The 126,267-nt window shown below is 39.7% G+C and overlaps 6 protein-coding genes and 1 long non-coding RNA gene across 9 annotated transcripts; all 7 read right to left on the bottom strand.

Annotated features, from left to right (window-relative positions):
- Positions 1–8,974: 8,974 nt before the first annotated feature.
- Positions 8,975–23,036, bottom strand: mapk12a (mitogen-activated protein kinase 12a). The gene is made up of 12 exons (XM_012860300.3): positions 22,705–23,036; positions 21,836–21,965; positions 19,199–19,257; positions 18,964–19,075; positions 18,855–18,884; positions 18,696–18,743; positions 16,590–16,704; positions 16,005–16,076; positions 15,831–15,910; positions 12,958–13,036; positions 12,693–12,866; positions 8,975–12,545 (listed from the first exon to the last, which is right to left on the bottom strand). Exons 1-12 carry the CDS (start codon positions 22,821–22,823, stop codon positions 12,478–12,480), a joined length of 1,086 nt encoding a protein of 361 aa, XP_012715754.1. The 5' UTR covers positions 22,824–23,036; the 3' UTR covers positions 8,975–12,477.
- Positions 23,037–24,748: 1,712 nt separating this feature from the next.
- Positions 24,749–34,094, bottom strand: selenoo1 (selenoprotein O1). Its single transcript, XM_012860291.3, has 9 exons — positions 33,407–34,094; positions 31,696–31,899; positions 31,425–31,602; positions 30,180–30,310; positions 28,664–28,941; positions 28,391–28,559; positions 26,283–26,468; positions 25,900–26,056; positions 24,749–25,794 (listed from the first exon to the last, which is right to left on the bottom strand). The coding sequence occupies exons 1-9, from the start codon at positions 33,958–33,960 to the stop codon at positions 25,570–25,572; spliced, it is 2,082 nt and encodes a 693-aa protein (XP_012715745.3). The 5' UTR covers positions 33,961–34,094; the 3' UTR covers positions 24,749–25,569.
- An 859-nt stretch (positions 34,095–34,953) lies between these two features.
- Positions 34,954–46,470, bottom strand: trabd (TraB domain containing). Its single transcript, XM_036151971.1, has 10 exons — positions 46,345–46,470; positions 45,810–45,902; positions 45,530–45,596; positions 42,281–42,447; positions 41,969–42,109; positions 39,972–40,082; positions 39,609–39,748; positions 38,998–39,170; positions 37,032–37,128; positions 34,954–36,942 (listed from the first exon to the last, which is right to left on the bottom strand). Exons 2-10 carry the CDS (start codon positions 45,885–45,887, stop codon positions 36,771–36,773), a joined length of 1,146 nt encoding a protein of 381 aa, XP_036007864.1. The 5' UTR covers positions 45,888–45,902; positions 46,345–46,470; the 3' UTR covers positions 34,954–36,770.
- Positions 46,471–47,846: 1,376 nt separating this feature from the next.
- Positions 47,847–57,827, bottom strand: panx2 (pannexin 2). Of its 2 annotated transcripts, none has more exons than XM_012860278.3 (6): positions 57,170–57,827; positions 53,771–54,457; positions 49,926–51,040; positions 49,565–49,700; positions 48,915–49,100; positions 47,847–48,816 (listed from the first exon to the last, which is right to left on the bottom strand). In XM_012860278.3, exons 2-6 carry the CDS (start codon positions 53,997–53,999, stop codon positions 48,503–48,505), a joined length of 1,980 nt encoding a protein of 659 aa, XP_012715732.2. In that variant the 5' UTR covers positions 54,000–54,457; positions 57,170–57,827; the 3' UTR covers positions 47,847–48,502. The 2 variants fall into 2 exon arrangements, with proteins under 2 accessions (XP_012715732.2, XP_036007859.1); XM_036151966.1 differs by lacking the exon at positions 57,170–57,827 and adding an exon at positions 56,742–57,096.
- A 1,481-nt stretch (positions 57,828–59,308) lies between these two features.
- LOC118567263 lies at positions 59,309–70,972 on the bottom strand. The gene is made up of 3 exons (XR_004933555.1): positions 70,959–70,972; positions 70,562–70,564; positions 59,309–60,590 (listed from the first exon to the last, which is right to left on the bottom strand). It is a non-coding gene; the product is annotated as an uncharacterized LOC118567263 (long non-coding RNA).
- mlc1 (modulator of VRAC current 1) lies at positions 60,980–70,514 on the bottom strand. Of its 2 annotated transcripts, none has more exons than XM_012860263.3 (12): positions 70,382–70,514; positions 67,882–68,157; positions 66,072–66,161; positions 65,882–65,935; positions 65,364–65,465; positions 65,143–65,244; positions 64,977–65,042; positions 64,774–64,890; positions 64,616–64,672; positions 62,772–62,894; positions 62,424–62,585; positions 60,980–62,187 (listed from the first exon to the last, which is right to left on the bottom strand). In XM_012860263.3, exons 2-12 carry the CDS (start codon positions 68,131–68,133, stop codon positions 62,107–62,109), a joined length of 1,206 nt encoding a protein of 401 aa, XP_012715717.2. In that variant the 5' UTR covers positions 68,134–68,157; positions 70,382–70,514; the 3' UTR covers positions 60,980–62,106. The 2 variants fall into 2 exon arrangements, with proteins under 2 accessions (XP_012715717.2, XP_012715724.2); XM_012860270.3 differs by having other exon boundaries at positions 60,980–62,184.
- A 3,904-nt stretch (positions 70,973–74,876) lies between the features above and the next one.
- On the bottom strand, positions 74,877–111,639 carry LOC105924410 (ankyrin repeat and BTB/POZ domain-containing protein BTBD11-B). Its single transcript, XM_036151945.1, has 15 exons — positions 111,552–111,639; positions 100,490–100,694; positions 91,123–91,275; positions 90,719–90,884; positions 90,005–90,094; positions 82,162–82,255; positions 81,801–81,936; positions 80,259–80,479; positions 79,985–80,163; positions 78,698–78,803; positions 78,411–78,513; positions 78,150–78,231; positions 77,524–77,592; positions 77,253–77,366; positions 74,877–77,116 (listed from the first exon to the last, which is right to left on the bottom strand). Exons 2-15 carry the CDS (start codon positions 100,672–100,674, stop codon positions 76,907–76,909), a joined length of 1,908 nt encoding a protein of 635 aa, XP_036007838.1. The 5' UTR covers positions 100,675–100,694; positions 111,552–111,639; the 3' UTR covers positions 74,877–76,906.
- Positions 111,640–126,267: the final 14,628 nt, after the last annotated feature.

Here is a 126,267-nt window from a genome sequence, read left to right as displayed (position 1 = left end):
GCTGCTCATCCATAGACCTTTTTTGTTGCAGAAAATCATCCAGAGATTGCTGTGATATTATTACACGCTGTGAAACATTTGTAATTACCCTTCATTATAACCATAATCAGGGATCCATGAACTGAAGAAGTGTTTTTGATCAGATTGTGCTCGTGGTTGGGGCCCAATGTGCTAAAAGTAATTTAGGGGGCCCACCCATTGCATTTGTTTAACGAAAGCATGCTCCAAACAAGCCTTGGTAACACTAAGTGATGTATAAAAAAATATTTACGCGTTAAATTTCTGTGAATTCGCTGAAAGTCTTTTACATGTTCTAAAAAGAAAGCGAAGTCTGACTTTAACGGTGGTTGACGGTTAGTTTGTTATTAGCAGACACAGGCTGGCTGAGAGAAGGCATGGACATAAACCAAGGCAGGTATTTTTAAGTTGAAATAATTATGCTTGACTATTTTAACTGCATATATGTTCTGCTTTTTTATTACATGAGAATTAAGATCTAATCTAACTCTGCTTCATATTGAAGTTGGAAAAACTGTGGGATTAAATGCTCCTTAATGATGGTGACTGCATATAGCAACCCAAGCTGTTTGTCTTCCAATCACCGTAGCAACATGTTGACAAAATGACGATGTATGTGTGAAAGGTTGACATACATGAGGTCAGAACTGTGGAAATAATTTTTTTTCTGGAGTTAAAACAAATGTTTTTTTTCATCTGTGAGGCTGCCATATTGGATTTTAAGGTCGGGCTGGTGAGAGAATTCAACTTTCCAGAATAATGACTGTATAAAATCAATTTTGTGGTAAAATACCTCAATTAAATGTTATATTATTGTAGTGGTGTGTCCTGGTGTCCATTAAAAATGTAAATAAGAAAGTTACCAGTTTTGACTATTTCAGAAGTCAATTTTAGTAAAACAAAATGTGGGTTCATTCATCCATTCATTGTATTTAACAGAAATAAATATTTTAGTTGTAGAGAGCATGACAGATCCGTTGAGTTTAATATTGTATTTTTAATAATACATTTTATATTCTCAAAGGTGTTACATGTTGTGGAACAGAATCACAACTGTTTCAGAAGGATCGAGGACCTCTTCAGCAGAAGAAAGACCTCCCCAAACATGATACACAACACACATGTCAACGCATCGCAGATGCATTTAGAGTTGTCCCTGGAGAACAACTGCAATCTTTGGTATGCACTCTTTACATTGCTTATCCCACAGGAGTCTTCCAACAACTGTTGGACAACTAATGAAAAGCCTGATGTAAACTAAACTGCCCACAGATAGGCTCTCGCTTGTGGACTTTAGGATCCCATACACTCCTTAGCTTCATCTCTTCTTCCTTTCCTTCCATCCACCACTTTGCTGGCCTGTCCTTCCTCTCTGTTCTCCCATGCTCTTCTTGTAATTCCCCCTCCCTCTTTTTTCCGCTTCTAAAACCCTCAATATTTATTTTGTTCTATTGTCCGCTAACAGCTAAGTATCTGCTCAGGATCCAGTGACTTTGAGTGCTCCGTTGAGTGCGAAGAGATTGCCTCACTTCCTCGTGAGCCTGTGAAACGTTCATATTTATTTTTCCTCCGTGGGTCCCGTTATCGCCTTGAGAGAGTGAAAAACACGTGCGCGTTCTGTGTACATGTTACAAAGATCAGGGCTGCGGTAGTCCTGAGGCTCAAGCACGTGTAACGACAGAAGAGGGCTGGAGGGGAGATGATTTTTGTAATATGCTTTGTTTTTTACTTTTTTTGGAATGATTTTTGTAGTTGGGTAAAAACATTGCTAGAAAACCATTCATCTTCTTTATTATGCTTGACCTCGACACAGCCACAGAAATGCACAAGAAAACGCAGCAAAATAAGAAAGCGATGAAAAAAAAAAACATTAGCCTATGCCAAGCTTAAATGAAAATCCTGTCCTCTCTTTCAAACATGGGGTGCAAGCAACAGTAGCTGGTTTGTCATGAAATAACCAGCAAAATACAGCACAGGTAAGAAGTGTAAATACACAAAAATATTCTATAAATTTTAGTCCTTTTAAGATGTATTTGAATCGTTAAACAACATATCACTGCAACACATTTAAAGCACTTGACGTTGCTTCATAAGCTGAATCTATTGAGAATTTTCTCCAATTCTCACAGTTTATACAGCCATATTCAATAAATTAGAATATCATCAAAAAGTCAGTTTGTTTCAGTACCCTAAATACCTAAGGTAAACAGGTTTAAATTGATTTCAATTACTCCCAAACTAATGTTTTTAAAGTCCTTATTTCTGTCAAAAACTATATTGATTTGCTCGGATATAATGAAAACACAACATTTAAGATTAGAATATTACATCAAACCAATTAGAAAAATAAATGTTTAATACATAAATGTAGGCTTAATGAAAAGTATGCTTTATACTTGCTTAATGGTTGTTATTTTCAAAAAGTACTTTTAATCTAATTATAGGCTTAGGCTGCTGGAGGACATCAAGACCTACAGTATTTCTCTCACTCTGCTGAGTTCTCCTACTGTTCTCCAGTTTAGCATTATTTCGTGTTATTTCAGCGTTTAACTTGTGTTATCTGTTTTATTTTTCCTCTTCATAGTTGGTATGTCTGGTTTGGTGTTCTGTTTAGCTGTAACACCATCCTGGGGGCAGCTCATCTGCCATTACTCTTCCTATTCCTCACAGTAAAAAAAAATCTTGGATAAATGCGTGCTTCTGCGACCTTGACTGCAAGCTGAATTCTCCTGATATTTTTGCATTCACAAACACACAAGAATCTATCTTGTACTGCTCCCACTTCAACCATTTGATGCCTGCTGCTTACATTTTATTTAATACCGTGATTTGCTAAAGCCAACCTTTGGTAGGCGGGGACTAGGTGTTGCTTCACCCAATCAGCTCGGCGAGTTCTGCTGAACGTCCCACCATTCCTCAAACGGATTTGACAGAAGCAGTCACATTATCAATCGGATGGCCGTTCACACCGAGTCCGGTTCTGTTGGAGGTTTTTCTTAAAGGGGAGTTTTCCTCTCCACCATCGCTTCATGCATGCTCAGTATGTAGGATTGCTGCGCAGCCAACGACAATGCAGATGACTCTCCATCGTGACTACAGGTTTCTTTCAGGAGGACTGAATGCTGGTTGTCAAGACTCGATCCAATTTCCTGGGTTTCCTTAGATACAAAACATTTTGACAAATCTGTCTGGATGATTTGATTGAGTTTGACTTTGTAAATTGCCTTGAGATGACAAGTGTTTTGAATTGGCTCTACATTCATAAAGTTTTATTTAATTTAATTAATGTGACAAATGAGCCTCATTGAAACACATAGTCAAATTTATTGAAAATGACCGTACAGGTGAAATATATACATACAATTGGATGACAGTCTCTTAGTTAGCTACAGAGAAACAACTATCTTTTTGTAAACCATGACCAAGACTGGCATAACTCTGGATCGGGTTAAGCCTGTTGCAGAAACCCAGTGTCTGCCTGATTTGTTGGAACACCCAGTTTTAATAAAAGGTTTACAGTCTGATCACAACTGTCACGATCAGAGGTAAGAATATTGATTGAAATAGTTGGGAACAACCCAAGTAGCAGGCTTAAGCCTGTCCTAAACTAGAAACTACTGGAACAACGGTGTCACAGAGTCCACAGAGAAGCCAGTTTAGATCAGCATGGGCTGAAAGACTGCTGACCATAAAGAAACTTCTGCTCCAAAAAGGAAACTCAAGGTTCGAGTGGCAATTACAGGAGTCAGTGTAAGGTTTTCAACCCTCCAGACACAATAATCAGCTGTCAAGCATAGTGGTGGCAGCATCATGGTGAGCAGCTGTGTTGCTGCCAGAGGTGCTGATAATGCAGACATTGTCATAAATAGGCTTCTTCAGCTTCACCTCAAATGAATAGCTTGGCAGTTGAGACTTGGACTTGATTGGGTCTTCCAAAAGAACAACATTTACTAGTTGTATAATTATTCCGTCTTGAAATACTAAAAGGTCAAATGGATCATTCAAACCCCCTAAATGAATTTTGATATCCATGCCAATGGACATCAGATCGGCGCTGTAGAACCACACTGCCATCTAGAACAAACAGAAAAACATTCACAAAAGAGATCATCTTGTACATCTATACTCTTTGTCAACTCGCATACAAGAGCTTAGACAAAGATATAGTAATGGACAGCAAGCTGACATGTTTTTACTTTGCCTCCAGGCAAAATTTCAGTCAGTTTATCTCTGCTGAGTCCTTGAATCAGTATATTTTATCTCCGGCAAGGACGTGGCAGACCAAATTATCTGGGACATAAAACCCTCTCGCTCCTGACATTCCGTTCTGATTCATTTCAATACAACCCGATGCTCTCTGATCAGGATAACGAGAGAGCCAACAGGTTCAAGTGTATCTATCACCTCTTCAGCTATCAACATTTCTGTCTTTGTAGAGGAAAATAACATTTCCAAGCACATACCCCCCCCCCCCCCTCCCGTGTTATATTCATCGTGTTCAATTTGTCATGCAGAGGAATGAAAATTGACTGTGAGCAGGCATCCAAGATTCCAAGAAAAGACTACGAGGATCCAATCACCATAGTGAGACTCGCAGAGATTTGCCTCCCCCAGACACATAGAATAAACACAGTTATAACTGACATTCCAGTCCAAGAAAGGAGAGTGACCCAGGTCAGATCACTGTTTGAACATTGCTGCCATTCCTCATAGGCTCCCTCTGCAGTCAGTGTCAGCGTTTGCATGCCTATAGTGTGGATTCTGCCCTGTCAGGTGCTGGCTTGTGTGTTCACATGTCGGTACTAGTGGATAAATTTCACATTTTGCCCTTCTTCCAACAACAGACGTGAAGGGATTACGTTGAGGTTTAATGGGATGGACCAAAAATAAAACAGAGCGTATTTATAATGTTCAAGAAATGTACGAGTATTGTGCAAAGATTTCTACAAATACTAATCTAAAAAGCGTGCTGTGCATTCGTATTCAGGTATGATGAGTCAATACTTTGCAGAATCACCTTCCTCTGCATCCACCACTGCCAGTTTTTTTTATTCTCTACCAGCTCTTTGCTGTCTTCATGAGACTGGGAGTTCTGCCCATGCGTTTTCTTTTAAATAGCTCCTGCTCGGTCAGATTGTAAGAGGAACATCTGTGAATAGCAACTTCAAAGTCTTGTCACATAATTCTCAATTGGATTTAGGCTCGGACTTTGATTTGGCCGTTCTCACCTGAAAATACCCTTCCTTTGTGTCTCTGGCTGTATTTTTTGGTTTGCTGCCCTCCTGAATCAGAATCAAAATCAGAAATACTTTAATAATCCCAGAGGAAAATTACTGGAAGGTGAACCTACACTGATGTCTCAAATCTTTTAAATCTTGATCAGCTTATCCTTTATTTAGCTTGATCTATCTTTCCATTAACTTTGACCAGCTGGAAAAGCATCATCCTGGTGCTGCCCACCACCATGTCTTACTGTTGTTGATGATGTGTTTGGGGTGTTGGGCATCTAAGACATGGCATTTTGGATGAACACCCACAAAATGTTTATATGAGGTTTCATCTGACAAGACAAAGGTCTTCTACAGATTTACCGTGATCTCTACATGACCTGTGGCTCACTAAAAAAATTGACTTTGTATGGCTTTCTTTTAACAATGGCTTTCTTCTCGCCAGCTTATCTGATTGATGCTTTCCTTGCTCAATCTATCAGTTAAGATAGACAGCCATGTCCAGCTAGGTTTGCACTAGTGCCGTATGTAATGATTCCTGTCTGATCCTGAATGAAGAGCTCTTGTTTTGCAGTCCCATGACGTCACTCCCTGCTCCCTGTGCTGCACCTGCTATCAAGGTCTGAGTGGTTACTCCTGCAGCGGCTCCAGTTACTGGGAGTTGCTGCACCTGGGAGGAACACTTTATATTCCTGGCTCTCCCAGTGTGTAAGTGCCAGATTCTTGAAAGCTATCGTGTGAGTAGATAATCTAACATTCTGTGTTTGGCTTCCTGATCATCGACCTGTCTCATTCCTGTTTTCTCCTGCCTGCCTTGCCCTTATTGGATTCTCCTGTTGGCTCTACCCCTGTCTGGATTCTCCTGCCTCTGTTTAACGACCCAAGCCTGGAACTCAACCCTGTCTCTGCCCCTGCTTGGAAACTTGTGCTTACTGGGGGCCTCTCGTTACTGATTCTCTCGCCAGGGTCCTGGATTCACCACTTTCCTACCCCTTCTGTAAACTCTACCTTGTGAACTGTTCCCCCATGCATGACCCCCTAACTCACCACGACCTCCCCACTTGCCTTTGCCCTGCCACACCACACAGTGATTCAGATCAGTCAGTCAGTGATCCAAATCATCCAGACGGAGCCGTTGAACTCAATCTTCAGAGCCAGTGCAACCTCTCTGTATCTGAGAAGGTTAGTGGCTTTCATTCAGTGCACAATTATTATCTGAGTTGTTCTCGGCCACTAACCCTGTTCTAATCCTCACAGTGATTCCAGTTTGAGCTCCAGTCAGTTCCTGTTCCAGCAACACTAGTTTATTAAACTTTTTAAAATCTTTCATTCTCTGCCAGCTGAATTTCCAGGTCTCCAGATTCTGATTCTGATTTTTGGTTGATTGACTAATCAATGCATACGGAGATTTCCAAAGATTTCAAATTGTTTTTTGACCCAGATCTGGTTTAAACACATCCACAACATTATCTTTGACCTCTCTGCTATGTTTCTTGCTCTTCATGATGCTATTTGTTTACTAATATTCTCTAACAAACTTCCCTGCATTGTGATGAGAAGAAATTGCAATCGGGTTAATTATATTTGGTAATTAAGTGACTTCAAAAGCAAAATGAGTGCCCTGGATTTTAATTAAGGTATCAAAGTAAAGAGGGCTGCGTACCAATCCGTAAGCTTTTCTTGTATGTGGAAAAAGTTTGAAAGCTATTTAACCCTTTCTTTTCATTTCACAATTAGGTGCCATTTTGTGTTTGATCACATAAAATCCTAACAAAATACAATAAAGTCTGTAGTTGTAAAGTGGCAAAATGTGAGTTAATGAATGAAAGCTCCTGCAATGAGAAGTCAAGGGAATCCAGGAGAAATATTTTGCCAAAGTTCATTTCCTTATATTTTGAATTTTAGAAACCACGGTGATTGTTTAAAGGGGGTTTCACTGAGAATGATCTGTTTTCTTAAGTTTTAAATTGAGCAGAAACTGAAAAGTCCAGTGACCCGACATATGACTGGAAAGATTCACCATCCGACGTCTGCCAAGTTTTAAGCCAATCAATCTTTGGCCGTCACTTTATTGCTCCCGTTACACTGGGATAACCTTGGGATTTTTCATCAATTCACCTAAAATTTGCTCTCAGATTGTTTTGTGACATATTGCAAATTGGAAAAGACAAAAAAAATTCAACTGTGGGACATTGTTGGAGCTCAGGAACCTTTCATGCTTGTATTTCTTAGGTCAAACTTAAATGGCCTAACAAGCAAACAAAAACGACATTATTATTTTCAGGAATTGAGCCGAACATTAAAAGCACTCATAGTCCGAAGAAACTTTAAAATATCTTCAAAAACCCGTAAGAACAGTTTATCAGCTTTAAAGGACTTGATGTTCAGTTGATTGGATGCAAAACAACAAAAAAATCTATTTTCCAAAGGACTGTACATGATTGTCTTAAATCCTGTAAACTGTACAAATAGACCAAAGGTTCAACAAACAAGTGAGGCAGTCACTCCGTGTGCTGCTATGTTGCCACGGCAGGGATGTAGGGTAAAGAAAATGTACTTTCCCCTTGTTTATCTCTCTCCTGCAAGAAAAGGAACTCAGTGACTCTTTGGTGAACCAGCAGCACCCCGGTCCTGTGTATGAATGTGCTTGTGTGCATGCAGCGAGGACACTACAGCCACAGTTTGGTTTGGAAATCATCAGGCCCAGGAAGGAAGCTCATCCGCTGGGGGAGCCACCTCTGGGAGTCAAGGATCTGGAGGTCACTTGAGACGTGGATGTTAAATTCAACACCCGGCCACTGAGAAAGACTGAGCGGAATCTTAAAGCAAAAAGGCAATGGGCAAGAATCTTGAAACCTTTGTTTCTTGAGATCATCAATCATATTCAGCAGGGGGGAAAACACAAGGTTGTCAGGGTACGCCTGCAGTATGATAAATCACTGCAACAGCTGCCATGACAGTTCATCTCTGACCAATTTAATCACATTAAAAACACTGGACACCAAGAGATGAACTTAAGTATGCTGCGACGCTTGCAGAGGCAAGGCTAGCATGCAAATGCTTTACAAATCTAAGGTTTATTGTAGTCCTTATTTTATTCTAGGTCGTTATCGTACAGACATTTAGGTTACAGAGGTTTGAGCTGATGGTAGAAACGGAGGAAAAAGTCATGGAAACCACTGAAGTCTCTTGAGGTTAATTCTTTAGCATTATTCAGAATACGGGCAAAATTGTCAAGATGTTTCGGTCTGAAACGACAAGCTGGATCAAGTTGTGTTACAACTTGTTACGGGGACTTGTTTGTTTTTATGCTGCCACCTAGTGTTAATTTCAGTTCAACTTGGATGGGGATCTGGTTTAGTTCAATAAGACACAACCAATCAAATGAAAGTGCTCTGGCTTTGCAATAAATTCTTTTTAACATTGATGGTTTTTCTGCATATTTGTTAACCCTTAAACCATAAATAATGGATAAATAAGACAAATACCTTTTCTGTAATGGATATGCACAATATTTGTTTTCTTTAAAGAAAATCATACAATAACCTTTCCCTTTATTGTTTTGCTATATGTTCTTAATGTATATGATCACAGAGTTTAAAACAAAAAATGCAAAAAGTGCAACCAGGAAAACTGTAGAACTGTAGTAATTGTGGTACTACTTAGCGGAGTGCAGTTCAAGAGCTTCAACATCCAGCTGACTCAAAATTGAGTGAGTTGTCACAAAATGTGTTAGACAGATTTTATTTTTATTATTGAACAAAAAGTCATTGATGCTACAAACATTGATCCACACATCTCTGCAGACTTTGCATCTTGTGCAACTTTGTTTCACTAAAAGAAGCACAGTGATCCACAGCTTTCTTCGAATCAAAAAGTGGATTATTGTGCATAACCAACTGAGAGGAGAGTGGTTCCTCTCAATGGCATGTGTGTATTACCTTAAAGGCCACGGGGGAGAAATAAAGTCACAGCTTATGCTAACTGACACAAATGCATAGGTTTTAAAAGAATCTAATCAAACATCTGTTTGAAAAGCTGTCAGAAAGAGTCATTGCTCATGGGAAAGGTTCCAAAAACCTTACCTTACATTAAATAACAATTTTTGCAATCTAAATGAATCCTTACATTTATCAAGGCAAGGCTACCTATAAATAGGGTTTTTTTTAAGACACAAAACAAATACATTTAACATGGAAATAATGCAGCCCAGTTCAAATGTCACCCCATGATTTTGTCAACAGAAAATCATTTTCCTGACTCACAGTGTAACGCAGTCAACCGGGTGAATGCGCTGGTGCTTCCTGTAGGAATGGTGCCCTGGGCGAGCCCCTCCTGTCCCCCATATACAGCCAAATGTTGCCCACACATAGTTGTAAGAAATAAAACATTTGCAAGACTATGAGAATGACTTCAACAAATGAAAAATCCTCTTTTTTTTCCCCCCATAGAAATTATCTAACAAATTCTGTTCAAGATTGAACAGATATTTTGTGCATTTTATGCTCGTCCCAAACTAAGGCGGTTTTAATAACAAAAACAAATAGAAAATGTTCTTCTTTTCTTTTTTCTTTTTTTTTTACAAATAGAAGAAAGGGCCTAATAAACCTCAAATTGTTATTTTAAAAACATTCATTCAGCACTAGATAAGCCAGTTCTGGTTTGATCATTAAATACTTGATATTTTAAATCAGAAAGAATCAAATTCTGTTCACATTACTTAAAAAGCAAAAAGACAAGAGCTATAAAAAAGTACTTTACATGACAAAATGGCACCCTGGGTGATGAGCCATATAGCCCATTTTAAAATGCAATGCTGGTTACACATCTTTGTTATTTGTGTGTTTTTTTTAGCTTTAATGTGTTTAAATCTGCTACATCTTGATGCAAAAAAAAGATCACCCTCATTTTTGCAAAGTTTTTGTAGGTACCTTTAACTCAGTGTTGGACATGCGCTGTGTGATGTGGCCTTTTCAAAATACTGTGCAAACATTACTCTGGTTCAGCAGTATCTGGATATGTTTATGCTGGAGCTGTGTCATAAAAAAAAAAAATCACAAGTAACCTTTTGAGATGGAGTAGAATAAAAGAAAAAAAAATTGTACCAGCAATATTTGAAAAGGTTTGCTAAACTCAGCTGTCAACAACATAAATGAAACACTTGAAAATGGCAAATACAGCTTGAGGTCCATGTTTCTTGTTGATAACTATTTGTCGAATATTTCTTTTTTTAAATTCAAAAATGCAGATAACTCATCTTCTCTTTGTCAAGAAGATGAGAAATTCCTTAAAGGGGACATAACATGCAAAATCCACAGTTTTAGCCCTTATAATGTAACTCACCCCAAAATCAATATTTTTTATTTTTTTATTTTTTGCAAATAAACTGGTCCTATGGGTGCTGCTTTAACGTTACTGTGCATTTTCTTTTTAATTTTTACACAATACAGAGTGTGAATTTGTGCGTGAAAGGGTGAATGACTGCACTTTAAAGCGCTTTGGGATAGTCGGACTCGCTATACAAGCAATTTACCGTTTTCATTTCATGTGAACTGCGACATTTGTCTCAAAACTGTCTTAGTGCTGCCCTCTTAGGATTGAACGGAGGGGTACTGCAGTTGAATTTTCCTATTGGTTCAAACGGTAAATGCTTTGGTCATCATAGCCCCACATTTAGGTATAAAAGCATCTCACTCAAACACACGGCTTAGTAGCAAGTCAGGAGTCAGAATTGTGAGCATTGCCAGAATTGATCATACCATTTCTCAGGTTAGCAGTTTATTACCAAAAGGTTAGCATACATTTGTTACCCTTCTGCTCACTCTCCATTCTTCGATGTCAAATAAGCTAGCTGCCAGTTTCCCTCTTCCTGACAACACCCCTGCGTTGCGCTCCTATGTCAGGCGTACTACACCCTACTACACGTAGAAGCAGAAAACATTAGCATATTACTTTCTTCCAAAAGTGACGGCAGTTTCTGTCCAGGAATTGTTAGCAATTTGTTGATCACAGTGACCTTTTTTGGCTGAATCACATAGATTTCTATATTTAAGAACCTCCGCCAGAAGGAGCGCTTGTTCGTCCGCCAACTTTTTTCCATGCGGGACTGTGCGGTGTGGAAACATTTGGCCACGCAGAGCGGCTTGGAAGCCAAAATGACGTAATATGGCAGCGCGGAAAATTTGTCTGGGGGCGGGATTGTGCTTTTATCGGGGTGAGTTACACTTTAAATACATGTTGCAGTTTCTCTAGGAACATAGGAAATTTCAGTGTAGAACGTCAAGGAACCGAGTAGAAATCTTTACATTCTTTCTGGGTCATATTTTTCAAGTTGTTCAGTTTTTTTCTGTTTTCTAATAAGTTTTTTGAACAACTGGGTCACAGTATTTGCTGTGGAACTGCTAAACAAGGTCATGGACTTCTGGCTTACCAATTTCATGGGTCTCCCCGTTTCTCTGAGCAATTTTGTGGTCTAAGCTGAAGGATGCTGAAGCTACAAGTGGATAAGTCAAAATGTTTTGCATACTACAAAAATGGCCAAATGGGGGGGAAGTGGAACACACTGCGACCTGGACGAGTTGTAAAGTGCCACCCTTTAGATTTAAAGAGACAGCTCCAAATCAAGTTGCACTCAGACGCACCTCAGAACATGCGTAAAAAGGGGGAGCGTGGGAGTGAATCAACGAGGAATTCAGATCAAAGCATTGCAGTTCCACTTTATATAGACTACAACTGAATGATTTAAACGTGAAAAGGAAAAAACTAAAAAAAAGCATGATATGTCCCCTTTAAATGGGTTAAACCAGTCCCAAACCTGGTCGTCAAGTACCCCTGTCCTGCATGCTGCCACACACCTGACTTAAATAAATTGATGATTAAGAGGCTACTGCAGTCCTTGATGGCATGCAATGGAGGTCATGCAACCATTTGAATCAGGTGAGCTGGAACATGTCTAAAACATACAGGATAGGGTTACTTAAGGACCAGGTTTGGGTGCCACTGATCTAATATGAAGAGAACCTCTGAAAACCCTAAAACACCTGAAAGCTGAAGGTGAGTGCAGTGATAAGCTACGACTGTACAGAAACACGATATTATTTGTTTCATGGACTTTAGAAAACCTTGAAAGCCACATGTGCAGCAGGCTTGTTGGACATTCATTAATCAAAAAGGTCGTCTTTGTTCTGAGTTAGTTTGTTTTGGGTCTGAGCTGTAGAGTCTACTCATAGTTTTAAAGTAGTGTTTCCTTCGCATCCAACATCGCACGCTGGAAGGTCAAGATCTCTGTGAAGGCACAACCTGCAGATAGAAGCACAGTGGGGATTTATTCAGCAAAGCATCACAGGCCATGTTGTATGCCCCTTTTCCCCTCAGTCGATCTGAAATTACACCCTCCATGTTGATTTTATTGGCCTCCTGAAGTATTGATCAGTTTATTAGCCTTACGTTTCCACTGGTCCAAAGTCAACTCCTTGTCCTCGTGCGAGCTGTCGTACGGCTGAGCCTCAGTCTCCTCTGTCGGTTCTCTAAATATAGAAAAGTAAGGCAGAGCAAGAGCCTCCACAGCAGTCACTCTTTCCTCAGGATCCAGCAAAAGCATGTGCTCCAGCACAGATGCAGCTAAGAAAACAAGGGAAAATACAGACATAGCTGAAAATAATTTTCTTTTTAAAAAGCGAAGCTTGACAAAATATAAAATGTTTACATGTACCTTGGGCACTAGCTGAGGGAAACAACGCCTTATAATCTTTCTTTTCCGTTTTTTGGAGACTCCTGAGGTAACCTTTAGCCTAAAAGTAAAGATTGAATCAGGTCAACGCACACATACACATAATAAAATGCCATATACAGTCCCAGTGAAAAGTTTCCATAATGTCATTATTATATTTGCTTTTTGGTCCAGTGGGAAAAACGCATTTTTAAGCATTCTTCTTCTTGTGTGTCATGATCATACAGCAAACATGAGCTTCAAATGCAAGACCTGACCTGGGTGCACAAGATGGAATTTTTTGGTGGATTTTCCTCTAAAAAGATGAACTCCATGGTATATATATATATATATATATATATATATATATATATATATATATATATATATATATATATATATATATATATATATATATATATATATATGCGCCCACGATATTTAAGCACGTTAAAGACTTGCACCTTGATCACACACTTTTTGGTAGCTCTCAACATACAATTCCGCTTTTTGGAAGAGTTCGTTTGAGTTGGTGTGTTTCCTGGGACAAAACCAACTTTTAATAAGCAAAGGTCATAAATTATAAACAGTGTTCACAAACTGTCCGAATTTAACCAGCTAGCCCAGGGGTGGGTAAACTTCTTTGATCAGGGGCCACATTGACTTAAAATTCAACAGATGGGCCAGGCCAACATCAGATGGATGGAGAGGGTTTTGTTTCACACAAGATCTCTACAATATATGTTAGTTCACACACATTTCTCTTCATTAGTCCACACAACAGGGAAATTCTCAAAGATTAAAATGCTACATTTACTTTTAGTGGGAATTGCTCGTCATCCATTTTTTCCAGTGCATTAAAGTCCAGTGTCAGCTTGGTTGTGGCAATTTTTACTACAGATTTCCGGTGTCCATCAGTCAGTTGGGATTTGTGGGGATCTGTTGATGTTCCTCACACGAAACGTCTGCGCACACACATAGATGGAGCCGAACAACGGCAACGTGCTCATTGTCATCTTTGTCATGTTATCCATGGACATTTGGCTTCATTTAATGAAACTCATCCAAAACTCATCCAATGTAAGAAAGTTGGGCTTCTCCTTTAAGATGGGTTCCGCTAAAAATCGACCAATTCAGACTGCAACTCCTGCAGTGCTGTTTTGCGATCTTGTGAGAAATGATATGACGCCAGCTGAAGTGACGGCTCAATGTGTTCACAATCCGTGTATAGAGGACAGGAATGTTTTCACATGAGGAGGGACTTCTTTCAGCATTATGAGTGTGGGGAAATGAACAAAAGATTTGCGTGACATTTCAGTCAACTTGGCTTTGAAGGCATTGTCATTTTTGTGTCCATTTCTTCTTTTCCTTGGAACCTTGTGTTCAGTTCATTCATGTGCACCAGTATATCCACAGCAAAGGCAAACATTAAACTGCCAATCCATGTCACTCAGCTCAGGACAATTGTCAGCTTTCTGGAAAAGCTCCAAAAAAATTATCCAATCTCCCCGTTTAAGCTCTGAAACTTGTTGACATCCTTTCCCCAAACCTGTCAGCGAGACTGGTAAAATAAGTCATGGTGATCCCCCTGTCCAAGATTCTTTTCAGCAGCCCAATGTTTTTTCCAGTCAGGTTTAGTCAGCTGTGATGACCTTGACGAGTGTACTCCAAAGTAGCTTAAGCCTTTCCATGATTCCTGACACCTTGTCAAATCAGTACTCTCCACTTGATATCTCATGCTCTGATCTAAGAGCATGAGATATCATATAAGTGTGAAGCAGCTCAGACTAATAAAGAAGGGTCAGGGTTAAAAACAAAATTATTTTTAAATGGATTAGAGCCCGTCGTAGACGTGAGAGAGTGGCCTGCCTAACTCCAGTCAAGAGTTACAATAATCCAGGCTTGAGGTGATAAAAGCATGGACTATTGTCTCTAGGCGTCTAGACAGGAGGGGTTTAAATTTTAACATCTGCCTCAGTGGAAAGAAAGAGGACTTAACCACAGCATTGATATGTGTGTCAAGCTTTAGGCTGGGGTCCATTTCTACACCTAAATTAGTGATGCTGAGCTGTTCCTGAGAAGCCAAAGAGGAAAAATCAAAGGAAGGGATATTACTAGAGCCAGTGGATTTAAAAAGCATAACCTCCCTCTTTTTTCCCATTAAAACAAAGGGAATCCATTACTCTCTATCCCCTGATGTCAACGAGACAATCAAGAAGAAGCCGAACAGAACCAACATATTTTAAAGGGAAATAGACTTGGCAGTCATCAGCATAGAAATGAAACGGTACGCAGCGCTTGCTTTCTAAAAATAGCACCAAGTGGAAACAAATAAAAAGCAAACAGAAGAGGACCGAGAACGGCATATACATGATCTAGCAGTCGTGTTTATGGGAAGTTGGAAATGTGGGTATAGTCCTCATTAACTCCATCCACGTAGTCCAATGCAGAGGGATGCCGCCAAGAATTATGGGTGGGATCTAAATCTAAATCATCCCTAAAGCCCACATTTATATATGTAAATTTGCTTTTTGGAGGCCCTTGGAATTGTCCTGCTGTGGAGCGGCTTTAACTTTGGTAAAGGTGTATAAGTGTATGAAAAAGGAGGATTACTTCCGAATTCGTAAGCTTCCCATAAACTCACCCTGAAAATTTGTAATTCATCAAAGTTACTTGTTGTAAAATCATTCAACATTCATGCTACTAGTGACTGTAAATAAACCTTTCCCCAGCACTCTTAGGGTTAAAAAAAACGAAAACATTTTAAGTCACAGGATAAACATGTATTGCTCAACACAGAGTCCAAACATACCATTATTTGCTAAAACTCTAACACCACATGTTTATAATGTCTCGATTTGAAAATCTGAACTCACTTCCTCGGAGTTTAGTTTTGATATAAATTCTGGATTGGGTGTTCCTGTGACCTTCATGATCTGATTCAGCTGATCAAGGTCTATGGAGGACATGTTAAGGTTCAAACCTGGAAAAAGCAAAGCGAGCACAAGATGATAAACTCTGAGGGTGCGATTGGTAAAAAAAAAGGATACGGTCACTGCCTTTGAAAAGGGGTTTTCCTTGCAGCATCTCAGCCATGATGCAGCCCACAGACCAGATGTCAACTGTGGAACAGACAAAACAGCACTGAGAAAGAGATAGCCAAATCAAATCGAAGGTCATTGATCTGAAACCTGAGAGGAATGCATTTGAAAGAATGTTTTGCTAGATGTTAAGGCAGCTCCACCTAGTGGATGAAAGTTGTATTGTAATTTGTTTTTCTGAGGCTCTTGTGAAGTTAAAGGTGTATTCTTTATTTCTAAATCCATTTATATCATAGCTACAGTAGTATGGTGATCTACTTCTAAATGCACCATTAACAATCACATACTCAAGATTTATAAAATAGTAATTATCAATCAATAAGTATGTTATTCCATTTTTTGTTTTCTATCAAGTTCTGACTTTTATTTGGTAAAACAAGCCAATATTTTGTCACAGCAGAATCTCTGAGCTAGTGGAGGTTTCATAAAAAATGTGCAAGTTCCTTACACTAATAAAATCAAATTCATGTCAAACAATTAAATATTAGCAAGATATTTTGCTGCCAGCATCAGGTCGCTTCTCTCCACATTTACCCGTCTTTGTGTAGTGCATCCAGTTGAGGATGACCTCTGGGGCTCTGTACCATCGAGTCACCACATACCCGGTCATCTCAGTATCTGCCTGTCGAGCCAAACCAAAGTCCAAGATCTGACAGGACATGAGCACAGACAAAAATATTTAGAGATTTACATGAACTGTGAACATCTGCATTTTCATAAACAGAAAGAGGGAGTCATAAAACACACATACAGATATGGCATCTTGGTAAAAATGTGTAAAAAGCCTTATAATTAGTTCATTTTTTATTGCAGTAGCATCATTTCACGATTAACTTTTTTGGAAATGCAACCTAGAATTATCTGACTGGAGGGAAAAAAACATGTAAAGTCATTATTGTTTTCAGTACAGTTACCGTTGCCACAATTATTGGTAGCCCTAACAACTCTTTAAAAATAAGAGTAAATTAAGCATTTTCTAACCTATACCTCATGAGTTATTAAGAGTTTCTTTGAAGTTTTAATGAATAACAGTAAGATGTTCTGGTTTCCTGGTCAGAAATATATGATGTGTTGCGGAGCCCTGTTTCTTTCACCTCCTCAGCATGCACACAAGTTCTGCCAAAACCTGCTAATGAACAAATCATTTTATATCAGGTCAATGGCAACAGGAAAGCTTATAAAACATGCAAGACTATCGGACCCTGATGAACGGAGAACATGCTCTTCAAGCGAGGCAAATGTGTGATCTTTGTAAGTCAGAAAATGACTAAAGAAAATACCTAAGTGAACTTGCCCATATCTACTGTAGGAGCAATAAGTGAAAGGTGTACCACAATCTAAGCTTCAACAAAGCTTAACGAGGACACAAATCTAAACATGTGGAGTGTGAGAAAAGTGTGGCTCGGTCTGATTAGACTAAGATTGAGTTTTCAAGGTAAGGCTGGTGAGAAACAAAGGGCGGAAACATGAAAAAGAACCCCACTGCTCACTGATGAGTATGGTGGAGAATCTGTGGCCCTGTTTCTCTTACAAAAGCAGCACAAACTCTTTAAAGACCAAGACATTAAAAATAAAAATCCACCAGTAAACTAAAAATAGGCCTTTCAGGAGGACAGTGATATATAACATGTGGTCAAATGGTAGGAATTGTTCACCAGATACAAAAATGGCCATGTCCGTCCACAGACCTACTGTAAACCTTATGTTGAGCTAAAGCAAAAAGAGCATAAAGTAGAACTGAGATGATCCAAAGAGATTACACAAAAGGGGATTGGCCAGAGATCTCTAAAAGAAAAATGTATTGACAACAGTGGAACCAACTATGACGCTACTAATGATTTTGGATCTTGGATCTTGCTCAGGAGTGATAGGATGGAATGAGAGATGTACAAGCAGACCGGGGATTTCGTCTGCTCCTGTCTATGGTGGTAAAGAAAGAGCCGAGGCAAAAGGCAAAGCTCTAGGTTTACCGGTCTGTCTACGTTCCGACCCTCACCTATGGTGACGAGGTACGGATCATGGCCCAAAGAACGAGATTCTGGATACTAGTGACCCAAATAAACTTCCTCCGGAGAATAGCTGGGCTCAGACTTAGAGATAGGGTGAGGTGCTCTGTTATCCGGGGGAAGCTGAAAGTAGAGCCGCTGCTTTTCTTCACTGAAAGGAGTCATTTAAGGTGGTTTGGGCCTCAGGATGTCCCCTTTGGGAGATTTCTGGGCACGTCCCACTGGGAGGAGACCCAGGGGAAGACCCAGAACTTGCTGGAGGGATGAGAAATCCTGTCTGGTCTCGGCGACCCCATCTCAGATAAGTGGAAGAGCAAGCATTGATGGGTGGATGGATTTGGTTAAAAACAATAATTTAAGTAAGTATTGTTTACTTATTCCAATCAAATGGCTGTAATCAAGATAAAGGTCAAATTGTTCATAATTATTTCAAATTTACTTATTTGGAATTTTCCCCCCACCATCAAATGGCTGTAATCAAGATAAAGGTTGAATTGTTCGTAATTAGTTCAGTGCAAGATTATTTTCCAACAACAAAAGTTGACTTTGCATTTCTGTTTACAGATCGTTACAGGGGTGGCAGCAAATCTGTATACTGGAAGTGATAGGGTGACAAGGATGTGAACAGCTGTACCTTGAGCTCGCATTCTTCGTTGACAACAAGATTTCCAGGTTTGAGATCCTGATAAAACACAAATATAAATCCACAAGTTAGCAACTCGGAGGAAAGAAGTAAATCTCTGCCTCATAAAGAGGCAAAACGCCTCACAGATGTCATAGATAATAAACTCACCCTGTGAACTATACCAGCAGAATGGATATACTGAAAGAAAGATGTAGAGAATGGGTTTAATTAGCTGAAACATGAAAAAAATAAAACCTGTGTGGACGCAATATCATACCTTTAGGCCTTTGAGTGTCTGATAAATCAAATACTGGATTTTTTCTTCTGATAGTCTGGTCTTCTTCATCAGCTTCCCCAGATCTGTTCCCATGAACGGCATCACCAGACAACTTGAAAGGCAAGAAGGGATTTTAATTATGTCGATTTTTACAGCACGCTTTAGTGCAAAAGCAGAGGAGTGTTACATTTCCCGCGGCGGTGTCGGGATGAGAGAAAAATAAACGCATGCTTACAAATCTTTGAATCTGTCCAGAGAAAGGTCTGCAGTGAACACATCCAGAAGACCAATCACCTGCAGGAGAGGAAACATATTACATACGGGATTCTTTCATTTTTCTCATCACATATCTCTAAATAAAGATCATACACTGCAACGATCAGGGCCAGTCCAAGTTTGTAGAAGTTCCTGAGGAGAATTATAGATTTGGGACGCATATCCTGCTAACTTAATTAGAGGTGAGTCACTGACTTTAATTTTGAATTTGGCAGGAATTAACTGGCTGTAGCGGCACATTACAATAAATTAGAATATCAATAAAAAAGTGAATGTATATCCATAATTCGGTACAAAAAGTGAAACTAAAACATAACAATATTTTAAGTATTCATTGCTGGTAAAAATTTATGTTTCTGACTTACAGCTAATGAAAACCCAAAGTGCAGTTTTGTCAAAAAACAATTAAATAAGACTTATATAAAATGGGTTTTAGAAAGAGAACTGTTATGTTACAGTCTGAATAACAATAGGGAAGATAGCTTCCCAGCTGATAGTCACTAACACCCTGCATAGGGAGGGTAGGCCAAAAGAAGCGATTCCCAAAAGAGCCGGCTGTTCAGGAGGAACCGTATCCAAGCTTGTCGATGGAAAGTTGGGTGGAAGGAAGAAAGAATTTCAGAAAAGGGTGGATTCAAAACAGGGATAACAGGATTGTGACACCATGGCTATTCAGGAGTTCGGGTGAGATATAACCAGAACCCGAGTTGGTGCTTTAAGAACCACCAAACACAGATGTAACCTGGACACAGGCTACAGTTCTCTGATTCCCTGCTCAACACAAGGAATCAAAGGTGGAGATGTTAATAACATCATCGTGAGTGGGGCTGTTTGGGTACCAGAGGAGTGGTGCATTGCACTAGGTGGATGGAGTTAATGAAGGGGTACCTCCAAATTCCCAACTTCACATAAACACAACAGCTATTTGGATAAAACAGTGAGGCGTCATAAAAATGATCTCAAACAGACATCCCAACTGATGTGGACAAGTCTTTCCAAAGCACCAACTTCAGCATGATTTATAATTTTGGAATTATGCTTAAAAGCTGGTTTTGTTTGAAGAAACAAAACAACTTAAATTAACTCTTCCAAAAAACTTTTTGAAACATCCAAGCCAGAAGTCTGTTGATGGCTACCAAAAAAGTGTGGTCAAGGTGCAACACTTTGAATAAATTTAAATAAATATTATAGCTGTGTTTGTTCACGTTTGTGCCCATATGCTAAATAATCATTCCACACAGGACGAATGCTTAAAAGTGCACTACCACGTCAGAAATCAAGTATATTAATTGCATTTCTGAAACTTTTCACTGGTACTTTATGACATAAGCCACTGTGTGTGCGCTAAGTTGATTAAAATTTTAACTTTAGCCTAAAAGTTACCTCAGAAGTCTCCAAAATTTGGAAAATTAAGATCTTAGGACAAACTTGGCTTATTTCCACTGATTCAGGCAACAAGTCCCACATTAACCTGCCTGTCTCTGACAAACCACTTGAAAAGTATACCAAGTTTAAAATCTTAAAATATGAAATATGCTCTTCATCAATTTTAACCTGTTTTTAAACAGACCTTTTAGCAGACAATGTGTTGTTGATTTTAGGTTTTCTCTTTGAATCTTACATTTTCATTTTAAAAACAAAGATTAGCATCCTAATAAGTAGCATCTTTTTTTTTTTTTAATCAGAGGTGTGGGATGCTTTGGCCTAATCCCTTCTCCTCTGATGCCACTAAATAAAATCCAGTGCAGCCAATTGCCACTTGTCTGGAGGGAGAGTGTGGAGGCACAGAATCCAGGTAGTCATGATCTGAAGCGCAGTGTCCTCTGGTGGCGTTGGCCCACTTTGTTCCAGCGTACACAGCCGTCTACCACAAAACTTTAGAGCACTTCAGGCTTCCTTCTGCTGACCAGTTTTATGATGATGCCGTTTTTAATTTACCAGACCGCTTGCTGCAAGTACCGAAACTTACTTCAATGGCCACGGTATTATTATTGTGCGTCATTGGCACAAAAACTCGTCTGACCTAAACTCAATGCTATGGGGTTTCGTTAACAGGAAGGTGAGAGACACCAGATCAAACAATGCAGACAACCTAAAAGTAGCCATTAAAGCTTTCTGTGCTTCCTTAACAACTCAGCAGCACCACAGGCCAATCGCTTCCAATCTGACTCTGCATTGATGCAGTAATTCTGCCACAGGCCACCTCTCGTCAAGCTCCGGGAAACTCTTGCAATGATTTCAGCATTTCCTCTGGGCTGTGGTCATCCTCAAGTTTTTCCTTCCACTAAACTTTCCATCAATATCCTTGGATAAAGTCCCCTGAACAGATCGCTTAGTAATGACTTCATTTTTACTGCATGCCCTCCTTGTGGAGGATGTCAGTGACTGCGGCTCAAGTTTAAGTTAATACTTCTATTTTTACTCATCTTTTCTTATATTATTGTTTTCTGAGAGGGGTTTTTCATCCGCTGTAACCAACATTTACCACATATCCTGAACAACTGAAACAAACCAGTTGCATCTGGTTGATTTGAAACTGCTCTGATAGGAAGGGGGGGGGGGGAAAGAGCTGCCCACTGGCCGTGCTGTTCCTCACATTTTCGTGTTTCATGTGTGTGAGAAGCTTCAGCTCTCTGAAGGCCCGCTTTGCGAAGATCTCCGTCTGGAAAGGTCTGTAGAGCTTCTTGATGGCCACTTTGGTTCCTGTTCTGACGTCCAGCGCTGAGCTGCGGGGATAAAAAAAAAAAAACAAAAAAAAAAACAACTTCGATCACCACCTGCAGCATTGCAAGCATGAGGAAATAAGAGTTTACAGGAACTTCTGTGATACAGGAACCATGCACGGTTTTTTATTGTGCAACACGAGGGTCGCGTACGCACCCTGACGGTGGCGAACCTGCGCACTCCTCTGTCTGTTTTTTTTTAAACTCACACTCCACGTTTTTCAAACCCGTTCAAGTGTTACTGAGTCGCAGCCCGTTCGGTGAGTCGGGCAGAGCGGTTCGGTGCCGCCCACGCAGTTGTAATCGCTGATAAAGGGGGGGCCTCCCGCTGCGAGACGCACCGGGCGAGCCTGACAGGAGGCTTTTCATTGTCTGCAGCAGGGAACTTCACTGATCACAGCAAAGCGTTTCTCTCCCCCCCCCCCCGCCTACCCCCCGCTTTCAGGCAGATTGTCCCGCTGATTGCCGGGACTTGTCAGAATGGCTGTCCACAAAGCGCCGCGGAGGTGTCGGCGAGCGGCTTCTTCATCAACGTATGAGGAAGTGAAACAGCGTGTGTTCAGCCGAGCGTGGACACTTTTCTTTTGTTTGGCTGTAACGCTGCGTGTCTGTTCGGATGGCACCATCTGTTCACTGACGCTCTTTGTTAGATTGCCACGCATCTCCTCTCTCTCCCTCCTCCTCCGCCTCCTGTCCGAACAGTGCATCCGTGTTCTATTAACAGATCTTCTACTTCACTTACCACACAGTTCCGTACGCTCCGGTCCCCACCTGGACCAGGTCGCGGTACCGGTCCGGCACTTCCCAGATGCTTTTGTTTATTTCCAGCCGGTGAAAGCCGGGTCTGACCCGCTTTGCCATGATGGTTGGTAAATATCAGCTCAGACGTGCGCTCTAAAAAAAAAAAACCTTCTCTGTGATTCTTGTGTCTCTTCCGTCGCCGGATCCCACCTATGCGCTCATTGCGCAGCGCAGTTCAAGGCGCACCCAGCGAGGTCGCTAAAAAGCCACTCCCGACTTCTACCGAAGGTCAATAATTAAAGGTGACAAACAGTTCGGGAAATTCGACGATCGGCAGGTGTTTGAAACCCGCTGATGCGTAGGCTACGCCTTAGTTGGAGCTGCGCTAGAAAGTAAGAACCTGATTTTAGGCAGGATTCCTGGGTGCCAGAGTACAGTCAGTAAATATTTAAAGACGTGCTGGGACAGGAACGCAATAAACGCCCTGAGGCAACGAAGAGGCGGCGCAGAAATCAATTGCTGACACGCAACCAGGGATCAAACAAGCGAATTCACGCTTTTTCACATCTTGAAGCCACAAACTTCAAAAGTGCTTTGTGGTATTTTTTCCGGCACAACGTGTTAAATAAGTAGTAATATTTCCCCTCACAAATCAAATCTGAAAGGTGTGGCGTGCGTTTGCGTTCAGACGCTGAGTAAATTGTGTAACTTACCTTGCCTTTCTATTACAGAGGTAAATCTTTTGTAAGTAGCTCAAGCTCAGTCAGACTGCTTGGGTAGTTTATGCAAACAGTAATTTCCAAGTCTTTAGTGGTACAAATCAAAGCCTTTAGGTCTGGACACGGACTGGTCCATTCTAACACGAACATGCTGCTCGCACTGATCCCCTTCTTCTGGCTGTGCTTTTAGGATCATTGTCCTGCTTGAAGGTGACTGAGACTTGTCTTTAGCTCTATTATAGGGATAATATTGGTAATCCAACTAATAACTAGGCTATCAACTGATTCTGCAACCTGAGCTCTGGTTCTCTGTAGCTCCCCCAAAGCTCCAATGGGCTTCTTGGCTGCTTCTCCTTGCTTGGCATGTCATGCTTAGCTGGATGTACCCCATTAAAGTTCAAATTCAAAACAGACTAATGTCCATAATTACACAAATAAAGAACACAAAATATGAAACCAGTCTAAAAATAGGATAATATAGATGTAAAAAAAGAATACAATTGAAAAATTGCTGTCGTGTTTTTCGTGTAATTCATAGAAAACCTCCACCAGTACATCCTTAATCTGGATGAACAGTGGGAGCAGCTCTCAGTAGGATCTATGAGTACTACAATAATACTTTTTGCAGCACCATCCAGTGTTCTATAAAGTAAAAAAAAAAACGTTATAAGTGCTTTAAATATCCAGATGCCTGCAGTTAGAACCATTTGACCGACAATCCCACCTCTGGCTTTTTAAAGATGGTTTGCATTCAATCACTGTATGTTACAAGTAGCTCCTACATGCCACATTGTTGGTAAGATGGCCGCAGAGTGGAGGTATACAAAAGTATGTAATATTATGCTAAAACAAAAAGCCCCCTTTTTTTTAATAAAACCAAACAGAAGCAAAACACGTGTATGCTACTTGTCTGAGAACAGAGCTTAGAACACGGTCTAAGTATATCAGCGTCATTCATTTGTTCCTTAATAAAAATGGCCAGGGTATTTAAGTTCTACAGACGTAAAGGACATTAAACACATTAAAATGTTTCAGTTTTTCCTGCTTGTTTCAAAATAACACCTTTACTGGTATATTTAATATGTTCTACACAGCTTTCACTCTGTGCTCTTTCAAGGATGATGGACTTGAACAGGGCTGTGATACCTCCAAAGCTTGGGTGACCACCACTGGATTTTATTTAGGGGTGTCAGAATAGAGGGGAGGGATTACATATGCACACCACGCTTCTCATCATTGCAATGGAATGCTACTAGTTAAGATGCAGCTCTTTGTTTTAAAATTAAAACGTAAAATTCAAAGTGAAATCTAAAACAAACGACACAGTCTGCCAAGAGGTCTATTTAATAAAAACAGGTAAGGTTATGGCTGACGAAGAGCCTAGCTCTACATTCCAGGTACTGTCTGAAAATAGCAATGGCAATATTTTTCAAGGTGAGTAAACATTTACATCCCATTATATTTCATAGAAAAAAAAAAAAAAAAAATGATGTTGTGAACCCCAAGCATCCAAGAAAAAAAAAGCATCTCATTCACTTTTGTTGTGCGTGTTTTTGCACGGAAGCTTTTCGTTTCCTTATAAACTTACACAGTGCTCATAATATTTGGTATTCTATTGAAGTGACAAGCCACAGTTTGTCAGAGGCAGGCAGGTCAACGTGGGACTTGTTGCCTGAATCATCATTAATAGCAGAAGGGACACTGAACAGACAGGATGGAGGTGAGCCAACTTTGGTTTCTGTAAGGTTGGAACTAAAACAGCCCTCCAAACAAACGCATTCAAAAGGCCTCTTCTCTCTGGAAGCTGCTTATATACATTCAGAGCCACGACTGAGCTCCACACGCCTTTTGCCTTCCGCGTTAATAAATGTCTAAAAATAAAAACCCCGGCAGCTGAAATTTGGAAACCTTGAGCAATGGAAGAAGCGCGTCACCTCTTCACCTCCTGTCTGTTTTGTGTCATAATGCTAATCTGTGAAGAGCCACTCCTGTTTTAACTCCCTCGTTGCTGCCTTGCCCAAGCTGAAAAGAAAGCTGGACAGCGAGTAAAATAGTACAGGGATATAAAAGGTGTAAAAAAAAAAAAAAGATCAACCAACACCTTCCAACTCTCTTGTTCTATTAGGCAGGACAGCAATCGAGGAAGTTTATGAAGATCATGTGACGCAGATCTGGCGTGCCCAAGCCGGGGGCTTGCTGTCGTACGGCACAGGGTCTGCGGCTTTCAACGGTGCGGCGGCTCCCTGCTGTTGCTCCTCGCCGTCCTCCCTTTCCGCTCGTGCGGAGCTCCCCCGCGAACCCACCCAGGCAGGAAGTTCCAGTCCCGGCTGAGAAGAGAAAGGCTTCTCCAGAACCTTGAGGACCCGCTGAACCTGCAGCGCAGCAAAGCGGTTACAGAGAGATGTTAAGGGAACGCTGTTTTAGGGGCACAGGACTGGAACGTGAAATACTTCTGAATGCGTGGAGTCGATCCTGACCTCAGAGAAGTCCCCGTTCTCTGCAGCCTCTATCGCGTTCTGAGCAATGTAGTTCCTGAGGACCACGCGAGGGTTGGTGCCGTTCATCACCCTCGCCCTCTCCTCCCGGACGGCCTGCACGTCACTCTGACCCTCCAGCTCCCGGGCCAGACGTTTCCTGTGCAGTGGTGATAAAGTGAAAACACTCAGAGTTACAGTAACGCAGCATCATCCGCCTGACAACACCACTTCCTCCCGTTTCTGTCTGTCCGCCCCTTTAATCAGTCAGACTTCCACCCATCCCTAGTCACCAGGAGAAAAACAACTCCCCATTCTGTCCATGGACAGCCTTTCACCTAATAAGATATTTTCCTGTTCACTTCCTTGCAAATAAAGTGTCTTACCTGTAGAGAGTGATCCAGGAGGTCCACTCCTGAACCTGCCTGGATCTCAGCTCCTCCTCGCTGGTCTCCATCAGGACTTTCAGTTTGCTCATTCTGTCCAGCTGCCTCGCTATGGTCGCCCTGTCCGAGATCATCTCAAACAGAGACGGGTTGCTCTGAGCCATCGACAGCAACATTGCCAATTCACTGTCAACAAAAAAAGATACCTAGTCATAGCAGGGCAGAAAGTCTGAGAGCCGATATGTACGATAGAAAAGTTAACTGCGTTTGGACTTACAGGCAATAATTACCTGTACAAAATCATAGAATATATATATATATATATAGTATATATATATATATATATATATATATCTATATATATATATATATATCTATTATATATATACTATATATATATATATATATATCTATATATATTTCCGCCGATATCCGATACTGATCCGATACTGCTGTTGAATGAACCGTATACTTTGCTGTGTGAGTGAAGGCTTGACATAAACATTGATAAAAAAAATAAAAATAAACAAGTCAGCGTGTTCTTTAGCATTGTGCTTTTGGAGGTGCTTATGCTTTGTGGTGTTGAACTTAACTCTATCACCCCTCACAATTTATGTGTTAAAGTTCGGCTCATTGCCGTATCAAGTCTGAAATGTTTCCAAATAGTAGACTATGCTTGGTCCAGTCCTTGCTCCATGTAACTGCATTGATGTGTATGATATTAATAATTTTTTTTTTAAACAAATGACTGGATCGGAATGCTGGATCGGCATAATTCATCCGATATCCGATATGGCTAATTGGTCAATATCAGAGCCGATATCCGATCCGTGTATCGGAGCGGTGCATCTCTATTTTTGAATAATTTTCATGCTTAGATGTAACCAAAAGCCAGACTAAAGATCGGCACTGCAGAGAAGCTTACGTTATAAATATTTACGGTTTTGGTATATTGTGATGCCTAAAGCAAATTATAAAGCATTACACATTCTCTAGTGTTCAGTGATTTTACTATAATATATATATATATATATATATATATATATATATATATATATATATGGCTTTATACAGTTAATGTATAAAGCCAGAAATAAACAGCCCTGAGGACCACATGTGGTGCCAACAAGCCTGTTCTAAAAATGGCATAACCCGCCAGTCAGCTGCATCTAAAACTTAATTTTATTCTGTTACTCTTTCTATTTATTCACACTTGAATTTATGCAGATTTAAAGACAACAATATCTATAACAGAGCATGAAAAATGTGTTCATTTCACATAAAGTTAAGATGAACTAAGACTTTTCTAGTTGAAAGGTCAGTACTAGTAGCCCTCAGTATGACAACACCAGTGAAGTAACTCCCAGTTTCTAAAAGATTGGTGACTCCTGGTTTAGGCCATTTCATGGCAATTGCATAACATTTCTGTGTTATAAGTACTTTTTTTTTTTTTGCTCGAGTAGATTTTCTTATTTCAAATTAATGATAAACTGAGTTTTGGATTTTCACAAGCTGTATGCCATAAATATTAATAGCTTAAAAGAGAAATGAAAACACTTTCCATAAACCTCCCCTGCTCCAACAGTTTTAAACACTGCATTATGTTCCAACAGTGCCCTCTTGAGTCAGAAATATACACTACATTAAATTAAGTGCACGTCTGGGCAGTATATGACAACTGTGTCTAAACAGTAGACTTAAAAGACGTCGGCATCTCCACAACAGTAACCTCACAGCTCATTGTTTGACCCTCCTGAATGTGACGTCACAGGAAATGCATTTTGCAACATAAGTAAATATGCGTTGCATTTTAGGTTAGGAGTTCTTCTAAAAAATAAAGCGTTTTTTTTTCACCATCAAATTTGAACAGGGTGTCTAGAACACACATACACACGAAGTATAAATTTCTAAACAAAATTGCCTGAGAAAGCGACTTTGGTTATAAAGTCCAGCATTAGAAAACACCACACTTTTGACAAAGACAAACTTGGATTTGTGTAGCTACATGGCATTAATCAGCTCCACGTTTTCACTGTCAAAGAGTGTAAATAACTCTACTAAACTAACATGTCCTGATACAATCATCCTTCGTTATCTTTCCAGCTCACCGTGGATCCATTGTGGGTGTGTTCGCCGACTTCAGCTCCTCTAAAGAAGCACAATGAGCAACAAGGAGTTCTGTGGCGTTCTTAACGACCTCCTTTTCTAGCTCAGTGTCTCCCTCTGATGGACAGGAAATCTCAGCTAAGCTACGGAAGGTGTTGGTGAAGTCAGCACCTGGAGGGAAGAAATAAAAAATGAAAATCAGTCAAGATCTATTTCATTTAAAGCTCCTTACTAGCGAGGAAAAACACATGAAGGATCCCACAGCGCAGCCCCACCTGTGTCGTGCATTGTCCGTAGCAGTTCGGTGATCAGGATCTCATCCTCGGGCTCCTCCTTTTTGAGCAAGCCCAGTTTCCTCCTCATGTTCTCCAGGTAGAAGCGATTGAAACAATCCAGGTACTCATTTATCACGGCTTTGGCCCGATCCTCTGGCAGCTCTGGAGCCAGAGCCTCTGCCAGCTTCACCAGGTTCCACCGGCAGATAGCCGGCTGCGCCTTGTATGAATATCGCCCAGAGTTGTCTGACGCGTTGCAAATGAAGTCTGGATCGAACCTGAGATGGACGGGGAAAGTTTGAACCGACTTGTGCAGATTCATCACGGTCATTTTTATTAATACTTCAGCACTGAATGTGCTTCCCGCTCCTTTATATACTAAGGTCGATTGGTTATCAGTTCAGGTTAGAAGTCAAAGAATAGGAAATTGGTCACAGAGATTAACTTCAACATGGACAGAGACAACGCTGACTAAGAAAGAAGACCCTGCTTCATATGCAACACTTCTCAGCGCAGCTAAGAATTTGCAGTTGCCCACATGGAGAAGTCAAATTCCTTCTGGGAAAAAGTTTCATTGTCAAACGAAATGAAGATTAAGCTACTGGGTCAAAATGACAAGAATAAATTTACAAAGCCGTCAAGGTGAAGCTTTTAAACCTAAGAAGACCGAACCAACTGTCTGGCAGAGAGATGGTGGCGCCATGTTGAGGGCCTATTTCACTGTCACTAGAACTGCTACATTATATAAACTGATGGAAAAATAAAGAACGACCTACCAATTAAAGGCCCTATATTATGGACAATCTACTTTTTTGAGCATTTAGCTATGTCATGATTCTATTCCTTCATCAAAATCATGCCCAGAGTGTTCTTTCGCCTGACTAATGCATGTCTTGAGTAATCCTCGTAATTTCTGACAATACTTCGTATTGCCAAAGGCAATATTTCCTCACATTTAAGCCCATAGTTGACTTTGCAAAGGCTTAAAAAAAAAGCATGATATAGAAATTTTTAACTACACTCAAAAGCAACAACTTGGAAACATTTAGGTGTTAGAAGAGATAAATGATCTCAGACACAAATAAAAAAACGGCTTTTGGCATGGATACAGCACGCTAACTAAGATTCTGGAATAGCGCTGACCTCAAGCCAATTAAAAATGTATGAACTAAGCTTCAAGACGTGTTTGTGCCTGGACACCGAACTATTCATATCAGCTCTGCAAGTACAGATAAGAATCGTAAAGCCAAACGTATTCTAGAAACTTGTGGATGGAAACACAAAGTGAGAGTTTTCTTCTCCGTAACCTGTTGAGGAGTATTTATCCTAACATTAGTGGGACCTGCGTGTCTAATTTTAAACCGCTGTGGATGAGAGAAAACCCACAATAAACCCAGACCTCTGAGCATCGAATTATTAATGCATGGATACAGTTCTCACCAACCCAGTATATCTTTCCCCCCAAATAACCAGAAAGTCCTTCATTCCACACAAACATCACACCCCTATGTCTGACCTGTCCATGAAGCCATATGGACCATAGTCCAGAGTGAGTCCCAACACACTCATGTTGTCGGTGTTCAGAACGCCGTGGCAGAATCCCACACACTGCCACTGAGCCACGAGTCGAGCTGTACGACACATCACCTACAATTTAAGAGATAAAAGAATAGCTTCTTCAAATGATAAATCAAATACCCAGGTTTTACTCATAATATGACCCAATATGATTGTCTGGAATAAAACATTCATTAATGCATCTGACATGTTCATTACTGCTTAATACACACGTGTCAAACTCAAGAATCAGAATCCGGCCTGTCGAGGCAATTTATCCGGCCCTCAAGAGCCAAAAGGCATGATATGTCGGAAAATAGAGGCATATATCCTTTTTGATTGTAGAAAGTGGCTAAAACTATGCCTCCTGTAGTCAATGTTGATTTTTTTTTTTACTATGTAGTAACGGCATCCTGCCACTAGATGTCAGCTTTTCCCACAAAGCTGACATCTGAGTTTAGGTCAGATGAGTTTCTTCTGGTTTTTTTTTTTTTTTTTTTTTTGTTTTTTTTTTTCAAAAAAAGAAGAAGTGATGCAGAATGATGAGATTTTAAAGTGACTTTTTTTTGCAGATAAACTGTATAAACTGGGCCTAAGGGTGCTACTTTTATGTTACTGTGCATTTTCTATATTTCTTTGTGAACTGAAATTAAATTATGAAATCGAAAGTATCATCTATACACATTCAAATGGCCTTTTTAGTGACTTCATGATGCCAAGGTGGCCCAATATATAAATGAGTTTGACACGCATACATGCATGCATACATCCACCGTAATGCTCTAATTTCCTGAATAATATATTGTGATCAATTGTGTCAAATGCATTTTTTTTAGGTCAACAAATAGACCTATTATTGCCAATGACTTTTTCTCTATGTAGCCGCTGATTTCCTCTATTAATTCCAGGACTGCCAATGCTGAGGATTTCTGGGATCTAAATCCATACTGACTTTCAGAAAATTGTTTATCAATAAAATTTTGCATTCAATCATGGTGAAAACTTTAATGTTAAAGAAAGCTGAGCGAACAGCCTTTGAGCAGACGCTGAACAAATTCCAGCAGCTCAAAAAAAAAGAAAAAAAAAAAAAGAAAATCTAGAACAATACAACATTTCCCCACTAAAAGTAAAATCTTACACCTAAATGAGCTCTTATGTGCGGATAAAAGTTGCATGTTTCCAACAGGTTGCAGTAAACTCTTACCTCTCTGAAGAAAGCCACGTTTCTCTCCACCCGGTCTGGGTGGCTCTCTTGGATTTCAGGATAAAACATCTCGATGACATAATCCAACATCTGACCTCGGATCTGTTCCTGTCCATAACTGGGACCCTGCCGCCCCGTGAACTCGTCGGCCGGCTTGAAGATCTCAAAGGATCCGAACCTGCGCGGACAAAGCGCGACAGACGACGCCCGGTGAAAACACAGAGATGACGGCAGACGTCAGAGACAGGAGGCAGCGAGAAGGCACGCTCACCTGAGGAAGGTGGGAGCGATGCGGAGGACCACTGAGCACCTCTCGTAACGGGGGTTGCCGCTGTAGTAGACGTCCCTTATGACCTTGCTGTCGGAGGTAACCACGGAGCCTGCTCTGGTGGTGGGAATACCGAGGAAGAACATCGTCTCGCTGCAAAGGAATTCTCTTATGCTGGACCGCAGGACTTTTCGGCCATCGGCTTTCCTGTGGGGGGTGTACATTATTTTAATTTAATGTGATCAACAGACATAAACAATAGTGACGTGAAGGGAAAAATCATAAATGCTACCAATATCCCTTTGTGGTCATCCAAGTAGTAAATAGATTCAACTTGCATGTCATTTTATCTTATAAAATCCTAATAAATACATTGAAGTTTGTTGTTATCTGAAAAAAACTGGAGTTCAAACGGCCATGGGTGCACCACATACAGGTACATCTCACAAAAATAAAGAAGAAGAGGGTGAAAAAGTTCAATGATTTGAATCCCTCATTTCAGAAAGTGAAACTTAAATATATCGATTCATCACACAAGTGGAAACATTTCAAGCCTTTGTATCTTGCAATTTTGATGATTATGGCTCAGAGATCATTAAAACCTGATATTCGGTGTCCAAGAAATCTAGTTTACTGTAATATTGTTATTATTATTATTACTACTACATCAGTAGAAAGGTATTATTATTATTATTATATCGATAGAAAAAGAGATTTTTTTTCTCATCCATTAATTCCATGTTATGGCCTACACAATTGTTTCGGAAGGGTGCTGACTTGCCAGTTGTCCAACGCAACAGAAAAGGTGCAAAAACAGCAAGGATAATCGCAGCTTTGAGAGGATTGTCAAGTAAAATCCATTTAAGCATTTAGGGGAGCTTAGCGAGGGGACTGAGGCGGTCGTGAGCCCATCACGAGTCGTTAAGCACACATGAATCCCACACATGGGCTGCAAAGGTCGCATTCCCTGTTTCAAGCCACTCCTGAGCCGGAGACGTCAGAAGCGTCTTACCTGCATGGGCTAAGGTGGAAAAGTGGACTGTTGCTAAGCAGTCCTCACCGTGCCCCGTGAAAGCAAGGTATGCATTTCATTTGGGAATTAAGCTCCTAGACATGGAAAGGCACAGAACCCAATTGCATGAAGTTGTGTGTGAGGTTCCCACAATCGGAGATGATCTAGGTTGCCTTGTCATATGCTGGTGTTGGCCATTTCACGCCGCATTGATGCAGTAATTCATCCAAAGGAGTCCCAGCCAAGAATCAACGCCATAGAAATGAAAACTCCCTTCTGAAGAAAAAAAGCCTAACAGCTCTGCTTTATATATATATATATATATATATAAATAAAAAGCAGAGCTGTTAGGCTTTATATATATATATATATATATATATATATATATATATATATATATATATATATATAAAGCCTAACAGCTCTGCTTTTTATTTATGTATATATATATATATTTTTTTTTTTTATTAGATATGTTCTTCAATATAAAATTTTTCTAAGACACTAAATTATGGGTTTGTATCATTTGTAAGTCAAAATCATCATAATTGTAAGAAACAACAACTTAAAATATTCCACTGTGTTTAATAAATCACCCATCTATCTCTCACACTTTGAAATAAGCGACAAAACTGTTGAACTTCCTCACGACTTTCTACTTTTCAGACGTCGACGTAAACAAAGTCACGTCGAAGCGGTCACCTGGAATAGGGAGTCAGTCCGGCTCCCTTCACCTGAATCTCCCACCGGCCGCTTGGGTTTTCCCGGAGCAACTCCGGGTCCTGTCCCGGAGGAACCTTCACCTCTCCGAGGTAGCAGGCAGCCCCGTCCCCCAGCTGCCCGGCGAACTGTCCGAACTGGTGACCGCAGTAGCAGTGCGCCGCGGGCTCGGAGCCGGGCATGACTTTGGACCCGCTCAGGTACTCCGGTCCGAGGGGATCGCTCGTGACCTCGTCTCCGTCGAGCCCCAGCAGCGCCAGGGCTCCGCGCGACACGGCCACGAACCGAGGGCTGCTCAGCGGCTCCGGCTTGACCCGGGAGAAACACGCTCCTTTCACCAGTCGCACCCCCGGCTCTTCGGACGGGTCCACGGGAAGTTTCTTGAGGACGACGTTGTCGAAGTCGAGCCGCTCCAAAGCGGACCGACCCACTGCCAGACCCATGTCGTCCATCCTGACCGTGCCGAGGAGTCTGAAGGCGGACACACGGGGCGGGAAGATGCGTGACACTCCCAGCCGAGGTCCGAAATAAGCCATGAAAACTAGGCCATCGGTCGGGTGGCGTCCGGGGTGGCGCAGTCTGGACCGTGCATGCTAATCATGCTTTCATAACACTGCGAGCCACGGCGGATGTTTGGAAAACGCCGTTGTTACACCTTAATACGTCCGACTTGAAACAATAACTCTACACCCATAGAGAGAAACGTAAAAAAAAAAAAAAAAGAAAATCGGGGACGGAACGTCAATCTAGTTGCAGTCGTTAACTTGTCAAATCTTATAATTTGTTAAACGTGTATTCGTAAAAAAAATACAGTTAATAGTATTTTCTTTTTCAGGAACGACGGTACTTGTGGTCATATTTTGAGTGGGCAATTTTTACACCAAATGCAGTTTTATAATAATTTGTGATTTTTTAATTCATTTTTTTTTTACTTCAAGTTAATTCAATGGTCCGAAATTGTTCCTGATAAATAGGTATAGATTGTTTAAATATTTTACATGTAATATACAATTTATTTTAGTATCATTTTAGTATTTTTTCATCAGTTGTGGGTCTGATCCCAGTTTGGGCCAATCACACTTATAAAATATGATTGGGGTTAAGACTTCTGATTTAATTATTTTTTTATATTTCCATAAATGACCATCTCCTCTTTTTACATGGGCTACATAAGCATATTCCTTACTGTAGGCCACAAGTACATAAAGCAAGTGCTTAAAATTGTCGCTTGTGAAAGAGCATGAAAGAGGACAGCTTGTTCTTCTTTCTCCAACAAAGACAGCTTTAAAAGACCAAAAATGCAAAAGTATGAAATTTTAACATGGGCAAAATGACCAGCACCTGTTTTAAGATAATCAGTTTTGCATCACTAAACTGTCGTATGCTGACCTAATCCTGTCCAGATTAAACTGTGGAAATCAAGAAGCCCAAAATGTCCCCACCCCCATTAGCCTGCTTGACATTATTAATATGTATATCATTACCTCTTACATACCTATACCAATCACAGAGAAAGATTACATTTTGAATCAAATATAGTTCACCTTTACTCTTTTTTTATATAGAAGACTCAGTGTTTGGTACCTTTACAGTGACAAAACAAGTTACAACAAATACAGCCATTCATGCTCTGTGTTTGGGAATTCGCAGTCAAAAGTATATTTTTTGTGGGATAAAGCAAGCTAGAAAAACAGTAGCTGACTTGCAACTGACCTTCAGTTTATTTATCCAAAACATTTTATCAATTGGAAGACAAGTTATTAGAATAAACTCGGATTATCAATAGCTGGCACTGGTTTTAATTATGCTTTTTTTTTTTCAAAAACAAAAAACAAAACATCACATTCTGTATAAATTCATTGGACCCGTTTACATGTTAAAATAAATGATGCAGCTCCTTTCACATTCGTCGCTTTGATTTACAGTAACTAAAAATACTGTACAAAAATCACTTCAAATTACCTGGGTATCGATGATAGACGTGAAATCATGCAGTTATGTTTGTAGAAACTACTGTACAATAGTTTGACATCCCCGTTTTGCTCCAGGGTGATCTTTTTTTTTATTATACATGCCGTAACAGAATATACTATGGATAAAAATGGGTTGGTGATAGGCTTTAGCAGAGGAGGCAATTAGAGGGTCAAAGGCAGCAGTAATAAAGTAAGGCTAAATTTCCCCCATACCACCAAGATTTTGTTAGCATCCCAAATAAACAGATTCATAAATATACAAACCATGATGGTCCCGCTTTAATCTGAGGGGAAAAGAAGCAACTTCCATTCTCCTTCCATCTGGTTTCCTGATTTTACAATAAATATGAATGCATGTATTACGACAGCCGAAGCACTGACTGTCAACTGCCTAAAAGCGTGTTTTTCCCTATAGAATTCAATTTGTGTTGTATAAGAAACTTAAAACAAAGTTAGGTACCTCATATTAGACATATATAATAACAAGGATGTTTTCACCCCAACGGTATGCGAGGCAGCATTAGGCCCCCTGAGCATCAGTGTCTCTGTAAAAGGTTACAGTCTTGGTAACATTTTAAAAGTCAACATTAACTTTATGTCCTTTCTAAAATACTATTGTATGCATAAGTTGTCAAAACCTTTGAAAATTGCACTAAACATTTGTTAGATGAAGCTAACAAAAATGAGCCCTTCCAGCTGAAACATGAGGCACTTGGCTGTTTGGAGCACAGAGCAATCACAAAGTTTCTTCTGCTATTTCCTGAATGTGAGAGATGAGCACCATGCAAAGATTTTTTTAAATATATACATTTTTAAAAATTATATAAATGTATCAACTTTATAGCTCAGACGCAATTACCATAACCTAATTTGTTTACATCTACAGCAAATATCACTATAAGTTACTTCCTTCTTACTTTTAAAGTGCTGGACAATTTACCAACAATCTGTTCGCTTTTCAGAAAATGGCTTCTTTCAAGAAAATAGTATATCATATCTGGGGGAAATGACTCATTTGATTCCAAGGATGATTAGCAAAGTAAATTCTGTAAGTAACTTTCAGAAAAAAAAATGGGGAAAGCAATTATTCTACTAGGAGGCAATTTATGCCAAATTAAAATGAAAAAAAAAATACATGGTTAGGGTACAGTTTTGGGTTTCTTTGGCAGTACAGTCCCACCGTCTCTATAGAGACATCAATAGGAGGTGAAGAGGTTTTTGACCTCAGTGAGGTCCTCGTCAGTTCCCAGGTGTGAGGTGGTGCACCCATTCGTCCAGCCTCACCTCCTGGTTTTAAGGCCGTTGGTGACAGATGCATTACTTTAATAAATCAAAGCTCCAGTCAGAGAAGGCTTAGGAAAGGTCCAGTAGGGTCAGGCGGGATGAAGTCGAAGTGTCCCCAGTAAAGACTGGACTGCTGGCAAAGACAACAGGGTACGACCCAAGCCTCCTCCTGCGCGGTAACATGCATATCCCAGCATTCCCAACAGGACGCCCTTTACAATAGTGCGCAACACCCAGCTGAGCCGTGAGGGCGGCGCGACACTGAGGAAGACAGATAAAGAAGAAAAAGATTGCATGTTTCGTCCTGCGGCCATTATATTTAGCTTCCAGTTACCAGGTAGAAAACTTACGTCATGATTTCTTGAATGTTGAGCTCCTTCTCCCAGTTTTGCTCAATACCTGGAACATGACCCATTCCTACCACTCCAACCACCACAGCAGGCACTTCTGTGGAGAAAAAGATGATACATTCTGTTATTTATGTAGCTTAAAAACCTATAACTATCAATATACATATCCACAATATTTGGGAAGGGCCAAACCCTAGTAGCTCAAATTTGTAAAGTATAAGAAAGAGAATACATGGATGTGAATTCAGCTGCTTTTACTTGCCTACTCCCAAACAAATTCCAATACACAAATTGACTTCAAAAGTCACCCAGGTAGTAAATACAATCCATCTGTGTTGTAATTTGATCTCAGAATAAATACAGCACATCTGTAAAGGCTTCATACATTTGTAACAGTCCAACAATTAGCAAACAGCATCATTAAGACCAAGGAACACAGCAGACAGGTCAGGTAGAAGTTTGAAGTAGGGCCGGACGACAATTCAATAACAATATATATCGATCGATAGACGTGTGGTGCGATAGAAAAAAAGAGGTCAATAAAAAGTTCAATAGAAGAACGGTTCTTCTTCCTCTTGCATAGGTTAATACCGCAATAACTACATCCTCCCAACCAATCACAAACGCAGACCCAGGAACATTTCATCACCAAGCTCCGCCCCCTTCAAAGAGTTTATTTTTGTTTTACTTGCAATTTGGTAGAATAAAAGGGTTGAGTTTGAATTCAGTGTTTGTGTGTTCTTTATCTAAAAAGACCACTAAGCAACAGTATAAAATGGCCAGATCTATATATGTAAATATGTTTTGAATTTTTTGATAATTATCGATATCGATCAATACGACTTCCAATTAATCAGTATACTTTTTTTTCAATATTTTCCAGCTCAAGAATGGAAAGAGTATAAGACAACAAGACATGGAAGTTCACCTAAACTGATAGACAGGGATCTACTGACAGGCCAAGTATTACTCAAGCAACCACAAATCTGGTGTCTATGGAAAAACTGAAATATTTTTAAAATGAATGCCCCTCTGCCATTTGCCATTTAGGGGACTGGGAAAACATGAATGAAAGATTGAACTTTTCGGCCAAATTAAAGTCTTATTTGTGGTGATCCTGGAAGAAAAATTAAGCTGCACAGTACCACAAACTCACCACGCCCACCAAGACAGATGGTGGTGACAGCATCGTGATGTAGAGAATCTTTTCTTCAGCAGGGACAGAAATGTTGGTCAGAGATGACTCAAAGCAAGATGGAGCGAATATAACCCGATCCTGGATGAAAACCTGATGGAGGCTGCAGAAAAATCTTATTTTGAGAACAGGCCAGATGTTCACCTTCCAGCAGCACAACAACAGAGCAAGGAGAGCATTGCTCAAAGAAGCAGCCAAGAGGCCAATGGTCGCTCTGAAGGAGCTGTGAAGGCCCAAGGAAAACATGAAGAATTGATGCCGAGTTGAAGGTTCAGGTTCAAGCAGGTTCAGATTCTCCTTAACATACAACCATATTTATGACGGAACTGTGTAGCTCAAACGACTTTAATGAGTCAGAATGGCCTAAGCTTAAAAGGTAGAGCGGACATCCAAGTCTCTTTTTGAATAACTGCTCCAGCGCAACACCATCTTCCACTCCTCAGGGGGATCGTGTGAAATAAGTGCGTCACAATCATTGGCATGTGGGACAACCAACAGATACGGTGATCCCGTCGGAATCCGAAAAAAAGATTGTCCACTATACCTTTAAACTGAGGTTAGAACTTTTGGAATGACATTTGCTAATGTGCTGTGTCCACTCTGACTGACCCTTAGCGCCTTGGAAGCACGTGCGAAAAGGCTCCATATATTCAGTAAACACCATTCTATGACCTTTTTAGTTTACTTCCTGCATGGTGGATGACCATGCAGGAAGTAAATTCATTTCTCTAGCAGCAACAACAAAAAAAAAAAGAAAGATGCAATACACACTCTGGCCATTGGATGGCGACTCCACACAGCGTGTTGCCTGGCGGAGCGTGTGTGTGAGGTAGACGTCCCTTTCAGCCACGATGGTTTGATGGAGAGCCGGAAACTCGCCAATCATCTCCGACATGGTTTGCTCCAGCAAGTCCTTCTGCTTGCACTTCTCTACGTCCTCTTTACTGAAAAAAAATAAATAAATAAAAAAAATCACAATTCAATACATTTAGCTGGAGGTTAAATGGTGAAGAAATTTGGTTTGTGTGAACATGCTGTGTGTTAGGGTGCACTCTACAGTGAAAAAAATTATTGAAGGTGACTTCAAGAAAAAGAAATGTACACCGAACCTGAAGTGTTGTTGTTTTTTTTAAACAGCTCTTACTTTTAAGATGTTTACATGTTCACTGCAGTTTTTTTAAGTTTAACAACAAATTATTTCCCTGCAATGTCAGTTTTCGCTCACTAGATCCATTCCATAAAGAAGTTGCCTCCATGTCACCAGCATTTCTTTAGTTAAACTTCAGGATCGAGGTATTTTGTTTACTTCATTAAGCTGCAGTATACAACAAAGCAACCGATTACACTGTAGATGGACAAATGTTCATTAGGGGCGTTTCTACCTGATTGGATCTGACAAGAAGCAAAGACCCCAGGCCAGACGGGCCTTCTGCCACATACTGAGAGCAGCTATGGCCCTCTTGAACGTCACAGGGATTGGCCGGTCCCCAAGGTGAAATTTACAGAAGGGAACTCGCCCCGCCTGTGAGGAAAGAGATACTTTAGTAACAAATAATACAACAAGTCCTCTATTTGGTTTGTCAGCAGGCCTTTTTGCAAAGCCTATTTAAGGCAGGACTGATCTGTGTCTACTGCTCTTTGCCGTCTTTCTGAGAATTTGACACACCCCCAAGTCTGAAATTAAAACATTGCATCCGGCATAGTTATGACTACAGCTTTGCAAAACAAGTTTCTGAGTGACTTACTTCTTTAAAGGCCTCCCGAAATTCTCCTCCAGGTGCCATTCCCAGCTGCTCCGTGATGTGAGCGGAAACCTTGAGCAGCAGAATCTGCATCAGGCCGGACATGAGCCCATTCTGGCAGAGAGGAAAGTCCAACACAATTTAACATGTACGAAAACTGGCCGTTGAACTAAAGCAGTAAAACCTCAGCCGAAAAGGAAAGAAGAAACTTGAAAAACTTGCAGCTTTCAGAGCGTTTTTTTTTTTAGACCACCTAAGGTGAAGTGAGGCTGACGAATTTTATGTATATATTTATGGCAAACACGATAAAGGAATATTTGCACATACTGGTAGAATCAGCATAGCATGTCTATATAGATTTTTTTGTCATTTTTGTGGCACTAGTAGCCTTTTAATTAAAGTAAACAGACAGGAAGGGGGCAGAGAAAGTGGAGTTAAACCCGGCACAGCCTCATCAAAGACTAAAAGGCGGGCTATCTGTTTTGATGTAATAAAGAGTTGCTAGCTAATGTGTAAAGGTTTCTATCATAATAATATTACACTGAATGGATAGATAGACAAACACTATTATTTTGTACAGGAGTATTTAACATCAAAAACCATAACTCAGAAATTACATAACGTCCTTTATAAAAGTATATGAAAATGCAGAAGTTTAAAAATTTTCATGACAGAGCAGTGATCAAATATAAAAACCCCACTAACAGCTTTTGATAGTAGTGCAAATAACCGTATGGACAGGATGTAATACTGTACATATATGTAAAACATTATAGGAATATTTAATTCAACCATTCGTTGGTTGAATTGACAATCATGCTCATTTGAAAGAAAGATGAAAGTTCTTCAAGTGCCAATCCAATGCCATAAAAAAACTATTCATACGCCTGGAACGTTCCCACATTTGAATCACATTACAATCACAGGTTCAAAATGTTTATTACAATGAAAATTCAATTACTATTGCTTTTTTTAAATCAAGCCCTCTTTGCGGTGGCACCCAAGAATAACGTCCAGTCGAACTTGTGTCCTTCAGATTTCATCTAATTAGTTATTAGAAGAAACTATTCTGGGCGGAGAAGGCCAAAATTAAATTTTGTGTGATTCATTGTAATGGGTAGGTTTGGCGTAAAACTAACACCACATATCAAGCAGATACAAACGCACTGAGACACACGAAGGTGGTGGGAAGAATCATGCTGTGGGGACTGGGAGGCCTTTCTTCAGCAGCCACACAGAAGCTTGTCAAAACTGATGAGAAGATTAATGGAGACAAATACATCCCAAAAGTGGGAAAAGTTGCTGCAAAAGACTTGTCACAATGACGATTACGAACTTACTAGATACGCCTAAAGCTAAAATGGAATGGTGCAGAACATAGATCCAAGGATATTTACGAGGTAACACGTTTGATATCTGATGACAAGACTCAAAACGATGATTACAAATAAACTCCGTCATGATGTTTTTTGTGGAGAACGATGTTCAAAAATGTCAATCTCTAGATGTGCACAGAAGGCAGAGATGCACCTCAGAAGACTTACACGTCACACTTTTCAGATTTTATTGGTAAAAACAAAATTATTCACTGATTTGTGTTTCTAACACAAAGTCCGACTAAAAGAAACTGAAGTGAAGTTTGCAGATGTGACGTGACGAAAGCTGAAAAGGTTCCAGGAGTGTGAAAGGCTTTGTAAACTCTTTTGTCTTCAAACCCTGCTTTGGTTTTAGAAAAAGACTGACACAAGATGTGTAAACGCGAAGCTCACATAAAAGGTTTGCCTCAGACTTATCCTACGTTTGATTTATTTTTCAGTGATATTCGATTCTCCACTAAGAGCGGATCCACGCAGCAACCCTATTTACTGTAAAGCAACACCGCCATCACGCTCTCATTCAGATCATAATGCAAACTGGCCGTTTTGTTCCACCGTTGTTACTTTTTACAACCCCGCCGCTGTTTGAAAGCCGATTTTATCCGACCGGTGTGTAAACCTAACCTGCTTGATGGCTTGCTGAACCTTCTCCAGGTTGATGTCTTTGGCTTCCTTCAGCAGCGTGTTCTCGTCCATCCTCAACATCGACACCCTGTACTGGCAAAGCTCCACAACCACCACGTCTGGCTGCACAGCGCGGATGGTCTGGGAGAGGGCGAGAAAGAGCAGCGGACAGGATGGAGAAGACATGAGAAACTATTAGCAAGGCCGTTTGATGATACTTTACTAAATGGGCCCAATTGATGAAAAAGGCGGCAGTAACTTTTGCATTCTTCTGAGACGCCGCTCTGCCTTTGCCCGACCCGTGAAGCTTACCGTCGCCACATCACTTTTGCTGTTGTCGCTGAAATGGGCGGTCCCCACCAAGTACAGGACGCTGCCGTCGGGGGCGTTAAGACGGGTCACCGTCTCCGGGAGCTCAGGGGCGGACTGCCGCCGCTGGGCTCGGAACTGCCAGAGCATCTCCAACGTTTCGCCGTCCGCTGAACACAGAAATCAGAGATGGTCAATGACGTCAGCATAAAAACAAAACACTAAAACTGTTGTGTTAATATTCACATTAACGTAGTCATATTCTTTAGGTGAGATGGAGCTCTGTTTGGAAATAATTGAACTTTACCACCACAAAGTAAAAACACCATGATACTGAATGCATAAATGTTTTAGGAAAGTCTTTTACTTAATTAGTACAGGTAAATCCAAAACATTACAATAATGGGGAAAAGTCAATGTTTTGTGTCATTCATTTTTATATATATATATATATATATATATATATATATATATATATATATATATATATATATATATATATATATATATATATATATACACACACACACACACACTTGCACTTGCATTGAGTGACATGTTTTAAACCGTTATTTCTTGTAACTTTGACGATAAAATTAAAAGTGTAAAGAAGGAATATATTGGACCCCCTCGCGTCACAACTAAACCAGCTAATAAACTCAAAACAACTGAAATGGTTTCCTGAGCCTCTAAATGGTCTCTAAGTCTTGCTCAGTAGGCGACACAATCGTAGGGGAGACTGCTGACTTGACCGGTGTCCAGAACATAATCATTTTTAACCTCCACAATGAAAGTTAGCCACAAAAAGTCATCGCTAAAGAAGCTGGTTGTTCAGAGAGCTGCCTCCAAGCCTACTCAGAAAAAGTTAAGTGTAAGGTGACCGTGTGGTAGGAAAAAGGTGCACCAGCAATATGGATAACCAGATCCTAAAGACGATTGTCAAGCAAAATCCATTCATGAATTTTAAGGGAGCTTCAAAAGAAGGGTTATGGTCCATAGTCCAAAGTCCTCCTTTCAGATGAAAGTAAAGTTTGCATCTGATTTGGAAATCAAGGACCGAGAGAAAGAAAGAAGAACATAGTGACACAGAATTCACGTTGCCTGAAGTCTGGAGCAAGCTTTCCGCGGTCATTGATGATTTGGGTTTCCATGTCATCTGCTGTTGTTGGTCTACCGGCCTTTCTGAAATCCACAGTCAACACAAGCAAATGAAGCTCTTCCAGGCCTTTCTGGGCCGGTCGAGTCACTAAAGCGGGCGAAAGTAAACCGAGCGAGGAGGAGTCGAGTAGGGCGTGGGAAAACGGGCGAGCTAGTTTAACTTTACCTATAGAGAATCTGTGGTGTCAAGTCCGTCAGAGTAACCTGGGCTTCCATTGTAGCTCAGCTGCATCACCTCCATGCCACGCTGCGTTAATGCAGTAATTCAGGCAAACGGAGCCCCAAACAAGCACCGAGTGCACAGAAATAAACACACTGTCAGAAGCCTGACATTCCTGTTTAAAATATCCTCTTTATGGATCTTATGTAATATTCTAATTTACTGAGATACTGAATTTTGTGTTTTCCTTATCTGTAATCATGAAAATTACAAGCAGTAAAGGCTTGAAATATTTCACGTTGTGTAATGAATCTATATACGAGTTTCAATTTCTGAAACGAGTGACAATTGCTTTGACGTTTTTACACTGTAATTTCTTTTTTTTTATGTAACCGTATATTGCTCAAGATTAGTACTTCTACAGTTTACCAGAGAACACTTGGTGTCAAACATTTGGCAACGTGTGATGAAGAAACTGCAAAGGCAACATTGTTTAAACAATGACAAATCCGAGACGTATCCCAGATTATGACAAAAAAAAAAAAAAAAAAAAAGAGAAACAGAAGGGAGTGGTGAGAGTTGTTGTGTGGGGTTCTGTTTATAAGACTAAATGAATACAAATTACTGGATGAATTTTTTTACAAAGCAACCTCCACAATCCTGGGCAACACTGTGGAAAAAAAATTGTAAAAAAAAAAAAGAAAAGCCCTAATAAAATGTTTTTACTGTAGAGGCATATTAGCCCACTAAAATATTCATTTATAAATGTGCAACTGTTGTCCGAGAAGGGAAAGGAGAAGTTAACAAAACTAATTGAAAAGAATGCTAAAAAAAAAAAGAAGAAAAAAATCATCACAGGTTGCCCCTGCTGGCACCTAATTATTCCAGTTAAATAATGGTAATATAAAACCTCTTTTTTCATACTTTACTTCTTTTTGAGTTTCTAGGACTGTCGGGAAATAACCCATGCCTTCATGTCTCCCTGGGGTAGAAATCGTGTCACACAGAGGCCAATTTCACTCTTCAAAATTTGGCAAAACAAGAAAACGTGCTTTGCCCATTCAAGTAAGGCTGATGGGTACTGATCTAAAATCAGATTATGGCAATGAAAATCTAGCTATTTAACTTTTAGTTTCAAAAAAATACTAGGCATCTATTAGGTCATTCAGCAGGATGAAGACAAAAGACATGTCCAAATCAACAAAGAAATACTTCACAAAAAAAAACAAATTAACACAAAGCAAGCAGCAATTTGCCATGGCCATATCAGTGCCTAGAACCAAATATTTAGAGGGGAGCTGAAAAAGATGATCTTAAGAGAAAAGTGTAATAGATCCTGTCCCTTTGTAAGGTCCAACTTAATTTTTAATTTTTATTTTTAAAGTTTAAATGCTTTCCTATGGACATTTTATATGCATGAGATATTGGGGTAGTTTGTTCATAATTTTTTTTTTGACATAATAACAAAAACATGTCTTATTGTACAAAAACAATACTGAACATGAGGTACACAGCTTGTTACCCATAGGAAAGGAGAGGAAATATATAATTAAAAAAAACATGAGAATGATGAACAGGTAACCTTCTAATAAATCCACAGATGTCAGAAAATTGTTTTGTTCTTAAGTCTGAGTTTTCTAAGCTAACATAATGCTGTGTGAAAATTAAATGAGCAGGTTGAATCTGTAGCATCAGATTTTGCTCGGATCAGAAAAACTATGGTCCACCAGGTAACAGAGCAAGATCGTTTACTTTTCCTGCAAGAAACTGAGCAATTGATTCAGCCTTAAACAAGCTACTTCAAATCTTTTAAATAAAAATAAAATAGCCTAAGAAAGTGTTATACAATTGTCATACAAAGTGTCTGAGGCAACTGTGAACACTTTTTCTTGCATCCCAACTTGACAACTTTAGAAGTAAAAACTAAAGCATACCCATTCCTGGAGCTATACAAGGTGGATCCTCCTCTGGAGGATTCTCTGACAGGCCAGCTGACTCATCCTGTGAGACATCAAAACAACAAGACATCAATTTCTGTTGGCATGTTCAGCCCTGCTCCAGATTAAGAGACAACTCTTGTCTAAAGCCAGCTGTGTTGAGAAAGACGAACATTAGCTGATCATTAGAAACTGAGCTGTATCTCTGAGAAACTTAATAATTTAACTCAACTCCTCGTCACACAGGCACGTTTCTTTTTCATCTTTTACCCCTCACCTCTGATTTGTTGTCTTGGTCCATGTTTGGAGAAGCGAAAACTGCGAAGCGACCGAGAGGGGCGAGGATGGCTCGCATCGACCGGGCTGCAGCCTGGTACACAAACACAGCGCGATGAGGCGTTCACGGACAGTTAGACAGCCGCACTGACTGCTGACGTTGCTTTACGTGTGACACCAACAACTACCGGCTGGGCTAAAGGTGGCTAACAGTTACGGCGCAGAAACGGTTGCCGTGGAAAGTGTTGACTGTCACTGATCTAACAGAATAAGGCGAAACAAAATAGCGAGATATCGCCATCCCTATGACGGGGGGAAAGGGAGCTTCATAAGAAAACAACAACCTCGTCAAAAGCCTCTTTAGAATGGTTTTAATAAATGCTTTTTGCCGCAGCATATGTAAACACTTCACTAACTCAACTTCACGGTTAGCTCCCGAAACATAAAGCTAACTCGGGCTAAAGTAGGCTAGCTAGTTCGACGAGGAGACGTTTAACCTAAATAACTTTACAATGTATTCCGGTATTTTGTCATACCTGATTCAGGAACCCTCCAAAAATGTTGTAGAAAACTATATGTCACTTACAAAACCTGCCCGTCTGTCACACTGCTGTTTGCTAGTTCAGCGCAGCAGCAGCACTCGGTTGGTTTACGCTAACAACCGCGGTGCACTATGGTACATGTAGGCATTTAAAACAGCTTGGGTTCTTTTAATAGAAAGAAAACGTTTTTTATTTGTGTTTTTACCATATTTCACAAGGTACAATCAAAGTCTGGACTGTGCTTGTCCAGTCGCTCTCCACGCAATCAGAAGTGCTCCATTTCAGTTGTATAATGTGAAAATTAACACAGGGGAAAAAAATAAGAGTTGTTAAGAACTCACTGTTTCTAGTCTTTATAAGTGCTTGTGGATCCATTTAGTGTGATTAAGCATCATAACAATCCAACATAAGGGTAGGATATTGAGCTGAAGTGAAAAGGTGTAAGCTACAGTGCAGAGGACCGGGGGAGTTGTGTCTGTGTAGGTACATTTAAATCCTGTAGGCCCTTTACACCTAATATCTTCAGCAACAAAGGTCATGCTGATGTGTCACTAAGTACTACACTTCCTTTATTGAAGTTCCTGTATAATCATGACCTAAAGAAAATTTGTGGCTAGCACATGTGAGACATTTTCTGCAAAAAAGGGGTGTCATAAGTGCATATATGTAGCCTATATGCTTGCTTCTTTAATTTTTTTCTTTAACAAATATTGTAAATATTTATTTTAACTACTCGTGATTCAGTTAACAGAAATAATTTAGGATTGTGTCAGAGCATCAGACAGCATAAGAGCTGACTCATCCTTGCAATAAACCAATCTACAAGGAACAATTCAACATGTGGCGCATGATTTTGTTCACACCACCGCGACAAGATAGTTCAGCTTTATTCATTAAACTGAGCCGATTCCAGCCTTCAAGAGCCGGCATTTCTCAAAATTTCCCTTGATAGTTTGTTTATTAACAACATAGTGCCTCCCTAAAGTATTCATGCTTTTTTTTTTTTTTTTTTTTTTTTTTTTTTACATTATCACCAGTTAGAACCACAAACTTCAATGTATTTATAAGGATTTTATGTGATGGACCAACACAAAGTAAAGCAGGCCAGTACCTAGTTCGAACCCTGCACAGTGCCACTATGGGTCCCTGAGAAGACCCTTAATCCCAAATTGCTCCCCGGGCACTGTAAGATGCCCACTGCTCCCCAAGGGTGATGGGTTAAATGCAGAAGACAAATTTCATTGGAAAGTACAATTGCAATGACAAATAAAGATTTATTCTTCTTTGGGTTGTTCCATCACGCAAAATCCGAACAAAAAAAAACACTGAAGTTTGCCGTTGCAATGTGACAGAATGTGGAAAAGTTTAAAAGTACATAAATACTTTTTGCAAGACACTATACTCTTAACTGTCTCACAATCATATAATGTGCCAACTATTCATTATAAAGAATGTGCACATATAGTGACTTATCCATGGCAATGTTGAAATGAACATAAGCCTTGATTTTTTTTTTATTTAAGCATAAACCATGTCAACACAATGTGTGAAGTATAATGCTCGAAGCGCATACATTATTGCCATCTATATATTTTGATCATTTGCATATTAATTGTGCAGATCTCAATAGCTGTATTGCATGAGCTACGTTTCTACTTGGCTAGAGGGCTAAAGGGACAAGTTGTTAATATGTGCTTTAAATATATATATTGATTTTTTTTAAGTCATAATGCAGTCTTTCTTGGTAATATGGATTTGTAAGGTGTCTGTCTTTTTTTTTTCTTTTAACCTCATTAATTTTTCTTTCACCTTGGGCCTTTTTTTAGCATAGCTGTGTTACCCTGCTCTTTAGCACCCTGTTGAATTATATATATCACTGCTGGTTTCATTTGTGGGTGATCAGCAGAACACAGTCATCCTGAGGCATGAAGGTGACATCATTTCTCACAGCAAATACACATATTTTCTCATCAATTTAAGTTTTTTCCCCCCTTTCTTCCCAACAACCACACTCTGTCTGTGTCATTATTCTACTGTTGCATTTCTGCTTGTCAGTCGGTCCAATCCGCCAATCCCAGAAGTTGATATGAGGAGAAGGAGATGTGGAGAAGGGGACTGTTGCCATCGTGATCATACCGTTCTGATTCAATTGTCAACATTCTCCAGCAGCAATGAGCTCCCCGGGTCTTTCTTCTAGCCTGCCTCTTCTGTTTTCTTCATCCTCTTCTTCTTCAAAAAGAGTACGATGAATGCTCAGGAGCTGGTGCGTGGGGGCTTTGGTCAGGTGCGGTGGCTCTGGGTTCTCAGTTGAGGTCATATGCTCCATTTGTGCAGGGGAGGACTTGGGACTGAGTGCATCCTCACTAGAAGGAGGGTTTGGGCTCACTCCATTCACATATGTAGTAGAGGGCAGAGTTACTGTAGAAAAGGCAGCAGTGGTCGATACTGGGGAACTAACTTTAGTTTCTGTAAAAGACAAAAGTCATGCACTGAGCGGCAGATTCAGAGAGTTATAATAAAATGCACTAAATCAGGCATTATTCCCAAATCATCGTAAGGCCCACCTGTCATTGCACAGGAAACATGGACAATAGTGTGAGTGCCTTCAAGGTAAACTGTGTCCATATTGTGCTCTGACGGCAGTGGTTCAACGATTGAGGCCTCCACCTTGGGCTTGCGATTCGTCAGCATGTATGGATGGACGTCCAGAGAGAGGTTTCGCGAGTGCTTTTTCTCCATTCCACTGATGTCTGTAAATTAGAAAAAGGGCTCTCTGACTTACAAAGCAATTGAATGTTACTGGTGGAAAGCCAGTGATTTAGTCAAACATCACGGTGCCTTCATAATTCATCACATTTATCTTGAGTTAGAAAAATATTTGTCTGTTTCAGCTCCTATAGTCTCAAAGCATGTAACTTTTTTTGTGCAGTCTTTTGCTTAGGGAACTCTTAAAGAGACAGGAGCTCAAATAAATGTGTGACTTGTACAAGTGGAAGCAAAATTATGTATTTAAAAAAAAAACATGCTTAATATGGGATATTTCCATGCTGAATAACCTTAATCTACACTTTTGTGGGTGTTATGCTACTGCAACATAATGAATCTATTTTTAAGGCTTTTTGGACACCTTTACCAGGGATGCCGATAATTCTTCGAGAGCTGTACATCGTCACTTACCATTATATTGAGATAGAGAGTACAGAGTACAGCATACCTTTAGTTGAAGGATGTTGTGTGCCTTTACTGTCCAACAGTGGTGCAATGAGGCTGTCAGCAACGGTTTTGCGTCTGAGTGGTTTGAGCTTTTCAGGCTTGGTGTTATTTTCCAAGCGGGTCAGGGTATGAGGTTCCTTAATAGCAAACAACGAAGAAGTGGATTATATTGTGGTTTAAGCAGTTTAAATTTCAAGAGCCAAAAGTAAAAGTAAAATAATAGTTATTGTACTTTTACATTTGCTTTGAGGGTTTCCATTGTAGTTCCATTACAGTTCTACTGGAATGATCCTATGGTGATGTCTAATGAAGGATGAAATGCAAGGGAAAATGTTGGCTGTATTGGAGAGGTGCTGCCTTACTTTGAATGGCTGAGGAAGAGGGTTTGAGCTCGGTATCCACTTGATCTTCTTCCGCGGCCGTTTGATGACCAGCGGCTCCCCGGCCAGCTCTCCTACCCCAAGATCGGAAGGATCCATGTTAGGATCAATGGTCTGTATCCCAGAATCCCTCACAGTGGGTGTAATATCATGGTTGGACTGTGCGAGTGCGGCCAACAGCTGCCTGACCACGTTGTCGTACATGAGGTCGCTCTCGTTGGTGATGAAGTCCAGCCGGTTCAGCGATTTAATGTGGTCCCTGTTTTCATTGCAGAACATGGCCAGGATGTTGATGTCACAGAACGGCGACTTCTGCCACCGCCGTTTCGTTTTGATCCCGACTTTGTTCAGTTTGTCAAACACAAAGTTAGACTTGCGCACCACAAACAGATGCAGCAAGTTAAGCAGGATTATGAAGTCCATGGTACACAGCAGGCCTAAGTCCACCACCGCCATGATGCGCTGCAGCTGCACAGCGGGGAGCTTGCAGTTGACCTTCAGCTTCAACTCTGGATAGCTACTGTTGTCCGGGTGCTCGCCTAGTGCACAGGTGAACTCATTCTGCCTTTGGCGAGCATAGTACGCACTCAGGTAGGAAATGGGGATAGAACTGAGGCACATGATAGCCAGATGACGAGCCAGGTAAATCTTAGCCAAAAAGTTGCTTTCGCCTCGTCTCTCTAGATATTTTTCAAAAAGATTTTGCTCGGGGCTCTTCTCCTTCTCTGCATTTTCTATAATCTCTCTCCTCTCCCGCTCAGTTATGCCAGGTCCTTTGGACTGAATCTGCTTCTCAATCTTGGGGGCTCTGCCCTCCGCAGCTCGATGGTAGCAGTTATCAATCTCTTGAAGCAGGAAATTGAGTTCTGAAGTGAGCCGCGTAGAGGCTAGGAACTCCCATCCCAGAGCAGGAATGTACATGATCCCAGCAAAGGCCAGCAGGGCATATGGCAGGAACTTATGTTCGAACAGCGAGGGCCAACGATCAGGCTCCTCATCATGAATAGCGTCACGAAGCTCTGTCCAGCAGTAGCCCCTCGCATAAAGTGCCTGGTCTCGGGTAAAGTTGTGCGGTGTATAACAGTATATAGATTCCTCTGAGGAAAGCACAGAAGAAAATGCGGGTCAAAATATACATTTTTTTTGGCATTATAACATTTAAATGTATGAGCTAAAAAAGGGTAGTTACAATAACCTGGTTCAACATACAAAAGTCAGTATTGTATCAAAATAAAACCATTGGCAAAATGTAGCAGATGCATAAAATAGATTAAGTTTAAAGAGCCTATATTTATTTCAGATCCACTCAGAAATGTCATTTTATTCTTAATTGGTGTGTTTTAATTGTTGTGAAAAATACAGGATAATGTATCTTTCTCTCGTATCTTTGTTTCCCTCCAGGCATCTTGCGTCATTCATCTGCTTATTACTGTATCTTTAACCAAGACATTCAGCTTCCTGATATAACTGTCTGTTTCAATAGAGGAACTAAGACGCATGTTTCCTGTCAAATTTTATCTCTGTACTGTGTTTACCATATGGTGCAACTTAAAGTCTCATCAAGTCCTTGTTCAGCTTTAGAACCCCCGGCTTTGACATCTAACAACATCTAAATTTAATTGTTGTTGTTCACACGGAAAAGATAGTTGTCATTTTCTGAAAATTGATAAAAAGTAATTTTCTACCACATCAATTATTCCTAAATATTAATGCAGTTGTAATACTTTTGAGAAATCACCAGTCTGATTGTCTAAGAAACTTTACACTGTTGGTGCTGCTACATTGTGTTGCTGCTCCAGTTTTTGTCCCAGCTGGTTAAACACTGCAGCGGAGAGCCTGACTCAGCAACAAGCCAGCATTTCCATTTCCATTAGCCACTGGTTTCAATCTGTATATGAAACAAACTCCTTCCTCATTTTGCTTCAAACAAGTCGTTCCGTTTGTCCGCATCACCACAACTATACATTTTGTTTCTTTGTCAGAAACAGAAAGGCAAGCGTATACTGTACATTGCCTTAATTTTTATAGCCCTTGAAATGTTTATACATATTGCTAAAACCCTTATATTACAACCTTCATATTATTTAATGGGGATTTTATGTATTAGACCAACACACAATAGTTCATGAGTGTAAAGTGGAAGAGAAAAAAATGCAATCAGAAATGTTTTAGAAATTTAACAAGCATGTATTCAGATTACTTAGTTTGATAACCCCATAAAACTGCAAACCTACAGTACCAGAAAGTGGCAAAAAGAAAGCAAGCATTGAAAGAAAGCCTTGAGAAATCCTGTTTGCAGGTTGAAACAGTTAGTGTAGGAGGCAGAGAAAACATGTCTGATGAGAGCAAAACTGAAAGTTTTTGTCAACACCCAAAGCACTCTGTGGTGGAAAAACGTAATGCTGCACATCCGCCTGAAAACAACATCCCCATTGGGGAAGATTGAGTGGGATGAATCATGCTGTCATATTTGCAGGGTTAGAAAATGGCCCAAAGTGTTGAGACTGACTGAGTAAACAGAAGAGTTTTTAATCATAAATAATAGTGAGACTTACAGGGAAACTTGTAGGAAGAGCAGGACATGGAACACTGCAGAGATAATCCAGCAAGAAACATTGAATAGCCAGGATCTTAAATACAGAGGCAGAGGTGGAAAAATGACAAATTAACCAGACAAGCTAATCAGAGGAGATGTGGAAGTTGTGGAAGAACAAAGGCAAGGGAACTGAGGGAGGGAGACTAATTAACACAAAGGGAGCTGAACTAAGACTCAAAAGGATCTACAAAACAAAAGGGTTAATGCCTGAGCCTAATGTGAGAGAATACAATACAATACAATACATAAATGAAAGACCACAATAAATTATAATGATAATAAAATAATAAACTAAAACACATAAAGGAGTCCATGTGGCAAAGGCTTAATGCTAATATATGGCATGACCTTTTCTTACAAAAAAAAAAAAAAAAAAATCCCAGAAATAATTAAAAAGGAACACAAAAGAAGACCAAAATACAAATACCTGTGACTCATGAGATGATGTGGAGAGGCCCTTTTGTAGGCAGGGGTGGGGATGCTGGTTAGAGCTCATTAGAAAATAGAAAGACCACAATAGAAATAAAAACTGGAAGAAAACCTGTTACAGGCTGCAAAAACACTTGTAAATGTGGTTTGCCTTCTTGCAGAACACCAAATGTAAATGCACTCCCAGAGCCACAATGTGATATTTTAGATCAACACATTTACCCAATCTAGCTGGGCTTGAGCTCTTTTGCAAGGAAGAATGGGCAAATTTCTCATTATAATGTTAAAGGCTGGTAGCGACATACCACAAACGACTTGTAGCTATATAATTGCAGCAAATGGTGTTCTTACAGAGTCCCTTTGTCTTCCTGATGCTGTTTGTGTACAAAGTTCTCCCAGAAAGTCTCATACAACAGCTATATTCTTACTAATATTGAATTACACACGGGTGAATTCTGAAGAGGTGACTTCTTAAGGCACCTGGCGGCACTGGATTTCATTGTGTGGCATCAGTGTAAAAGGGGCTGATACACGTAACAGCCACACTTTTCAGATTTCTTCGAAAACTATATATATATATATATATATATATATATAGTCTCCCATCCTCTTTACAACTATTCACTAGTTGGTGTTGGTGCATCACATAAAATCCCATCCAAACACATTTAGGTTGTGGTTGCAACATGACAAAATACAGTGTATGAATGATTTGCAAGACACTCTGTAAACTCAAACACGTTTGTTTTAAACTGTCGGAAACTGTATATTACCAAACCCTCTTAGTGGCTGTGCCACCCACCTGCAAAGTTTCTTGTGAAGACGAGGGTGACCAGCAGGATGGGAATGATGACCGTCCCTATAGTAACGACCCGATCAAAGGGCAGCTCCAGTTTGAGCTGCACCATGAGGCCAGCCAATGCCCCACCCTTCTCATCCTGAGAGGAGCCCGGCAGGATGAGCTCCTTAAGCTTCTCGCCGGCGAGTAGCGCTGTGGCCATGTCTAAGTTTTGATCGAGGATGTTCTGCATGCGGAAACAGAAGGATGCTCTCTACAACTCCCCTCTGCGGTGGAGGCGAGACCAGATGTTCCGTCTTGTGGTTAGGTACTTGCCAAGACGCTGTAAAGCAAACACACACACAGAAATGTGTGGCCACTGTAAGACCAGGTCGACATATGTGAGAGAGTGGTGGCTCTTTGAGGTATGGTGATCTTCAAAGCTCATTCTGCAGCTCCATTCTGCTTAACTTTTACAAAACAGCAGACAGAAGGGTTAGAAGCACATCTCTCAATCAGCGTCTTCCCTTGTGCATCCCACTGTTTTACCCCGTCTCCACAGAGTCTGGCTGCAGTTCACACGCTCTGTATGTGGCAGGTTGAGGAATGAACTGCGTTTAGGAGGAGCTCTTGTGCTCTACAGGGAGAGTAATTGTAGGCCGGAGAGTGGTTACATGGGCACTGGTTTGAAGAAGCTTTCCCAATCCTTTTCTGTAAGACAAATAAGAAGTTAGGAGTTAGAAAATATCCGCTTTTACAAATGTTGTGTACACATATGTGCCTTTATATCATTAGTGTTTCTCATAATGTTGGCTTATTTCATGTGAAAATTTAATCTATCATATTCTAACACAAACACGTGGTTGAACAAACGTAATTCTAATTCACTTTCCATACAGCGCCTTGTGAAAGTATTCCTAGCCCTGGAATGTGTTCGTATTTAGTCACAAACTTCAGTGGATGTCATTGGGATTTTATGCGATAGCGCAACAAAATACAAGGCAATTGGTAAGAGGAACGAAACATTGTTTAGACATTTCTTTGTTTAGTAAAACACTATGGTGTATGTTTGTATTCAACCATAGAGACTGTTTTTGCCCCTTATTTCTTGCAAAATTGCTCAAGCTCACTAAGATTGGATGGAGTGTTTCTGTGAACATCATTTTTCAACACTTTCCACAGATATTTAGTTTAGATTTTGGTTTGTTTATTGGCTTTGGACAAACACAAGAATAGGTTTTAATCTTGTCCTTACCATTGTAGCTCTGACTGTATTTTTAGGAGCATTACCCTACTAGAAAGTGACCCCCTGCCCATGTCTTCAGCACTCTGACATATTGTCTTTGAGGATGAACCTGTATTTAGCAACATCTCTCTTTTGATGAACATTGACATGTTCTGTGCTGTAGAAAAGCAACCCCATCGCACCATTATGCCACCGCCATGTGTCACCATAGGGATGGTGTCCTTAGAATTATGTAGAGTGTTAGTTTTTCACCCCATACACAGGGAAATCCATTATGGCTAAAGAGTTAAACTTCAGTCTAATCTGGTCAGAGCATCTTCAGCTACATGTTTAACGCACCCTTTACATGGCTTCTGACAAACTGCAAAGAGGACTTGGCTTTGTTTTTTGCCGCTCTTCAAAAAAGCCCAGATATAAAAAGTCACAACAAGCGGTTGTCCTGTTGGCAGATTATCCCACCCGATCTCTGAATCTCTTTGGCTCATTCAGATTTACCACAACCTTCTTGATTGCTTGTGTAAACAATGCAGTTGCAAAATGTGAAAAAGTGTACAGATTACTTTTGCAAGGCACTGCACAAAGAAATGTTGTTGTTTTTTTTTTTTTTTAAAAGGCATAACTCAAACCTGAAACTGATCGAAATTGGAATCAACACTAGCACTAGTAATACTATTTATCTACCCTGCCATAAAGACTAAGCAACAGATCAAATATGCAGTCATAAAAGTTAGATTTTTTTTTTCTTATCCAGTGCCATAATTGTGCAGGGGGTTCAGTGCTTGCAGTATGATGGTAATGAAAAGATCTTTTGGGTGTGTGAAAGCATAATTCATTTACCGTTAACTAATTGTACACTCTCATGCCATATCTTCCTCGATTTTGTACCACTTCCATTTCTCCATCTCTTCGTCTCTGGCACTCAATAAAGTACGGCTCATCTATAAAACCTTTTATTAGCCTACCCCCTGTATGTCAAGGCAGGAACATCTACTCAATATCTCAAAGAGAGAAATGTTGAGTTTGAGTTTCACTAGTGCAAAGAGCAATTAGTGTGCTCCAGACAGCTTAGATGTGAACTTGATGAGGGGGATCATGAGCACAAGAATCCTTAGGAGCATTATCAGGGACTGGCATTCAATGTTCATGCTGACACGGCTAATTAATGATCCTTAAGTAGAGAACAAAATTTCCCCTTTGGGATGAAAACCTTCCACTTTCACCCCCACATACGACTGTTAATTTCACATGCATCCTGAAAGATTACTTCAAGGAGGATCAGAGGAGAGGTAAAGTTTGCATAATTTAGGTTTAAAGGAGCAGGACCACATTTTAGGAGCTGTCTGCCTGCCACTGGCACTGCTGAAGCCAGGCAGTTTTTGCCCATCAGTTACGTGATGCTACCAGTGTTTACACAGGGAATCCCACGTTATCTGGCTACTGCAATGTCCCGCTGGGCTGCAACCAGTGCAGCTGTCTGCAAAAAAGAGGCAGAGTTAGACTTCAGGACAATAGCTCGGGGAGGAGAGCTACATCCATCCATCCCTTCATTCATTATTAATTGGATGACGGAAGGAGATGAAAGAACTTCCAGGGCGGAATGTCCTCTGACATTTGTTGTAGCGCATCCTTCATGCTCCAAAATCAGCTGAGCTAACCAAATCCGCGTGGCAACAGTTTCCACACTTTTATTTGTCGTTGCCAAGTGTCTAAAGTGAAACAAAGCAGGGGGGAAATCCATGAAAAGATCACCGTGTCCCAGTTAGCGCTGCAGGCTGGGATCCCAACTGCTGCCTCCGAGAGGGGTCCATCGGTCCAGGGCATCACCTCATTGCCGTTCATTCGCCCGTGGATAACGAGCGGCTCCAGCACCTGAGCGGCGGACAGCTCCCGGAAAACCGGGACATAGAGCCGCTGAACACCAAGTGCGACGATTTAATGTGTATGCCAGAAAAGCCAAAGTGTATATGTGTGCTCAGAGAGAGAGGGAGGGAGAAAGCATGAGATCAGAGGAGACCCTATGTGATGCTCTGCACCTGCATCAGCTGCCTACCTGTCTCCACTTAGACCGGACCAAACCGGCGCATTTGCTGCCGTGGAGCGAACTGCTGCCATTTGCAGGCAGTGAGGATGAGAGAAATAGTAATATTTTTTTTTTCAAAAAAATTAAAATAACTCACCGAGTCCAGCTGCGTGTTCCCGGCGCGGTAAGAGTTAATCTGCAGTGCGGGCGAGAAGCTACAGCTTGTATCCGAGCGCACCGGTTTGTTCCGCCTTTTCTCCCCCTCCCTCGGCGGCTCCAGCCCCCTTCTCTTCATCTCCCCTCCCTGCTTCTGTCTCTTCCTCAGAAACAAGAGAAGAGACAACAAATTGCATATTCTGCAGCTCCTCGCATCAGCTCTCTCGGAGTTTGAAGCGTGAATAACGAGCGCGCTGGGGTCTGTTGACACAATTACGGCAAAATGGCCCACGCTGCGTCCTCTGAAACTGTACACGCTATTGTAAAAACGTTGCTGCACATGTGAGATATTTGCCACTGTTGCAGACATTAAGCTTCGTAATGACATTTTTTTAAAGCTGCATTCGCTAATAATATACACAAAACAAGAGGTTGGCGCTCTAATTGGCTCACTATTGACACCGAGTATCGATTAAAGCCGTCCAGACCGGCTGTACGGTTCAACTCCGGTTTCTTTCGGTCCACAACCAAGCTGCATGGCAATGACGGTGTTTTCTTGCCTACTCATAGGTTTAGCCAGCATGCCCATCATCTGAGAATGTGGGAATGACCGCCGACACATGCAAACAAGGAGAGGGAAAGATGCCTGCCATTCAAGCCTTCTGGGTGTGGCGAGCCTCTTTCTTCTTCCTCCTCTCAATGGATGAGCCATTAATAGGTGGCTCATAAGGAGCGTTCATTACATTGGTTTAAAAGCTTACTGTCATCATGACAGCGTTAATAATCCTAGGGTTTTCACGAGAGATTATTTTCAGGGTTATCTGATAATACGGGTAAACAAGTTAGATGATTTTTAAAACTATCTGAACTAAGTCTAAAATTATCTTGACGATTAGGATTTTGTTGAAGAGCTTCACTAATCCACCTCAGTATTTTTTTTCTGACATATATGGTTCAATTTGATTAAAAAAAATAAATCTGAATATTTTGAGTAATATATAGAGGTTTTCTGTAAAATGCAATAAAATGTACCAACATGTATTCCTAATTAAAATGTCTGAAAGCACAAAGGGGTGTATCTCCACCAGTGCACGTCAGACGAGAAGATCATTACTCTGCATTTTGAAAGAGCTTCACCCTTAGGCATTTAGATAAGTTTGCTTCTTTCTGCTGATTGAACACCGTGGTGATATCAAAAGAGCTGTCTGGGCCCTTCAGAAAGAAGATTGTAGCAACTAATGAGTCAATTAAAGGATATATAGAGATGTCTATCAAGAATTTAATATCAGCCATTCTATTGACCACAAAATTATCTACCAGTGGAGATAATTCAAAGCAATTCTCAATGTGCCCCGGTCTGGCTCGCAAAGTAATTTAAAGCAGAGATCTATGGTGCGGTTTTAGTGCCAAAATTAAGACTATTACACACCCAGTGGCAGCTACTTATTTGTTGCAGGAAGCTAACATCAAAACCGAAGCTGGCTACTGCTCTGGTTAATGGAGCAAAAACAATCACTTTAATTAAAAAAATTACCAGCAGGAAATCCTGCTGTGAAATTGAAAAGATTAAATGAAAAAAAAACAGTCAAAATCAGTGGGTGACCAGCCTAGATATGCCATTACCCTCTCCAATGCTAACGCTACCCTCTCTGATGCTAACTCTAGCCTACCTGTGCTAATGGACAGCAGAGGAAGTAGTGAATCCAGTAGGTGACCAGCCTAGACATGCTAATCACTAGCCTCACCAATAACGCAGGTGATTACTCTCCTTCTTATTTGCCAGCGCCATCCGCTCAGTTATTGGTGTCGGCCTACCATTAACCATAGCAGTAGCCGGCTTCGGAATTGAGATAGCCTCCTGCAACAAATAAGTAGTAGGATGTGCAACAGTCTTAATTTTGGCACTGAAACCGCGCCAAAGAGAGCAGAAAGCGGGATGCAGGAACCCTAAAGGATAATCAAGACATCTAGAGCAGGCAGCACCACCACAAATAGAGGGCATATTTGGCATAAACTAAATCCTATGGTTAGACCTCCTGCATAATTTTAGCATAATTAGCATAATTTTAAACACTGAATCAAGGTGATATTATCCTAGACGATACATGTATGCAGACAAAAGGCTGACACTGCACATAGCTGTCATGAGATAGTAACTAAAAGGCAATAGTTTATTCTTAACATGTCATTCTCATTGGTCCCATTTACATCAAGCAAATCAAAGAATGCACTCAACGTCTGAGCAGTGAACATGTTTAATGGAGCTTTTACCTCTTCAGACACATTTTGGCTCACTGCTGGGATCGTTTTTCTCTTGTCTCAGAGTCTGTGAGCGTGTCAAAGTGGGGCGCACCCGTCAGACAGAATCTGCCCCCTACCCCCCCCCCCCTGGCTAGTTTCTGCCGGTAAGGGAACCCACTTCTCACCACGCAGTGCTTCTAAATATAGGCTCCTTCCCTCTGTCTCACTGCTCCTCCCCTCTGATGTTACTGTAGCCTAAAACAAGCCTAAAAGGTGTACTTTACTAATGGTAAAATGCACAATCATATAATACAATGTATTTCATCCTAATTTCCGGACCTAAAAACACTCATTACAGTTTGCAGCATGAAAGGTAAACATTTGGACCCATTCAGGAAGATTTATGCTAATTGGAATTTTAAAGTTAACAAATTAACAGATTGATGAGAGTATTCTATATAATAATTTAGGAATATGTTTGATGTGTTATGTTATGTTTCTCATATTTGTATATTAAAATCATGGGGGGAAAAAATGCAGCTTTTTTAAAGACATATATTTTGGAGCTTGTTATTGGAAAGGGCAAATGATGCAAATACTAAAGCTTTATCTTGACGTATAGCATTCACAGACGTTTCCAAAGATGCTCACAGAACTGTGAAAGTATCAAGACCGGAAAGGCTGTAAGAAGATAGCAAAGCTTTTCAGGCAGACTGTAATGTGATTAAGAAACCGAGGTTACCAGAAATGGTGGCAGTCGAGCTTGGCTCTTAAAACAACACAAAATCAATTCCTCAAAAAGGCTCTCACTGGGAACAGAGGAGGCTGATAGAAAGAAGCACTTGTCCTCAAAGGAACACTATCAAGATCTGTCATACTCTGGGGTACTTTGAGGTTCTAACAATGTAGCCACACCCAGACATAAAGCCATCTATGGCGCATTCATAGTATATGAAATGAACCTCTTTAAAGTGCATTTTCAGAAGTTTTTTGTGTACTTTGTTGCAGGCTTTTAGGTTCACACAGAAATGTTGTTTGTAGGGTAAATACTATTGTTCATCGTAAATAAGTTAAAAAAACTTTTGAAAGTTGTTCAATGTTTAAAGTTGTTCCAAGTTGGGGTGACTTTGGCTTAGTGGGTGGAAAGGTTTGTCTTGCAATCGGAAGGTTGTGGATTTGATCTATAATCAGTGTATGACTGTGTGCATGTTAGTAAGTGCAATTGGGAGAATTTGACTCAAGTGTGGATCACTTTATGTGATCAGTATGACAAGAAAAGCGCTATTTAAATTCAGCCCATTTAACATAAAGAAATGCTTTGCAAAAAAAAACAGTAACAATGGAGATCTTCTTTGAGGCATGAAAGGAAAAGGTTCCTCTGAATCTTCACATTCAACAGTCAATACACTTTTGAACGCAGACCAATACATTCACTCTAAAGAATAATCTATGCAGAAAAGCTGGGTGAAAATCCCTCTGTGAAATTTGTCAAAGGGAGGATTCCCAAACTCTTGATCTCAAACACCCCCAAGAGTTTGGCCTTTCTTGTTTTTGTTTTTGTTATTTAGACATGTTAAGGGATAAAACATAGAGCCTGCTTTGCTTTAAACCTTCAACAGATTACTCTGTCTTCACCTTTTTCGAAGTTATCCTAATTTTTGATGTTGGTGCATGCCTAATTCTAACAGAAAATATTCCATCAACGAATGTCACATAAGACTGCATGTTGTTGATAGGAGTAGCCACCTTAAGAGACGGGAGGCACAGTAGGGCTTCACCATCCTCACTAAAAGAGCCGTTCAACCTACGTATGAATTTACACAAAAACTATATGCATTGCAAACATGCACTTGCAAAAGGATACCTCTGAATTATGCATCATTACTTGCTACCTCAAGCTTTTCAGCTGTTTGCTTCCCAAAATTGCATGGCTGTATATAGTGTAATATACATTACTGTAGTATGACTTTAAACACAATGTCCATACTCCAAAACCCTCCAACGAGGTTAAATTAAAAGGAGAGTGAACCAGAATTCATCAGTGATGAAAATTCTAAACAGGTTTTAGTGTTTAAAAAAAATCATTTAAGTCTTTTCTGTTTACAACAAATAATCATCCATTTCCACAGTAAAAGATCAGCTGCTTTGTAATAAATATCTGACCTAAAGATCAAAATCTGCAACGCTACATGTCTAAGATAACTTAGGACTTGTTACTCTAAATAAAGAAATAAGTAATTCTCATTACACATAACATTAGATAGCAAATTTGATAATAATCTCTCAAAAAATAAATATTTTTTGTACTAAGAAATAAATGTTATTTTATGCATCCATGTGTAATTGTAAATCTCAAACAATGAGCTATGTGTTGACTTACGCCACTGGATCATTGCTGATTATAGCCTCAGTTAATCGTTTATTTTACCTTCTTAACATGTATCCTAATTATAGCTAAGTCAATTAATGTTGAAAAATACATAAAAAAGAAAAGAAAATGCCCAACATAGTTTTATGCAGATAAAAAAAAAGCTTTTGAAGACTTTCTTCTCAGTCTTTCGTTCATTATATTCAGCTCCGTTTCCCTCAGTCATCTCTCCTTCTTTATCCTCTTGCTTGCAGAGTTTTCTTCATCGTTCCCTTTTCCTGATTTTCTTCCTTTTGCTGGGCAAGCTTCTGTAGGCAAGACACGACTGCTCACTGGGCCATTTGGACCAAAACCGCCTTCCAGGCTCTGTCTTTTTCGTAATCCTGCAGCGTCCCGTTGGGCATCTGCTGCTGATGCATTAAAACACAAAAGTGAAGCACATATCAAAGGACTAAAATGAAAAAAAGGCATCTACTTTATTAATCCCTTTGACTTAAATTGCTTGTTAATCGTTATGTTGCTGTGTCTAAATGAGATTTAAACGCTTTACAGCTCTTAAAACCCCCTGAAATAGAACTGCATGTGTCAATTGAGAATGACCTATGGTCTTTTCTGTGTCCACAGCCTCTGTTTAAACCTACCGTACCTCAACATGGTGAGTTGTGGTCTGCATGCTGTCCTCGCACTCTGGAGCCCCCATGCGGAGTCGACTCTTATATGCTGCACAGTGCACCACAGTGGCTGAAGTAAGTACTGCCTGCACCAGCAGCAGCACCATCAGAATCAACAGCAGGATGTCATAGGATTGCTGGGACACACACACACACACACACACACACACAAACCCAGAATATTTAATGGGATTTCTCATGAATAGCTTTCACTGCTTTCAAAACTCCACTCATTTGTCTCACAGTCAACATGGAGTCAAGGCCGACCCTGTTTTATCTTTACAACTCTGCACGTGTTCAGACCGTTTCTTAATTGAGCTCACCTTCGCTGTAGGCACATCATGGAGGAAGATTTCTATAAAACTGATCACACTGCTGGAAAGGAACCCCGAGGCTGAAAAGAGGAGGGGAGACGTCACGCTGCTGATGGCAATCAGCACCTCCACCTGAGTCAACACAAAGAGAAACAATGCAAGAGCTAAGAGAAAATTAATTGAAGCTTGTCGGGGGAAAGAGGACGCAGGCCTGAAATGTGAAGTAGGAAGCTAATTATCATCTTGGTGAAAAAACTTCTGAAGAAACCAGCACAGAATTGGAAAAACTGAAATTTTGGGATTTTAATTAATGCTAGAATTTAAAAATAGTTTACCTGATCAAACTGACCTTTTACTGTGGAATATTTTGTTTTTAACTGCTGTTAAATGGCTCAAACACTGTTTCTCAAGTGTTTGAGCCATGGTCTCACAGACAGACTGCTTTGTTAAATCTGTTATTTTCTTCTTAGAAAGGTCAGGGTGCTGCTGTCAATTTTAAATCATTATTTCTGACTTCACAAGTTTTGTCTTAGCTTTTGTCAGACTTTTGGTATTAATATAACAAATAACTAAATAAAGTAAGTCATGGATCCACTTTCATAGAATTGGATGAGGTAAAGTTTATATTTTAAAGATTAAATGACACGATTTGTAGAGACGTGCAAAGTACCTCAGTTCAATACATAAATAATTAGTTACAAATACATGTTTTACATGTATCGTGTTTTTAATAAAACTGTTGTAACTACTTTAAATGAATTCAAAATGATATATTTAAATGTATAACTTGTTTATATAACACAAAAATACTTTAATTTATTACATTTAATAATTTTTTTTAATAGAACCTAATGTTAAAATCATATTTAATAGTTTCAGTATTTATATCGCTATTTCATATTCCCTGTGCTACAGACTATCATGGAATAATTTATACTGTCAATATTGGTCATGAGATAGACTCCAGCATCTCATCAGTGAACCTGCACAGCAACTCAGCAGCAGACCATTAGCCTTGACTTTATTTTCTATATAAAAATAAACTTATTTTGCTTATTGCTCCTTGATATACAGTACAACCAACAGACTTCAGAAATTATCTAATTTGGTTGAATGCATATACATGCCACATTTTTAAAATCTTTATTAGAAAATTAAATCATCTATCCTTTTCTTTCCACTTCACAATTATGTGCTACTGAGTGTTGGCTGACTACAACACCAATTAAGTACATTGAAGTTTATGCTTATAAAATTACAAAAAAGAGGGCTTGAATTTGTTTGCCAGGTGTTGTAATAGGACTATATTAATAATATTTTTTTACCAACATGTTTCTTCTGATATAATATAATATTAATTTTTTTATTAGTTTTTGAAAGGCAAAATATTAGTTAAAACCATATAAATTATTTGATTTAAAATTGATAATCTTTTTACATTGTCATACTGTCTTTTTGAGAGATACCTGTCATCATAACTGGACTGAATCAAACCAAACCGTGTGCAACTGGATCCATTGAGTACAACCATGTTATTCAGTTGAACTACAATGAATCACATTGATTTGACAATAATCAAATCTGTTTGACTTGTAAAATGTACTGAGATGACATTTGATATAAAACTGTGCCAAAAAAACAACAACAACAGAATAAGTTGAATTCAGTGTTATAGGAGTCGTTTATGCTTGGTACCCATTCTTTTTTTTCCTCTCTTTCATGTTTTAAAAATGAAGTGTAAAAGAGAATATCATATGTATGTTGCCCTAATTAATTGCTTTTTGACTTTTGAAATTCAAAAACTAAACTTATTTTTGTGATTTTACAAGAGCTAGAAAATGTTCTCAACTCACCAGACACTTGTTGGGGTATTCTGACACAACATGACTGGCGATTGCACTTGGAAAACACTGTAAAGGATTAGATTATAAATTTAGTTCACTTCTGGCTTCCTTTGAATTATCATTGTGAGATTGTATGTGCATCGGAGCAAGAGGGCTAGAAAACATACAGCGACAAGAATCCAGAAAAATGTGACTGACAAGTATGGACCAGGAAGCAGAGCGTCCATGTTTAGGGCGATAATCCCTCCGAATACAGCAGAGATTCCCACGATTACTTCGATCACCTATGATGGAAATATTTTCGCAATTAAACAACAAGTAGTAAACCAAATGCTCCATCATTTGCAACAAAAGTGAGAACTATACTCACAGAATACGCTTTAAGGAGTCGAGTGGGGAACACTGCAGGCTTTATTACCAAAGGTCTGTCATATGACTTTAAAATGCACAGAAAGGTTGGAGGGGGTTAGGCTGGAAGCAACATCCAGGAGAGGGAAGAGGCATTAGGGAGGAAAAACAAAAGCAATCAATCACACCTTCCTATGGCAGCAGCAGTTGTCTGCAGAGCGAGCAGACAGTATGACGGAGGTAGCCATCAACACCTCCAGCACAATCATCAAGATGAGGTTAAAGTTGATCTGGGAGCAGAATGAGGAACGTTAAAAGAGAAGAAAAAAAAAAGAACTCAGGCAAAGGAGAAGAAACAGAAAATGTTCTTCAGATACTAGAAGCCATCTTAGAATGAGGATGGATTTACATTGACAGCAGAAGGATTCAAGACCAGTTTACAACCAAACCAAACAAGACAGGTGGTCGTCACGGCAAAGGTCGACACATAGACAACCTGGAAGTCTGACACCTGTAACCATAATGGAAAAATACCCTTGTTATTGTTGCAACGTCTTTTAAATCCAAGCTACAGCTTTACATGAAAGGAAATAGCTCTAGTGCAGGGATCACCAACCTTTTTAAAAACTGAGAGCTACCAGTGCTGACCTTTCAACTAGAAGAGCCTGAGATCACCTTAACTTTATGTAAACTTAAACATTTGTCATGCTTTGTTATATATATTGTCATTTTTAAATCTATATAAATGCAAGTGTGATTAAAAGAGAAGAGAAACTGAATAAAATTAAGTTTTAGATGCAGCTCACTGGTGGAATGTGCTTTTTTTTTTTTTTTTGGCAGTCTTGTGGGCACCACATGTGGTCCTCGGGGGCTAATTGGTGCCCGCTGTTGGCGACCCCTGCTCTAGTGTATTCAGCCTTTACTCACTGCAACATGTCTTTTCCTGGCAATAGCAAAGCTGGCTATTGCTGCAGGGATGCCCTGTGAAGAACACCAGTATCTCAGACAATTTATTTCAAAGCAGATGTTATTACATTGAAAATTGCCGTGAAGCTCTGATTGAAATGTTGTTAATATGCTCAGTAAAGGTGATGCGGTGACAGCGATGGTCACTCACCGAGCCTGCAGCGCAACGCAAGTAGTCCATGGCAACAGGAAACACATTTCCCAGATACAGAGAGAATCCAGAAGTGATGAGCAGACTCCCCTGGGGATATATAAGCACATACATATAGAAGAGCAAACATGTATATACATCCACAGACCCATACTGTACCAGTCAGAAGTTTACTTCCAGTTATCATAAAAAATAAATGGGCTTCATTCGAGGCTTCAAATTATGCATTCCAGTCTTCGGGGGTAAATAATGATCCAGCGAATAGATTCAATGAACATTAATATGACAGAAAACTAAGAATCGGATCCATACATGGTCAAAATTAAACAATACATGGCAGCCATCCACAAGCATCATGCATAAGCATCATGCATAATTCTGGCAGGGTACATAACCCTTTTTTGGCAGAAGTGATGAAGTTTGTTAAAATTGATCAGTTTCCTGTGGAGCAGACCACACTTTTCAGTAAAAGCTGAAGTGAGGGCTTTCGAAAAGTTTAATTTAAGTGTGCTTTGGCTCTTCCAAAACTAACTGTGGCGTGTTGGATTGGATCGTTGTCCTCTTAGAACACCCAATGATGTCCAAATTCTAACTAAGCTGAAAAACAATTGAAAAATGGCAGAGATGATCCAAACTAACCTTCTGAAACTGCCAGAACTTCAGTGTCACTGTTCACAGTAAAACAAGTTTCACATTGCCATGAGTTGTGTGTCTAGTTAAAGGAGCATAGTGGAGGTTACAGGATATGCGCAGACGTCTGCCCCCTCTGGCGACAAGTTGAAATGACACCAGTGTTATGCACTTGCAGGGGAGAAGAGGACACGCATCTGCGACAGCACAGAGCTTTTGCTTAGAGACACAATGTCTTCTGAAGTAGGAAAGCTATAATAATTGAAGTTAGCATGTGTTCTCTTGCTAATGCATCGATTACGTCAGAGGCTCAACAAAGTAGCCAGGTGAACGGGAGCGTGTCACTCCCACACGTACGCCCAGAGGATGCGGCCCGAATCACTCTCTCATGAACTGATTAATGGAGCCTATAGAGCCAACTTCGGTAAATAGAGGAGAACTCATTTTACACGTCAGGCAATTGTAAGGGCACGTATGGGAAAGAAAATAAATAATATTTAACTTCAAAACTTGCATAATGTACCTTTAAAAATATACCCATGTTCCAAAACCTGTCCAAACAATGTCGACTAAAAATTTGCAGGTACGTTTTATCACATTTTTGTGGTTTAACGATTGAGCTCCTTAACCAGAATGAAAAGGTTTGGAGCAGTGAAAGTGAGGTTTTTAAGCCCAAGAATACTTCACCCAACTGTCAACTAGTGTAGGGTTGTTATACCTGACTGTTTTAAAAATTTAGTGTTTTGTATCGTCATTTCACACTGAGAGAAGAGGGATTCTAATGTATAAATAGTGAGCCCCAAATGAATATGCCGTACACAGAAATGATGAGTGGGTTAAAACCCCTGACTGGCACTGTACATTTAATTGAAGGTCAAACAGAATAAGAATTCCTTGGAAATAGTTAAAACATGAAGCTACTGAGAGGGATCTAAACAACCCACAGCCTGAAGTGAGATCCTGACAGAGAGGAAGCGTATCTAATCCGTCACTGACCTTCTTTCCTCACTCGTAAAGTGGAAGCACAAAACAAGAATTCTGTTGCCACGTTTCACTCAAAGCTCATAGGCTGGGAGGAAGGAATCCTCCCAACCTAATCAGTGCGTGTTATATGGACTGGACTGGTGAATTCTTCATTGTGCTCCCACTTTCCCTCCTTCCTGACCCCGTTTCCTCTCACCCCTATGAGGACACTGTAGAGCCAGGCCCTGTAGCTGAAGCAGGGATGCTTTAGAGGCTCCGGCTGGGCCAGCTGCAGGTCACTGGCCCTCACGTCCACTGTGTAGCTGTCGCGCTCTGGCCTTTCCCTCTCCACCCGCTCTAGCCTTCTCTCCAGACTCCTGTCTCCCCGCCGTCCCAGTGTCCCATTGGCTCTCTCCAGTGTGGACGTGCGGCTGTAGGTGAACTCTTCTCTGCCATCTTCACGCTGCATCTTCTGGAAGGACCTTTTAGCCAACTTTAGGGACAGAATGGAAAACACATTTAAAAAAAAAAAAATCCCTACAAATTGCAGTATCTTGCCAAAACCTTTATACCTCTTGAACTTTTATGCATTTTGTAACATTTACCAACACGACAGGATATAGTTGTGAGGTCAAAAGCAAAAATAAAATAGACAGTTTTCTTTTTTTTTTCCCCAGGGTATGTCTTAGCCAGCTTTACATATTGATTTGCACTGCTGACTGTTTATTCACAATTGTTTACATATACATTTGCAATATCGTACTTTAACTGTAATATGCAATTACCTTCCACTGCACTTTAATTTAAATAGCTCCAGTCCAAACTCTATTTATACATTTTATTGTAATAGCTACCTGTATATCATGCTCACAGTTCTGCCTATAGTAATAGCCATCTGTACATATATTCATAGTACATGTAAACTCTGTTATAATAATTATCTGTATATTATGCTATTGTACATATCTGTAAAACTCTACTCATAGTAATATCCACCTGTGTATTATATTCGGTACATATCCAGCTGTAAATTTTGTTCACAATACTAGCTATCTATGTATTATACTCATAGGACAAATCTATCAGTAAAATTCTGTCTATAATAGTATACATCTCTATATTTATTTAGTAAATAAATATGTCCTGTACTTATGGAACCACTGTTTATCCTGCACTTGCTGCTATTGCACTTCTGGTTAGACCTAAACTGCATTCCGTTGCCTTGTACCTGTACCTGTACCTGTGTAATGACAATAAAGTTGAATCTAATCTAATCTAATCTAATCTAATCTAATCTAATCTAATCTAATCTATACATATTCAGACTGATTGCTTTTGCCAGTCATTCATTACAAAATAGCTCAAGTTAAGTCAGATTTCGTGGAGAATGACTATTTTCAAGACCTTCGATAGATTCCCAGTTGGATTCAGGTCTGGACTTTGACTGGGCGGTTCTGACGCATGAACACACTTCATATAAATATATTCCATTCTCGCTCTGGATGTATGTTTAGAGTTGTCCTGATGGAAGGGGACCCTCCATCACATCCTTGTTTTTCCTCTTCCTAACTCAAACCAACGTTGCTGTCCCAGCTGAAGGCGTCGCCACAGCAGGATTTCGCCACCACCTTGTTTGAAAGTCGGGGTGGGCTTTTCAGGATGATGTTCAGCGTTAGTGTTTTTCCAACATTTCACACACAGGCAACAAAGTTAAATTCTGATCTTATCTGACTGGAACTCCTTTTTCCACATGTTTGCATATGTCTCCTGCAGGGCTTGTGGCAAACTGCAAACAGGACTTCTTATGGCCTATTTTTTCTATGATCAGGTCTTTCTTCTTGCCACTCATTCATTAAAGCCAGATCTGTGGGGAGTACCACTAATAATTGTCCTGTCCACAGGTTCTATCATCTGAGCTCTGCATCTTTGCATCCTCTCGGATGCTTCTCTTATTTACCCTCCTCTTGCCCGGCCTGTGAATATAGATGGGGAGCTGTGTCTGAGTATTTTTGCAGTTGTGCCATATTCTTTGCATATTTAGACAATGTATTGAACAGAGCTTTGTTAGATATTCAAAGCTTTGGGTGTTATTTCATGAGTCAGCCCTGTTTTAAAACTTCTCCACCACTTTATTTATCCCTGACCTGTCATGTTCCTTGGCCTTCATGATGCTGCTTGTTCACAAATTTTCTCTGACGTGAAGCCTTTGCATAGAAGCGTTCTCAGATGACATTACACACAGGGAAACTCAATTTACTTCTTTGGTGACTTCCGAAGGCAGCCTGTTTAAATCATTGTAATTTAAGGGTATCACATAGGAAAGAGAGGAATACACAACAATAACAGTTTGTTTTTTTCATCCTGAACTTTGTTGCACAAGTGTAAGACGTTTCATTGTTCTGTTACATAAATACTGGATAAAATACTTTCAGGCTGGTGCTTGTATCGTTACAAATTGTGGAAAAGTTCAAGGCAAATTAATAGCTTTGCATGGTCCTGCATTGTCCTTGTCAGTAAAATCTCCATTTTTTTTTTCACTGTCAGCTTAAAATCCAATAAAAGTTTAACATGTAGGTTTGGCGCAAAGCATTTAAACAAAAAAAAAAGGCATAGCAGGCTATTAATTATTATTATTATTTTTTTGGTTAAGACACGGATGACACGTGACAATATATTTCTAGTCAAATAAACACATTCGACACACTTTCTATGCTTACCTGTTGTTGCGAATCCGCCCTTAGAGAAGTGTCTTCGATCGAAACACCAGGCACAAGGCAGCTTATTTATCTCTGTAGCCGCTGCTGCCTCATCGCCTCATCTTTCTCCCACACACATTACTTCTTCCTCTTTAACTGCACTCCCTGTTTCTGTTCTCTCTCTCTCTCTCCCTCCCTCACTCTCTCTTTGACACTACGCGAGGTTTCTCAGAGGCAGTTCGGAAAAAGTTTTTGGTGCCCTTCAAAGCGTGGAGCTTAAACACATGGCTGTTGTGCAGCCAGCCTACTTTGTGCCAAAGGGAGAGCGCCTGTGCATGACAACAAGGGGGAGGATGAAGGGGCTCGCGTTAGGGGCAGAGTTAGTAGGGCAGACACCCCTATTTTACCCCATCCCACCCCCTTGCTCTTGCACACAAATACACTCAAATATGTGCACTTCAGCCCACTTAGACAACTGAACAATGAGGCCTTCAGAACAGAACAACTTAGAACGTTTCCACATCGCCCAAAATCAGTGTCAGATACAATTAATTGGGGACAGTTTGCATTTGTCCCCTTGCGTTGCATTATCAGTCACAACTTCCCCCTGTTGTTACTTAAGTGCTTCGCTCGCAGTTCACAGCTCAGTAAATTAAGATGCCCAGCAGCGCTTTAGAAAAGGGGCGACAGAGACATTTCCATGGCTTTATTACAAGCTCTCCTGTCTGGCAGAGATAATCTAACCATGGGTCATTTTTCTGGAGCTAAAAATGAATTTTGGGAGGAAGAATCCTGCCGATGGGGACACTCTGAGAGGGACTGTTCATTGCGTCTACTGTCAGACCTGCGGCTGTATGTTGCACCAGTCAGCCTTTAATGCAGCGCAGCATTCCCAGCGCCGTATTGTTCTCAGGCAGCTGCAACCATGGTGACGCCTAAACAACTGTCCCTCAATTACAAACAGCGTGCGCCCTCCAAGGGAGACGTGCACTTTGCAAGAGTCTCCAAAAACAATGGAAGGGATCTGAGAAAGTGACTAGCCAAAGCACAAAACAACTCTAGAATACTAATTTCAGCAAATGACCCATATTTGCAACAACCTGAAACATAATATAGACATAACTTCAAAATATGTTTTTTTTTTTTTTTTAAAAACATGCACCAGCCTTAAATGATTTCTTTATTTATGAGGCTGAAATCATTTAAAGGTACGGAAGAGGATAGGGCTTTTCAAAAAAATAAAAATAAAAGTCTATTCAATTCTGACTTTAATCTCAGAAATCTGACTTTTTTCTCAGAATTCTGAGATTAAAGTCAGAATTATGACTTTTTTCTCAGAATTATGACTTTTTTCTCACAATTTTGAGATTAAAGTCAGAATTATGACTTTTTTCTCAGAATTATGACTTTTTTCTCACAATTTTGAGATTAAAGTCAGAATTCTGAGAAAAAAGTCAGAATTGAATAGACTTTAATTTTTTTTTTAATGGTCCTAATCCTCTTCCGTATAAAGGGAGACAATCAAGCAAAGCAAAATGACCAACAAAATGCTATCGATCCGCTTTAACACTCATTGAACAGACTGGTTTATTTAAAGCAAAACGTACGGAAGAAAATTATTAAAAGTGGTCAAGAGACATTTGCAAAGAATGCAAGTGCAACGTGTTGAACTGGGCTGCAAGATGAGATTAAAAGTGATATCAGGCCAAGTATTTCATTCTTCTAAATCTGTTGGCCATGCTGCCCTAACTTGATTTTTTAGCTCCTGACCTAAAACTAGTCTCATTGCCTTTAGAGGATGGTGATTTTGAAGCGTGCAAACTGGGCTCTGACGTGCTGCCAGTTCTGTTGAAGCCCCCCCCCCCACCCCCCACCCCCCGTTTGAAGAGAGGACCCACAAGCAGAACCAAACATAGAAGCAGATAGAAACCTTTTCCTTTCCCTTTTTTACCAAACCAAACTGGAGCTGTTTAAAACACACAGAGAACATTGGAGAGGAGGCTGAATATGATCTAAAAAGCCAACTGAAAGCAGATGTCCATCCAAATATCTGGCTGAAAAGATCTTGGCCACAGTCAGCACCAGGGCAAACTAAAGAGTCAGAGGAGGGCAGAGAAAGTCAGGGTGCGGATTTACAGAAGCATTTGACGGCAAACACAACAGAGATATATTGGTGACTGAATGAGGTGGTAAAAAAGGACAGAGAACAAGACTAAGGGAAGCATAAACTGCAGCCCTTTTTATTTTTGGCTGTCAGTATTATTCTTCCCCCGTTTCATTTATTTTGTTGATGCTGTTTTTTTTTTGCACTGAAAAACCTCTCTGGCAACTAAAAAGTAAAACTGCTGAGCGTGGTTCTAATAGAGGTTTCTTTTTTCTAAAAGCAGGTGGGCTCCTCTCCACTGTTTCCACATGCTTGCTCAGGATGAGGGATTGCTGCAGAGTCAGCTGAGTTCCCTTTGACAAAGAGTTTTCAACTAAATGGTATTTCATCATGAAATAAATTGGACTGTATCGCATTATAATTTGGACTGAACTGCACTGCACGTAGTTTGAGCAGAATTGAAGTGTATGGCTGAATTTTTGTTCACTTTTGTTTTAATGTGTTGCAGTCTGTGGGCTTTTTGCTTGTATTCATGATGGATCTACTTCGACACACCCTCTGTCATCTGGACAAGGCAGGCAGCACTGTGAGGATCACGCTCTTTGTTTTCTCCAGTGCATTTCATGGTTCAGCCGTGAGTTGCAGTTGCAAGTAGGTGCACGGTTTAAATTGCTGATTGGGAGGCCCCGCTTTGTGATTGCTTGCTCAGGACCTGCTGTCTGTTGAGAACTCTCTGGTTGTGCTAGCCTGTGACTTATCCTGCCATCTGTGAGGAGGCTCATCCGTTTAAACCGAGAACTGCTGAACTATTGTTTAAAGCAGAGTTATGTAGAATGAAGTACTCAGAGGGTTTATGTGGTGTAGTTTTGTCAGAAAATGTTTTTTGTACTTTTGTTTGCAGCGTTATTTGGCTTATGGGCCCTTATTAAGTGGTGAATCGGTTTAAGTTTTTGGAATTATCTTAGTGTGCTTTTACTGATTTTCAACTAATTAACTTGACATTTTTGTTTTTGACGAAACATACTTTCTGCTATCTGATAGAGTGGTATCATCGCACCTCGTTTCCTTTACCATTTCAGTCTGGTGCAAATATCAATTTAGTTCTAGTGTTAACATTAAAAAAGAGTGTGCTGTGTAAAACCCAAATTTTAACTTTAGTTTTGTTACATGCTGATGATGCCCTCCTGGCAAATTCTTTTCCTGGAAGCTGCCGGATCTGAACCACATCCCAACCCCCCTGCCCCCACACACACACACACACACACACACACACACACACGCACACACACACACACACACACACACACACACACACACACACACACACACACACTAACCTTCCTTCTGTTAGTCTATAAATCCCTGAATGGCTTAGCACCTAAATACATCACAGACTTGTTATCAGTGTATCAACCATCCAGACCATTAAGGTCTTCTGGCTCCAGCCTACTCTGCAGAACCAGAACCAGACATGGAAAAGCAGCATTTAGTTCCTATGCTCCTCTGATATGGAACAAACTTCCATGAAAACAGTTTTCTTTCAGAAAAAATGCTCCCATGCTCTATTTTGTTTCTGCATTTTATTCCTGCTTGCTTTTGTTCTGTTTTATGTTTCTATATTTTAATCATGTAAAGCACTTTGCATTGTCTCTGTACTAAAATGTGCTATACAAATAAATTTGCCTTAACTTGCCTAACCGTAATCACAAACGTTAAAAAGTCGACAAATTATTCATTGTTTATGAGCTCACGGGTAATTATCAACCAAAAGAGAACCTGGATAACCTTTCCTCTGCACATGTAATGGTGGTATGAGGTCTTTAGATGGCGTTGAAAGTCTGAAGCAATACCACTGAGTAACAAACGCAGCTGGCTTCTGATACCTTGACTATAGCCAAGTTATACCTGAGCCTGATCAGCCTGCCTGATTTGGTTGTGATAATGCTAACTTTCTTTGTATACAACTTCCAAAGTGAGGAACCACCCAGGAGGTCCAATGAACTAAACCAGAACCAAATGCATTCTGGTCTGAGTGACCTTTCAGCTGGAACAAAAGCTGCAGCGCTGAGGTTTCCCCATCAACAGCCAAAAAGAAGGCGCTCTCTTTTCTGTTCTATCATGGTGGCTGTGTGAGACGCCGATGGACCCGAGGGTGGTTCTGAAATATGAGTTCCTCGAAACTCATAGACAACAAAACATTGGGCTGAACCAGATTTGATTTATGTGTGTCAGTTGTGCTTATGACTGCTCCATAACAGAACAATCTTTTACCAAAGTCATGTTCTTGGTGATTAGATTTCAGTAATTAGGCAAACAAGAATGATTAAAGTTATTGACTTTTGGCTCATGTTGTTTATGAGGTTTCAACGACATTTTCTTCATTTAGGGGCCCAGAAATGAGAATGCTGTTAATGAAGTGTTTAATTTCTTTATTTTTGTCACGGGTTGCAGGCTATGATAACTGCCGGATCGTACATTAAACCTGCTACCAGCTGAGAGCTGACCTTTTTGCTGCAGAGAACAAAATAACAACAGGGCTGCCCTCAAAAACTCCTCTTCACACAGAATCAAAGATAAGGGCCCGCGGCAGATGAAGTTAAGAGAAAATTCTCTGGGAATGAAAAAAAAAAAAAAAAAACCCGGCTGTAGTATATTGTTCAAATAAACACCCCTGCAGCTTCTCGGAAACAAAACAAAGACATTATTTCACTGCGACACATTAATCGTGACCCAAGCCAATGACAGAAGACGATTGCCCAACCGTGAAACTGCTCCTTAAGTTCGGACATGCAACACTTATAGACATTTATGTTTATAAGATGAACAAATTTCTTCCTTTTTTTTTTTACAGCAATATCTAATAGTAAGACACATGAGAAAAAATATGTGGGTATATACAATAACTTACATCGTCAATATCTCTGATTTATCAACAAAATGTACAAAGCAATTGAGGACAGAAAATTCCTCTTTCCCCAGTCCCGTTTCTTCAGTCACATCGTTATTTTTATATATTTTTTTGTCTTTTTCTAGATTTGTTTGGCTTTACAGGGTAATCTGAACAGATCTAACACATAAATATACAAATGATCCTCTCTGTACAGGTTGTAATATTTCAGCGAACAATCACAAAATGACGAGGCAGTGGTTCTTCCTCATATATAGGGATATTCTGATGGCTTATCACATTATGTAGACGTTGCCTATCGAGCCGTGTGTTCAGAAGCTCTCACAAATGCGTTTGATTTGCTATTGGCAAGTTGAGGTTTAATACAACTACCATTTGACAGACGAGTTAGTAGACGTATATCAACAAGGTAAACAGGCTTGTTACCATCTGTGCTAGGATATAAAAAAAAAAAAAAAGCAGAATGTTAGCGACGGATGAAGATCAAAGAGTATAACATGAAAGGTCTGTCACTTCCAGGTTTCCTTTTTTTTTTAACTGGAAATGATCTAAGCACGCAGATGCTTTGTTTTGTGTCTCTGATCTTTCTACTATCAATCATCCCCGCTTCTGGGTTCAAAAAAAGTTCAGGAGAGCCTGAAAACGTTTGTTTTGTTTTTTTTCTCCCCAAAATAAACGAGAATGCATTTTCAATTTAGGAACAAGATTCCTTAACGATCAGTCAGCGACGTTAAGCTCGCCCTCTCACACTCAGAAACTACAACGCTTGCTTAAAAATGTGCTCCGCTCAGCCTCCATACTACGTTTTCTGCACTCACATTTAACGTTTCTCGCACAGATATTCTCCCCTCCCGTTCGCCTCCCTTTCCTCTCGCTCAGACTCTCTCAAGTCTTTCCTCTCTGCTTGGGACAACTTCATCTATTAACAGTTCCAGCCAATAGAAGAACGGCGCGCGAAAGTGATTTCACCACCCTCTTTGGGACGCTCTTGTTTTTCATACGCTGGATGATGCTGGAACACCGCAGAGTCACTGCTTCGAGCCACGAGAGAGCAAGAAGAATCAAAAGGAAGGACTTGAGTTTGCATGTTTGTCCTGCACAGGGAGAAGGTTTAAGCTCGAGATGGTGGCTTAGAGAAGGGCGCTGTAGGGAAGCTGCAAGTTCCCCAGTTCAGATCCCACAGACTGCCACTCTCTGGCACTTAGCAAAACCGTTAGCTGCAGAATGCTCCCCGGGCGCCGCACAGTGTTAGAGGACAAATTTCACTGAAATCTACAAAAGTTGCAATAACAGATAAACATGATGATGATATATGCAAACATGGGGAAGCAACATTTGTACAAGGAATATTCAATCTGAGCGCAGAAAGATAGCCTTGAGGGAGAGCCGAGCATCTTTGTAAGAAAGCAGTTGATCGTAACTTATAGAGTTTCGAGGGGTGCGTTGCATTTTAAACTAGGACTAAAAAATAAATAAAAATGCTGCTCGAAATAAAAAATGTTTGCTCTTAAGCTATGGAAAAATCTCTAAGAGTTCAGACAATGGATCCTTTGGAGGAAGACAGGTGAATGGACTGGATCCGGATGGCCAGGGTTTTCTCCAAGGCCTGCAGGATGTCGCTGCCCGGGCTGTCAGGAAGCGTATCGTACAGCAACTGTTTGAACGGCTCCAGCTCAATCAAGATGACCATGTTCTTCAGGAAGAAGCCTTCTATGTAGGACGCCAAGTCTGGAGCGTCCAGAAACTGAAAAGAGAAGAAAGTACCTCATTTTAATTGTATTTAACAGTTTCATTTAGGCAGCACTTTTACGGCAAACATTTAAAATTCTTTAAATGGCTTGTTGTGAGTTGCATATTTTTGCACAACTTTTTCTGCTAACCTTTGTGTGGTTGTAGATCTCGACGCAGGTTTCATTGTTGATGTTCTTGGAGCAGATGATCTCACAGTGCCTCTGGAGAGCTTCCAGCTGGAAGAACTTGGCTGCAGACAATAGCTGGAGAAAAAAAAAAAAAAGCCAATCAAATCACAACTAATTAATGCAACTTCGATCGTTTTCGGGTTTTTGAAGGTTTAGCAACTAATGGAGTGGAAATTTTAGGGACACATTACCGGTTTTACGATACCACTGAAAGATTTACTGTTTATCTAACCTCCATGATATCTGTGCTCCTGATGTGCAGCGCGTCTGTTCCTCCAAAGTAAAGGTACTGCATTACCAGCTGGCAAGAAGATACAGTTACACAAAAAAACACAGCATGAATATGAGTAGACAAAAAAGTTTACATTACTCATCATTGGTATGGACGTTGCTTTGATTTAGCTGCTTAATGATTCGGTTCAATCATTTTACATACAGTTGGGAATGGTTTTACAACACACAAGCTTAATTTATTTCTAATGCAACAATTCTGTCACACATCAAAACCAGTTCTGGAGTTCAAAGGCTAACATTAAGCATCTGCAATTGTCTTCTCAGACCTCAATCCTGTTGTAAATGTGCAGGTCTGTGTTAAACAGAAATAAAAACAAATATACAATTTAAACTGAAATGAAATACGTAAATGTTGCCTATAAGAGTGGACAAATATGCAGCCCGGAACTTGTCGGCAACAAAATGTGTCTCTTTAAGCCTGTTAGGGGACATTTGCCTACAAATCAGTGGGAACATATGTATAAATGTGTGCCTATATGTATAATTTTCACCATGGAGGATTGCATTGCAAACTTTTCACCAGACGTGTACATAGGAACACTTTAAGTTCAGTATTTACGTTACCTGGAAGATATGATATTTGACGTTGCTGATTTCAATGCATGTGTTTTCCCCACACGGTCTGTTTGCTAGAAGGGTTTTGAATCTTGAGAGAAAACAAAAATGACCAGAAAAGTAAATAAATGTGAGTTTGGTACATGCAGCATTGGTCTCAGTTCACAACATACCAAAAAACAAAACTGCATCTGCTGTTTAAAAACCGACTCATCGTCCTTAGCAGGATCTGATTATATCAAAAACAACTGAGGTTAAATCAGCAATTACCGGTTTGATGCTGTGAAGAGCAGGACCTTGTGGGCATAAAAGGGTTTCCCCTCAACCAAAAAGGTAACATCAGACATGTCCTTGTTGTTCAGGAAGTGAGGATCTGACAAAAATAAATAAATAAAAAAAATCAAGCAGCTCCATTTCCAATACAACACGTACTAGGAAATAAAATGTATATTCCTGAGAAAAACACTAGATGGTGTTATGAGAGCGATCTTTGCAGTATTATGGAACAGCTCTAAAAGCTGTTTTTATTAATAGAACTGCTAAAGAGTGATAATCACCCAGTCGTGATGTCTGCTTCCTCTTGATCTCCGTCAGTTTGGGGATGGGATAAGGACCATAACACTGAGTGAAGATGGCAGACAGCTGCTGGCTGATCACTTCGTTCTGGCAACACACAAGCAGAGTTTCAGAAAAGGTTGGTCCTCCGCAGAGTGAGAGAGTCTATACTTATGCAGCATCCTCTATGTTCAAGTGGGCTGTTCATTAAGCCTCACGGTCATAGTTACATCACATCTTTGAAAGGAGATGACATGAGTATCAGACCTATTTCTAACCCCCGCAGTACTGCAATGAAATACAGAGTGACACCTGAGGCAAACGCAGATGCTCGACAAAGAAAAACACTGGACAGACCAGCCAACCCTGTTCAGTTTTCCACAAACACAAATCTGGATTTGTGTTTAAACGTGGCGGCGTGTTTGAGGAACGGTCAGCTAGACCACATACCCTAAATGCATTAATGTTTCGCTCGCGCTCGCTGAACATAGAAACAAGCATCTTTAATAGGCAAGTGCTCCAACAGCCATAAGCTCAGACACAGAACAGACAAAAAGATAGACTTTTGCTTTCCAAAATTATCGATAGCTCTTGAAATTTCCCACATTTTGTTAAGTAACAACCACAGAGTACAGTGTGTTTTTATTGGGATTTTATGCGATGCACCAACACAAAGAAGCAACTGTGTAAATGTGATGTGTTTAGCTTCCCTGCCCATAATTTCACACCAGCTGCAGTTGCAAGTCTTTTGGGATATGTCTCCAGCAGCCTCGTCTTCCTCAATGCAATCTCTCTTTTTTTTTTTTGGTAAAATAGCTTGACCTCAACCACTTCTATTTTTTAACTTTTTAACCTCTGTTCCTCCCTCAGCTCATGGGCAACCTCCAATTTATATTCTAGGACTACCTTCTGTTTAGCTCTATTCATCTCCCAGTCAGCTCGGCCTGGCTTTCCCTGCTGAAGAAGAAATTCCCAACAGTACCATTATTCCCACCACCATTATTCTCCATGTGGAGGGCCAGTTTAAGATGAAGCGGAGTTTTAGAGTATCTACTACAATGATGCTAATAAGCTTTACAATTTGGAGGGAGGTCTGATTTAATTTGCTAAAAAAAATCATTTTATGTAGTTGATACTTGGCAGGCCAGGCACAGTTAGTCATTGAAAAGCAGATGAACCCAAAAAAAAAACTGCATATTATTGGGAAATAACAACAATTTACTGCCATTGAATATGTGATAAGCCGTATAATCTAAAAGAAATCTGGAATCCAGCAACTTCTGAAGCACCTTGCTGGCCCTGAGGATCTGAAACATCAGAGGCAGGCCATGCGTGATGAGCTCCTCGGTGTACTCCTCTTCCTCAATGCAGCTGAACTCTTTGAGAAGACCTTGGATCAGAGGTCGGCGGTGCTGGTGGAAACACGTACGCAGAGACTCAAGCCAAGTGTGTAATGTCCATGGCACCCCTGAGAACCAGGTCAGGAAAAGAAATTTCAATGAATGAGGGAAGCTTAGTGTATATGATGCGCAGAAAAAAAAATCTGTATGAACAAAAACCTACCAAGGCTCCGAATATCGATGGTGATGTCAACGTGTCCGTGTTCGGCACTGTGGTACATGGCTTCTTTTAGAGCTTTAAGTTTGGCCTTCCCACTTCGGATTAGGTCAACTTGAGATGAGCTTTTACTCTCTAGCTCTGAACCTTCGGCCAGAATCTCTTCCAGCGACAACACGTCGCCTTTACCTTTATCCGTATGAGATAACAATCTGCGAAACACATTTCTGCAAGCGAAGAACAAAAACACAGATTTTCCATAAGACAGGTCGACACACATTGTAAGATTTGTAAGGCTCCTTTTTATATTACAATATATGCAAGGAGATAAAACCGATGCATTTAGAAGTGAGTCACAGTCACTCAGTAATAGTTACTAAGGTAATAGTCCATTGGCAGTGCGATATTAAATGTTTTACATTCACAGTTTCCTTTTCCAGTTACAGCTCTGTCTTCAAAAAGATCTAAGAAGAGCCAAGAAAGAATCGTGGTTGTCGGACAATGAAACAGAAATCCAGAGTTTCACACTGAAGAAAAAACCCTAAAGGCTTCTTTATGTGTGGATTTTATTGAGGGAGCCTGAAAAAATGTCAGACTTTTTTTTTCTTTTACTGGGATCAGGCTGCTGATAGTTGCAGAATGTGATTTAGTCATCTAATAGCTACAAATATTCCAGGTATTTTTACCTAGGTTCTGTCCATGAGACGTCGGTAATGTCCTATAAAGAGGTTAGCTTGCTCACAGTTTAGAGAAACAGAGGTTTAATAAAAGGATGGCAAACAAAAACATACTAAGGTGCAAGATTTTCAAACCCACAACCTTTACGATTGTAATAGAACTAAATTTGAATGCAGAGAAACATCACTAATAAATGAGATTTGTTTAAAACAAAACAGACTGCATACCATGTGGATGACAGCATACACACATTTACTTTAGGTGTGTGAAATGAAAACATTTTCATCATTAAAATGTCTTTTTTTTCCTTTTTTTTTTACAGCCACACTACATTGCACAGCCTGTTCTCATCATTAAAATTTCTACAGGTTGCCTCTTTATTCTGCTCGAACACTTAAACTTGTAAAATGAGCAATGTCCTGAATGCAATATTTAACCTAACTTATTACAAAGCTTATGCTATGTCATACAAATTTGAACTTGCAGCAAAAACAAAAATTAATTGAGGATAAGGGGAACTAATAGAACATGTCAACAAGCAAATATAATACTGATGCATTATGTTATGTAAGGACAGTGAGGGGAAAAATATAAAATATAGCTAACTCAAAATGTTTCACATCTAAGCACTATTGTGTTTTACTTTGACATGAGACGAAACAGCTTTTAGTCTCTGAATTGCACCATCACCAAAAAAAAAAAAAAACTCTTTGAAGAGGACTGACAGCAAAAAATTATTTGAGTTTATCTATAAAATGAAAAAACAACCTAAAATTGCTTCAGTTTTATTTCTTGGGATATCCAGCCTACGACCCGAACTGAGCATTTATGTATCTGTCGGCTGGCTGAACATGAACATGCGTTGGCTACCTGTGTCCGTGCGCTGCGGCCAGGCTGTAGGAGTTCATGTCTCCCTGTGGAGCCGTGGAAATGCCGTTACGGTACATGGTTCCTATCATGGGGTCGGCCCCCCGCTCCAGCAGCAAACTCACCAGCTCAAAGTTACCTGCACATAAACCACCACTGATCAGGTTACCGCGCACACAAGACTTTACAAGGAAGGGGTAAAAACACCATCATTTCTTTCTGCCTCCAGATCAAATCATGGGAGCTAAGCCATTGACCAGACCGACAGTCAGCTGTTGCGGTGCACAGAGATGGGCTCACGCTGCTATCCGCATGAAGCGGCACATCTGGAGATGGGTGTGAGTGCGCTGCCGGGTGCTTGTACCTGCAGCGGCCGCCAGCTGCAGCGGGGTCTCTGTGTAGTTCTCCATCCCGTCCTGCAGGGAACCCTCCACGTTAGCTTTGGCATCCAGCAGCAGCTGCGGGCGGGCACGCACACAAAGGAGGAGAGGAGAGCAAAACGGCAAAACGGATGGAGTGACAGGCATCGTATTTTTGTACTTTTCCACAGTTTGTCTTTTCACACCCACCGCTGCAAATCTATGTTATCAGGGCCTTACGTGACAGATCAACTCAACGTCGTGCACAACTGTAAAGTGGAAGGAGGCAGATAAATGGGTCTCAACCTTCCTTTTTTTTAACGAATAAAAATCCGAAAAGAGCGCATTTGTATTCAGCCTTCTTGAGCCAACACTTTGCAGAACCGCTTGCAGCCACAGCTGAAAGCCTTCTGCAGGTAGGTCTCTACCGGCTCGACCAACCGGGGGACTGGACTGTTGACGCTTATTTGCAGAACGGCTAAAGCCCATTCACGCCGAATGGTACAGCATCTGCCTACATCAAATACCAAGTCTTGCCACACATTTGAAATGAAATCGTGATTTTGCATGTAGGACGAGAGTCAAATTCTGGTCTCATCTGGTTCTTCCACCAGAACCGATTTGCTGAGTGACTGATAAACAGCTGTCTTGTGTCCTCAGCATGGTTTGTGGGAATCCAAAATAAGGAGATTTTTCTTTCTTCTTGTAACTAGTCCATACCCTAAAGGGCCAGTTTATGGAATATACAACAAATGGTTGCCCTGCAGAAAGATTTTCCCACCTGAGCAATGGATTTGCTCTCGAGTTAATATGGGTTTGCCTCAATGGTCTTGATGAAACTATTTGTCCACTAATGTTCTCTAAAAAAACCTCTTAGACCTTCACAGGACAGCTCCATTTATGCTGTGATCAAAACACTTGCAGACTTTGTTTACTAGTCAGGGGACTCTTACCAGGCGACTGGTTGCACTGAAGGGAGCTGAGAATAAATGCATGTCAAACTGTTACTTGTTGTTTTTGTAAAAAGAAAATTCAACACCATGTATGCATTTCCTTTCCCCTTCACAACTAGGCGCTGCTTTGATTTATCACATAAAGCCCAATAAAACACATTGAAGTCTGTGATACTTAAAAGATTTGTCTGCTGCTGCAGAATGTTGTAAATGAGGAACAATCACACTCTCAAACTGTTTGTGCTCTTAATACGTAAGCCCCAACAATGTCCCTTTAATAAAAAAAAAAAAAAATTTTTTTGACTTCTATAACACTGGTTGGTATTTTTTTTAATGTGAAATATTTATTGACCAAAATAAATTTGACATATACAAATAGTGATACAGCACTATCTGCAAACCACGACATTGAAACTTTCGTCTGATAAGAAAAATGAAAACATATTTATGGAAAATGTAACGCATTTAAATTATTGTCTTACAAAACTTTATTCCAAATAGATAGAAAAATATTTCAGGTTCAATTTCCCCAGGACTTTAATAAGATATAACCTTTTGTATTGTATTGTTTCCTTTATTTGATGCACTCTAACACCAAATTACACACGCTTGGAATGATTTTCATTGCAATTTAATGACGTTTTAATCCAACTGACAGTCTACTCAGGGCAAAGTGAATTAGTTAAACGAGTTCAATACTAATTAGGCTGCTGTGTTTCCACTTTGCCTCTCCTAAATGCAGCCTGAAACCATCTGCGTTAAAGTCAAAGCTCACAGGAGAAGGTTCTGGATTCGAGTGACTGCACAGATGCCCCTTTTTTTTACGTTTTAAAATGCGTTTGGGTTGTAAGTTACAAACACAGTTCCCGAATATTATTATTTATTTTTTTTTATGAAGAGGGACGAAACTGGAGAAAACTCTGAGAGGATTTGATGGCAGAGATGACAGTGATGACCAACCGGGCGCTGAAGCACAACAAACGGATCGACAATGAAAGAGTCACAGGTGAAGGTGTCACTACCTGCACCACAGGCACATGTCCATGTAACACAGCGAATGTGAGGGTTGTCGCCTGCCGCGTTTCGGGAAAGACTGAGGGGTGCTTGTGCACTGTGTTTGGCACCTGGGGAAGGGACACAGGTGGGTTGGATGGACAGGCAGAAAGGGGAGGGGAGGGGGAGGAGGGGGAATGGAGGAGAGAGATACCGAGCCATTAAAACTACTTCATGGACAACAGAACACAAAACAAGCAGCCGGGAGGTGGAGGGGGGGGGGGGGGGGGGGGGGGGGGACAGAGGGGAGAAGCTCTGCAGGAGAAACATGAGCAATTAAGCAGAAACCCCGGGGCTTCAGAGGACATCCTGCCCTCCATGTTAACTTTCTAATGAACACAGTGGATTGATTTGTGTCATCAGGCCTTGCTCTAATGGGTTCACTCTGATTTTCTGTTATTTTATGAGACAGGCCTCTAAATTAATCTCTTTAGAAAGGCTGACCAAATGAATGTGTGCAATAGGAAGCGTCCTCCGCAATTATCAGCACCTCTGGTAAAAATTTGCTAAAAGTCATAAAATAACTTTGCTAAAAGTCATAAAATAACCGCTTGCATAATCTCTCAGTGACAAATCCAGAAATACGCAAAAAAAGTTCATTTTTATTCAGTGGGAAAAAGTATTGCCCCAAATAACTTATGGCACATAAAAAAAATGCAACCAAAGTTATAGTTAGGTTCCAGAACATTTAGCTTTTGGCAGTCGCAATAATTTGATCTAATTTAATTTTAAATTAATATAATATAATCACATTAGAGTACATTAATATGCAAAAGGATTTATTTTTCTATGAATAAAACAAAAAAAAAAATATTTTACTTTTTTTACTGCATAGAATTTTAAAGCTTTGGGACTGATATCACAATTAGATGCTGAGAAACTTTTGTGATTTTGTTTTTAAATGTATCAGCTAAAAAATTGTAGTTGATCTTTCTGTCCCAGTTATGTGTTAGTCCTTAACTTAATCAATAAAAAGGACAAATTTATAACGAGATTGAAAACTAATTGTTTCAGTCAAGTTTTGGTCAAACTGTTAAATCCCCCAAAAAACATAATTTATTTTTTTTATTTCTGTTATTGTATCATGAAAAATCTGAATACATGTGAATCACTGAAGATGTTTTATACTGAACAATTTCTGTTTTGTTTGCTCAACTTTAGTTGTTTGGTCAGCTTCGCACATGTTCCAGTTCAGGCTATACTGTATGTCACACTTCAACTATTTCAAACCACCTCTATTGTTATTTTAGTTTGTTTGGTTTAGTTTATTTTTATTTTTTTATTATTTTCATTTTTTTTTATTCTGTCTCTCCTTTAGTAAAGGGAATTTCCCTGGAATGTACAAAGCTGCAACAATAAATAACGATGATTATTAACACTGACCAGTAAATTATTTAAATGGAAAAAAAAGGTTCTTAAACTCAAGGGCTAAAAAAAGAAGCTAATTTTACTTTAACTTGGATCTTTAGGTAGTTTAGAAAGAAATCTCTTATTATCCACATGAGGTAAATGCCCTGAGAGAATAATCACTGGTGCAACTTTTTGTTTTGCACAAAATATGTGCAAATAAATCTTTGACACACAGCCAATAGTGCCAGGCTTTCCTAAGAGGATACTGAATGTATTTAATAGAGAGAAAATGCAAACAATTCTTTTCTTAAGAACACACATTTGTAATGCTATGTTAGGAGTTTAAAACAGGATTTTAATAGAGATGATTTATTTATTTATCTTATTTATTTGTTATCTTACACCTTAGGATAGGGGAATGCTCAGTAATGACTATGAGTGTGACTGAAGCATTTTATCATAAAGAATTAATTTAATTTAAGCATTTTGTACATGTCTTTAACAGTGGTGCCATTAATTGTGGAACACAGAAAAAAGCATTAAAGCGACATATTTTGTCAGTTGTTTTTGGAATGAATTGGATAAGGAAGAGACAAATATGGGTGACTGTCAGTAGAATGATGACAAACACTGACTAGCAAATAAATAAATGCTGAATTCAAAATAAACACAATTAAGGGTAGTTGAATAGTCCACCAGTACTGACAAACTCTACCTCAGACTGGGGCTTTGTTGCTGTTTCTGAATACAGCGAGCACATATCCAGGATCGATAATTAACAAAAATACCCAAAAAGGTTTAATTTGATTAAGGACCTATGAATTCCTTGTAATTATTCCGTAGTTAATTTGGAATATCCTTTGTTTCCCAAATTTAACCACCATAATGTACAAATATTGGGAAGAAAAATTCTCCACTTAGGTTCTAACTGTAGGTTTTACTACCCCTCCATCTTTAAGTTAAACTAGCAACGAGGCAGTTCTGTACATTTTATGTACATTCATTTCCCAAAGCCATAATCTGTAGGTATGCGATATTTAGCAACACTCTTTCTCTAAACTGCCTTCCTCTTGATGACAGTTCTTACTTTCATCTGTCCATGAAGTAATTGTCCATAATATTAAACCATTTGACCTTAATTTTATGATGATCTTGCAGGCACTAAAACACCTCCATGTGTGGACATTGCGTCACATGGTGTCCGACACCACGCCGTGACGGAGGATCCTCGTATCAGACGGATTTGATTTCTAATTTAATTCCATTATAACTCTGCTAAAGCCAACACAAATTAAATCTGAACATATTTGAAAAGAAGCAAAGGCTGAAGTTACATCATGTTCATACAAAACAACATTTGTGAAGCCTTACACCGCCTTAGAAAGTTTTATACAATTCTGTAATAATTGGTAAAATATTTAATTAACATGGCAGGCTTGCTTTGTGTACGGATCTGTTACTCTATTCAGTAAGCATGCGGCCCTGTTTTGATATTACCCAATCAGTGTTTGCCCAGAAGAGTGTTTCAGAACTGATGGAAAGAACACGAAAACCTATGAGGCATGTGGGATAACAATGTGGGGCAGTCAGCTTCAGAAGCCAGACACAGTGATCAGTCTAATACGGTATTAGGTCTGTAATTAATACTTATGACTGATTTACAGGCTTGTAGATTTTTATTTTTTTTTACCTTTCCCAACAAGTGTGGATACCTGTAGAGAATCTGAGCATTGATATGGTGTTTTTCAACTTGGCTGTTAGTTTTCTCTGTATCAGTAATGTGTGATCATTAGGAGGAATCCTTTCAGATTTAATTAAGTCTAATAGAAATCTACAATAAATCCTGTTATATTAAATGAGTTGTTGTAAAATTTAAGCTGCTACTAGTGATAAAATATGAATGCATGAAACGATTCAGAAAGTTGTAAAAAAAGTAAAAAATAAATGGGCTACAAAGCAGTTCTGGCACAACGGCTGATGGGATGTAGAGACGATGTAAAGATCAGGATCATGAGGCATCAACTTGATGGACAAGTCAAAGGATGTCAACGCGGATCTCTAATCACCCTGTGACAGATTTACTTTGCTTTTACAAAGCAGATTATCATTTGTCGCCCTGATATTGAAAAATATATTGGTCTGCAGCAAGCCTCTAAGTCACAGTTCTGACTGTTAATCCTCAAAATGTGTTAAAGTGACCACTTGGGTGACCTCATGATTCCCACCTTTGATAAATTTAGCAACAAGACAAATGGGAGGCAACAAGAGGAGATGAGGGACAACACACTTAGTTTTCTACAAATTTAAACCCACATAATTATCATTTGTCTTTTTCAAGAATAAATGTAACTTCTTCTTAATAGTCTTTCCTTGACATAAGCGTTTCCATTACTATGTGGAGACATTTCATTTTCCTGACACTTTATGGTAAGACCATTCTGTTCACACTGTTGGTGTACTGTCTGTGGTTTTATACCAGCCCTGTCTGTATGCTAGTGAGCAATCTGCATGGCCAATATTTTTAAAATCCTTGCCTATTTTGCTGTGTGTGACTTGCAATATTCATTATAGGCTACCCTTATTATTTTGCTGATTAAATAAATCCAAGTTTTCAATGTTTAAAAAGCTGGTCACACTGAAAGAGAGACCGTACTGCCTGTTTGGTGTGAAGTCACAGGCTCTGCACGGTGTGCATAGTTAGAGGTCCCTGTGAGGGAGAGATGTGCAGAGAGAAACTGAAGCACCAGTCATTAAATACTACGACATTTAAAGCAAAGCACGAGCCAGAGGTGGGTAGAGTAAAAAAGTATTCAGTAAGATGGCCACTCAAGTACTGAGTAACTAATCATAACAACTAGTATCATTTAGTATTAAAAAATTATGTATGACAGACTAAAACATAAGGTTATGTGCAAATTCTGTTTTTTAAAGACAATAAAGACAAAAGAAACACTTAATTTTTTTCAACACAAAACTTCAAAGCAATAATTACAGCAGCTACTGTATATACAGTATGTTAGAACAGTGCAAAGCACTTCCAAAGACAGTATCTACTGTTTACTGTACGTTCATTTGACTTAAAAAATGGCTCAATGAGCTCAGCAGATAGAAAATAACATTAAAATAACACAGCTTGTGTACAAACAAGAAGTCTCACTTTAACATAAACTCTGGGTTTTTGTCTCTCTGGTGCATTTTTGGTTAAATCTAGTATGTTCTTTATTCATGAAGTTACTCACAGTGGGCAGAGTAGCCAGAAATCTTACTCAAGTAAGGGTAGCGAGTATGACTTGAGTCATATTATTACTCAAGTAAAATTAAAAAGTACTGAGCAGTAAAGCTACTCCTAAAAGAAAATGTTTCCTCAAAAACTTACTAAAGTAAATGTAACTGAGTAAATGTAACTGGTTATTACCCACCTCTGGCTCTAGCTTTATGCACAAGGTAACCAGCTTTTGTCCTTTAATATTTGTCCACAAAAGATTAACTGGAACCTCGCTGGAACATGTCACAAGCTAATAATTGATTAGTGATGTCAAAACAAAAAGTTAACCACCAGCATCAGATCATCAGCTGGAACAAAGTTATTGCAAGTTATTGATATTTTGAGTGTTTTTTTTTTTTTTGGTCAAATCATTATACTATCCTTGTTAGTTAACCTTGTTTTGAATTTTTTCTCTAAGGCTGAGCTGCAGAAACTCTGGTTGGAATGAAATACATGTGTATCTTGACTCATTATAATATAACTTTGGCATGGATGCAATCAGCCTGTGGCAACTCCAGGTTGCTCTAAAAGTGGTCTTGAGTCTGCTAACTCTGGACCCCAGTTGGGCTTTGGTTAATAATGCTTTCAAGGCTACAAATCCCTGCTGCATGTGCACCTTTTTCTATAATACGATTTACTTCCACTTTAATTAATGTGTTTGTGCACAGCCCTCTGCGAACAGGCACATTCTTTACCAAAGGTCTGCTTGACAGCTGTCTTCCCTATGATTGTGTATAATGGCCCTACATTAAAATTTCTTTATTCAAAATTGTCATTTTATTTCTCTTTCTTATTGTTTGAATTTGATGAGGAACCAAATTTAGGGGCTTTATTAGCTGTAACTCACAATCATCTGTATTCTTTTTAATTGCATAACTGAGCTGAATGAATCTTTTTGATGATATTCCAATTTACTGAGAGGCAGACATATCGGAAAAATGAATACTGCATTGTCTGGAATGTCATTGGTGAGTGAGTTAGTGGGACGCAATCATAATACTAATATGGACGACATAATACTGATGAAACATAGTGTCATTTTACTGCAATTTGAATCTGCTGATAAAGACTTTGTTAACAAATCTCAAATGCCACATAACTGGGATTGGTACAATGTCCTGTTCCTTTTAGGACATCCCTTGACCGTTTGGTCTTTTTAAAGCGCTAACTTTCACTTCTTAAACCCAAATGTGAGGGAGTGTTTCACTTCTGCTCTAAAGCACTCACCTCACTGTTAATGTCCGCTCCTGCATCCAGCAGCATCTGTACCATGGCCTCGTCTCCACGAACGCAAGCGTACATCAGCGGGGTCATCCCCTACAGAAGCGCAGACGCAGAGGGAAAACAATATTACATTCACAAATTATCTGGTTTCTTTCCAGATTGGGAAGTAATAGGAATCAAAGTTTAACACACAGATGATACTATGAAAAACAACAGCAAAGGTCAAATTTCAGTCTGCCCTACACTTGAACCTCCAGGCTCCTCGATTTTTGAGGAGATTGTGTTATACTTCTTTTTTTTACCCTTCAATAAATACTGTTCGGGTCAATATTTCCTCAGGGAGGTCTACAGTGGGTGGGCAGTCTCAGAGAAACCTTGACTTATGTTGAAGTTTCTGCTAAGACCTGTCCCCTACTGTATGCTGATTTTTGTTTTCTCATGGAAACTCCAGAGTTTCACTTGCAGTATTCCCCAGATGATTTACTGCCCAGGAGGTCGGTAGTCATGATATAATGCAGAGTGGCTTGGCAGGAGAGCTGCAGGAAAAAACAAGCCAGAAGAAGATTTAATACGTGCCGCTGCCTTTTGCTCGCGGGGCGAAGCAGCCGCAGTCCGCGAAGCCAACAAAGCATGTCCTTCCACAGGCTGTCGGCGTGTGCGTTTGAGTGCAGATCTACTAGGTTATGCATTATTTAATGTGTTGACCGTGTCCCTAACCTGCTCATTCATGCTGTTGATTCCATCTGGCCCGAGCAGGTTGACAGCCTGCTTTACCAGGTCCGTGCGTCCACAGCTGAGCATACGGAAGCCCAAGTCCTGCAGGAACTTTGCCTCAGTGGAGGCAGCATCTAGTTTCCTTGAGGCACAGAAGCAATCATCCGTTCTGAAGGGCAAAGAACACACACACAGATTATTAGTGCGAGCTTACGGGCATGTCTAATGTCTCTTTAAATGTGGCATATTGCACCACAACACCTGATGATGTTTACTTCCTTTTTGTTACCTTTAAAAAGGGATAAATATGCAAAGCTTTCGTTCTACCAGAAAGGTGTAAGACGGTGGGCTCTTTGCAAACACACTCAGAATCCCAACAGGCGGGGGGACACCGTTCACGGCCCTACCGGAGCTGGCGCGGCTCGCAGTCGACCCCGGGCAGGAGCAACCTGGCAGCCTGCCGAACATCGTCGCTGTCCACCGATAAGCTTCTCCGGTGCTCAGTGTGGACCACAGCCACTCGCACCCACTCCATCAGGGGCGGCAGCACAATAAACGGCCTGTAGGGGGAGATGGAAGCACGTTATTCCGAGCGTCGCAGACTCGCTGAACTTCAGTCAGACTGAGAACTATTTGTACCTCGGCTCTGACTTGGAAAACCCACCTCACACAGAATTTTTGCATAGGATATTTTGCGCGGTGCAGTGGAGGCTTTAGAAGAGGGTGGACTCTTTGCAGAAACCAGGCACATGCTGAATATGAGCAAATCTAAGGCACAGCTTACCGTGTAACATGAATATTTTGCGATTGAAAGACAGAAAAACGTATGCTGCATCAAATATTTACTGTCAGAGTGATATGTTTTAAATCTCGACATTGAAACACAAACACAATGCCACCTGAATACATCCAGAAATAATAACATTGATGGGGAGCAATGTATCATACATTTAATGCATCATACATTATTTCTCCTTATTGTTTTTTTACAGTGCTCACGATGCATGGAGCTGCTGCATGGCACCATACATTATTTATGAGATCACACAGCCTGCTGAAGGTAAACTAAAGGTGCAGTGATAACTTCTTAAATGTATAGTGGCACTTAAGACAGGGACAGGAGGAATCCATCATCCAGTTCATCCAGACATAAGGGCTTTGGGTGAAAAGCTTGAGAGAGTGTGGCAGACGTCTAAAGCCCAGACTGCTGTACAGAAGAAAACCACAGTCTAGGCTGGATTAGGCAAAGACTCTGTGGCACCAGAACCCATATAAGCCCCAGAATTACTCCAAATCATCTGGACCTTTTTGTTTAAATAAGCAGCCAAATACATTTGGATGTTAAACAAGGTCAGCTGTGAGAGCTTCTCCATGTGCCTCAGTTGTCACAGGTCAAGAAGGAGAAACACCTCAGGCAGGTCATGAAGCTGTAAACCTTCTCCTATCAACACATATGGTAGTTTTTCTTAAAAAAAAACAACTAAGTTTTAAATGTCAGTTATAATAGGAAATGTCCTAGATTACCCCCTTAGGTCTTGTTCTTGTAAATGTGAATGATGCAGTAACTACAACAATGAATACATTAAAGATATCACCCTCCTGCCTGCATCTGACTGGCTCTCAAGAGGATTAACTGTTTTCTGAACTCTATCTACTAAAACACAGACGTGATTTTCTGTTTTGCCCTGTTGTTACCTCTCTTATAGCACAAATCGCATGTAGACAACGGGTTATATTTATTCAGTTATTCAAGCAAGATTATGTTTGTTTTTGAGTGTGCAATAACTCTTTGAAGAGCAAAAAAAAAAAAAAAAAAAAAAAAAAAAAGACAATCCTGTTTGGAAACATTTATGTATTTCTTTGACAGGGACAGTGTACATTAATTAACATTGCTGCAAATGCACCAGAATTGCCCAAGAGGCTATTTTTCAGGTGTTAAAATTGTCTACATAAAAACAATAATGAGAAGATTACAGTGCCACGAAGCAAATATAAAAAGCAATAAAACATATAAAACTTTTCAAATCATGTTGATAAATGTAATATACAAGTTTGCTATATTACAGACATTTGGTAAAAAAGAAAGAAAAAAACGATACACATTGACACAGCAGAGACACAAGTGGCAGGATGGTTGGGTTAACTGAAGATATATATATATATTTATTGATGCTGACATGTCTGATGTGTTATGAACCTTTCTTTTTTGACAGAATGTATGCAGTGAGGTCTCTGATGTTCTTAGGGACAGAGTTCCACTCCTGTGCTGCTGTGACTGAAAGGGTTTTTTGACTAAATGCCCTTTTCCGCAGAGGAACAACACAGTCTCGTCGGGCCGACCCCCGTTTAAGACAGTTGACGCACTGAAAGCTTTAACTGAAAAAGACTTGATCTGTCTTGGCTGTAGAGATGTGTGTGTTTTCTGAGTGGGTTGAGCAGGCTTCACGGATCGCCGGAGTCTGGTTGCTGCCTGCTGCTACACCTGGTCATCATCAGCAGTCATCAAGACTCATTTTTAAGGAGCAGCAGGAGCACCAGTCTTCGCCAGGTTGTAAAACAATACTCGTGCCTCGTCCCTCCCAGGTTACTCCGGCGTTTGGATTCCTTGGCCTTCCTGCCTGACTGGGCCTCTAAACACCGCCACGCATGGATCCACTTCCAGGTAAGCCACAAACCCTGTGTAGAAGTCACACTCCGCTCAACCTGCCTACTTGTTCTCCTCCATCTCCACATCCATGTCTCCCATCCAGCTTATTGTGTCTTTGCTCTCTTTGGTTAATTACCTGTGGATTCCCAAGTGACCTGTCATCTCATTCTCTAGTTCAGGCCCGCCCTGAATCTTGCAGATGTTCTCATACACTTTTGGAAACCCTTTTTTCAAATAAAATCTTTTTTTAAGTAAACATGCGTTTGAGTATCTGCTGTGACAGCATGGGGGTTAGTAAGCGAGAACTAAATAAGAGCCAACATTTGTAAAAACAAAGAAGCGGCTTCAGCACAGACAACATATACGTAGACGCGTCATAGGGCGCAAGTTCGCACTTCAATGTCACCGCCATATTGAATGTGGCAGAAAAAAAGTTGAGTTCTGTTATTGTGAACGTGAACCAGAAAAGATGCCTCATTTCTGTGCTGCATGTAAATGTATTCTGGCTGATTTCACTATTTGTATCTGCCTTCTATATATATATAAAAGGCAGATACAAGATACATACATACACACACAAATATATATATATATATATATATATATATATATATATATATATATATATATATATATATATATATGTGTGTGTTATGAATATAAGGATCAATTTGTTAAATCTAAACATTGTGGTCTTCATTATTTCATAAAACCGTGTCACATGTGAACCTTTATGACTTTTTGGGGGAGTATTAAATAGGTAAAATTAATAATATGAGAAAAAAAAGTTCAATAAAGTAAAAAAAAAAACACAAAAGTGATAATGTTATGAGAAAAACTTCATATTATGAGAATTAAGAGGGAACATTTCCAGAATAGTCGCAGTTTGCAGAATTATTTCACTCCTGGAGTAATAGGGCCAGGTTAGATTATTTTAAATATTTTTATTCTTTAGGAGAATACATTCAGGAGAATGAAGCTAAAGGGATACGAAAATAAACTTGTAATATTACAAAAACAGAAATACTACGAATACAAAGTATATTCAGAGATTAAAGTCCCTCTGATACTGTTTAAGTGACTGAGTAACTGCAGATTTGCCACATTTAAGATGGCGGACGCTCTGACGCATCGTAACATAGGCAGAACCCGCCCAATGACGCGTCTACGTATATAATGTCTATGGGCTTCAGTATGTCCAGAGGAAAACACAAGCGCTAAGTTCCTTACCTAAACCAAGACAGTGAGTAAGATTCCTTTAGTAGCAGTCATTTAGAATATCATGAAGATTTATACAGAGCTCTGACAAGTACTGATGAGGGGAAAGTTAACAAAAGTCCCTTTCATATCACGCTTTCCTTCTGAGCAACACGTGTTGTCTATGCCTGGCATAGTTGTAGGTTTGTTGCGCAGTAAGGATTAGAAAGGACCCGGAGAGGTTAGAACAGAGAAGGGAGTGCAGCCTTCATGTTGAGTAATCTGCTCCACTGCCAATAGATTCGAAGCGATCACTCCAGATGGGATACTAATATTAGTATGTTGTATGTCATTTGTTGCCATTTTATTTGATCAGTTTTATTTTTTAAGTACTTAAAGCATTTTTAAGAGGGTTGGGAGTAATGCAACTAAACAAGCTTGCAACACTCTTGATTCTTTGCCTCATACGCAAAGTTTTGTGTTATGATTGAGCACTAGAATAAACTAGATTATAGACATCTTGTTATTGAGTCGGATCCATATCTGTCCCTGCATAATGTATCCTTTCTCTGGGACACATAATGTGCTGTACTTGGAGACTAAGGCTGGATAACAGAGCTCATAGATGGCCTGGGCTTGGCGTTATCCACTGCTGATGTTTCCTCCTCATGTTCGTGCTTTGTATAACAAGATGGACTATTTACAGCTGCAAGCACACACACAGCATTTATACCTGCAGGTAAGACAAGACTGGGCTTTTGTTTTTAACTTATTTCAAAGCAACCTCATAAACTCTGGATGTGCTAGTGGTGCTGGAAGCCAACGCCATTTTCTTGCAAATGATGAACCAGTACTTCTGTTGCATAACTTTCTTGGAAGTACCTCAGAAAAGGGTAAAACAAATTTACACCCTTTAAAACCTTTATTTTTCCTTCTAATACAGTAATTATTCTTCTTCAAACTCATTAAGATGTTAGATTTTTTTTTTTTTTTTTTACTTTGCATGCTTTTATCCTTTAATTTGATTTACTGCATTAATAAAATCAAGTGTCCTCAAGGTACTGATTTTACTGAGCAAATCATTCTTTAAAATGTTATTTTATCAAATAATGTTTTGTTTAACTCAGGATTTGCATAGCGAATGGGTTAAAACACATATTAAATATTGTTCTAATTCAGTTAAGGTAAATTGATCTAATGCCACGTTTTTTAATATGAACTTTAGTTACTTGGATCTGCAGTGAACGAGGATTCATTGAATCATTGCGATGATTTTCAACCATTTTATTTGTCCTTTTGTTTCTTTTGTGTGTACATAGTTCCTTAGCTTCTTTTTATCTTAATTTTGCTTAGTAGTTTAGCTAGGCTTCACTAGCATCGTAGGGAGGATTTGTTAATTGAAATATAGTGTTAGTTCAGATAAACAGCATTCTATAGTGATGTTCTCTGGATGTTTATTTTATTTCTGTTAAAGTCTTGAACTTGAAGAGAAGTTGCCACTCCTTATTCTAAATGTGTGCAGAGTTTGCTGTTAAATGAACGGCAGTGCTTGAATCATTCCTTTCAACTATTGTCCTGATATCAGCTGTTTGTGCTAATATTCACCAAACAATACCTAACAGACTGAGAGTTATTTATTAAACATTAAATAACTTGTGAAGGGCACAACACCTTTAAGATAGAAACACATCTTTACATCCATATTCTGCATCTGCTGCATCCTGTTTTTCCATCACAAAATAAAAGCATCAAGACATATAAATACAAAATAGTAGCAACAGCCATGAATGAGATTGTATCTAATATTAAATGTGTTTATCAGGCATGAGCATCACACTTTTGTAAGTACAAAACAAAACAGCTACACTTAAATGTAGACAGTTGAGATTAAACCAAAGAACCTCGCTTATTCGATGCAAAAATCCAAAGAACTACACATGAAGTACCAAGTCTTCACATGAATGATCACACCAGAGTCTTATGTTTTAATTAACCATAAAAAACGTATAGCTCTAATTATGAGCTATTTTCTGCTGTTTTAGAAATACATGGACCCTGACATGAACAGTTGCTATCTCTTGCATGTTTAATTATGCCGAAAAGCTAAATGTATTAAAGGTAGAGGCTGAAAAATAACCAGTTCTGATATTGTATTTGAATGACTTATGCAATAAACAACCTGCATTTCATCATATTAACAGTCTACTTAATGTTTTTTTGTTTTGTTCTGTTGATTAAATGGGGAAACTTGGACATACTCCTCTGGAATTCAATGATTAATATTTTACTTCACTATGTGTGAATTAATACTTGGACTCTTCTTGATACATATTCGGCATATGAGCAGTCAGCAAAATTTGCTGCTCATCTCTGAGCTGATTAGAAGCTTGATAAGTGAGACAGATTGGTGCTTTGTCCACAGTAAACTGGGCACTGCAACGGTCTGTCATGGAGAAGAAAGAGCCGTGGGGGGGCCTCCGGGGGCAGCTTGGAGTAGAACTACTGCTCCTCTGCAACAACAGTAGCTAGTTGAGTTGCTTCAGGCATCTAATCAGGATGCCTCCTGGGTGCCTACCTGTGCTGCAGAGGTTTTCCGGGCATGTCCAGCTAGACTGACCCTGGGGAAGACCTAGAATATGCAGGTGGGACTATATATACAGTATGTGTTTCTTTTTGCCTAGATGTTACGGACTCCCCGAGAATGTGCTGCAGAGTGTGGCTGGGGAGAGGGGTATCTGGTTCACGCTCTCTCGTTTAAAAAGATTTAAAAATGAACAAGCTCAATGGAAACTGTAGCTCGCAAGCAGTGTAAGGTCTTACCTTTTTAGGCGATTTCTCATGGAAACTTGTTTTGCTCTAAGACTGTGCCTCCGTGTGACTGAATCAAAGGGTTAAATTCAATACTTGGAAAGGCAGGAAACTGAGCCAGTGCACACACTGACTGGGCACCTGGGACTCACGCTAGCTGATAAACTGGCCCATTGCAGGTGAAAATGTCTGAACTTGGAGGCCCAGAGGAGAACTATTCAGGCTGAACTGTCAGCCTTGTGTTTAACTGAAGGAAACGGACAGGGATTTTCTGCAGAGGTTCAGGAAATACTGATCACACGGGGAGTGTAAGGGGAAAAAAGGAAACACCTCATAAAATCCGCAGAAAATATGTTTCATTTATTTTAATGCGTAAAATATCAAAGAGCTCTATTGTGTGCTTGTCACTTGAGGGATGGGGTGTGAATTAACACCAGCGGAAACCTGACCTAATCCCAAAGTCATTCAAATAGAAAACAACTCCCAAAAGGGCCATTTTTCCGAAGAACCTAACCCAGAATGATCACTATACTATCCAACCTATTGACAGTGTACTTATACTGCACCAGTAAACTGGGGTAAAAAGTAAAAAAAAGAGGCCAGAGAGTAAGCTGTGGACAGCTGTGGGCAATTTCTGCCCCTTGTCAAAATTTCATAAAGTGTTCCTTTGTTGTTGAACCAGAGAACAGCAAAAAAGCAATATTTTTGACTTCCCAGAAGAGGATGGCAAGGTGAAAGCTTTCTAAGGATTAATCAAAACCAGACACTTCTGTTGGTTGAATGCTTTTATAGATTCTTGCTGCATTAAAAACAAAAACATATTTGCCAGCTTTCTAAGATAGTATTGATGGTCTGAGCTCAATAACATCGCATATTTTGGGCCTGTTTATCTGGCCTTTTTAGATAATTGCCCTTGGACATTAGTTTCTCAGGAGCTGACACTGATTATTTTAAAGCAAAACCACTTAAAGCAGGAGTACCTGCATTTTAAAAGCCTCATCAGAAACCCCATGAAACAACAATAGTTTTAATTTCCTTTTTAACGATTTTAACAGTGTACACAAACAATATAAACACTAAAGTAATGAATGTAATTTATCTGATGCAATAAATGGAAAGAAGGAATAATATCAGCTTTATAATATTTGACACCAGCCACCCTAATGTTGAAGCCATCCAAGACGACAGAGCCTTGAAAAACTATTTACATCTGCAAATTTAAATGTATGTTAAGCAACTACATGTGATATACATATACATACAGTAGTACTGTACATAACAGTGAAAGAGTTTTAAAAAGCATACATTGTTTATTTCTATTGTTTTACACATATTAATTTGAAAAGTGTGGTGTGCATTTTAATCTTGCTCCACTGATTCCATATCTTGTAGAACCACATTTTAAAGCGATTACAACTGCAAGCCCTCTGAGGTATGGCTCTTGCCCAGGTGTCTGCAACTCCAATCCTTAAGTGCCACAGTCCTGCAGCTCTTTAGGTGCATTCCTAATCTAACACAACAGATCTAAAAGGCTGAATTACCTCCTTGGTATGTCAGCAAGTTCTGCAAAGGCCTGGTAAACATTCATTTTATTCAGGTGTGTTGGAGCAGGGATGTATTTGGATGCTGTAGGACAGTGGCACTCAAGGACTGGAGTTGCAGGTGCCTGCTCTAGCCCATTCTTCATTGCAAAATATCTCAAATTCAGTTAGATGTGATAAAATCGTGCCACAGTTTAGATTTGGGTCTGGACATTTTGCACGAGGCAATAGCTTGGAACCCCAAAAGTTACGTCATGCGTTATATACCCTATGCCAGCTCCATCAGCATCGAAAAAGTTGGGATCTCTGTATCACGATACCAGTCCTTAGCCTTCTCCAGCTGCTGCTGGATCTATCAAAGTCTCTTTGATCAAAGAGACTTGTCTGCTTGGGCCAAGAACACAGGTCCTTGCATCATGTTTTGTGAGGAAAGGGCTAGGCCAAAATGCAGACAGGACCGTACAAGGAGCATAAAGAGTTGATATGGGTTAATAGGAAAAAAGACAGGCACAAGGACAAAGAGAAGGATCCATTGGAAAATAACAAGGCTCATAAAGTGTACTGAGGTAGGGTTGGAGAAATTACAGTCAAACCAGAAGTGCTTATCAGGAGAATGCAATTTTTATTTCTGATGTTCAATTGAGTTTATTATGTTTTAAAATGTAAAACAATGAAACGTACCAAACTGACTGACTGATTTGTATTGACTTTTTTCAACAAATAAAGTAGTATAACCAGACATAGCCAATGCCTGGATAGATGGATTACCACAATGTAACGGCTTGAAAACAGCCAGCCATAGAACATTTAAAATAACACTCTGCCCGTAGCTGAGAATTGTGTTGAGTTGTTTTGATATTTCTACAAGCCAGTGTCCCAGTTATGGTACCTGAATGCAGCGTGCACAGCCGCTAGGAAAAATCCCTCTCATCAACGGGGATTCCTCATGAATGGTGTTTGTGTTGATCGGATGCTACAGGGAGCCATTTGGACAACAGCTGATTTTTCTCCAGCATGTGTGATGTTTACATTCAACTTAAAGTTGTTTCAGGTGAGTAAATCAATGAGATACATGTCTGATTGTTGAATGAAATATAGTACACTACACTGCCATAAGGTTTAGGTTCAATCCGCCATCGTTTTCACACTGTAGCTGCAAGAGAAACATCGATGTTCCCAAATAGCGGTTTAGATATAACTGGGAGTCCTCTCTGTTTTGCTCTGCCGTGTTTTTTACATTGCACACTTACTTACTCAAAAACATTTTAAGTTTAAGTTTGTGGCCGTCAATTTTGAACGGTGTCAGTTGTTTTTTTTCTGTATACGGTATACTGTCAACTAAACTGTCGACTGGTATCGTCTTTGTGGTGTTCTATTAGGTCCAACACGAGTCAGAGTATTTATAAGGCTTCGTATCACTCGACCTTCGAAAACAAGGAGAGTGAACAGTCTCAGAGCTAACAGCCAAAGCTGTAACTATCTATTTTGGGTTGAGACAAATACGGAGTGGCTCCAATCCCTCTAAAACCTTTCTTTCAGTTTTGAAAAGAATCGCTTCATTTAATCAAGTTTGAGTCTCACCTCTCTGTTTGTAAGGTAACCTTGGAGGGCTCAACGTTGGGGTTTTCCCACTCCATGTGCGGGCAGTGCATAAAGTAGCACAGTGTGTAGATCGCTTCAGGCGCCCAGTGAATCATGCAGCTCTTGTGGTGAAGTGGGGTCCCGTTGCTGTGATTCTTCAGGTACAGCGGCTGAAGGTGGTGCATGGCTCTGGTCACGAGGTCACCTGTGCAACAAACACAGCATCCACAAAGGGATTCATGACCACAATCCTGAGATAAGGAATAAAATAGTCATTGCAGCGTAGCTTTAAAAAGACATCCCAGACTCTGGCTCATTTCCCCCAGCCTTCTTGGATCTCTCAGGGGAAATTGAGTTTCCGCATTTCACAGTCAGGAAAAAACGACAACATTAATTTTGTTGTTTTTTTGTAAAATTCAGGAGAGATTGGTAGAAATATTATAACCAGGATAGCATCCTATAAAATGTGAAAAATTATAGATGAATGCTGGCTACTCTAAGCTAAATCAGCTGCACGATATGTAAAGCTAATATCAATCTTATATTCAACTTCAAAAAAAAAAATGAAAGTTCGACATCCAAAAACTTATATTCAGCAGTTTTATGTTGCTTTTATCATGCTGGGGTACTGTAAGTACGGTTCATCAGAAGGAGAAGCATGAATTAAAGGTTTCTTTAACAAACAGCCCACTCCTTTCATGGAAATGTGATGACTGTGCCACCTCTGTTATTGAGTCTTATTGAAAATGTCCCGTCCTATTACGGCGTGGACTCAAATCCCATTTCACTGAATTCAGTCAGCTTTCTGTCGCCTCTCCTTCCAGTGCAGACCCACAGCACTCGAAGTAAATGTAATAACATTCTGAAGCACAGAAGATAAATATATATATTACAAAAAGACACATGCTGCGATGAATTACTCTGGTCATTCTGATACAAGGCAGAAGTCTGTGCCTACACAGTAGCGCACGAACAAAACAGTCATTCTCAAAGACAAAGCGGTTTGTTTAGCATTAAAATTGCACCCTTTATTGCGTGCCAAGATTCCATTTAGCCTCGACAATGTGCGAGGCAAGTGTGAAAAGGATGCCTGAAAAAAGGGAAGCGCAATCATGCAATGAAGTCAATCTTTCAGCCTTCCTTTGGGAAGACAGCTGCCGTGCCGATAGACGAACGTGCTGGATATCATCCTGAAACGCAGTGAGCAAGAGACGCTGGAACAGAGAGAGACACCTCTCATGTAAAAAAAAAAAAAAAAAAGGAAGCTCCTCGCTTCATCCCTGTCTTAATTTTACAGATAATAACGCAGCTCTCTGAAATCTGGTGACTCAGCCGCTTGTCATCTTTTAGTTATGCTGATCTGTGAAATTTGTTTTACATGTAGAAGAGCACCGCAGTTCAAGAAAACATTAGTGAGGATTTTAATTTGATAGGGGGGGAATACAGTACATTGCAAAATAATTCAAACCTGTGAATTCTTCCACATTTTATCCTGTTACAACTTACAATACAATTTGTGCATATTTTTTTATGATTTTATATATTGGGTCACAACAATAAGCATGTAATTGAGAAGTGAAAGGAATTTAACTCATGATTTTCAAAAAAAAAAACTTTGCAAAAAGAAATGTCATGGATTTGTTTTCAGCTTAATCTATTCTGATACACCTAAATAAAATGTATTGAACCATTTGCCCGCAAAGGTCACCTGCTGGTCAGGGATCACCATTATGGATAGGGAGGATAGGGTTGTTGAGAGGTATGAACCAGGGTTAGGTTATAAACAATGTTGCAACGTCCGAACGTCTCAATCCATATTCTGAAAACTAAATAGTCTAAGTGACATGCAGCCACTAAAAAAGTTCTAGTAGAACCAATTCTGTGTGCAATCTAAGTGACGCGTGATCTGTCAGTATCAACACACCTTTTTGGCAAGGCCCAGAGGCTGCAGCACCGCTTAGCAGGAGGCATCCGAGGACGAAGACCAACGAGCTCTCCAAACAGGTCAGGGGCAAAGTCGTTGAAAAGTACAAGTCAGGGTGGGATTATGAGAAATATCCAAATCTTTGATGTTGCCCCAGAGCACCATCAGATCCATCATCTTCAAATGGAAAGCACATGGTACCACAACCAACCTGCCAAAGGAGGACCACCCACCAAAACTCAGAGATCAGGCAAGGGGGGTGTTAATCTCAGAGGCAGCACAGAGACCAAAGGTAGAGACTGGAGGGTCTAATCATATGATCATATGATCACTGCTTAGAACTGGGCTTCATGGAAGAGGGGCCAGAAATAAAGCCATTGCTTAGGGTTAGAAATAGGAAAGGCACGTTTTGATTTTTGCCAAGAGGAACAAGGGCAACTGTATGGAGGAAGGTGCTCTTGTCAGATAAGACTAAAATTCTACTTTTCAGCCACCAAGGAAAACGCTAACACAGCCTGTTTTTCAGCAAGTGGGACCGAGAAACTGGTCCGAGTCGATGGATGTCGCAAAATAAAGGGATAGTCTTGAGCGAAACCTTTACCAGTCTGCCTGTGATCTGATAATGGGACGGAGTTTCACCTCCCAGCAGGACAATGACCTACTGCTAAAGCAACACTCGAGTGGTTCACGGCGAAACATTTCAATGTGTTGGAATGGCCAAGTCAAAGTTCAGACCTGAAGCCATTGAGAATCTGTGGTTAGACCTGAAGATCGCTGTTCACAAGCGAAAACCATCCAACATGAACGAGCTGGAGCAGTTTAGCCTTTGAGGAATGAGCAACGATCTTAGTGGCAAGATGTGACAAGCTCATAGGATCCAAAGCCACTTGTAGCTGAAATTGCACCAAACATGGCTCTGTAAATTGTGGCTGCATGATGAGAAAATTTTGAACGATTCAAGGAGTTTGTCTGCTTGTACAAAACACTGTTGGTAACTATTTCAGCTTGACAATGCAAAGCATCAATAGCTCTTAAGAACATGCATGTATCCAACAGCTTTCACAGCTTTTCACAGCTTTCTAAAGATAACAAGAGGAGATGAGGAGGTTTAGCAGATCATGCAGCCATAATTCTGATTGCCTTTTATCAGTGGCTACAGCTGTCTTTGTTTTAAACAAATATTGAAATCTCTTTACAAATAAAAATGTGAACAGGCAGGTGTATGAGTAAGATAGACGCAGCTTTAACTCATGAGACGTTAGCGATGGCTCCTTCGAGGCCAGTAAGTTACACCCACATACAAACAAAAACTTTTACTTTTAGAGATTGATGGTAGATATTTAGTAACAAGAGTTAAAGTATGATCTTTAGACATTTAGAAATGTGCTCTAAAACTTGATGGAGCTGTTTAATTCATTCCTATGCAGGGGAATATTAAACATATTAACCAGGCATTCTCCTTGGTTTTGATGGATGGGTTGTCCCTGCTCTGTGAGGCTGCTGAAACCGTCACAGATTCGGCGTTTCAGTTATTTGCTGCCACGCGGCCGTAATTACAATTCATTGGGTGCCTGTGGTCATCCTGCCTAAACATGATGACCACGACATTCTTGCTGCTATTTGTTTTTAAAGATTTTTTCTTTTTTTTTTGCCTTTGACCCCAGAATAAAATTCTGAATTTAAATTATTCTTTAGCGAGTTTGCATTTATTGTTAAACATGTCTGCTTTGATTTTTTTTCCTGCCTTTTTTACATGAATGTAATCTGTGGTTGAAGCAAGCGCACAAAGTTTTTTTTTCCTGAGAGCAACAGGACTCATAGATTCGTGGCATCCAGTTTTCATCTTTCGTTCTGCCAGGATTCTCTGGTGTCTTGTGTCTTTTTCTCACTTTTACCGCAGCCGTGACATTTTTTAACGTGTATACAGTTTGCGATGTAGGCAGGCATCGTGCGTGTATGAACACAAACATCTGCAATATTTACTCCAGAGATTACTCACATGTTAACTGATAATAGTCTGTAAAAAAAAAAAGGCACACTTAACAAACCAGAATATCACAGAGACACTGAATATTGATGTAAATTTGTTGGCCTGTTGCATCATTTTTGGTAACTTTTGCTGATTTCTTACAGAAAAATCTAATTATAACGTCCTAATTCCTACTTTTGCTCATAGGTCAAACTCATCCTCTTGAAAAGAAACAAAAATTGGGTTAAAATGTTGAACCAGGAGGCACAAAGTGCTTAAATGGTGCATTTCCTGTCAGCCTCTGATGTTTTCCTTGATGTGTCGTTTTAGTATTTCACTGCTTCCAATGAAATTATCTTTTAAAAGCTGCTGCTGACAGAAGTGATGGCCATTAGCAGCAACCCTGTTCACTCCTGGGGGAGAGACTAATAAAAAAAATCAAGTCATTTTCTGTCCCTTTAGACGTGAAAAAAAAGTAAAAGGTGAAAACGACTGGATTACACTAAAAGAAAGAGGGGATTCGATTTTAGCAAATGGCCAAAACGAGCTTTGAATTAACTTTCACTGAAAGATAAACTGCTATGTTTCCACTAATGTTTAAGAAGCTTTATTAAGTGCTTAAAGCTAAATTGTAATATACAGATAAAGTATTAAAACTTTAGCAGAAAAATACTTTTGATAAATATATGGTCTTAGAATTATATTTTATTTAAATTAAACATTTTACTGCCATTTTCATTATCCTCATGTCTGTTAAGTAGGACTTTTTTAAAGATTTATGAATAAAAAGTGGTTTATTGTTATTCCAGTAAGAAGAAACAGAGAATCTTAACCATTTTTATTATCAAGAGTGAATTAATGTGTCCTGGATTGTATCTAATCCACATCGGGTCAAAATTATACATACAGGCTCAGACACATAAATACACTTTTTCATCCATCTGAACAGAAACGGGGATTTAGGATTACCCCCGCGACCCCATGAGGGAATAAGCGGGTCAGAAAATGATGGTTTCTTCATTTGGACCCTGGTTGAAAGTTGCTGCTAAATTTTAAACATGGTTTAAGTTGGGTCCATTCCGTAATTTTGCTTTTAACCACCTTTATCTAATCCAAAAGCAATGTTGATGTGTTTGTCACAGACATTGTCTGGTTTGAAAATCAAACTGTGTCCAAGTTTCGACCATTTAACTGCTGATTTGAGAGGAGAATTTGGAGAGAGTCCTTCTTTAATATTCCTTTCACTTTAGCAATACACCAGTACCATGAAGCAGCCCATAGCATGAGACTACCACCACCAGGCTCGGCAGTTTCAGTGTTATTCGTTTTGAAAAACGTACCTTGGGAAAGAATACCTTATGATTAACGGATTAATAGAAGTTTCAAAAGATTTTCTCAGCCAATTAAAACATAGTTGATAAGTGAAGGTCATTCAAAAGGAAGGCCAACATCCTCAAGTCGTGCTGTCCAACGTCATCACAGACCTATAGCAGGCTCCTGCTACTTTTGATGTGAAAATGTATCCTCCTGTCTTCAGAAAAAGGTTGGACAAGTCTAAATTTCATAGGATATGTGCATGGAGGAAATCCTTGCTCTTTAAGAAAAACCTGAAGGCCAGAGTAAAATTTGCTAGAGAATGTAGACAAAATTAAGGGCCAGACTTAAATAATATTCATTGGATAGATGAATCTGAATCACAATATTTGTTATGTCACAGAAAAAAAATCAAATCAACTGTGAAGCATTGAACTAGACATATCATGGTTTATGAATACTGCCTGAGGACCTGGCTGGTTCCCCACATCATATATCTACCACTATTTATAACATTGATATATAGTGCCTGTGCAAATTCTCAGTTAACCGGGACATCACAACAGCAAACAGGCTTAAATTTATAAATGGTAATATAGGAAAACGATAGATCATCTATGAAAAAAACTGAAGCTGCAGCAGAACTGGACTGGAAAGTGAGAAGTGGGGGGAGCATTCCTCAGACCATTGTCAAAGACTGGTAGATGGCTATAACAGGTGTCTAGCGTAACTTAGTTCAGCCAAAAGAGGTACCAATCATTTGATGCCTATTCTTTATGTAAAACAAGATTTTTTTTGTTTTTTGTTTCTTAATTGCAGATAAGTACGGAGACAAAATGAAATCTAACATGTATGAAAATTGTGATGCTAAGAACTGAATATTTTATGAGCTGTCCTAATTAATTCATGACAGTGTGGCTATGTACATACATACATATATATATATATATATATATATATATATATATATATATATATATATATATATATATATATATATATATATATATATATATATATATATGATGTTGGACATCACTTGAGGATGTTGGCCTTCCTTTTGAATGACCTTCACTTATTAACTATGTTTTAATTGGCAGATAGATAGATAGATAGATAGATAGATAGATAGATAGATAGATAGATAGATAGATAGATAGATAGATAGATAGATAGATAGATAGATAGATAGATAGATAGATAGATAGATAGATAGATAGATAGATAGATAGATAGATAGATAGATAGATAGATAGATAGATAGATAGATAGATAGATAGATAGATAGGACAGCCCATTGAATATTCAGTTCTTAGCAACACAATTTTCATACAGTGATCTGCAATTAGGTAACAAAAACCAAAGCAATCTTGTTTGCTTAAAGAATATAAAAATAAAAAAAGTGAAGGGCGTGCCAGACCAACAGTACAAATTTATGCAATGCATTTGATTATCCACACAAAGACCTGCATCGACTTACCTGTTTAGTATGTGAATCTTTTTATTTTCAAAGCACAACAACTCCTGGTAGTCTAATTAACCGGCAGCAACCTGCCTTTATATAGTGTTGTGTAAAGGTTTTCCGACATATGAAATTAAAATCTCTGCCTTTACTTCTTCAGTTGGTGCAAATTAATTAGAATAATGTGCAGAATATACATGACGCAGTTCCGCATGAACGTTAATGACACATTTGCACAATTTGAAGGGCTATCGTTTTAAAATATGTTAATGTGACATTTCCGCGAAAGAGAAAAATACACAGGCGGAATAATTGAAAAAAAAAAAAAAAACTGAAACTGAGCCTAAATGCCAGAGCAGAAGACTGTCTATTTACAGTCATATCTACTGCTATTTTTCCTATTTCATATTTATTGTAGAAGATCAAATTCAAACCTCTCCTCCATCGTCACATTCAATTCTTACTATGCTTTTTCTCAATTATTCATTTGTCTCTACTTGAACTCTGTGACAGCAAATTTGTCTACGTGGTATCATCCATCAGCAGCTCTGTAGTCCCACAGTGTGTTCGCAGTGCCAACACAACAGAACGGATCCCTGTTTGACCTCATCAATAAATAGGACTGGCAATTTGCCCCGTTGCTGCTGCTGCTCAGTCCCGAGAAAAAACATGCAGAGAGGAGCTGGCTCCCTGTTTATCGCCATGATAAATGTTGACACAGGATATGCAGGGAATGTTTTTTCAGCCATTTATAGAAACAGACCCCTCAATCAGTTAATTGTTGGTCTTATTCAAAAGGCAGTCTGATTTAGATTTTAAAGCACTTAATAATCAGATTTCTGGAATAACTTGCAGAACAACATGCATGCAAACTCTGACGAAACACCTCAACACAACCAGAGCACTCAGATTCTGAGATTAGTTCAAACTGGAACATTCAGTCGTTTGTGGCACAACGTACCACTGTGGATTTTTTTGTGGCATTAGAAACACTTTACCTTAAAAACAGAACAGAAAGGGGGAAACTTTCCTCTTGATTTGAACCCCCGAGAGTATATTAGAGTTCAGTAAAGCACATCCTGCAACTTTAGATTTTCCGAATGATATGAAAAGCTATTATTATAATTGTAATCTAAATGTAACTCTTAAGGCTTATGCAAATCAACTCATACTGTATAAATATTGCCAAAAAAGCATTATGATGTCCATTATTCTTTGAATAATGGGTACACTGTAAGGCGGCAGATATTCAATTAATGTTTGGAAGACTTGCCAAATGTCTAAGCCAGACTCATTCATTTTAATGAACGCATGTGGTTCATTATAATGGCTGTCACTAACAATGCAGCTCCCTCTAACTCACATTTATTGAAAGAGGCTGGGATTAGGCCACTATGACAGACAGAGACACTATTTAGGCTTTATTTTAAAAAAGAATTATCCTGTTGGTTTCTCATGCCCTCTAAATAGACATCTTCAGTACAAATTTGGCAGAGTCAATGATTTTGATATATATATATATATATATATATATATATATATATATATATATATATATATATATATATATATATATATATATGTATATGTATATATATATATATATATATATATATATATATATATATGATATTTAACATCACTTAAGGATGTTGGCCTTCCTTTTGAATGACCTTCACTTATTAACTATGTTTTAATTGGCTAATAAAAAATAGATAGATAGATAGATAGATAGATAGATAGATAGATAGATAGATAGATAGATAGATAGATAGATAGATAGATAGATAGATAGATAGATAGATAGATAGATAGATAGATAGATAGATAGATAGATAGATAGATAGATAGATAGATAGATAGATAGATAGATAGATAGATAGATAGATAGATAGATATATATATAAGTGGTTTTCAAAGAAGATACAATAGAGTTATACTGAATTTGGCAGTCAGTCTCTACCTCATGTGGAGGAGTTTAAGAATCTATGAGTGACGTTAGGACGAAGTGGGACATGGAGAGAAGGACTGGGGCCTTCTCTAAAGCAACGTGGACATAAAACTCTCCATCCGTCCGTCTACCTTCAAACTCTCACCTCTGGTCATGAGATATGGATCATGAACTAAAAGAACGGGATCCCAGAAATAAGCAATTGAAAAAAGCTCCCTCCATAGGATGGCTGGACTTAGAGCCTTAGAGATGGGATGAGGAGCCTTGTCGTGTTGGGTGAGCTCAGCATGGAGCTGTCACTCCCCTGCATTGAATTCAGTTGAAGTGACATCTCATCCAGATGCCTCCTGAAGAGGTTTTTGTGGTAGGTCCCATGGGTAGAAGATTTCAGTGCAGACACATTGCTGGAGCTACTACATATCAGTAACGGCTTTGGAAAGCAATGGGATTCCCTAGAACAACCTGGAGTGTGCTGACTGGGAGACTGATGTCACGCTTCTTGGACCTGTTACCTCCATGACTTCACCTTGGATAAGTGGAAGACAATGCATGAATGAATGATCTATTGTTTTGTTCAATACGCATCTAACTGCGATCCATGGTGGTGCTTGGAAAATGGCATGGATCCAGTAAAGATGTTAAAACTGTGAAAATCCATTTTAAATTGTTGTTTTTAGACATCCCCTTGTGGAGTTTTTTTTTTTTTTTTTGCAGATTTCAAACTGATACAAACCAGAAATTTGAACCTGCAGTGACTAGAAAGAAAATCACCTACTAAAAAATCATGGTGAGCTCCATGGTGCAGCAATTTTTAGCACTCCTGTCTAACACAGAGAAAGTACTTTCAATCCTGGCTGCAGCTTTGTTTGTGGAACGCACGTTCTCCCTGCTGCATGCCTCGCTCCTTCCTACAGACCAGAAATATTAATGTTGGGTTAACTATTCACTCAGAATTGTCCTTAGTTGTGAGTGTGCGGGTGCAACATGTGTTTCTATCTTGTAAATCTCCACCTCCCTCCAATTGATTGTTAGACTCCAGGCCTCCGGCAACCCAGGTAGATAAGGGATGTTTTGGGCAAGCTATAAATTGGATGGAAGGTTTAAATGTGACCGAAAGATAGAAATCCAATTTAAGCAATGGTGGGGTTAAAAATGCAAATATTGACTTTAGCAGTGAGACGAATGGACAAAAAAAAACAAGAATATGTGAGTATTTGTATGTATTTAGTGACTGTGTTTTAGACTATAGTCCGACAGGTATGTGTTGATAAAACATATTTTCTTATGTCCACTCAGACATAAGGACTTGTCCTAATGTGGATCTTAGATTGTATAAAAATCCAAGAACATTGACAGTTATATTAAATATTCAGCTCTCCTTCTTACAAGAAAGATTTTGGACTTGGTAGCTTTACCGGGACTAACGGAGCAGCTGGTTGATTTAGTCAATTGTGAAGTTGCCAGTGATTCCATGAGGATAGTGCTGTGAACATTAAAGAAAGGGTTATTATGCTTTGTTCGGTTTGCCTTGGAAATCAGGGAGTCGACCTGGGAATGACAGGAGACTCAAACTGAACCCATTGTACTGGCAAGTTAGAAAACCATTGGGCTTTGCTGCGTGTTGTGCTCAGAAACCAGACTACTTGCCATGAGCAATGCAAGCAGATGAAATTGTATTCCCGTCTATTTCATCCATTCAAACAGTAAAGGAATATTCTCACAAACAAAGAGCTGATACATCATTAGTTTAACTTTGTAGTCCAGCTGTTTCTAATATTTGGTAGTAGTTTCCATTTCCCCATGTTTTATTTAGTTTAAATTTTTCTACATTTCATTACAACTTGCTTTCATTTTCCTATGTCTTAATCATGTAAAGCGCTTTGCATTGTCTTTGTACTGAAATGTGCTATACAAATAAATTTGCCTTGCCAGCACTTTTTTTTAAATATTGTTTTTTGTTGCACTAGTGGCTCATTTTTTACAAAGTAGGCTGACAGAAAAAGGGGTTTGAAAGGGGGGAGAGAGATGTGGCAAAGGACCACTGGTCAGAATTGAACCCGGGTCAGCCGCGTCGAGGACTAAAACTCCATCCATGGGTCGTGAATGGACGCAGCACACCCCAGAGTTGACAGCACATTGTGTGCAACTTAAACAATCAGTAGAGAACCAAAACACTTCTTTTCTGTTGCTTTTCTTAGATACTTTTTTACACAGCATCCATGTTGAATCTGAGTTTGGGATTGGCCAGAGATCTCCCACATTTCAAATCATTATCCTGACTTCAGGGAAAGATCTGTTTGATCCATCCCACTGGAACTCTGAAGAGTACAAACAGAATGCACCAGTACAACAATCCTTACTAAAGTCAGAGTTTTTATGTCTTACCCATACATTCTATGGCCATAGCTCACAAGCAAGGCCAAAAATAAATCTAAAACTTACTGAGTTCAGAGATGCTGCCCACCCTCGTGGCCAGTAAGCATTGTTCGATGGAGCGCAGCTCGGATTGACTGTGGGAGTTTCCCTCCCCGCATTTCCCGGCTCTCAGCAGCTGCTGCTCCCTGTGAAGAGTCAGACCCTCCGGAAGGCTGAGCACACCTGAGGGGAGAAATGGAACATCAGTGCAGTTCAAGCTGTGGGTAAAAATTTTAATATTTAAGGATCCGTTAGAGCGAATTGCAAGAGTGTTCGTAGTTTTCAACATTTGTGAAAAATAACACTCTGAAAAGTGTGGAGTGAATTTGTGCTCTGTGGTCTTCGATTGTATACTGTTTAAAAGCACCCCTTTTTTGCAGGTCCAGCTGCATTTTCAGGAATGTCTTTTTTGCAGGCTCTAACAGGCCTGGCTCTTCCTCCTTGCCCTGTATTTAGCTCCATCTATCTTCTCATATAATATCTGAAAATCCCTTTCCCTGCTGAGAAAAAGCACCCCCCCAGCATGATGCTGCCACGATTGCTGCAAAGTCAACAACACAATGCAAGCCACAGCCCCATGTCACTACATGCTTATCTAGGAGGTGTAAATGGTGGAAGTGAATGACTCAATGCAGTATGTTGGGTTTCAAGAGATACATTTGAATACTAAACTGAACCTCACTGCAATTTTAATAACCAGGATCAGTGTAGAATGTATGTACTTCACTTGGAATCTCCTCCGAAGTTAACAGGGACCTCTCCTTGCCTGGTCTGTCAGTTAAAGGTATACTATGCAACCGGGGTTGATTTTCCAGCGAGGCTCCCCCCAGGGGGCGAAAGTAAAAGTGCACCGTCGTAAATATGCTCAGCTGTTCTCCTGGTTTGTCCGTCAAGCCAGGCGCGGTTGTTTTGACCTTAGCAGACAGGTGAACACAACGAATACAAAAGTCGAAAAAACGGCAGTACAAACAATGACTAACACAGTGAAAGTATGAACATGCACACAGAGAGAGAGAAACCATTCCAATGCAGTGTTTCCCCTAGGAATTTGGGACGACCGGCGGAGCGGGGGTGGGGGGGGGGGGGGGGGGGGGGGGGGGGAGGAGACAAACTTTGCCCCGATGACCGTCTGAGCTGAGCGGGGGGGGGGGCAAACTTTGCACCGCTGACCGGCTGAGCGGAGCGGCGCGCATATCGAGTTAGTTTTATTTTTTTATTATTATTTTTTTGGAATGTCGGCGAGGCGGTAGCGTGAGGGAAACCCTACAATGTTACTTACAATCGCATCAGCAGAAACGCGAGGTCCGCGTCAGCCTTGCAGCCTTCTATGTTTACCCGTGTACGACTCCTCTCTCTGTCCAGAGCCCTTTTCCTCTTTCTTGCCTGCTCCAACATGGGCTTTCGCTGTGTTCTCGCTGGTTCCGCCATGATAACTGCACAAATATCGCCACTGCGCTACCAACGAGCACACCTTTCACTGGGGGCGTGTAGCAGTTCTCGCCGTAAAGCAAGACCGACTCTCGCGATGCACACGAGACTACTGAGCCTGTGAGTGCGGGCCGACTGCTCCTGCAATTGCAAGTACGGTATTTCCCCCACAGACCACCGGGGCGGCCGAGAAAACCTTAGTTCAACCTGAAATGACTCATTTAATCATCCAAAACGGTATGGAACATATTAATTAACTGAAAAATGTTGCTTAGTATGCCTTTAAGGTGGACAGTCATGTCCAGGTTTGCAGTTACTCTTTCTCTTATCTACTCTTTCAGCAGGTGTTGCTGGACGTACCAAGGACGTGACTGAAGCTCAGGGGAGATCAGGCTTTTGCTGTTGCAGCTAACAAACTGACAACAACGTCTTTGTTGTCAGTTTGGGAGTTGGGGGACACTTACGCAAAGTGGTCTTACAGTTTGCAAATTAGAAAAGCCTCTTCAATAGACAGTTTTAAATATGCTCTCAAAACCACACTCTCCTCTATGGCTTTTGAACCAGCATAAGTAGTTCATCGATTTTTACTTTCTTCTTGTCTATGTTGTATTTTCTTGTTGTTACTTTTACTCAGATTGTTTATTTCCACTTTTAATTGTTTTATTTGTTCAACATTTTTATTTATTTATTTTAATAATTATTTCTGTTCAGTTATTTGGTCAGTGACTACTGTTTTTTAAAGTGCTTTATAAATAAAGTAGACTTGGCTTGGTTCTTTCTGTTTCTCAGTCATGGATTGAACAGAGTTTTGTTACAGTAGGTGTTCGACTGTAGCTTGGGATATTTTTTAAACTTATCCAAAACCTTAACCTGTGGTGTTTTCCTTCTTCTTCATGATGCTGTTAGTTCAGTTATGCTTCCTAACCTCTGTCGCCTTCACAGCTAGACTTTGTTTACCATTACAATTGGCTGCACTGAATTCTCATTAGGGTGTATCAGATCACATTTTCAGATTTTCAATGCTTGCAATAATCTAGAAAAATCACAAAGGTTGAGGAATAAAAATGTAAATAAAGCAATTAATTACTAAAGTGCATGTAAATCTGGCTGCTGTAATTATGTAGGTGACATGATGCGATAATTTGGACTTCAATATTCTCAGAAAATGTTCAAAATGTGTAAGACTTCCAGTGCTGTTTCGTTACTGACACATCTTCCTTGCGTACAGTTGCTTTCTTTTTAAATTCTTATTTTAAATGTGATTTTTGCTTAACTCTACTTTGTATTTCCATGGTTTCATCCCTTGAAATAGTACAAAGTAGAGTTTTTCTGTTTATCCTCCTAATCAGTGAGAGAAAAGCCGCTTTGGTTTTATTGCACTTCCATAATGTGCTGTTAAATTAATGGGCATGCTGCCTGTGGCAAACTCAGCGTTTTTTTATTCAGCTTGTGGGAAAGGACAGATGCTTATAAACTGCTTAAAAAAAAAAGAAGTTTAGACTTTAGTCAGATGCCTAAAATCTAACTCAAAACCTCAGGCAATGATCTTCAAAAAACAGGAGTAAATATGTAGTGGAAATTATTGTCTGGGCTTAGGATGCCTTTTATTAAACCAACTCTCTGTTTGTCGCTGCACAAACAATTATGCAAACAATAACTGTGTCAAAACAAAACATTTGTTTTATATACTGGGGTATGAGCACATTTAGGATACGGCCAAAAACTGTCGTTTTGGGCTGAAATCATTTTCTCTTCATTCTTTTTAAATTTGATGGGGAATTTATTTTAATTTTCCCTGATGACACAGTCTACAGTATAGCAAGACAATAAAACAAGTAAAAGATTAAGCAGTCAAGGGGCCTCAGAAAGAAACTAATGTACCATGTTTTTCTGTGGGTTTAAATGGCTTTTTAAGCAGTATTTGTGTAGAACTTGTGTTAATGTTGTGTTTTTAGATTAACGTGTTATATATTGGTTCAGAGATTAAAAAATGTTGAAAAACTGGATCTTATATAGGCTTGCTTGTAAAAAGATTCTAAGTGTTTTGTTTAACTTACCTTATACATCATTTGGACATTAGTTGAAACAATCAGTGTGCTTCAGATGTTCTGACTTTAATAGACACTACACTTTTATCAGTTTTGTGCATACAAGTAGCACATGCAGGTGCTTAAAACTGAAAACCAGTGGGGAACTGCTTTCTCAGTAATAAGTCTATGTTATTTAGATTATTAGCTTTTTCAGCAGCTGCTTACAGACTAATAGCAAAGGCAGTGCCTTATTTACATCTTTGTTCAGATGAGATTTGAGTTTTATTTTTTTATACCGCATCACCTGAAGCAAACAGCAAAGCAAACCACCTCCTGCTGCAAACTGTGTCGTGTGCCATGAACCACTGCGGTCCTAAGCTAGAAGTTGAAATAAGTTTAAAAAAAATAATAAGGAGAAGAAATATTAATTATATTTCTGCTTGAAGTTTTTTTGGCCACTTTATAGGAAGAAACAAGACCTTGGGTTTGTTTTTGATGTTTGTTTTGATGCTGAGACTTTACCGACAGTCTCAGCTTGCTCTATTAAAGAGCTTTTTCATGCCTAACTTGTGTGCCCTTGACAGTTCATCTTTTATCATCAATATCAATCCATGTCAAGCAAGTCCACCCCAAAGCCCAACTATGTACAAAGCTCAGACAAAAAAACTAAACCATTAGCTACATTACATTAGCTAGCCTGGCCAGCCAGAATAACGTTTGCCTTCTCTTCGATACGGCTGAAGTTAGTCTGGAACTGCTCCAATAGTGGCATTTTTCTGGGGCGGTAAACCAGTCAGAGAAACTCCGGACGCGACATAAAAAAGGCACAATCAGACTTCTGCTGTCAACATTTCACAATATAATTCAACATGGCAAGATGCGGTCCAGCGGAGACAACGGTGAAGGATTCTTGTTAAAACAGAAGTAAGCACACTAGCAAATCAATGCGCTGTAGCAGCGTCCATCTTGTTCTTTTTGGCTAAAGGATTCTCGATAAAGCCCGCCCATGCCTGTGATTGGTCGGTATCAGGGAAGAGGGCTCTATGGGAGCAGTTCCAGGCTCAGTTCGCTGTATAGCAAAGCCGAAGGGAAGCTGAGTCTGGCTGGCCAGGCTGTGGATTAGCAACGTTACAAAGCTTTAATGTAACAATGTATTTTGGAGAGTTGAGAACAAAATAATAAAGATGTTTAGATGCAACTCGTTTAACATAACCTAAATGCAGCAAACACCCTTTTGACCAACTGCCAAGCACGGTTGTGGAGGGGTGAAGATTTGAGCTTGGTTAGCAGCTCAGAACCTCAGCATCTTGTAGTCATTGATTCAGACATGGACTTCTGTATATATTAAAATCTTGTAGAGTCATACAGGAGGTCAGTGGGTATTCGACAGCCTAATGATCCCAAACCAGGCTTTAAAAAGATTTTAATGAGACATGTCAAAAAAACTCAGGATTGACCTCAGAGGCCTTTTGTATTGATAAATGATTATTAACCTTAAATAATTGAAGCAACATGGAGAAGAAAAGGGAGACATTGTCCACCCTTGAAAAAACTAAGAATAGTTTTTGTAAATACATTTTTATCTGAAATTGTATTTACCTTGTAAAGTTCAACTGATTTTTCACTATTAATCATAAAGTAATTGAGATTGGTTGCATTTACGACATGTAATTTGTCCGTGTTTTAATTCTTAAAGAACACTTGACCAAACCATCTTTAGTTAAATGAAAATCTTGGATACATTCCTGTTCCACTTGAGTTCTCGGCCGTCAACCTCCTTAACCTTGGTTCAAAGGAAAAAGAGGCCCAGCTGACAGTGAAGTGGTGATCGCTATCAGGATGGACTGAGGCAAGGTGACTCACTGACTCTGCCTCCTAATGCAAGGCTCAGTCTGCCCTCAGGGAGGAGCTGATGGAGCTCTCTCACTGTGCCGGGGTGAGTATCCTGCTTCTGGTTCCACAAAACTGGACATCTTCCAAGAATTGCATTGTCCTCTGGTTTTCCAACAGTTTAATGGTCCAAAACTATCAAGTGGTTTTATGGCCATTATGATGTAATGACAGGTATTTACTTTTCCTTCCTATGATGCGTGTATGGCAAGAGATTCAAATTAAACCATTTAACAGGACTTTTCCTGTTTACCTTGTGGCACATACAATATTCAGTGGCACGGAAGAAAAAAGACTGGATGATCCCTTCAGGCAAGACACTGTCTCTGGACATGAAGTAATGAGTACACGGGAGTGTAGCTGAATGTGGACTCCTCTTATGGTTTGATGGACAGCTGCATGTAAAACATAGGTTCATTTCATATATTGCTCATGCAGCTTAGGTTACGGTGCTTTAGTTTGCAGCGACAGTCAGAAGGTCTGAAACTGCAAACTACAAACAATATTAATAATAAAAAAAACAATATTTGTAATCAAAATGCTTTTTGTAATCCACACAGGGTAAGAAGTAAGCATACAAACTCAAATATGTAAACACACCCCAACTAACATTTGGGTAAATGTGGCTTTTTGCAGCCATCAACGAGCGTTGGTCATTTTTCTGGCAGGATATTTTAGCACCCTTCTTGGCAGAAATTGCCCACTTAAATTGGTTGGGCCCAGGCACAGACTCAGCTTTTAAGCAGTGTCTATAAATTTTCAACAGGGTTGAGATAGGGGGCATTCCAAAAGCATTAAGCTTTTGGAATGCCCCCCATCTCATGCCCAAACCAGTTCATCCGCCTGTTATAACACCCAACTGTGTCCAAGTCTCAATGTTCCAGCTGTTGACATTCTTGTGATGAAGCCTGTTCAGCCAAAAGTACAAGGTTTTATTGTGTAATTCAAAAGAAAGATTACGAGCTGAAAAAATATAAATCTAAACAAAGTTAGGTTGAATGAATAATTAAAAGACAGACCTAAAGTAATTCTGAACAACACAGAGATAACTGTAATATAGATTATAGTATATAGATTAACTACAACCATAGAGATGTTTTCAAACCTTTACTTCTGCTAAATGTGATGATTTTCTGTAGTCCGGCATGCAGACAGTACAACAGAAATGACGGAAATAATAGAACTTATTAAATACAGTCCACATAGCCTATAAAAAGTTAATTAGACCTGTAATGTATGTGTGCAGCTGAATTGTGAGTTGTCAACTAAATACCAATTAACAGGGACTTAGCTGGGCATGTGTATGGCCAACTCCTTGAAACACCTGCATGGACGTGCAAATAAGTGGTGCCTCTGCTCGACCTGCTTCAATTAAAATGAAAAGAAGAAAACAAAAGGTGAAAAAAATGTGAAAATTAGAAGACTAGGGTTTTGACGCTAGGGTCTTAATGATGTGATGATGTGTTTAATGCTGTCTTCTCCTTACCCCCATAATAATGTCATTTCTTATTCAGGAACAGATTGGATATCTTGTCAGATAAATCAATCCTGTCAGAGACAGAGGGAACCAGTATGTGAAGCTGGGCCTGAGCGAGGTGAGCGTCTCAGCCCAAATGAACGGCGAACAGAGCTGTCTTGCGCTGCGCAACACATCCAACAAGTGGAGAAAAAGAGCGCAGTCACGATTCAGCCATGTAAAACCCAGCAGATTCAACATCTGCAGGACATTAATGACAAGGTAATTGACAAGTTTGCAGAGAGAGAGAGAGAGAGAGACGCTGTTGCTGCTTTCCTCTTTAAGCTTTTGAGAGTGATGCAAAGCTTTTCTTGGTTTGACTTGGCTGAGCACTTCTGCAAAAAAAAACAACAAAAAAAAACACATTGATCACTGGCTGCGAGTTGTCAAAGCTAAACTCTGCTGTGAAAGCTGCTGTGTCATGGATTTTAAGCTGCGAAGTTACTCATGAGCATAGTCTCAATGAACCGTTAATGTTTAACATTAAAAACTGATCATTGATGTCTGCAGATTTTTGGGTAAACATCAGTAATGCAGAGCTTTGCTGTAATACCATGTCTTCTGTAGTTGATGTAACCGGCAGTGATTAAATTTGGATGATTGCTGCTCACCATGAGAAAACAATTATTTACATATAAGTGATTTCTTTACCAAATTACATCAAATGTTTGTGTTACAACGTTAACAAGATAGCACTGTTGAGGTAGAATCCACGCATTATACCACAAAGTGGTTTTAAGCATAGAAATCTTAACTTTAGTCTTGTGGGTCGCGCTACCCGCTGCGCCAGGAGCGCGCCCCAGGTGCTCAGTTTTAAAGAACATTTTAACGTAGAGTCATTGATTTTACTGGAAACGTAAGTAAGTAACGCCCATGTCTCTTTTTGAATAGCTGTGCATGTGCAAGACCGTTTTAGGAGAAAACTAACAAGAAACGTTCACACACACTGGCATCTGATAAGGCAATACCCCTAGAACTCGAGGGACAGAGAGGGGTGTGAACATGATAAGACATAAAGGCTTCTGATTGGTTCTTTCCATTCGGACCGAATGACAAGATTGGTCAGAGTTTTTAAAGGCCTGCAGATTTCAAAGAGATCTAATTTGTTTACCTCTTGTCTCTGAATACATAATGCACTGACTACTATTGATGGAAGGACCATTTCACCCAGTATAACAAAAGTGTTTCTGAACAAGATTACCAACTATAGCGTTGCTGCCATAATCTCTATCTATATAATCTGAAGGGATTGTGGGACTGGAGGAATATTGCACTCAATTTCCTATTCTGACACAAACGATTGAATAGGTTCCGATTTGTTTTATACATACAGTATTATAAGTCAATATAAAGAAAGAAATTATCTGTGCTCCACGATATTGGTTATTAAAAACTTTACTGCAAAAAAAAAGCAAAAAACTCTGATACATAACTACTTGTACATTTTGTGTCGAGTGCTCCTGCTGCCAATAAGACCATGGGCGCTAAACCATAACCCCTGTATGAATGCCCACACTGATGATGAGATTATGTAAACTACTGACTGGCACTGTACAGGAAGACTCTTTCTTGTAAGGTGCATTTATTATTAATCAACCTAAAAGACACATATCCATTAAATGCAATAAAATGCATTCTGTTGAGCTTGGCTTATTTTGTCATTCTCTCGCCAAACAAAATGCTGCACTCAAAACAGACCTCTTACTTTAAAGACCTGGTTTATAACAATTAGTAGAGTTTATAAAAATAGTTTTACAGAAAATAAACTTTGTACAACTGAGTCAAACTACTCACTCTTGTGTATTCACTGCCTCAGAATGAGTTATTTAAAGATGGAGATTATAATATTCATGCTGTGCGTCATGTTATCCATGTTATGCATCTGTGTGCCACAGGTGTTTCCCATCAACTCCAATTAAGAGGAGCATTTAAGGCGGCAGGAGACAGAATGAAGACGTCAGAGCATTAGTTCTCCCTGAACGGTACCTGACCGAGGGTCCATTTGAATACTTCTATTTGCTAAGGGCTCTTTAGCCAAAGTGGAAGTGCATCAACAGTCGTCATGATACATGCTGTTCAAATAATACAGTCAGTAAGGAAGGAGGTAGAAAGAGGAGCCTGAATGCTTCCTCTCATGGCTAGTTTAGCCTCGGAACCTTGTGACGTCTCTCACCGGTGCTAAGGAGCTATAATGAATCCCATAAACCGTTACATGATGTGCATAGCAAACTTCATGGAAATTAACAAAAATGGCCAGAGAGAAGAGTGCGTGCACTTTGCAGTTCATTTTCAGAAGGCTGGAGGCCAGCATTTGACTCATATCATCCATGTGCATTTCCGCCACACAATGACGTCTGAGTTAAAGGCTGTCCAAAATCAGCACAGCAGTCTGATGCTCCTTTCCTACCCTCAATAGAGGTCTTACAGTGGACCCCATGAAAGGTCAAGGAGCAGGAGCTAGGAACTATTATTAGAGGTATCCGGATGGAGCCCACGTTTTTGTTCCTTGTTGCTTCCTGAAGCTCGTGTGCCTTTGACTCACTTCTGTCTGTGTTCCTTCCCATTCCAACCTGGATCCTGTTCTGGTTGGAATGGGAAGGGGTGAAAGGGGTGGTTAGAGCAGCGCACTTACACTTAGAGAAGGATGCAAGTACCCGGTTCGATCCCCAGTCACGGCACTCTGGGTCCCTGAGCAAGACCCTTAACCCCTGATTGCTCCCCAGGTGCCGCACAGTGGCAGCCCACTGCTCCCCAAGGGGATGGGTTAAAATGCAGAAGTGAATTTCTTCATTGTGAGATCAATAAAGTATTATTATTATTATTATTATTATTATTACCATTCCCAGTACCATCCACCTTGGAAGAACTCAAGTCATGGTTCCAGTCCATGATCACAAGAACCTTCCAGAAACTACTGTCGACCTCCATTCCTGAATTACCAAAGATGCCCTCAGCGTAACAACCGGACCACCTGTCCATCCTCCAACATGCCATCCGGCAGTCTGTTGACCAAAGATGTCTGCGTGCCGCCTCACCAGCCCCCTGGACTCTATTACTCATCCTATCCGTAAGTCGGTCTCTGCCTGAACAACTTCATCCTCCTGCTTGCTGTTGGCGCTCAGCCTTGTCCACTCTCTCTTCCACAGTCAGTGACCAGAGCCTTCCCAGTCACCCCTGCCATCGGTTCCCTCAGTCACCACCTACTCACTATGTTTTAATATAACTCTTACACTTGTCTTCAGTGTTAAAATGGAAAACACAAATGTGACACATTTGGCCTAAATTTTTAATATTATCACTATACGTTGCTAATTAACACAAAATGGGTCTTTAGTTTTAAGGATCACTTTAACAGTTATTTTTCAGATAAATATGAAATATATTTGGCCTTTTTTTCCTTTTTAGTTTGTTACATAGCCTTCAGGTCGTAAACAAGGCGTCTTATGTGAATGAGCAACAGAAAATGATTGATTATATTGAAGTGTATGAGGCAATGACTTAATTAATTTAATGCACCGTCTAACAGTTTTATGATACAGTAAAAGCAGCTAATTAAGACTACTAAGCTGCTGGGGAAGCTGGATGTGGAAAAGACAGAATCGTTTTGTCAAAACTAATGTCTTCAAGCTGGAGGTGAGAAATTCGATCTATATGGCAAATGGTTTGATCACTGACCACTGCATCAGCAACTTTTTTGCATATTACGAACACACTGAGGCTGGCAAAAGGCAAGCGTGGGCAAGGAGCTACACGATGGGCCAATACTCGGTTTGGAGTGCATCCATATTTAATTATTTTATGCCAAATCTGCTGACTGGTACAGGCTGGACAGTATAAATGTTACTCTTTTCACCACCATTATCAAAGTTAAACATTAAATTGCAAATTTAACTGTTTCATTCTATGCTTTATAGATTTCCATAATTTCTTCTATGGGGTTCCCATTAATGCTTTTGAATGAATCCTAATCACAGATACAGTGCTGGCTCATCTGTACACCATGGTTATATAAAAATATTGGGCAAGCGTCTAAACATTGTATACATTATTTTGATAGGGTTTGTATTGTCTATCTTAAAGCAAGATAAATTCTCTACTTCTACAAGTTAAAGTACTTTGAATTTACCAAATAGGAGACCATCAAGAAATGTAAAGAGATTCATTCGATCACATATTGAAGGACATAGAAAGTATGTGATAAGAACAGAAAGCTTTATTGATGAAAAGTCATTTGAGAAGAATTCAAGATGCACAACACACATTATTACTGCACAGTATATGTTTCAATCAACAAAAGCTCCTCTCACCTGCACTTGCTAAGAATACTATTCAACCAGATGGCTTTCAGGCTTGTGCACAAAATATCAGTTTTCATGCATCTTTGCATCAAATTGCATTTGCATTGAATAGGCATGTTCAGTGAGAGCAATCACTAATTACAGCAAACTGTTGAGCACCTAGATTGTTCCCATAATAGCGATTTACAGGCAACATTCTCATAAGGACCTAATATAAAAAAAAATAAGTTAAGTGCTCTTAAATTTAGCTTTCTCTTATTTTTTTCTGGATCTGTCTGTCAACGAGGAGATGACTGCGGTTTGAATGACTTGTCACAGGGTTGACTGAACCAGCAGAGCAGGAACACTGACCTCAGTGTGGCTCCTACTCTGTATTTAAATCTATTTTAGTTGGACACACAGCGAAGCGCACTTCCCCAAACACAGTTGGGCTCTGCAGGAGTTCTGGCTTTTGGCTTCATACAGAGATTAGAAGCATGGGCAGGAATTTTGATTTTGCAAATTGCGATTAGTCTACACGAGCAGGTGCCCCGGAGCATATCACTGGGTACATTTGAGATTGGACCTGAGTGCTGCATTTGCACCAAATGGAAAATAGAGTGATTGAAATGAAATAAGAGGAAAGTTCCAGGAACTTAAAAAGAAATATGCTAAACAAAATAGTGGAAGATGTGTGAGTCGAGCGTGCTTTAGATGCTGAAGGAGTTAATCGTGCTTTTACTGTACATGGACCAAGGAAGTGCAGCCCACTCCAGGCTCCAGCACTGTTGTGCCAGGCCAGATGGCTACCATATGCACACCAAGCAAGCGATCATAGAGAGAAACATAGCAGGCTAGAAAATAGGAAGCAGAGTCGTGAAGTGAGGTGGTATGTGTTAGAATGTCTTTCATCCCCTTTAAAGCTACTCACAACTGCATGCTAGGGTGTTGGAAAAGGAAGTGTGAGCAGGATCATAGGATTTATTTGATGAAAAGCTGGAATACCCCTGCACACTGTAAATCTGGGGAGATACAACTTCGGTTTGGTTTCCCTGAGGTGAACACAGTGTGGTGTGATGTAGTTTTTATTGGTTTGGTCTAGTTTTAGTCGCAGGGATTCAAAGAAGGACTCCGCTAAAACGAGTCCTGTGAGAAACTATGTGCATGCTTGCATATGTTTGCTAAAATTGAGAAACTGGCAGATGGGGAACGTGTGTGAATACCAGCTCAACCACACACACACACACACACACACACACACACACACACACACACACACACACACACACACACACACAGAGTCAAAATCTCCAAACAAGTTAATAACAAGTCCTGCTGCTTACAACACAAAAGTGAGTGTACAATAAAGCAGACACATGGTAATTACTGCTTGTTAAAAAAGTCTTAATTGCAGTCACTTCATGTCTGCTTCAAGTGAGATGTTTGGTGTGTCTAAATCCAGACTGAATATTTCCCTTTATTGCTCTGCAAGTCCAAGGTAGTCTGTTGGAGTTCCTAACAAGCGGGACGAAAATAGCCTGCAAAATTTCATCTTGTCATAAATCAGCTAGAATTACAAAAGCCTCCTGTAAAGTGTTCAGCAGTACTCGGGAAACTGCCTAAAGAACACATTGAAAGAGCACCAGACCTCTTATTTTCAAGATTTTTTTTAAAAAAAGAACAAGTCAAATGATTCTGTTTACACAAGACCTAAAGCTCGTGAACGTCACAAAGAGGAGATTTAGACAGATTGAAAAGTACAAGCGCGGTTAAAAAATAATAATCCATATCAGATACCGCATAAGGACAGAAGCAAATTCACCGGGCCGCAAATCAGAGTTTAAGATGACAGCCAGTGGAAATGCGGACACTGCTGGGCTGATTAGTGAAGTGGCTGCAGGTGAGCAGAGGGGCAGTAAATGTCTGGCAATGCAGCTGGCAGGAAGTAGGTGGAGTGAGTAACCAGCTTGAAACAGTATGAGAGGTGATGAGATGAACTATGAGCTCTTCAGACTGCAACCAAATCAAATGTATTTATAAAATGTGATTTACCAGACATATTGTTTGTGCTGCATCTATGAGTGAACACAAACCAACCTGTAGTCTACAGCAACATTGAAGTGGGCAGTAACTTCGTAGCCTTACTAGCAAAATACAATTTTCTTATTTTTTTAATTAATTCATTCATTTTTTTTGTTTTGCCTGCCTCCAGCCGAAATTTTTCTAGAATATAATTAACTGTGACATCTGTTCACTCACGCTTGTTTCCCGTATTGTTCAGTGATTTAACTCCACTGCATTAATTTGGCTAGGTACTGATATTGTTCAGCCAAAGAAGCTGTTGTGTGTTGTACAATCAGTTTTGTGTAAAAGTCGCTTTAAATTCATTATGACAGCATGATCAAATCGCTATGAAGTGCAGCTACCGATGCAGCAAACTGGAAAAGCTGATAAACTGAGAATACCATAAAGTGTTCTGGGGAAACAGAGAAAAATAATAACCAACCTCTGTAAAATAAATGGACAACAACTTTGGAAATATACACAAAAAATATTTTTAAATATGGAATTGTAGCAAAATGAAGGAAAAGTTGATACTGAATGCCGAAAATCGCAGATTAACACCACATTGGTTTAATACCGGTTTTCTGGAAAGCTGCAAAAAAAAAAAAAAGAATAAATGTAAACTTTTGATCAGAAGGATTCTTTAGGTTCTAACCAAACTTTTAGCTTTAAATATTCAATACATTTCTAAATGATTAGCACATTATGATGAATAGAAAAAACAAAGGAATAACAACATTGTTTCTGTGAATACAGCAAGCGATCTTTTTTTTAGCGTTGTAGAGTCATGATGAAGATTGCTGAAAAGGTGTTCATCGTGACATTAAACAAGTGACAAGTCAGAAGACGCGATGTTTATGAAAAGAAAGCTGTTATAAAACTGTTTATTTTGACGCGTGCCAATACATGTCAAACGATCCTCTTTAAAGTAATGCTCTTTTTCTGCAAGTTCAGTAATCTTGTGAAATAAACCATAATAAATTCATGATCAATTATAACTTCTGACACATTTTATTAGACCCTGAAGGTGTGCACTGCCTCCAGCCAACGGTATTTAATAACTAAGTTTGGAACAGTCTCTTACTCTGAAAATGTAAACAACAAGTAAAAAAAAAATGTTGAATCGTGTTGTCTTATGAGTGTCTAATGTAATGTAACCCACTCCAGATTTCCTCTGGCTGCATCCTTCTGTGGGCTGGCCAATGATGACTCTGAACAAAGTCAAAGTGATGGACTGACAGAGAAACACACATAACCATCAAAAAAGAGGATCATTCCAGACTTGTCCACTTGTCTTCCCTTACCTTAAGTTTTTTTTTCAACTGAAGATCTGAACTAAACTTAATGATCTTTGAATTTCCACCGAGTTTCACTTACTCTGTGCTTCTGTGTATCTGCGTAAGAAGGCAAAATCCAACGTATCCAGAATACTTTTATTATTGTGGCATTTCAAGTGGACCAGAGCACATGGACAAAAGGAGGCCCACTTTGTGTTAATTTTCTTCTTTTACCAGCCAAGCCATTCCTTTCAAATTAGG

Source organism: Fundulus heteroclitus, chromosome 2 (assembly GCF_011125445.2).
Source record: "Fundulus heteroclitus isolate FHET01 chromosome 2, MU-UCD_Fhet_4.1, whole genome shotgun sequence".
Lineage (NCBI taxonomy): Eukaryota > Metazoa > Chordata > Actinopteri > Cyprinodontiformes > Fundulidae > Fundulus > Fundulus heteroclitus.
Note: the sequence above shows the minus strand (reverse complement) of the source record. Positions and strands in the feature narration are given on the sequence as shown.

What these genes read in the sequence shown, in the direction of transcription:
- mlc1 (XM_012860263.3), bottom strand. Translation starts at nt 68,133, where the DNA reads ATGCAGCGTGAAGATGGCAGAGAAGAGTTCACCTACAGCCGCACGTCC. An exon ending in TCTACAGTGTCCTCATAGGG is followed by an intron (nt 66,162 to 67,881) that starts GTGAGAGGAAAC and finishes ATATATCCCCAG; the next exon opens with GGGAGTCTGCTCATCACTTC. An exon ending in TGCGTTGCGCTGCAGGCTCG is followed by an intron (nt 65,936 to 66,071) that starts GTGAGTGACCAT and finishes TGTTCTTCACAG; the next exon opens with GGCATCCCTGCAGCAATAGC.
- mapk12a (XM_012860300.3), bottom strand. Translation starts at nt 22,823, where the DNA reads ATGGCAAAGCGGGTCAGACCCGGCTTTCACCGGCTGGAAATAAACAAA. An exon ending in CCTTTTCAAAGGCAGTGACC is followed by an intron (nt 15,911 to 16,004) that starts GTATCCTTTTTT and finishes TGTCCTCCATAG; the next exon opens with ACCTTGATCAGCTGAATCAG. An exon ending in TCCCTCAGCTAGTGCCCAAG is followed by an intron (nt 12,867 to 12,957) that starts GTACATGTAAAC and finishes TTGTTTTCTTAG; the next exon opens with CTGCATCTGTGCTGGAGCAC.
- LOC105924410 (XM_036151945.1), bottom strand. Translation starts at nt 100,674, where the DNA reads ATGCACCACCTTCAGCCGCTGTACCTGAAGAATCACAGCAACGGGACC. An exon ending in GAGCGGACATTAACAGTGAG is followed by an intron (nt 82,256 to 90,004) that starts GTGAGTGCTTTA and finishes GCCCGCCCGCAG; the next exon opens with CTGCTGCTGGATGCCAAAGC. An exon ending in CATCGATATTCGGAGCCTTG is followed by an intron (nt 80,164 to 80,258) that starts GTAGGTTTTTGT and finishes CCTGGTTCTCAG; the next exon opens with GGGTGCCATGGACATTACAC.
- panx2 (XM_012860278.3), bottom strand. Translation starts at nt 53,999, where the DNA reads ATGCAGAACATCCTCGATCAAAACTTAGACATGGCCACAGCGCTACTC. An exon ending in CTCTTCCTCAGCCATTCAAA is followed by an intron (nt 49,701 to 49,925) that starts GTAAGGCAGCAC and finishes TTTGCTATTAAG; the next exon opens with GAACCTCATACCCTGACCCG. An exon ending in TGTTTCCTGTGCAATGACAG is followed by an intron (nt 48,817 to 48,914) that starts GTGGGCCTTACG and finishes TGTCTTTTACAG; the next exon opens with AAACTAAAGTTAGTTCCCCA.
- trabd (XM_036151971.1), bottom strand. Translation starts at nt 45,887, where the DNA reads ATGCGAGCCATCCTCGCCCCTCTCGGTCGCTTCGCAGTTTTCGCTTCT. An exon ending in GCAAAAGTGATGTGGCGACG is followed by an intron (nt 42,110 to 42,280) that starts GTAAGCTTCACG and finishes GCCCTCTCCCAG; the next exon opens with ACCATCCGCGCTGTGCAGCC. An exon ending in TTCAGCAAGCCATCAAGCAG is followed by an intron (nt 40,083 to 41,968) that starts GTTAGGTTTACA and finishes CCTCTCTGCCAG; the next exon opens with AATGGGCTCATGTCCGGCCT.